We start from the raw sequence: 125892 nt of genomic DNA, 5'->3' as shown, positions 1-125892 counted from the left end.
CATTTGTAATATTTTTGACAAAAATTTGTACTATAAAGCAACCAAATGAGATTTTTCCCCTTTGTTTGAACAACAGTATTTACTAATCATTTAATATAACAGAGCAAATCCATCAATCAAATACTAATATATTACAGATTGGCCAATATTTGTAAGCTGTATTTGGCTTAAAGTGAATCTCTTTCAGAAAATTATTGGGGGAGCTGGCGGGAACATTCATCATTAAAGCTGTAAATGTCGGAAAACAGAAAGTATCAGACCTTTCTTTGGCCAGCACAAAGTGTAGTATTATTAAAGGCCAGTAAGAGGAGCCATTACATCATTAAACTGTTCACTTCTGTTTCCACCTACTGCCTACAGGTGGAGACAATGCTCAGTTATGACTTACTGAATACATCATAGTATTTTAGCAATTAATTTTTCAGTCTTGGAAAAAAAAAAGTCAAAATTTTAGATAATATTTTCTACAAACTATAACTTTTTCAAACCTTAACTAAGGCTGAGCATTGGCTCAAACTCTTTGTTTTGGATTTACGTAACCATATATGCATATCATTTACTCAAAACAAACTATTCAAATGCATTTTCACAAGATAAGGAAGATGTATATGTATCTCTGGCTGTATGCAATCCAGCAGCATTTCTTACTTTGTGTGAGTGACTCAAACCTCAGTTCAGGAATAAATGTGATTTGTTGGAGTGTATTCTAGTTGGAGGTTACAGTCACTGAATGACAGAGAGCCAGATTTGGTTCCATTTACACATGCCCTTGGGTGTTTTCTTCCTGATGCTGTTGGACAAGCACACGCAGGGTTAAAGGCCTGTCATATAAATCAGGTACAATCACTTCAGAGGTGAAAACATGCATGATGCCACTGACAGGGAGGAAGAGTGTGTGTGTGTGTGTGTGTGTGTGTGTGTATGGAGGAGGGATTTGAAAGAAGTGAGGAAGGAGGAACACACTGGAGTGTACAAGGCTGTGTGTATTTCCAGCTGAAAAGATATTTCCAAATGACCTCCGCTCACTGACTTTTTCTTTGATAAAACATGTATGTACCATCCAAGAATATACGGAGATAACAGTGCTATCATCACTTTTATTTACACTACATCACTTATATTAGTTAAATATCAACAGAGGGCAAATAAGATATGTATTTAGATGACGATGCAAGGACATCAGCTTTATATGCACTACATTCACACACCATATATGTAAAGGATTTAATAAGTTGACTTGCAAATAAAAAAGTAAATTGCGAATTCAAAACATATCACTGCAAACACCAGGATGTGACGTGACCTGTACACAAACGGTCAGACAGCATTCAGCCTTGCAGAAGCAATATCGCTCATCATTCTTCAGTCACCTGTATATTTAAGGTTCATTTACAATTTCATGTCTGGTATCCATCCAGCCATTCTGGACTTCATGTTCTGTTTATGTAGTTTCTTTCTTTTTCTCTCCTCAAAGCTTTTAAGAGTCCTCTAATCATACATAATTAAACATGGTTTTCACTTAAATGCACTGCATTTCTCACTCTCATTATTACTTAAGAGGCTGCACTTTGACACAAGGATTGAAATTCCTCGGCGCGCTCTTGATCATATTGTTCACAAAATCAGCTGCTTCAAATGAGCATTTACAACAGCAAAGATATACAAAACATGAGTGAATATTTTAGGGAATCTCAAGTTAATGACACAATCTCATCACTTCATGTTCAAATTTTAATTCTGCCTTCTTGTTGTCACTGAAACTTTCAGTGTTATCTGAGCAGAGATTTGGATATCATGTAATTTTAATGAGAAATAAAGTGTGCTTTGAGTGCACTTGAAAATGCACATACTATTTGACTGGTCGTTAGACAGATCTGCATTTGGTGGTCGCTGCCCTGATGGAAAACTTTATGAAACTGGTTCTTGTCTCCCACACTGCTTTTCTGTGAGTTTATATTACTTGTCTGCATGAAGGTGCTCTCCCTCCACAACTCATTTCTCTCAAAACACTTCATTTTCTGAAAATGTGCACTTTTTTTTTTTTTCAAGGGGCTCGTGCTGTTTGACCACATCTGAAAGCAATGTTGTTGCAGAAAAATGACTTCCTCCACACAAGCAGGCCCGGATACCAGCATTTCAACCTTTTTTTTTTTTTTTTTTTTGTAAATGTGTGAGGACAAATGGACCTGTTCTGCTGTTGTTTTATAACAACCATAACCACTAATTCACACCACACTATGCTCAAGCAAATAGGATATTCACCACTCAAAGAGCTGCAAGGAAGATATGTGGCAGGTAACAATGGCTGTGTTGCTGTATTTGAGCATAAAACTTTTTACCTTTTGAATCCTCCATCATTGTTATCACAATAGAAAGGAGTATAATAAAATCCCCTTGATTAAAAAATATTAGTAGTATCATCATCAATATCAGCGTAAGTGCCTGAAAGCACATAGCATTTAAACCCACAGCCTGTCATCCACTGTGTACACTGAACTTTGGAGTATACAACTCTAGCCAGCTGTAAGTATAAAAGCAATCAGTAAACATAAATAATACATCTGAATTACCTTCATGCAGGCTGGGGCCTTTTTTTTTTTTTTTTTTAGCACCCAATGTTGCGAGAGTGCCATTTTTTGTAACAATAAAACTGATGTAAAGTGCATGGACAAAAACCACAGGTAGTGCAAGTCAACAGCTGCATGTCCGTAACTGCAAAACATTTTTGGTGTCAATGTACTTTTAGAAAGGTATTAAATAATGTGTATCTGCAAGCAACAAGAGTAATGAATAAGTATTTGAGCAGGAAGAAATTAGAGCAGCTCTGATAGAGCGAATCCAGCCTTTTTAATGTTAATAAAGCCGACTGTGTTTGTGCTGCAAGAGGAGTCTGACCTCATCACTAGTTGTGGCACTTTGTTCACAGCCTCTTTTTTCTTTTTTTTTTCTGCCTCTCTAGTCTGTCCTATTAGCTCAACTCAGTGTGATGCTGATGCTGTTTGCTTGTCACTGTTGAGGAGACACGGGTCCATGATGAAAGTCTTAATCCATAATCCAAGCATAAACAAAAGTTCAGCCCAAACAGCATAACATAAGTCAAAAAGCGAAACACTACACAGCGGTTTATTTTCATTTTCTAATTTGCTCATAATTAATCTTGACACTCGATATTGACAATTTCAATTGTCAAATTAGAAGAACAATGTTTTTGACTGTGCCACATAACGGCACCACCTTGGAATGAGCAGGTCTATTGAATATGTGCTGTAGCCAATCCAAGCCCACACTGGGTGAGGGCGGGGTCAACCTGGACAGGTCGCCAGTCCATCACAGGGCCAACACACAGAGACAGAGACAAACAATCACTCACACTCACACTCAGACTTACGGACAATTTAAAGTCCCCAGTTAACCAACGGTAGGACGGTAGGAGGAAACTGGAGTACCTGGAGCGAACCCAGCCAGGCACGGGGAGAACATGTAAACTCTGCACAGAAAGGCCCCAGGTCTGGGAACCAACCCTGTGAAAAAAGAACCATCTGCAAATTCAGGTGAGTATGTTTACAAGATTGAAGATGCATTTGAGCTCTGATCACTTACACCACATTTCGGGTCTGTCCCCTTTCCTTCTAACTTCACAAACACACAAACACATTGACAACACAACATAGATTGATAACTATTACTGTGCAGAATTTCCCTCTGGGGATTAATAAAGTATTTCTGTTTCTGATTTTGAAGTCATGAGGATCTATCTTCTCAGGACCACGGATGTCTGTGCTAACGAATTGAGCTGTCGTTGACATATTAAAACAGACCAGCGTTACTGTTTGAGTCTTAGTTAAGTGACCATCACCTTGAGATCTTTTCTAACTCAGCCGTCACACCAGATGATGACTAAAACACCTCACTGACTCACGAACCTGAAATTTCAAACCATCAGCATTTTAATTATCAGTTCATTCGCACAGCCTGATGAAGTTTGACTGAAACCATGTGAAACAACATGGGCCTCGGGTTTCTGTGGTCTAACCCCCCAACATCACAGTCAACAGGTCTGCAGTTAATGCTGTTGAGAATCATGTAACCTTTATGGGACGCTTTCAAAGATGACTCATAGGAAGGCTAATTTTAGTGGGCTTTGTGCCTTTGTACCTTCAAGTATACAATTATAAAACATGAAACAGAGTGGCACAGATAAAGAGACACTTGGCTGCTGAGTATGATAGTCACATGTCCAGCCTCAATGGAAAAAGCAGGAGAAAACAACCTTGACTTCAGAGGTAGGATTGTGAATATGTACATGCATATGACATGATTTACAGCAGCATGCGGTTTCTGACTGCTCAATGGCTCCACTCCTTTTTGTGCAAACCCCAACAACTTATGCAGAATTTGACGGTTTCGGTGTGTGCACAGCCTTCCTTGACCATAATCTAAGACAGATGCAAAAAGCCCAACCTCCCACCCCCACTACACACGGCAGGCACATGAAGACACATGAAATGAAACTGCAGTAATTGAATAATTGAACGGAAAGTTATTTTCTCAGAGAACAAGATGATAATAATTAGGAGCCAAAATAAGCCAGAAAGATATTTTTTTTCTAATGCATGGGCTAACTCACGTTGTTGCTCAGTCAATAGTCCAACTATGAGTTGAAAACAATAGGGTATTACAATTAATGAACACATTAACTTTTATCTACATTCATCCTGTTTTTCTCCTTGTACCAAGAAAAGGTAAAATATGCCGTTTTAAAACTTTTATTATGTTAAACTGACCATAAATAATGTCACAAATGATTCTCCATTAAAGTGTACTATATATTTGTTGATAAATGATGGATGGCTTTGCAGAGAGCCCTTCTGTGGACAAAAACAATCTAACACAGGGAACCAAAGACAGATTATTGATACTTTGAGCTGAATCCTTCACATATATGAGCTTTAGGTTAGTCACTATAGTTTGATTAAGACACAGCCCTGTCTGACACCCCACTCTCAGCACAGCAGGCAGTTTAAGAGATGGCTGTGGGATACTGATGGAAAACAAAACACCAAATTGAACCACAGCTAGTTCCACTGCTGTGTACCTGACCTTTTACAGAGAAACGAGACACGTTAGTGTCACCTGGAGAAAACACTGCTGATTAACATGGCTACTCCGGTGTCCCTGACGTCACTACAAATCAATGTTACCTGGCCCCTGGTATTTGTGGTTGAATACTGAACCAGACATTGGAGAGAACCAGATTCAAACTGACAGTGGGAAAGAACAAGGTTACCTTTGATATTCGTGGGAGTCTTCTGCATTCATCTCTTGCACGAAAGCGAAAATTGGGTAAAGATCATGCGTATTGGGTAAAAAGTAAAGATCATGCCCTTCAAGGACGGAAATGATGATGTCTATGTCAAGTGTTTGTGAAGTGATTGAGTCTTTTTTGTTCTTTGTCAAAAATGCCAAATTAATAAGCATGGACCACAATGATGGGCAACATGCTTGTTTTTGTTTACAGAATAAATAAAAAGTCAGACTTGGTGTCAAATCAAATGACAGCATGGAAGCAAAACATATCACACAATAAAACCTAATCTTGTCTGCTCGCAATAAATTTGTGATAAATTATAGTTGTGCAAACTGAAATAACAATTGAAGAACAGAAAAAAGAATGTTAAATTGCATTAACGTGTTTTAACACAAAGAGCCAAAGAACTATAACATGCCTTCCCAAAAGAAAGAGGATTAATTTTCCCAACTACTGGATCTGTTCTTACACAGTGCCTAATGTGAAAGTGCCCACTGCAGCATCAGAATACAGTTAGGTGGTTGTTGGCTGTCAGGGTGGTGCCACTCAGCCGTGCAGTAATACGTTCCCTGGACTGACCTCTACAATGATCTGAACGTACAACAGACATAATGATTGTCCTGGCAGGGTCTCGACACCCTTCTATGAAACACACCGTGAGGCTGTGACCATGTGGCTTAAAGACTACTAACAACATTGATCAGCTCACTCCAAGCTGTAGAAAGCTACAGCCCCCATTTTAAAAAATATTAAAGTCTAAAAAAAAACACAAAACATTTTCTTTTGGAGGGGAAAAAACAGTATAGATTCTGTCTTTGAAGTGATTTTCCTTCTCCTGTACACGTTTTGTGATTCACACAAGCTGTGCATTTCACCATTCCTTGCCATCTGTGTAAATGTGATACCTCTCCTTGGTACAATGAACTGGAAATGGAAGCTGTGTTTCATATAATCCCCAAATCCATCCAACTCTCACATCCTATCATGCAAATTTGGTGCAGTTTGAAGAGAATCCAGTCTCCCAACCATATGCCTGAGCCGTGTAAAAGATACAACAATTTATTATGCATGCATTGCACCAGGCTTATGGTAATAAGGTATTAAATTAGTGCTGGACATTATTGCTCTTCTATATCACTACTGCTCAAAAGATTTTCATATAAGTCACATAAAACAGAAAAAGGAATATGATTTTAGAACAGATTGGCCAACCTATACTTGTGATTTCTTCATTTAGAATAACATCTGACCAGTTAGGCCCATTCTGCTGAAACCGCTAAAATGGATCTGTGTTGAATTATGCCACTATCTCGTCAGTCATACTGATTTACCAGGTTATTCATGTAGGGACACAGAGTTTCACACTTTTGCACTTGAGCTGTCACATGTGAGGATAACAAATTCACCGTTAGATTACATTAAGCTCTACCATTGTTAGCATCAGTGGAAACAATCACTTCACTTCAGACACTTTCTTCTGACCTATAGCTTCAGACAAACCGTGTGTGCTAATCATATCTCTCATAATAATTTAATAAGATTGGTGACCACGAAACAGCACATTCATACATTTCATGTCACAAAACTTTAAGAGGAATTCAGGTTTCATATCTTGTTCCTTAAGTCAACTGTAAAAGATGAGCTATCAATAATACCAGTGAAGTGCTGTGTGATTCTTCACAGTTCCTTCTCCTTTAATCGTCGCATCCTAACAAACTGGATTGTACTTGCTGTTAAAGCTTCTTGGAATTGTTCAGTGGTTTCATTTTAGGTTTATCTTTGCTGTATTAGTCTTCATGCCCAGCAATGGGAATGCATTGCACGCTGATTCAAACATATTTTATCATAGTATTTTATTTATTAAGAATGTTCTTAGCCGCACATTTAAAGTTGGCTGAAAATATTGTAATCTACAATAGAAAATGGAAATCCTTCTTATAAGCCTGTTTTGGTTATACACCAGAAAAGATGCTGGTTGTTGCCTACAATGTGGCTGCCTCATGAGTTTGTGTTTATAACAAGATTCAACACTGAAGTGTGATTTTTTTTTTTTTTTTTAGTTTCATATTTCACCCCTCAGTTTCTATTCTTCAGTTTTTTGCTACTTGTTTGCTGCTGAGAGCAAGAGAGAGAGAGAGACAGCATATTGTGAACAGACTTATCTTGGATGTGAAAGACTGCTGCCATTTACTTACACTTGAGCCACAACAGTGTTACATGGTGCATTGATCGCCACGTGCTAATCACGTGTACATAACATGAGTACATGCACACGCGGGCTACAGTTATAATTTATAGGCCGAGGTTTTGTGAAGCCACTCCCTATCTTACTTTATGGCATGATATTTGCAAAATGTGAGCAAACACCTACGCACAAGTCTCAGCCCATAGCCTACTATACCTGCTGGCTTTTTCCCACCATCATAAACAACTGCTCTGCGGCTGTCAGTTCGCTGTGCTCCAGATACAATAAGTAAACGGGTGTAATGCAATGTTGTTATTACAGATGCCATACAATACAATTAAAAATGCTGCCACAGCTAAATCGCCATTAGTTGCTGGTGATGCTGCTGCTGTTGTTGATTTTGTTATTGCAAATTTGTAATGCACCGCCTTCTGGCCATAAATCTTCGACGGGATTACTGTGTATAAGTCGTTTGTATGGCCTTAACTCATCAATCAGAGCTGGGATGTTTGTGTTACAACTGCCACTTTGTATGATGGATGAAGATGGGTGTTTTCTAACAGTACAGTGACTGTGGTTTACGGGATGGAGTGTGTGTGTGCGTATTTGTGCGAAGAAACACAATGTAAGTGGTGACACTCATTATTCCATCTGCAGCTGAGAGTGATTGAACATGCCACATATTAACGGTCTTTTCCTCTTAATCCCATTGTGTTCTGTGAGATTAAATTTGAACACTAATAAACATTTTTTATGACTAATTAATGTTTCGCACCTTGCCAAGAATCATTTTCTTCCTCTACTAATTCTAATTGGTCCAATTAATCATGCAAAAGGTAATTAGCATAGTTTGATGTGCAGTAAAGCCACTCCGGAGCCCACAGGGGGATTTGGAGAGCTTTTGTTTCTTGATACAAACAGAAAATTAGTCAAGGGTGGTAGGCGCTTGATGCTGAAGCACAGTGCTACACAATACTAATGAGTGTGCTCTATTGTGACGGTCTTTACAGGACTGACAGCCATATTTATACCAAAGGCATATGTATGTTATAAGTGAATGAAGATGACTGGCTTTGGCTGCCTCGGAGATGGGCACAGTGTCTCAGAGGTTTACAGAAAGGAAGGCCACAAAAATACGAGGAGCCTTAATCCCTGGTACACAAAGGTTTTCAAAGGTCTCCTGCTGCAGGATTTAAAAAAAAAATACATTGATCCAAGTTTTTTTTTTTTTTTGTGTGTGTGTGTGTGTGTGTGTGTGTGTGTGTGTGTGTGAGAGAGAGAGCTCTCTCCTGTGTCCTTTCCAAACGGATACTGAGAACCTTTTTGAGAGGAAAAGTCCAACAACAAACTGAAATCTACATTCTGCTGTTTTTACTGGGTATGTGCAACTACGGAACCTTGAATTTGTGCAAAAGGGACAACATAAGATCTGCACGCTACTGTCTGTGTGTATAAACCTGAACTGCAAAGGGTAATTTAAGAGAGAGAGAGAGAAAAAAAAAAGAATCCGCCAAACTCAACAACTCTGGTTGTAGGGATAGTTCATACAAACCAGTCTTCAGTATCTGAAGCAGCAACTAAACAGGGATTGATTTACAATCTATTACACATTCACCGCTTCACTATTGAACAAAGCCTCCTTAACAAAGGTTTGTAGTGTGCGCCTCTTCCTCCTGCTTGCCTATTTAAGCTTAAACCTTAACCCTAATCTGTTTGAGTTCTTTTAAATTGAATGCCCTGCTGCTAATGGCTCAGTAGTTAAACAATTACAAGGCAAACCATAGAAGTGGCAGGTACACAGTGAAACACAGGGGATTTCCATTCTGATTGTATTGACAACAGATGCAATCATATATTAGTGGGAGAAATTCAGGGAAAATACTCCTCAAAACTAAAAGATAAAAAGAAAATCAATCAAAAAACGCATTTATTTCTCAAAGGAATAATCTGATATGTAAATGTAATCAGATTTTCAACACATCCACCAAAATCAAAAACACAACACAGAGAGACTGCGCTGTGTGTCAAAACAATTGGAACTGATGAGTATTTACTTTTATATTTCACATAAGCATTTGAAATACATAACAAAAAGTACACATGATCCTAAAATGATACCAAGAGGTGGGTAAGAAACAAATGAAAAAAAAAAAAGGGTTGCTAATAACTGAACCGATGAGTCATAGAAACCCAACAACTTTTTTTCAGCACCAACTGCTGGATGCTATGTTAATGAACCAACGTCTGGTGTTTACTTACCTACAGATACCTACAGTTCTATGTACCGATCACTTCTAATTTAATAATTTCTGATTAATCTGCCCGGAATCTATATGCTGATTTACTATCGGGGAAAAATATAATTCCACTTTGCCTAACATTTTTGCATCTTTTAAAATAAAAGGAGTTTTTACGCAGACCACAAATGTCATGATGAAGGAGAGAATTTAATCATGATTCGGTATTCGCATTAATTTAGCACTTTATGCCAGGGCCAAAAACCTAAGGGACTGTTTGTTAGTGTTCTAGGGTTTTCCCCCTATCTGTCATTTGTGTGATTTGTTGCAACTCTATGAAGACTATTCATCAGTGCAGTGAATCGAGAGCAAGAGAACATGTGAGAAATTCCTACCTGTACTTTACATTCTGTAATTGACTTCTTCACATGAGACTGTGGTTTATTATAAACCTCAAGATTTGTGAAAATGAGTATTACATAAATATAAAACTCAGTTCTCCACTTTCAGGGTACTTTTTGACGTGGGAGTATCTAGCTTGAGAGCTAGCATGTATCCATTCTGCGAGGATTTTCTTGTTTTTCCAATATACGCACAACAACAATGCAGAGAGTATTTTCATATATGATAATATAATAATGCTGGTCTTGGATCCAAATGTATTTATTGATTTGATAGCGTGAGTGATATTCGTCTGGCTGATTGCAGCTGTGCAGACATATGTGATCCTGTATATGATACAGTGTGTGCAAAGCATTCTTGTGGCTGAAGTTAATGTTTCCATAAAATTCACTTTTGTCCTGTGGACATTCGTTTTTGCTCGATGACTAATACTTTCGGACACACCTGACACAGAGATAAAACATTCAAGCATGCAGAGATTTCCTCTCTGCGATGTTTAAATGTTTCATGTTTGACATCAGCGATGTCCTGCTGTCCACTGCAGAGCATGTGTTATAACATTTTAATAAAGTTAAGTTTTAAAAAATGCTTTTTTTTTTCTTTTTTTTTAAAAAATGTGTTCTTTACCACCCCCCACGCTTAATTTATCCCCAAAAAATCAAAATGAAAACTTTTTTTTTCCTGGGTCTCAGGGGGCAATGGTATCGTTTTGTGATATTGTGGTTAGAACAAAGGGCAGATTATAAAAATATTAGAATAGTGTTTAGTACCAAGTGAAATCAACACGGCCTTTCTGATCTTAATAAGCGTCTGCTGATGGGAACATGAGCAAAATGTTTGTTTTGCAGCATGCAAATCCCTTATGTAATCACATGAATTACCAATTAACACGTTTAATCAAACCAAACCAGGCATCAAAGTCATAAAACCAATTTACACATTTAAACAAGAACATTTAAGATCAGAAATAATGAGGAAAAACAAAAATTCAGCAATTTCCTCTTCCTTTTTATTTTTTCCCAATCTACAATTGAGCCTCAGCACATTTCTTATCATCTCTCTTATCTCCTGCTCCACAGAAAAATCTATGCTAAGTTGGAGTGTCAGCGAAAATAGTTGGCCCTATAATATCCCTCTACATGCTGAGGTTGATTATGATAGTAAAATTGGCAGCCGAGCGTGGAATATCCCCCCGGTGATTTTCCAATTCTAGCTCATTTCACGGGCCATCTCTGGGTCCTGATCTCTGGGACTGGGTTCACTTGTCTCTGGCCCATGTGCTGGTCATGTCTCGATTTCTGTTTTGTAGGCTTTAACATGTCAATTCAGGAACATCGAAAAGACCTACGAGTGATGCAACCACAAAGTCACGTAAGAACAGCTTGAAAACACTAACACTTTGGTTGGCCGACCTCAAAGGAAGGAAAGAGACAAAGAGAGAGGGAGGGAGAGAGAGAGACACACAGGAAGGAAGGGAGGGAGAGACAGAGTGTTTTATAAGTGGTCAGAGGGTCTAAATGTCAGGTGGTGACAGTACGAATGTCAAAATGTTTTGCATGCATGTGTTTTCATTCCTCATGTATGTCTAACACACACCTATAGCACTGTGCACAGTGAAATACATCAATACTTCACTATATCAGATTAATCAAAAACATTAGAATAAACATGAATGTGGTTCACATTAGGTAATGGCAAGTAAAATAAAAGTGCTCTGCTATGTGAATTGTAACCTAAACAGCAACAATCTACTGTTATTGCTATGGCCAAATATTTAGATTTTCAGTAAATTGGATCAGTAGCTAAAAAAAAACCCAGTCCTGGTAAATGGAGCTTTATCTGTAAGTCAAGGCCATTAGTAGCCCCAGTCTGAGTTGCCTTGGGCTCTGTACTATTAACTCCGCTGAAGCGCAGCTAAACATTTTTGACTTTTTTCCTAGTCCAGAATTAACTGTCAGAGCAGAGGGAGAAAGTAACCATCTTGTCACATTGAGTTTAACTGAGTGCTGTAAAGGACTGTCCTGTTGTGTTCTCTCTCCCGCTCTCCGCCTCTCTCCCTCTCCCTCTCCTTATGACACACATGCACAGCCGCTACCAACCTGGATCTCATTTCAGTAATGCTTCATGATGAGCGAGATGATGGAAAGTGTGACTAGACCTAATGTTTTGAACGTCTGGGCGGTGCTGTCATCAGGTCACATTACACCGCTAATTGTTAGGCAAAGTCCTTTCCTCTCACTTCTACGCATGGACCAGAGGTCTGGGAGCTCAACTAGACAAGGTCAGATGATAGAATGTATACAATATACAATGCACACACACAGACACACACAGACACACACGTATGTACGCTCCATGGAGGCTCGTCGGAATGGCTGATTCACCTGATTGATTTAGCTCAAAGACAGAAAAATGACTTGGCTGATGCGAATGGAAAGGCCCAAGGTACCATAAACATGTAACAGGCAGCGCAGCGACTCCCGAGCCATCCAGGAACTGCCTGATTTCCAGTAAAGAATCATCTCTGCCCCCACAAATACCATTAGCATTCAGCGTATCAGGTGTTACAACGCTGCCACCGTTGTCTGGGGGAGCACCACACACAGATAAAGTAAAACATTGATTGTTTGAGGGTTGTATAATATAAGCCAGAAAACATGATCAGGAAGTCAACTCATAGTCACAAAAGAAACAAATAGCGTAGTTGATATATTTAATATTTTGAAATGAGCGAAAATATCAAATGGCAGACAGAGATCATTTTATTCACTTTTGTTCTTCTGCTATTCTGAGAAGAAAATAAGTTTTTAAAGTTACTAATGAGATTTATAAAATGTAACTATCAATTTTCATAAAAGTAACACATTAACTTCATTATACCTGTTTAAGTAAAATAATTACACACAGCAGTGCCATAAACATTACCCAGAAAAAAGGGAAAAAAATAGCTATTTCCAAAATTTCATGTCAAACAGATGGTGAAATGGAAGTATCGTATGAGAGTACAGGGTTAATCTCTGTTGAAACAGCACAGTTGCAATAAGATTTCCAGACTATTCAAGAGCTTTTTAATGATGGCAGACTTGACCTTAGACGTCGCCCACACAAATTACTCATTTGGCACATAATAGACCATTTCTGCTAGGTTTCATTTATTGAGAAGACAAAGTTTTCGATCATTCTGGATGGTTTTAATGAGTAGTTGGGAGGTTATGAAAGCCACACAATAATGTCTATCACCCAAACGAAATACCACTAAAGCAAAGTCTCAAGTCAATATGGTGCAAATTCCCCCTGATGAACACGCATTTACCAATCACTGTGCGTTAGCATTTCAGTCGTCCACAGACCATTACCCAGCTCTGTAATTATACCACATATTCCATATATTACTATGACTGAAAGAATGCCAATTACAATCCTTTTACTCTGTCTCTCAATGTGCCTGCTGATGCCTCCATAAAAGTCTGTGATTAAATTACTCAGGGGAAAGCACTCACATTTTATATGACAACCCCTGATGCATCGCTCAGCTTTGAATTCCCCAACCAGCAGCAAATCTTCACAGAGGCTCTGACTGTGGACAGGTGGGTCCAGATGGCTGAGAGACAAGTCCTTTCAGCTTGGAGCTTTATGCTATTATTCTCTGTCCTTTCCTATTGATATAGGGCCAACTTACTCGCCATACATATTGTATCATCTGACAGGAACATTAGTAGGAACATCACCTTGTCTTTGACCTGCCACCAGGAGCATTCTGTTTTCTTTCTACTTAGCTGTCAAAATGTTGAGAAACGCAACGCTTATCATCTTTTAAGAGTGCCGTGGAAGTACACCCCTGAAGTAAGAGTGCTGTAGTCTTGCTCGAGGGGCTCTCCAAACGAAATCATAACTAAACTGGGCTTATTCAAAACTTTTTGTTTGAAGTAGTCTTTAGCGTAAGCCCTGTTACCTACCACCAACTGCCCTTCTTTCTGTTGAAATACAGTCAAAGGCTTAAAATGAACATACAGTAACAACCTACTCCCACATGTTCCACTGAGGCTGAAAATTCCCTCATGCGCTTCAGACCGTAGGTGTTTCTGCGCTGACGAACGGTGGACATAGACACTGAGAGAGAACCTTGTTCAAGGCACACAAACAGTGAAGAGGGAACTTTACATAACACTCAAATGCGACTTTATTCAAGAGGTTTATCCCACCTGTCGGAGTACAGGAGTCAACTTAGATATAAAGTGTGAAAAACGGGTCTGCAGAAATTTCCTTCATATTTCACAACTGAGAATTTCAAAAGTCGAACAAAGTCACGCTGGAATGTGAAATACGAGTTCTCAGAGGACATGGGCCAGACCGGCACAGAGGCCCTTCTGACAAGGAAGGAAACCTTAACCTGTCAATCAGGTCACTCTTTCGTCAATAGCTGTTTAATCCTCTGTTGAAAAGTGGTAGATGCTGGATCTCAGAGCAGGACAGGAGGTTAAAGGTTATACGGATGACAAACCCCTCCTTCCCAGAGAAGCATTTTCCATCAACGGTGCGTGGCTGGCTGAAAGGTAAGGACCGTCATCATCTTCTTATTGTTTTTTGTGAAACCAGACATCTGGATTTTTAATATCAAGACCATAGCTGTGATTGTGACCGTTGCACAGTGATGAAAGTGATACTGAGATGTAAATGCAGAATGCCCGTTGTCAACTTTTGCAGATGGCATAAAGTGTCTGTGCTCGAGAGCAGATCCATCACGCCTTACTAGCCAACCCCCCCTCCCAAAAAAAAAAAAAAAAAACAACAAAAAAAAACAAAAACAAAAACCATTATTCTCCTGCTGTCTTTTTCAGACGAGCAGAGAAAGACAGTTTAATCAATTGTGTTTATACATGCGGGTTTAAACAAATCATAATTAAATGAGCACAGGGAAGACAATGCACTCATTTTGAACAAAAATACATTTGAGCTTATATAAGCCTTATCATCTCCATGACAACGGCTCTACTGGTTACACGGAGACGTATTTGTGTATAACCACAGCAACGTCTTCCAATTGAATTAAGCTGCACCTGTGCACATTATGGATGGAAATAATAGAGTGAAAGCAACTGTTACAGTGATCCTGTTGTCTGCTAGACACAGGCAAGGAGATTGTTTAATTTTGTGTTGCTTTCCCTGCACCAAGTGTACATTTGTCCCCACAGATGTCTGAAATGATTCACCATATAAGTGCAAGATTAATTAGCTGATAAACAAAAGTGATGGCCTGATAACAAGGGCCTGTAGTATAAAGTTTTTACGTTTAAAACAAACCCAGCACCTTCAATTTGTTCTCTTGAGGAAATTCGCTTGTTATTGTTGGTCACAGTAAAAGCTGGAGCTTGTTTTTATACCTGATGCAACATTAGAGACATAAAAACATAAAGGCATTCTTAAATCTGCACGGGAAACAGCTGTAGCACAAACTCGGCTGGATATATGATGCAAATGGAAAAAGCTGGCATTGAAACAAACAGCCTTATTGTGAGCTTTTTCCAATTTTGTTTACCACAGGGAAATAAACTAAACACCAGAGTTGCAGAAGGGGCACCAGAGCTGACATGGATACAGAGAATATTAGATGTGAACTGGTACTAAAACTGAAGATGTGGTGAGGACAGGCTTCTTCCTGGTGCACTGGTTGCTCTGTCGAATAATTGGAGAATGTTATGCCAGCTCTGTCAATACATTTTCTCAGGGGATGAAAGTCCTGTGCCAATGAATATTTATGATTAATACAGCTTTTTGTAATAAATATTTGATTTTACTTTCTTCACCAAGGTGGTAATGTAGCATTGGAATTCAAAGGAGTCTGGAATCAGTTTTTTTTTTTTTTATCCCCAAACACAGACCTGAAATCTGTTCATTAGGTAAACATCTAGTTGGACATACAGTATTTCTTTCTCCAATTAAATCTTCCATTGATTTCAACGTTTATTGCGTTATAAGTCATATATTGGGCTGCACCTTACATATAATTAAAGAGTCCTCTAATGACTCATGACAGCCTAAAGACTTGTTACTTCCAGCTGTGCTTTGTGCAGGATGCGAAGTCATTGTAAACTGTGCCACCAACTTCTAAAGGTGAGTGAAGGTGGAAAGACATTTCACTCATTTGGGTTTTTACTGACGGAAAATGTGAAACTGCATTTCGCTGTTTAGTGACAAATTTAATCAAAACACAGGATGCAATCAATAAGAGGCAGCGTAATAACTTTCTTGCATTGTCTTGCGTGTTGTTGCTATAGAGACAGCTGATGCACTGACAGTTCAGGTTTTGAAATATACACACAACATTACCTTTTTAATGTAACCATTTGGCAGATGCTTGTTTCCTAAGAAACATAGAAATGATAAACAATCAAGTAACTGAGGGAAAAGTCAGTGACTCAACACTCTGCTCCACATTTTCGGTGACATGTGCTAAGTTTGCAGATGCATGAAGTAAGAAACTTCACAGAGAAAAGAGCGAGAGTTGCTCAGAGGGAGAGAGAAAGTGGATATTAGGTGATTAAGTACTCTCAGAAGAAATGTGCCGTTAAGGGATTTTTGAAGTCAGAAAAAGCTTCAGCGAACTTAATCAAGTTTGGATCCAGCCAGAGAATTTCAGAGATTTCTAAGCATCTGTAAAAAGATCAACATTAAGCTCCTGTTGCAACTCAGTAAATAGGCTATCAAACACACACACACACACACACACACACACACACACACACACGCATGCACACATGTTCGTCAGTTAGAAAGTTGTATTGACATATTAACCGTCTTATATACTTTTAAAGTTAATTAGCAGGAAAACTGAACAAATTAGAAATTCTCTTATAAAGCAAATCAAATGACAAAAAGTTGACGACAAGGATATTTGCCTAGAAATCGAACTGACAAAATGTTGGACATTGCAATGTCAGCTGGGCTTGGGACTGTGCCAGTGATGGTTGCTATATAAAAGGGTTATTTGACTGTTTAATGGAAACCAGCTGCTGGCAGCAGTTAGTGCTTCTATGGGAAATTAATTATTAATAACTACCTTTTTATGGTTTAACCCTTCTACAGTAAAGCTTTGGCACCAAAACCACTTAGCTAATTTTAGCAAAAAAAATTAAAAATAAATAAAAATCAAGATTTAGATAAAAATAAATTGCTTGTTAAGGATATTAGGGTAAACTGTCATCATGGATATGATAATAGATAATAATAGATTAGATTATAAAATAACGGTCGCAATGTTAAATTCATCCAGCAGGCCAACTCCAGATGTGGCACGTCACCTTAAGTACCACCACTAGAGGGCTTTTCTCACTTGAATATAAACATGGAGCTATTTGCTCAAGAGACTAATGCTGTCTCAGAAAACTGCTAGATGACACCTGACATTAAGAGGTAACTATGGGTCATAATAAGCTGCTTGCACTGAGGTCTCTGGCACTGATTTAATTAGGTTTCCCATTAACAGCCCTTTACTTTACGGCACAACAATTTCAGAGCAATTTACAAAGTCAAAAATCCAGTTCCAGTATAGCATCTCTGACTGCTTAATTGAACATCCTGACTCTAACTAAAACATCACAGCTTTGTGAGTTCATTACTCTCAGCAATTATGATAATTACCAATATGGATTTTGGTGTCATGGGTCTCTTACAATCCCAGTGCAAGAATCATACTGATACAATACTTTTCACACTCGTTCACACCAAAACACTTGTGCAAGCACAAATCTCGGCATTCTTACATTTAAATTTATACATTCAACTTACGTAAAAGACATAAAAGTAAGGTAGAGTGCTGTTAATGTGGTGTTGTGGATTAAGTAATAGCACAATTCAAGAAATTGGAATGGGATTACTGAACACATCTGTCTTATAAAAAAAAAAGAAAAACGTTTGCAAATGCCCCATCCTGTCCCCTTTTTAGGCTTCTTTTGTATTAGACTTTTAGTGTGCATATAGTAGGATTGAACCCAGCAATTATTTTCACTATTATTAATATTCCCCCCCAAAAAATCCCCATTATGAGTTCTCGAAAGCCAGAAGATGGCATCTTCAAATCTTCCATTGTTTTAGCTGGCCATCAGTACAACCCCCCAAATATTTTGTCAACAAGCGTATTTGCCAAAAAAAAAAAAAAAAGCAGAAGATCTTCACAATTGAGAGGTAAACACCAGAAAATGTCAGTCAAAACAATGACTCTAATTCAATGAGAGGATAGTCGGTTATCACGTTGTTTCCATTTACAATTTTAGTTTTGTCAGTTGGCGAATCACTTACAGTATATGGTGCAGATGTACAGCTGTGGTTTGCCAGTAAATGTGATAATAGAAGGAAAGGAAATATTTATGACTGAGGAGGAGGAGGGTGACCGAGGCAGATGGAATTTAAGATCAAAGAGGATAACTAAATGCTTCGTCTTTTAACACTAGGAGAAATTTTAATTCATCGGGTGTGTGTGTGGGGTGGGGATACATGGAGGTGTGTGGCTGATGCAGTAATAAAACCAAGCTAGATAAAAGCAAAACCCTGTAATGCACTGTGACAGAGGGCTCACATCAAGAGCAGAGAAAAGAAATGGTAAAAATGTTCATCTGATAAAAAAGCCATGTTTTCGATCAAATATTAATGACTCCATGAAAGGCTTTACTTATAACAGCCGCTATTCTGAATTTAAGGGGGCAAAGTTACACAGAACAGTGATAAATAACTGCTCCCACCTCTCACAGCCACACCCCTCTCTCTGTTAATAGATGGGTGAACAACACAGGCAGTCGCATCTATGCATGTCTTTCTCTTCTCTCTCACACACACAAAGCAGAAAAACTGTGCGCCTGTGCATGTGCACGATCAGTGTTTGTGCAGCTCTGACTTATTTTTCACTTTTCCCTTCAACTTCCTGTGACTCACCAGCAGTGAAGGAAATACTTTACAGCTGTACCTTTATTTTTATGTGAAAACACGGCTTAATGCACACAGAGAACAAAAGCAGGAATCTGGTACAATGTTTTGCTTCACTTGTAAATTCCTGTGCACCTACTTAATTTGCTCTGCTATTCAATGGTAAAGTGCAGTTATAGAGCTGTTACATAACCTTTGCTTATTTAAGTATGTCATGAGCTTATATTGGTTTATGTAACTTTATAAGATGTTGTAAATCTGTAGATCCTCCTCTCTTTTCACTATCTAAAATCCAAGATGTATCTTTTGTGTTGAAAGAAATTGCTCTTGGAGAATCTGGGAGAAAGTATCCTTGATCATCGTGCTTCAGATTAGTTTCTCTACAGTGGATAGCTCTTTTTCTCCACCACAATTAATGCAATCCACTGCAGTAGTAGCTGTAAGCGCCGTGCCTGTCGTGAGCGAGAGAAAAGCGATGAAGATATTTCAGATATTCAGAGTTAATGTTTTCCAAGTCACCACAAAAGGAATGAAAAGTGCTTTGATGACAGTGGAGCTTGATGGCTGCTCGTTCATTTGTCACTCACAGAACTACAGGGAGGGATTAAGTGTTTAAGTGTTACAATTTGGTCTAATAATTTGTGAGAATGTTCCCAAAAAAGTAAACTAGGATACAGTCAGGATAAACCTGCCTTTGTGAGCGCTTCTGGACGAGGGATTGGACCGTTGCCCTTGTGTTACATAACCCAAAGGAATTCACTCAGACGACTGTTTACCTCTTCATTGTGATTTATGGACTCAAATCATTTCTCAGGGTGGGACTAGTTTACACGTATGAAGCAGTGAGCAGTAAAATATTGATTAAATTAGATATAAAAAGATAATATTCACCCTTTGTCTTTTCCAGTGGTGAGAGCTAATAAACACGATTCCGTGACCCAACAACAAAGCTGATTCTAAATAGTTTGCTGTTGATATTGTTTGGGAATAAGTACATTTGATTTTGGATTTGCTAACAGGCTAGCATTTGATAAAAACCACGTGGGCGGGTTGTAGCATTAGATAGGCATTCAGATGGCCTATGATGGGTTGAAATGTGTTAAAGGACAAGAACTAGGATGTGTGGTTAAGAGTGCGTCACACTCGCGTCAAGCAACGATCAGTGAGAAACCAAGTTGGAAAAACTGTCTACATCAGCTGCGTAGTTGTCATGCTGAGTTGTTTCTTACAGTGAGGATATCACAGCATCAGGAAGCATGGCCGCAAAGCCATTGCAGGCAAATACATCAAAACAATATCCAATATTAACGTTCATTAATCTGTTCAGTGAGTTTTACATACATGTAATGATGTGAATTTGAATGTGGTTTCATAAGAGAACAGTCCCTGTTTAAAACATAATAACACAAGAGTAGCTAATCTAGGTCAATAAAATGATGTGACTAAACTTCTTACAATGGGGTAACGGTGATGGAATAACTGGAACAATCATTTCCATCCTGCCAGCACAGCATGGAAGATCAAAACACACTCAAGTTGTTGTTGCCAGTTTGAGTTGGAATCAAAATCCAGTTTGAAAGGAGCAGAAAGAAAATAGAAGTTTTGCTTTAAAATTGAGTAGCACATTATCTGTAACAAGTTTATGATGCAATACTGTATGATAGCTTGAGTCTCTTTTAATGTCTCCACTACTGAATCAAACCCCCCCCCTCCAAAAAAAAAAAAAAAAAAAAAAAAAAAAAAAGAAATCATGCAACTTTAAAGTCCTACCAATCAATATTTTTGTGCTAATTTTGAATCAGATCAGTTTTTGAAATAGAAAAATGAAACATATGGGATTGTGGTGCTGTCACAACACACGTACTATTTTCACAATCGCAAACTGTACTGTGCTATTCACACTCCACCACACCCTCACACAGTTAACACTAACCCTGACATAATATTTAACTCCAGTGTAGACCAAATTTATATGTAGTGCTCAGGGTATTATTGGTATGGTCATACTTTTGTGTCGCAGTTCAAATGATTTTGAGTATCCTTTTTCATATTTACCAATTTTCTGGGTGGTTCATGAGTGAACTCTACAGCTGTGACTGTGAACATGAATGTGCTATACAGGAAGTTGATTTTAGCACAGCCAACACTTGTTGTACTAATGGCATACTTGTGATAAGAGCACCATATAAATAAATCATTTTGAGGCATTTAATTAGCTATTTCTTCACACTTTATGTCTGGGTTTTCTTTTTCTCCTGGTATTTCATTTTACCAGCCTGGCCCTTTGACTGTCAGACCAGGCTGCAGTGGAGATGTTTTAAAATCTTTTTTGTGTCAGCCTTGTTTGGCTCTCTGCCTGCCCCACAGGTCGACCACCAGGAAAACTCCAGGCTCTCCAGATGGCCAGTCCTCCTCTGAAAGCATGTTACACAGCCCCTTTGAACATCGTTGTAGGCTAAATTTCAAATTTCTCAGTTGCTTGGCATTCTATAATATTGGTAAATCAATTTTATGTTGTAGAATGCAGCCAGATGCGATTCTGTAATTGGCAAAGTTTTAATATGTTTAACTTAAAATTAGTTGGCCAAAAATATAATTCCCACAACTCCTTCAACAACTCAATGCCTGTTTCCAAATGAGGCCCTGCATATGATTGTAAATGAACTTGGACCGACTACTGTCACCATTGTCATCACTGGCAATAAGGCCCAGCCTTTTTCAATGTCTGCCTCACACAAAAACAAATAATTTTAAATCATCGTCATGTGACTATGTTGCATTTGCACGGTATCAGATGACACGAACTGAACCAGTAAGAATGCCCCTGCAGGATAAAAGTAAATGCAACAAAGCATAAACAAACACTGCTCTTAAAGGCAGCCTGCAGATCACATGAGCACGTTGTTGCAGAGCAGTAAAGTACATTTCTCTCCATTTAACTTGTGGCTATATATTTTATTTGAGGTTTATATATCATTACCTGATAATCGCCCTCTAGAGATTGCGTTAGTCTGGCTTTTTGAAGCCAACTCTCTCATCATGATTGGAACTATTGGACATGATAGTTAAAGACACCGTCATCTGATTGTCAGATCGTCTGATGTGGAGGTGGAGGGGGTAAGGAAAAAGTGAAATCCTTCCATGTTGTTCGGAGCTGAAGCTTTACCTACAGATGTTTAGTACTCTACTTCCGTGTGCCCATATCGCTCGGTTAAAACATTTCACACTTAGCTGGCCACTGCAGAGAGGAAACAAATACTTTGATTTAAGTCACACTGAGCATGTTCCTTTATATTTAAAGAATTGTTAATAGGGTATTAATGTGTGAGTGATGAAACTGGATATTTCACCATACAGGCATACAATTGTCATCTAGGTTTGACAACAACAGCATTGTAAACCGAGCTAAAAGCTATTTGGCATATTATATTTCATAATGCAGTGCAAGCAGCTCTGCAGCAATCTGTTGTAAATTGAATAACAGAACCGTGACGCAGTGTGTCACCATTGTTACAAACACACAATTTTTCAAAAGCATTTCTGCCTTTTCAAACATGTAAATACTTTAATAACCTTAATGGATTTGAAAAAGATGAAGGCTCTGGGATATGGATTTGAAAGCCATGTTTTTACAGATAAAGCCCAAATAAAATTAAAGTCCATGTCAAACTTAATTTAAAAGCAATCTAATCAAAAACTACTAATGTTTAACTCAATCCAACATGGTAGACCATCTTTTTTTTTCCCCCCACTGATGGAAACACATACATTGTCGGTCCTTTGTATGTATTTTAAAAAAAAAAGAGAGAGAGAAAAAAAATGATTATGTGATGATAGTCAAATTCATTGTGTTGGCAATGATGTTTTTTTTTTTTTTTCACTGAGTGCTTTCAGCAATGGGCAGTGATTGGCAGCTAAATAGTTTTCTCCACTTTCAAAAGACATTTGAATGATAAAACAGAGCCTTAATCATAGTGAATAGACATCATTTGTGTGGCTGCTTTTCAAGACTTCCCTTTATTTAGTTAACAAATAACCAAACATTACATTGAATTACAGTATTCTTGAGTGACGAAGGAGAACAGATGTTAACGCCATCTTTAAATAGTGCAAGATTGATAAGGCTTATAAAAATGGAAAATGCGCTGCAGAGCAGTGCGTCTCAAATTCAGAAGCAGCAGAGGGATATCAGTGAGCGATTGAACCATGCATCTTTTCTTCCCTCTTGCCTCGACACCCTTCACATTCAAATGACCTCTGAAGGCAGCACGGGGACCTATCTGTTAGATATTACAGTATTTTGTCTGTGTCTGCTATGTGCAAGGCTCCGGTGCCACCCTCCCCCACCATGCAAGATGACCTTTCATATTTAATATAGCATGTTGGCTAAAGGTCACTACTGTTTTGGCTTCTCTCCACTGGTTTTGCTGTGTGATTGGAAATGCCTACAGAGTGTCCAATATATAAATATTTTCCATGTTGCTGTCAAAAACATGCAAAGGGCAAGTAACCATGGCGCGTTTTCAGGAGTGGCTTTTGAGATTTCTAATCACGTCAGGCTGATTAGCTTACTATGGAGCATGCAGAGGTATAATGTTATGAGGCTCTCCTCTCATTAATTTCCATTACTTCTTTTCAGCCATGATCAGCTTTGTGTTCTCAGGACTCAAAGTACTGTATGAGGAAAAGCTTGAAATCAGCATAACCCTTATGTATCGTATGTCACGAATTGAAAAACAAGATACTTTGTTATCAGGCAAAATGTCACCTGTTCAAAGCATTAAATTATCCAGATATGAATATATACATTCTCTTTTGACAACAGATTTAATGTCACTAGAGTGTCTTTCTTTCTCTCAGATGTTACTTTCAATGCAATAGCAATGGATTTACTTACATTAGATTTCCTAATCATATAAAGTGCCCGCTGCCGGCTCCCTGTGACAGGTGCAGAAACCTAAACAGCCTCTTTGAAAACTGAATACCTCATTGCTAAAACCATGCACATTATTTCATTACAGGGGGCTCTTATAGTGGCAGATGAGACGCGTCTCCGCCACTCTATGTTCAGTATACTGTTGAAGCTGTTTCCACCTTCAACAAATTTTCCTCATCAACTGGAATTTCAGACTTTTGTTTCATCACTCTGTCTTTCATTCTGTCATCATCTCTCTCTGTGGTCGTTCTGTCTTAAGACTTGGGAATGTGAAAGGCTCCAGTTAAGCTTCAAATGGCTCTCCTCCTCTTCCCAAAGAGATGGAAACATTAATCAATTAGGTTGGCCCTTAAAGGATCTGAAGGAGATGAAGCTCCCCTCTCTCTGAAAATGAAATGCCACAGACTTTTAAATCCAGTCAAAGGGCATTTTTCCCAATCTTACTCTCTTATTCCCCCCCACCACCCCTTTTCATTCCTCACTCCCTGTTTCATTCATCTTCCCACCCATCCCCCCCTCATTTCTCATGTGCAACACAAGTAGAAAGTCAGGGGAACGGTGGATGGTGAAGAGGAGGGTTTATTCCAGAGTGGAACGGGGGGATGAGGGGATGATGGGGCTGTGAAAACAAAGTAGAAATAATATTTTCAGACAGCAAATCAAAGAGGTTAAACTGTACAATATTTGTTATTGTTCTGCATCAGATGGAAAGCAGAGGATTTACAGTGTCCCCTAACTCTTCGGTATAATTCCAAGTTAAAGTCAAAAATTACAAGTAAATAAATATGAATTAGATTTATTAGGATTGGTTTTATTGGTTTTGGTTTCTGCGTGTTTCAGAGCGCACATGTCAATTATACATGATGCAACAAATAATAAAATATCATAAATCTGTATTTGAATGGAAAATATTGTGTAGTTGGTTTGCATCTGGGGGGGGGGGACAGCAGCTAATTACCAGTATGGAAGAGGGTCACACAGAGGGCGGAGCGTATTCCATGAATGGCAGTTGTTTCAATGGCCGATTGTCCAAAGGAACAAGAGACAACATAGTCTCATTATTGAAGGTCAGTGGCTAGAAAAGGTTAGCAAAGGTTCACCGTTGAACAGCCCTTTGTGGCCGGCCTTCCACAGCCTTACACAGAATTGATTCACATAAGCTTTGATACAAAACTCAACTGTGCTTTGCGAAAGAGAAGTGCAAATTCTGCAAAGCGCTCTTTGGCGCGTAACACGCCGTTGTTCTCGAGCTATTTTACATTTTAGTTTTATTCACGCATTTTAGTACACTTGATGCAGTGCCAGAGAAGAGATTCTGAGCCTTGCATTTTGTAATTACAACGGTGGTTACAGGTTTGAATCTTTACTCGGCGTAGACTGGACCACTGTATGAAAGCACATACAGCTAGACGATCTCATAGGGGAGCAAATAAAATTTATGAGGGATGAGGAGCACTCTGCATTAATGTATTCTGAGAAAACAATGGTGGCCCTTGTAAGGCTGTGGTCAGTGTGTCTGATTTAAGCGATATGAAGCTACTTACTGTGTGTAGAAAATCTGGATGTTGCATCTGGACCCATTGTAAGCCACAGAATTGAGTCCCACCAAAATCCTGTTATGTCATCATTTCCATTGTTTGTCTCGCAACTCTTTCCCCGACTTCCGTGCAAATTAATTTTCTTGTCTTATGATCACAGTCGTATTAAACAGAATAATAGCAAGCAGTTGATGTGCATCGTTGTGGAAAAACAACAAAACTTACTGAGCCAAACAGATTTTCATTTAGCATATTCTAATAGCTGGAGACAAGAGGAAATGTAGGTGGTAATAATTGTGAAAGTGAAAAGTTAAGCACCTGAGTAGCACTCTGATCTAGCTCAAATTGGCATGAGGTGAAGTTCATTGTATGAAAAGCAAAGTAATTCATAAAGGCATTTACAGAGCATTTTATGAGCTGCACTATCAAAAATGATTCATAGGAAACAAATGGGCAAAATCAAACCAGCGGTGAGTGTTTGCACCATAATCAGTTTCCATGGGTTTGATTTTTTTCCACAAATTTGCTGCTCCTGTGTAAGACTGTGAAAAGAGTGCTTTGTGGTCATTAATGAGTCATCCCTCTGCTTAATGGACCTATTGAACTATTTCCTGTTTACCGTTGCTATTCTGTTTGCTTTTTCTTAGGACACCCTTATATGGAACTGCGAGCTGCGGGCCAAGGCAACGTTTTTATAACATTTACATTAGTGCTAAATTAAATCAGAGAGAAAGGCAGTAACATTTAGGACTTCAAATTTGGTTTAAACAGTAAAAAACATCCAGTGAAATATAACCGTGTACCTCTCAGATGCCAGAGTAGAGAGCACTTCTCCAAAAAAAAAAAAAAAAAAACTTTTGGCAGTAATTTCTAATCCTGAAAGCTTTGACCTGTTTTACAGAAGAATAGCCATTAATATTTTACATAAAATGACCAACAATGAAAGTCCTGTGGTGTTGACGAAACTGCACCTTGACAGCTTCACTTCCCATAACTAGTGGGGAACTGAAGGTCTTATTATAGTGACATTAAATAACACTTGCATAACTCTGCTTTGTTACAGATGAGAGAATAGGCTAATGCATTGTATTTTCTCCTGTGGAGGAGGAGGACAATGCCCCCTTTGAGGACATTCCACATATCATTTCTGTGCATTTGGAGCTTTTTGTGTCGGATTGAACACTTTTAAATGTTAGGGATTGGAGTTAAGAGGTGTGGCAACAAATACATAGCATACTGATAGTATGTGACGTGCCTGAAGAAATTGGTGTGTGGTGTTGCTTGGATACACGGCATCAAAATTACACCTCACCTTTCTGTTTCTTAGTATTTTCGGAGTAAACTTTAAAGCAGCACAGACTATTCACTTCATCAGAAAAGTAACATTTGTCATATGGTTTTGTGGTTTGTGCTGACTTTTTGACAGACATTTAGCTTTCTTCTTTACATGACGCTGTCGGCTGATAAGATATTGACGCTTTGTGTGTATTACCTGAGGTTAAAGATCAGGGAAATCATCAACCTCACCAAGGTTCATCAGCTGTGTCCTGTGGTTATTTCAGTGTGGACCGAAGCTGTTGGCTGACCAAGAGCTGAGCCAGTGACAGGGTGAAAAGTTATTCTCAAACTTGTCCTTGACCTGTAGTCAGTACAACTGGACTTTAAAACTGGATCTTTAATCCCAACTCTTTCCTCTGATGGCTTAGGGTTAGGGTTGATCCTCTGTGATTATCAGGTTCAATCTGCAATGCTTCTTCTCCAGAAATCATCAGAGGTACTACGATTTAGACCAGCAAAAACTGAACTACACCTCAGGATATAGTATTACACAGTATTATGACTACTACGTAAGCAAGTAATGAAACAACAGAAATGCAGCTTACTAACCATTAAACGTTATTCATATGTCCACATAAACGTACGCATTGAAGACATTGTGTTTTTATGCATTTATTGTTTCATATTGAAGTTACAATTACTCACTGAATGTCAGAAGTGGGAGACTGCTCTACTTATTCTCTTTGACTTCTAGATTGTTATCTGGTAAATAAAATTTTCAGACAATATTTTCTATGATAATAACCTCAAATCAGTCACAACCAATTTTAAGCCAATATAACAATTATAGCATAAAGTTGTTTTTCTTCTTCTTCTTACCTAGAGAAAAGGAGCATGTTAATGATATGCAGTGATGTAAAACAAATGAAAATGAACAACAAAACCCCCAGCCGCACAGTGTCTTGAGATAAAGAGAACTATCTCTCTGCTGTTGTTTATCGTTCACTGGTGAAAATCAGCGCACGTTTCCATGTAGAAGAAGCACTAAAAAAACAAAAAAAAAAAACAAAACCAAAAACAAAAACAACTCACTGCTTGCAAGCGGCGAGCTCTTAGGGGCAGAGCAGAAAAGGAAGAAAATGTTCCTGTCTTTGTCCAGCACCACTCAACGGTAAATGTTTTGTTTAAATTGTGCATCAATTTAAGAAAACAAAATTTTTTGCTTCTCATTTTTCCACTCAAGCTTATTGCTTGTGTGAAATGGACAGAGCATTACTGAACCTGACTTGATTTCTTTCTTTAAAAAACATTTTCAGACATTTTCAACAGCTGAGGGTTGCTTGCATTTTGAAGTTATGTCTTTACTGAGAGTTGGATTTTGACGATTGAGATCATTTAGAATGAGACATAGAAAATCAGTACAGCCGACGTGCTCTGAGCAGCAGCAAGGTCATAACCCTTAATGGAAAATATTGTTTTGTATTTTCCGCTCATTTCCTGGTTGTAGCCGGCGCTCTTACTAGGGCAATAAAAAATGTTTGTTCCACTAATTGCTTTGAGGGGATGAATGTATTTTAAGATGCGAGGCAATACTATTTGCATCCTACGTTGGAAAGCAGTTGCTCTCAAGTGTTAGAGGCTGCGTTTTATCTCTCTTTCTATTGTCATCTTCCCCTTTATTTGCATGTTTCACTGTGGTCATTGCTTCGTTCACCCCTCCACCCGACAAAGCCACCTCGGTCTTACCAAAATCTTTCTCTGATTCTCTCTTGCCCTCTCCCTGTCCGTTTTTTCTCTTTTTCTCCATTTAACTAATCTGTCTTGTTTTTGATTTCCCATTTTTCCTTCTCCATGCCCAGTTCCCTCTCTGTCTGGCCGACACTTAGTGTTAAAGCATTAATGCTAACCGCAACACAAAAACTACACATTCCTTTCCCATGAAGCCACAGGTCAACTCATGCCAGATACCCCCGTGTACTGTATCCTCTGCTGCACCAGAGACCAAGAGGCTGAGTAAACAAGTGACAGTGAAAGACAGGCAGAGAGGTATCAGCCAGACAGCGGCACAGAGGCACAGAATGAGAAGAAAGCTGTATCCTTGTGACAGTTAACCTTATGAACCTGGAATCAGGACAGCCAGATCTGGCAGCTGATGGCAGGCCACCACAGCAAGCTCACAGTGCGCCCCATCTGTGCCTGGTATTAAAGCGGGCTCACACCCCAGGGCCGAAGCCACCATGCTGTGCAAAAAGCTACACAGACATAGACACAGTCCTTAGGGGGTCAACAAGTCACCTACTGGGATGACAGTGGCAACTTGGTTAACACTAACATACGCAATTGTACAAAACTGAAAAAAAAAAAAAAAAAACTCCCATGCATGCAACACAACCAGAGAAAGAAAATATAACTACACACACTGGGAATGTATAACTCCGTCAACATGTCACTGTGCTTTGCAAAAAAACACATTCATGACACCTGTGAGAGCGAACACACTTCACAAACACACCTCATTCTTAAACACAGTGTGATGCACGCTTGGCTGTGAGCGAGGTTATTTTTCCTCTCTGAACTTATTTGAAGCTCTGCTCGGACATTGTTCTGTGTTTACATCCTGTTGTGTCCACTGGTGTGCGAGTGCATTTTGTGATGGTCCAGGTACGCGCGCGTGTGTGTGTAAAGCTCAAAACTTGAAAACAGTAGCAATGTGATAACCCACTGCCTACGTGCTTTACATCAGAATAAAATTAAACACATACCAGAGATGCTGCGGATACTAAACTAGTAGATCAGGTGGAACGCGGAACGTAGCAGAACATTTATGACCTAAATTGTGTCAGTATTAAATGCCATAATAAATCTGATTTTTTTTAAGGGATCATGAAACACAAATGTATGTGCTTATGATATAATCAGCGTTTCTTCTTCGCTGGTAATCCCTACTGTGTTGTTTTATCACGTTTTTTGAGAAGGATGCATAATTTGCTGGCCTTCCTCCTTTTGGACTCTCTATGAAAAAAACAGACAGCGTGTATTTGGGCATTTATTGCAGTTCAGTCAGTTACAGTATGTAAAGACACGATAATGAGAACCGGAAGAAGCTTTACAGGTTTTGAGGATTCGGTTTCTCTTGGAGCTGTGGAGACACAAAGATATTTCCCCACATTGTACAGCAACAACATAACAAGATATATTATTTACCACATTTTCCTTGCACTTTCTTGAAGCACATGATGTTTACATTGAGTAAATACTCAAACCGTATATTCGAAGCCTGCGTTGCATCAAATGGAAATGTTTTAAAAGTATTCACACCTCCATAAAACAGCGCTGGTTGGATTTGAAAGCATTCAAATTCTTGACTTGCAAGATTTATTTTAGAGCTAGTAGAACGTAACAAAGTTCTTTTACTCCGGTATAATCTTGAATATTTTCATTTTAAGCCACTTTACCTCAACTGCAAATCAGTGTGCAGATTTTAACTGAGAGCTTTATTTTCTAGTTTGTCTGCAAATGAAGACTTTCCGTAGAAAAAACATCATTAGCTCATGTAGCTCAACACACACGGCGGCCATGTTTAAATTTTGATAGTTACATAAATTTACTAAAGTGCCATTTAAGAAAAATTGTCACTTGTGTTAACTATGAATATGAACTGCGGGAAGTGTTGATTCAGTGTGAACACTTCCTCCACCACTGTGTCTTGAGCTTTAGGGACAGGACATTTTTTATTTACCCCCCTTTTTAAAAAAAAAAACGAATAAATAAATAAAAATACAAGGTTAGTGTCGATGAAGGATGTGAGCAATAGTTTAAAAGTTATTTGGCACAAACTAATTTTCTTTTACAGATGTTAGGATCATAGAAAAACTAACCAGAAGCATGAAGTTCTTGCCTCGGCCTGTTTGAGGTTGAAGTTGAAGTGGAGTTTGGGAGGATTTAGTCTTCAGCTCTCTCCCTGTCAATCACCCTCCCCCACCTCTCCGGTTCCCTCTCCGGCCGGTAGAGGTCGCAGCCCGGCGGGCACCGTGTGCTGGGAACACATGGACGGATCTGAGCGCTCCCACTTGACAAAAGCTCCAGCGCGTCAGGAAACCAGGAGCCGGAGCTCGGGCGATTTTTCCTTTTTTTGTTTTTTGTTTGTTTGTTTTGCGGACAAACTGTTGACCCCAGCCAAAAATCTCGCGCCCTTCACCGGCAGCACTGACTGACAAACTACTTCAGCGAGCGTATTTCGATTTTAATTTAATTTTTTTTTTTTTTTTTTGCTTTCATTAACAGACACAAACACACCTCCTCTCTTTCTCCAAGTGAACTTTACGGGGATGTTGTGTCAGAGCATCATCGCGCAGATACACTGAAAGAAGTGTGACGAGCGGAGAGAGTCGATCCTCTTCTTCTCTTTCTACTTCTACTTTTTTTTATTTATTTTATTTATTTTTTATTTTTTTTGCTTTTTGGTCGGTTTGATACGAGAGAGAGAGAGAGAGAGAGAGAGAGAGAGAGAGAGAGCAGCGACACAGATAGAGAGAGAGTGTGTTTGCTGGAGAGAGAGAGAGAGAGAGAGAGAAGTCGCACAGGTTTTTTGGAGCTACGTTTTCATGCCGTCAGTCTTGCGGACTCTGAGATGGACGTCAGATTTTATCCAGCTCCCCCTTCAAGCGTGGGCTCATGTACGTTACCGACTGACTCCGGTTTGGACTATTACCACTCCAACAAGGTAAACAATTATCTCTACTTACACACTCGGTCAGATGTGCAGCTCTCAGTGTGCTGATGAGGATGATGAGGATGATGATGATGATGCACAAGGCTCTTTGGTTAGACAAGGTGCCCCCCCCCCGCCCGCCCCCCCACAGGGCCAGGTACTGTGTTAGTGCGTTAGGACCGTGAATGATTGACAGCAGTCCCCCCCCCCCCCTCCCTCCCCGGGGATGAAGCGGCGGTAACATGGATGAAGTAAATAAGTTTGGACGCTGAACTTTGTGCAAATGCGACGCAAACTCTGCAGGAAATCACGCAAAATCTCGTGCACGTGTGCGGGTTCCCGTCGGTGAATCCACCTGGACCGGACCGTGGCTGCGCGCAGTTGGAGCTCACCTTTCCCTCTCCGGCACCGCCGGCTGAAGAGCCCACAAACTGGACTCAAGTCCGACCGGTGGCTATTTTAGAAGAGAGAACAGGAAGATGCGAAGCAGAAAACTGTGCAATTTTAGTTTTAAAATGCTTCTGAGGGAAACACATGGCTCTTATCTGCCTCACGCAGGTTCCCACATGGCTAAATGCACAATTTACTCCAACAAACAATTTTAAAGATTACGTCTAAATTTGACGATCGCTGTTGTTGCTTTTTGTTTTTTTGCGATGCTCTGAGACGACACATCGTGCATCCTGTCACACTGACCAGACAGAGTGTATAGTTGTCTAATTCAATCTCACTGCGCCCGAAAACAATTTATCAATTAATGCAACTTCTCTCTTCATTCTGCGCAAAGGCCTCCATCCAGCCTCACTACTGCACGATAACAACTTTCTTTTTTATTTTTTGGTAATTCATTATTCATCAGCATCCTTTTAAGTAACGACCCATCGTGGCCTGAAATGAGAAGAAATTAAATATTGAAGTTTAGTCATAATTTATCATATATACACGTTTTTTTTTTTTGCCCGGGAAATATTGAAGTTGACCTCAGAGGCTTTGATTGGTAAACTTAAGTGAAAATAGATTATAACAGACAAGCCTCTGTATGAAAGGGAAGTCTAAATCATGTCGAGTTTCATGGGACCAAGTGTAAAGTGACCACTTCTCTCTGTTACACACTTTTCATGCCCCACAAAGCTGCTTACTCTTTGCTTTTCTGATTATTAGACAAATGATAAACGAACCAAAACCTGCTCAATGGCCACAATAGTTACAGGCTGCAGTTTATTTTTACTGTGGCCAAAGTAAAACATGTGTAAACATTATGCCAGTAACTACAGGGCAGAGCTAGAAGGAGGCACAATACCCCCTGCCATTCAAATAGGTCTGCTTGCCTTAGCACCTGGAGGGAGGCCAGCAGGCAGTTAACATTTGCTGATTACAAAACGCAACATTATGACGCGTGCAATATTTGAATTGTTAATGGCCCCTGTTCCTTCACACGGTCACCTGTATGTATATACTGTACACGCATGCAGTCAGCCGCACATGCGCACCCTTTCCCATAACTCATAATCACAGATACAGTCTTGTTTTTGTCTGGGTATGTGCAGAACACATGAACACACACACACACACACAGCAGCTGCAGATGTATATTTAAGATCACAATGGGACCTGGCTCTCTGTGACTGACACCATGTCCTGGGTCTTTACAGTGTTAATACAATGAAGTGTACTAGTTATCATGATTCAGCAGAGCGTAGAGGTTGTTGGCCTGGTAAGAAGCCGGTTTGGGTTTCAAGGACAGAATCGTGTAACATTGTCATTACTAAAGTAACAGCTGTGACTAAGATGTGAAGTGACACATTATCTGTACTGTACTGCTGCTGCTACGCATAACTGTTGAATAGTGATACAGGGGCTATATATGACATTTTGGCAATCGTTCATCCTTATGGCAGCCTCATTTCAAGGAAAGGATGGCGCTGACCCCCCTGGAATACATCTGTGCTTCTGTGATTCAAAGCATCTTACACAGCTTAATATTATTATTATTATTATTAATAATAAGCATATTTTCTATGTATAGAAAGAGCAGACTACTCAACAGTCAAAGCCTCTCTCTGTCTTTCCTTATATATAAAAATATAACTATGTCTAAGTCATACATACGCTTGCTACAATACCGGGAAATGAGCATAATATTTCGTGGGACTATGTATATATAGATATATACAAACCCAATACTTCCTGTACAAGTGGTGTAAATTCTAAAGCACATCTATTTCTCACAGATTATTGGTTTGCGAGAATGACTGCACATGGGTGTATGTCTTTAGGTCTGTCAGTGTGTGGGTGTGTGAAGATACTTGGACCTGAATTCATCCCGTTCTCTACCTGAAGGGGTTAATAGTGGAGGAACGTAAAGAATTTGTAAGCTGAAGTTGGTTCTAGTTGATCGGCCACATTGAGACTGATGATTGATTGATGCAGAACAGAACAGGTCAATGGCACTGATCTATTCATGCACTTCACCTCTGAATTTGAAATTTGGGTACAATTTTTGCTTCCTGTAATAGCAAATAAAACATCAAAATAATAGGTAACAATATTACTGTTAAACGTTTTAATCAAAAAGCAATTCAGTCCAATGACTATCTGCCTCAATTTCTTTTTACAAACCAAAATCTGATTCATTCAAAACAAAATGATACAAAGATAATGTAGGAAAAAAAAAAAGAAAAAAGAATGCTATTGTGCTTTTCTGCATTTCATTGTAAATTTCTTGATGAAACAACCCAATCATCCAGATTTTCAGAACAATGCAAAGAACAACACAAGAGAAAAGCATTGATTTGTATTTTGGTATGAACCCTACAGCTCTGTTGCTCTTCTCAACTCTAGCCAACTTGCATTGTCCTGCACTTGCACAATCACCGTGAGTCATCTTTACTTTTCTCCCAAGATTTCTCCTAATCTTTTTGAAGCCTCTCTGTATCTTTCCTGGCTGAGTGGGAGGCTTGTTTGTTCAGTGTACACTCAGCTGTGTATACCAGCGCTGAAGGCCACTTCTTCGCAAATGCCTGTTTTAGCGGGAGACTATTTGTCAAATGCATTATGACTTGTGCATACCCCCAGGCAGAATCACTCCAGTGAAATGAAGTTGGATAGATTACTGTAGCTGTTCCACTTTTTCCTCATCCCTCTTCCCTCTAACAGTACGGTGCCCAAGAGAGATGCTCTCATGTAATTATACTGTAGTTATACTGTAGGTTTATAATCCAATGGCTTGCAGATGTTATTCTTTACATAGCATCGCGGTCTGCTCCAACTTGCTGCACGTTACTTATACATGCTGAAGCCATCTTCGCCGCAGTGTGCAGCAAACGTTTTATTGATATAGAGTTTGTGCATCGCAAGTGCTCGCGGAGGTGACATCTCAATGAAAAGCATTGCTGTGTTTGAGGATTGTATGCATGCACGGGTGTGTGTGCAGTGCATACCTAATTGATACCTTGAGGCAAGACGTATGAAACGTGTTAACACGATAACCCCCATTTTGTTATTGATCCGGGTTTTCCCACTTGTCACACTTTGCTTTATATTACGTTTCTATATGAGTATGTGTATCAAACAGCAGACGTCTGTCCACCTGATGAGCAATGAGGCCATTTTTTTTGAAGAGCCTCCCCCCCTCACCTCCCATCCACCTCCCTTCACCAAGTGGTCCATTCCATTTCCTATCCAAATCACAGTATTAGTCATGGGATACTTCAAAGTATGGACAGGAGAAAATATTTTCCATGTTGAGTCTCTTCTTTTTCTCTCCCTCTCTCTCGCTCTCTCTCTCTCTCTCTTTCCATCTCTTTCTCTCTTTCTCTCTCTCCCTCGCTCTCTCTCTGCATCTTCAAAACATGATGGTAATAGAAACAGAAAAAGAAAAGTTATTCCAGCAGTACCTCATTCTGTACACAGAGAGAAGTTAATTACATGGAGCATGCATTCTTGGGTCGACAGCGTGGACTTGGGGTTTTTCATTGTGCCCATTCATAACATTCTGCTGACTGGCCAGTCCGAGCTGCAATATCCCAACCGTTCTCACTGGGAAAATGTTAACCCATGCATGACTCAAATGCACACCAGAGAGAAAAAACCCAGAAATGGGAACTGGGAATACTCAAAAGTGGTTAGTTTATTGTTGTAAGGCCGTTCCAGTTGGTTAACGCAGAGCAAATAATAGTTAACGTGATAGGAAGTATGAGAGTGAACATTATTTTCTGTATTTAAAAAAAAAAAAAAAAAATCATTAAAACAGGCTTGTGAGTCTGCAGTACTTGGTGAAGTTATTTTTTTGTCAAACCACTTCCTGGCACTATTCATAATCAAGTCTTTCTGTCTCCCCACTCACCCCCCTCTCCTTCTCTCTGTGTCTAACTTCTTCTCTCATTTACCTTCCCAGTAGCAATGTCAAAAGGTTATGGAGGGAAGCCGGCTCGCCTGGGGCTGATTGTGTCTTTGAGTTAATGATAAGTAGCTACAGTGTTATTCTCTGGAGCAGTGGGGCTCAGATTGTGCTCTGTGCACAGACCATTACAGTGGGAGAAAACTGCACTATTTATGAAGATTTTCTGTTTTGATCGTTGGTGTAAAACAGAAGAAAGAGAAATACAGCACTGTGTTGTGTGCATTTTTCAGCTGGATCAGATTTGGTAAACTAGGTTACATGCAGGCCTATTTTTTCTCCTTTTTCCTTTTTTACATTTTTTTTATTTATTTTTCCTTTCCACCTATGTTACAGAACAGTTACAACATGAGAAAAAAAAATCCACTCAGGTGACACCACATCAATGGTACTCCAGTTTCTATTTTGCAGCTCCTAACCGTTATGAGATGTCACGGGGTATTTTAAGGGCAATAGTTGGCTGTTTACGGAACAGGTGGATGGATTTCGGCACCGTCCATAGCAGGGATTTACCACCGTGGACTTCAGTTTAACCTAGAGTATAGTGAAGGTGACAAAGCCTCAACCAGACTCTGCAGCACTCCCGTTGCTCTGCTCTTCACTTTATAATCTAGACCAGACATGACTCAGAGCTACTAGAGGTGTTAAGAGGGTCATAAGTCATGTATGGCTGAAAATAGATAGTATAGTTTATCCTGCCTGGTTAGCTACTTAATCACCTCGGCCCATAGAAACAGGCTATTTATGTCGATGATTGATTGTATTAACTGCAAAGAATTCAGTCATGACAGTGCATTTTTTAAAACTCTTCCCAATATACTTTTGTGATATACTGCTCCTATCCAAATCATTTCTGTACCGCTATCACACAGTCATCTATTAGCCTCTAAGTCGGTTTATTAAAAGAAATCACTAAGCTGCTTTTAGGACAGGACTGATCGCAGGTTTTCAGTCTCTGTGGCACAGACAGTGAATTGTAGCGTCACGTGAAAAACAGCCATATCGCCGAGACGTCAGAGTGATTCCAGTGTTGACGTTGATTGGGAATCGAACCAGCCGAGGTCCAACTCGTGCCCCTCATTAAATCACATTAACCCTAATTATCGTCACTGCCCCTTGAAACCCAAATACTACAGTCAGGCTTGACTTGTGGCTCCTCAGCTGGATGCAGAGGGTGTGTTTCATCACCTCAATTTGTGTAAAGGAGTCCAATGTGCCAAAGCCTTTTAGACTGTCTTCACCTCAAGAGGCCATTGGTTCTTCAATAGCAATAGCCTTGACTTCATGTCTGTCTGTCTCGCTGTCTGCCCCAGCCTCCAACTCACACACCCACTACCACCTCCTTGCTCGGCCCAGCTTCCTTGTGCTGTTTTATATTCAGTTCTTGATTGGTTGGGGGATGGGGTAGTGGAGTAGCATTTGAGAGGTTAACTGGTTAGTGCAGGGAGGGGGAAGTAGATTTGGGGTTTGTGTAAAGAGAGAGAGGGGCTGTAGATGGAGGGAAAATGGAGAGAGATTTTTAGGGGTACTCTATTTTTCGGCTCACCGTTGAGTCTGTAATGTCATTCAACGATGTGGAAACCAAAATGAGCCTTGCCACCAGATGTGTTCCAGTCCAGATAGCGACTTGAAAGACAGACGTTTATTGTTTTAGTGCATTTGGTGTGGTTCAAGCCCAAACTGCATGAAATGCTGATTGATGGATTTCACTAAAGAATCTGTGTGTGTGTGTGTGTGTGTGTGTGTGTGTGTGTGCGTGTGTGCATGCGTTAGAGAGGGAGAGAGAAAGAGAGGCGAGAGAGAGAGAGAGAGAGAGGCATCTGCTCCATGTGATTTATTTAACCATTTCTGTGCTGTCTGCACTCTGCCTGCTGATGAGAAAGAGAAACTGACTGTATTTCAGTGTGCGACAGTAGTGTATCAAAGCACATTCATTTTCCTTCTATCTGAACACCAAGGCAAAAAAAAATGCAGCCCTTCCTATTTAGCACTTCCCCTTTATAGCCACAGAATAGTGCCATGATGTTTCTATGAAGGTTAGAGTTTAAAAAAAAAAATTACTGTATGCCATGAATAATTCGAGAAAAAAGGAGCTACATGGTTTTTATTATAACACATCAATATTAACATTCAAACTGCTGTGAACTTCTGTTATGCAACTTTATATCTTTGGTTCACCAAACTTTTTGTTGTTGCTTCCATTTAGCGTCATCCACATGCATGTGGTTTAGAGTGTAGGTCAGGAAGTGTGCAGCTAAGTTTTTTGTTGTTGTTTTGTTGTTTTTTTTTGCTTGTTTCAATATCCCTACAATGAGCAGCATGCCCTTAATAAAAAGAGAGCAACATATTTATTCTTCCTGTTATTTTACAAATGCAGATTCAACAAAGGCAAAACATTTTTGTCCTGTTTAAACGCTACATATCCTCAGCCAAGGGCAAGAAAGCTGATCTTCATTAGGATGATTGCTTCATTTCATTCATAAACAAAGAGACCACAAAGTGATTCTTCTAGATGCTGCAGATTATGAGTACAGTTATTGGCCTTGGCAGATCTGTGTACAGCAGGCTTTCGTACATAAATTAGCGTAGTCATTGTATGAGAAAACTGTATCAACTCATCATCTCTCACTTTCACACTCGCCTCTCTCGCCATCTCCGAGTGCGTCCAACAATTTGTTTTTTCATTTCAGCTCTCTGGGATTGGTGTGATACAGCCTATGTTTTTGGTACTATCATGACTTTTCAGTGAAAGCTCAACATGAAATGGTGTGAGGCTGCCATTTAGTCTTTGTACAGGAAATGAAACACTAAGGAGAGGAAAGAGTAAAGGAGAAGGGGAGGTGGGGGGCGACTGTGAAGCACTTTGACAGGTCAGAGTGTGGAAGCTTTGACAGGTTGTGGGCCTGAGTGATCATATCTGCTCTGGGTGTCATAGGACTGGAGTGGGGGGGGGGGAGGCACCAAGCTGCCCATCAAAATAAATGATAAAATATCTTTGATTGGGTTTTTGTTGCAGGCAGAATTCACTCACCCTGTTATAGAGCTGTCTTGAATTAGCGGACCAACACTTTAGATAGTCTCACATTATAAAAGTAGCGCAGGAAAATTTACCAGTCAAAATAAAAACGTGGCTTGTGGTTTATTTGCTGAGAGTTTCAATCCCCCGGCTCCGCTCCTAATGGGTGTTTCCCCAGAAAAGGTCTGTGAGGACGGTGGGACCCAACAGATTCCATAGGATGAATGTATAAAAACACTGATAAACATAGTGTCTGTGCTGTCGAAGAATGCAGCTGTTGGGTGTATTAAGAGAGGTTTGCAAGCCTGGGCAAACATGAACAGTTGTCTTAGCTTCCTGAGGCATGTCCTGTGCAAATAGAACTGGAGATGACTGGTTCAGGTCCACGCTCACAGACCATCAGCCCACTAAGTACACACACTGGGAGATAGAAACTCTCTCACAGGTAGGCACGCACGTTCGTACTGTACGTGTAGATGCAAGCTTGTCGACACTTGCTTATAACGTAAATAAACACAAGCGCACATGTAGGCACACAGACCACAAAAATACTGTTGCAGCTGAAGCCTGTAACCATTTCTGTAGCGATGGATGAATGTATAGAAATTGAATGCTTTTGTATAAACAGGTGAGCACATTCAGCACACAGAAAACTGAGAGTGTGATTACAGAAATTATTTTGGAAAGTTTTATGCTTGAGCTGCAGCTATCAGCGAGATGTGAGATTAAAGTTAAAGTTAAAGTTAATGTTCTATTTGTTTTACTCTTTTAGTTTCACAAATCAAGTTGCTTCCTCTGGTAACTGCCATGTTTTTGGCTCCCTCATACAGTATGAAAGGAATACTGATTTCCACTGAAATACGGGAAAATTAAACTAAGTTGGAGCTAACATCGCAAAAGCTAATGTGGCAATACATCATGTTAGTGTTAGTTGAGGAAGTTAGGTTGCTGGTTAGAACAAGGATTGGTCCTCTGCCATGTGCTGTTTGTTTCAGTGCCCCTCTGAGCCAAGTGTGTGTGCGACTCCCCTCCATATCACTACAAACCCACAGTGCCCCCGGGCCCCTTTTTGCCTCAGTCCAGTAAACCACCTCTGGCAATTTTGGGCTTTGTTCATAATATTTTCATTGTAGCTTTGCCTCACTTTCCAGGAATTCCACTCTCTCTCTGTGTTGATAGTCTCTCTTTGTTACCCAGTCAAACAAGAACACGTAATCTTATACAAGACCTGCACCCTATACTTAAATGCAGTCTTCTTTCTATATCAGGGCTGCACGTGATCTAGCATTGCTTTTACTTGTTTGTTTTCAAAATGCACACACCCACGTACAGACTATTGCTTCATCAAAGTGTATAGGTGCATTTTAATTATAATTTCTGAAAAGTATTGAGTCACGTGTCATTGTTCTGCGATAGCTGCTTTAGGTCTGTTTCAGCCCTCAGTATGTTGATCAGTATGTGATGTGTTGGTGCAGCTGAAACTGAGTGTGTTCGCTGTGCAAACACAGCATTGCTGGCTCTCCTGGTTTCACTTAATCTTTGACACAAAGGCACTGGCATGTGGCTGGGCTCTCAGACAGGCTCAGTGACACTGAGGGAGAGAGAGGGAGAGAGAGTGAGCAAAATGGAGAGAAAGATGTAGATATGCGTCTAGAAAATCTAATCTAATTTCTTAACTGATTTTGCCCCATTTTAAATGATTATTTAGTGTATTTCTCTTTTTTTTCTCTAAATAGAAACATTACCTACAGGTGGAATTTCTTTTTTGCAGCCCTTAAACATCACAGCAAACCCAGCAGTGTGTGACTGATACCATGCCTGGTACTTCGGTCACCCCAAGACCTTATTCGAGGCTGTATAGAGACGTCCACACTCCTGCCAGTCTGGATGGATGATTTATATGCCTGCCATCCCATAATTACCCACCGGGTAGATGGGAGGACCTTTCTGAGATTATAGTTTGTCTTTGCAGTAAAAAAAAAAAAAAAGCCTGCTAGACTTTAAAGGATTTGCCAGTAAGCTCTTTTAAAGGCCTTTTGATGTTTTATCAAGGACTGAAACATTAATTGGAAATATTTGCCATCCGTGTAATGATGGGAACGGTTAAGCAAACCATTAGAAACATTTCAAAATGGAAAACATCTTATTTATTTTCTATCCAAATTGCGGTCTTATCTGGAGTTGTGTTGTTAATTACGGCAATTCTGCTTGGTAGGAAAGAAATGTTACCCATTAGCTTTTTTGTTTAATATCATTCAGATATATGCATAGAACAATTAAAAAAAAAAAAAAAATTCGTATGTGGCTCCGGGCTGGAAGAATGAATCCAAAGTGAAAAGTAGTGACCTCTCATCAGACTTTGACAGGATTTTGCTGACACCAACCGGTGGTGATCACCAGCTTTTTTTTTTGGCAGCAGAGAGGCGCCAGAGCTTTTTAGGTATCCACCACCTAATATTCTTTTAATTGACTTCAGAGAAATTGTTTCGACGCGCTGATGAAGTTACAAATTGGCTAATGCAACTCATTCTGAGAGCCAGATCTCCTTGTTCCTTTTGGTTTGGTTTGTTGTGCTTTCTGCTGCTCCGCATAATGACGAGGGTGGAAGAGTGGAAGATTTCAATTACTCAGAGAAAGTCAAGGAGGTTGTTGAAGTTTGAGAAATAAAACACGGGCTGGTTGCTATGCGGAGATTGCGCCCATTTGGAATGTAATTAAATTGGCTTGGCTGCTAGCCAGTGAAAAAAATACATTCCTTTCTTCTCATCTCAAATGAAAATGTATAGAGTGTTTGGCTGAAAAATACCTGGAGGGAACAGTAGGCTGTTGAATATTTGCAATACAGCTTGCATTGTGCAGTTGAAATGAGTTTTGAGATGAGTTATCCGTTGTGGTTTCCCCTTTGACATTTCAAAGGTATGCAGCTTTTGAACCATGGATTTACTGTAATCTATTTTTTTCTATTATTGATGTGTGGTTGAGTTATAAACTGTAAATTGGCTTCTCTGCCATTACACTGACTGCACCATATCAGAAACCACTAGACCACGGTTCAGACACAGACATTTTGATGATGTTTATATATAAACCCCATGTTGTTGGTCCCAGTCTACATATGAAACAGCACAGGGCTGTATAGAAAGTGTATTAATCTTTCATCAGCCATTATGCCTCGCCACAGAGTAACCAACCCATACTGAGACGTGCAACAGACTTTACCAATCTAAATTGAAAATAATGACAGAGTCAATTATATTCAAGGACACATATAACAAAGGGAAGGCAGAAATTAGAGGGGAACATATGGAGGCTGCTGCAGAAAGTGTACACACTGAGGAATTCTGATGTATGGCAAAGGTTTAAATCTGTGGTGGTAGCTCAAAGCCCGTAAATGCTCTCACAGACACTGGGAGAATTTCAAGAGGCAGGCAGAACACAGCAAAGAAATTACAGCCCAAGTTTACATACAACAGTCCTGTTCGTAGATTGATAAAACTGCTCAAGGACTTCAAGGGGTACGAATTTGAACAAAGCTATGCGTCATAAATCCATAATGCCTAATGCACTGATAAGAAGATGGTGTCTGAAGTCTGATGCGTTACCACTTCCTTCCCTTCAACAGCGTGAAGACCTACAACAATTGACATTTGAGGTTGTTTTTTGGTACCCGTGAAGTACAAAGTGATCTTCATCTTCTTCAAATGACCTCAGTAACATGAACCACAATAAAGAAAACAAATGTTGGCAGATTTTTTTGGTAGAAAATGTACTGTTTACACTCAGGGGAGCTTTCATGGTTTCTCTTCAGGCATTTGTTTTAGCTGAATAATAATAGCAATTTCTGATCAGTCACAACAGTGTGAAGGTGCCCAAAGACTTGTATGAGACAGATAGGGCGAGAGGGAACGAGAGAAAGAGGAACCAGTAGATACATTCAGTGGCATAAATGTGAGCTGTTAGGTTGTTGTGTGTTTGTTGTGGAGTACTATAATAATCCGGCTGCTTCTGATCCTCGTGTCGCCTGATCTGCAAATGGATCGCGCTGCCCACCCGAGCTGTTCTTACAAAATCAGCCTGGCATGGCGTTATAATAGCTTTTTCTTGTACGTGTCCTGTCAAGTCAACTTAGCCTCTCTGGGTGCTATTTTAGTGCTAGTCAAACAGTTGATAGAGGAAACTACAAGTCCTGTGAGTCACCGCTTGTCCCTAGAGCACACGCTAAAATATCCGTGTACGTCCAACGCAATGCAATCCGTAACCCCTTGACACTTTTGGAAAATGTACTTTACTTTGAAACCAGATCTGTGAAGCGGAGCAGAGAGGCCGCTGAGATGATGAGCTAATTAGTGGGGGTCTACCACCATTGTGCTAATAGCTGTTTGCAGATTTGTGGGTGCTGAAGCATGTGTGTGTGTGTGTGTGTGTATGTACTCATGCTGCATGGTTGATTTTCAGTCAGAGGCTCAAAGCAACATGCACACGACAAAGCCTGCTAAGTGAATCAAAAAGCTGTGTATCAGTGGAAACAAGACTCCTCAGTCTCCTCAATGGAGCTACAAAGATAGAGCGAATGGGCCCAGACGCATGCCAACACACCTTCAGGGCACTGATTGCACAGCATAATGCTTTCATGTGCATCTCCTGCCTATATAAACTCACATCTAAATAAGGCAATGGATTTTTTTTTTCCTGGTGTTTTCCATGCATGCCTTGCCAGATACTGTACATCAATGGGAAAAGATGTGAGCAAATAAGTATGCGTGAACCCAGACTTAAGGATATCCACTGTTAAGCTCTTAAAGAGCTGTTGTCGCTCTGTACTAGTGCAAGAAACAAGCAAACAAACTGACAGAGAGGAAGAGGAGATGGAGTGATATAGCTTTATCTGGCACACTGAGAAAAACAGGCAGGTCGTGCAATTCTGCAAACTTAGAAGAAAACAAAGAAAAGACGAGAATGAATTAGTAGAAAAGTACACGACACATCAACGTTTATACACACAAATACACATTCACACAAAGCTCAAGACGAGCGCTCTCTCCAAGCCACGCACGTGCTGACATGACACCTGCTCTCACTTTCATTTGTGTTCATGCACCTGCTCACACATTTTCAATACAGCACGGTGAACATCATCCTTCAGACATCAGCGCTTCAACCAAACTGTGATCTCATAGTAGTTTTCAACAAGTTCCTGCAACTTAGAACCAAAGTAAAATGATTTTCAATGCATGGCCACATGATTACCTGATAATTATGAGTAAAGCATAAAGATAGAGTGCAGAAGAGATTTTAATTGATGACACTGATTTAACTAATTTATGAACATTTGTTCTTGCTATATAGTTATTCATTTACATCTTTGGGTCTAGCCTGTTCATAGGTAGTTTCAATGCTGCCCATTTTCCACATAAGACGATCTGAGAAAGTCGTGTGGTCTGGTGTCTCCTGGAAAATAAAGCAGTGTTGGAAAAGCTCCAGAAAAAGTTTGGGGGGGAGAGATTAACCTTTTTGCTCTCCCCTTCGCTTTGATGAGACCACAGTCACCCTGCTGTACAGTTATGGTAGGAACTGTCCGCTTGCAAAAAAAAAAAAAAAAAAAACTTCCAGTAGGTTTAGTAACTGCAAAAAGCAAAGAAGAGGGGAGTCAGATGGTGAAACATACTGTTTATAGTCTACGTTATACGTAGGTGGATAGATGAATTGACAAAATATGGGACTTCATTTCCTATATGAAGCCGGTTTTAACTGGAATGCGTAGTTTTGTTTGTTTGTTTGTTTGTTTTTTTCAAACCTATGCTGTGTGTTTATTGTTGGAACCATGGCGACGAAGGTCTTCCAACCTGAACGAAGTATTCATTTCAACCCAAACTATAACCTTTCTCTAAACCAAGTTGTTTTTGTGCCAAACCCAAATCAAACCGTGACCGTTCCATACGCTTAACCACGTGTTTATTGTCGTCACCATGACAACAGAGGTCCCGTGCGCCCCACTGCTGTAGGAGCGGGGGTAGGGGCATATATGGCTGTTTGGTCAGAGGTTTCGTTGGTAAGGTAGGCAGTCGGAGCACTGCTGTTTCTTTAACATCCCTTTTAAAACAAAATGAGATTTTCAGTGGTCGCGCGGTCCCTTGTTCATTGTGTTTGGCAACTATTATTGCTAAGCTGCACAAACAAACCCGAGGTACAACGCAACACGAGGGGTATAAGCAGGTCTCATGAACAACACCGAGGTGACAAATGAGCTAATTGGGGATTAACAGTTAATAACTGAAAGAGGTGAGACAAGTGCCAAGCCCCTCACTGAGCCAAAGTCTGCGTTGATAATTCTTCTTCTTTTTTTTTTTTTTCTCGTTCTGCTCATCTCTGTGTCTCACCTGCCATGCTTTTGTCTCTTTTCCCCGGATCCGCATCCTCTTTGTCTCACACTGTTGCCTTTCTTTTTTTTTTTTTACCCTCTCCCTCTCTCGGGCTGATTCTCATCACCCTGTATTAGTTGCAGATGCAGAACTAAGTGGCTGTGACAACATTCTCAGATGCTCCAGCTGCCACAGATTTATTGAGTTATTAAAGTAATGTACTATGATTAAAAATGCTAATTTCCTCTAAATCGTATGCCAGCTTACACCGTTTTTTTTTTGTTTTTTTTTTTTTGCAGAGGCTGATTTAATTACATTGAAAATGAAACAAGGCCCAATGATTCAATTATTGCAGCCAATTGCCTCTCCATACAAAAATGAATTACCTCATGACACAGAATTATTGTTTGGTCTACAAAAAGTGAAATGACAGTGGAATTGTTTTAGATGGAAATAATCAGAATAATCTTTCGCGCTCGCATTGTATTACACATATTGTGCCCAAATCCTTATATATATATATATATATATATATATATATATATATATATATGTATACATTTACATATATATGTATATATGTCAGGTTAACTTGTATTTTGCTTGTATATCATTTCACCAATCGCACTGAAATGGTGAAATGGTGGCTTTGAATTGAGTGCAATAAAAAAGATCCTTTAAAATGCTTATCGTGCTGCTAAAGTAAGCCACTCAATATATGTAGGTTAGTTCAGGTTTTACATTTAAAGCAAGGGATTGAAATCACAAGAGAAAAAAAGTTTCCCTTTCCAATATTATTATGAAGTGTGTCCTCGTCTATTCTGAATAATTTCCTTTCCCCTGGGGGCTTTGTTCTGTGTGCTTTCCTTGGCTCATTTTGGCCTCTCATTATGCATTGCATTCATTTATTTGTTTATATAATGTGGAACACAGCAGCTTCATTGGACACATCTCAGTCATTTTACGCAGCATTGTGTGTGATACATGAATGGTAACATTTCTTTTTTCTTTGAAATTTTACTTCTTGTTTAAAGCAGTCAGTTTTCTCCTGCTGCAGTTATTTTGCAGAGTGTGCGAAGCTCCCTTTGAACATCACTGGATTGAATCAGCTCCTGAAAAAGTAATTCTCATTTGAATAATGAGATAGAACTTTTTTTTTTCCTTGATCACTTGATCTTTCTGCAGAGCACTTCTGCTGAGCAGCAGATAACACCATTCTGCAGTCTTATTCTAGCCCTGCAAAAACACTAAATGACCAGAACTGCTTCGCATACTGTCTAAATCCCTTCCACATTTCTCTGTGCACTAAGTGTAACAGATCCATATAAGTATCAGTGCCACGGTACAACACTTCCCTCTGAACTGGACCTATACAGTAGGTGAGCTTGTGAAATTTCTGCGACGATGTCTTTGACTTGTTTGTTAAAGTACAGCGGCGTGAGTGGCTCCGGCCTTCCAGATGTCCTAGACATAACAGAGGCTTGTCAGCTCGGTGGCTGGGCTCTAAATGGGTCACTCTCCTTGATATCACACAGCTCCTTCACAATGACCCCACTGTTCTCCTGATATTACAGCACACCAGGTGGTTCACTGTGAAAGTCATGGCCAGACAAATATGGAGTGCATGTGTTTGTGAGTAGTCGTAAAAAAAAAAAAAAAGAAAACAACACATGAACATGCACACATGTGAGTGCCGATTGCAGAGCTGTTTGTCTAAGATGTGGAAATGGTTTTATTACTCAAAGCGGATATTTTCATACACACCATGAGTCAAATTCAGCAAACAGCAGCCTTCTGAAAGAGCTTACAGAAAGAGCTTGTCGATGTGCGTAAAAGAAAGTATTGGATTTGTTTTTGCCACCATATGATTTCATGTATCTCCTGATTTAAACCTTGATATGTGAAAATGCATTCTGCATTGATCTGCTGCTCCACAGTAGTGCGTGCATGATTGTATGTAGCGTAACATGGTACACAGGGAGCTCTGCAGAGAGGAGTAGGAGGGGAAGAAACCAAAAAAAGAGAGAGAGAAAAGAAAGAGGGAGAGGGAAAGAAGGAGTGGGTGGATGGCAGTTCAGTGATTTCTGATTTATGGTTTGATTACAGACTTTCCATCCTGCCATAGACTGGCTGTATTTGCCTGCATCACGTGAACTTTTTCTCACATGGCTGAATGGTGCAGCAGGCAAGCTCTGGCTCGCTCTGCTCCTCATCAAAATGAAATGCACACATTTGCACATAAACATGCACACAGGCACACACATACACACCATAAGGATGGCATGCGCACAAATACACACTGATTGAGAGATAAAATGGAGAATGGCTCTTTTAGTCAGCTGAGCAGTCTCCCCTCCAGCAGCCTGGCAACCATTCAATACCATTTACCTCCTACTGGGAAATAACATTGATATTTATAAATGTACCTAGTAAGAGTACAAGAAAGCGGTATAATAGACAATCTGATATGAGTACAGGTGTGCACTGTCTTGGGAGCATGACATTGCACTCATCAGATTGAATATCACCAAGTTTATTACTGAAAATGTGAATGTGAAGCCAAACTCTCTTCATCTACAATGTCAATGCCACCATTTTGGGAGAAATGTAGCCTTGAAAAATTCAGACAATGGACTTTTTTTTTCCTCCACCTGTAGCAGAGTCTCTATTCTCCACTGAGAGCTGCATTCCATTAATAGTCCAGGAGTGATCAGACCTTGGTGAGGGGAAAAAAAAAAAAAAACACTGTAGTGAAGTGCGCTCCCTTTATGTGCCATTAGTGTTTTTAACCAGCATCGATCCACCTGCATTTAGACCACACTGGGTGTATGAATAGGATGAAAGCTGAAGCGCTGAAGGAGCCAGTCACTGATATCATATCTCCCCAGGCATTCATTAAACTGCCATTCATTCTTCTCCTCAGGAGCTCCTTAGGCGCCTAAATGCACATTCTGCACTGAGGAACAAAGAGAAGAAGAAGAAAAAAGAAATCCTTATTTACTGTATATCCTGGGTGTTTGTTTACTGACTTAATTAGCCCCCAAGAAAGGAAATGTAATTGTATTTATGTTTTCCTCTTTGACAGCATAGTGATAATGTGTTTGATGAACGAGTGGGAGAACAGCTGGTGTAAGTGCCACCTTTGCTTTGGTTTGACTATCACCACAACTGGAGCCTTCCTCCTTTGTATACTTGACAACCCCAACTCTGAGGTTGCAGGAGCTGCTGCTGACTCAGCAAGTATTGAAATAATATGAACTAAATTTCATCAATAACATGAACAGCATTGAACCACATTGGAGTGGCGTGAGTCGCCAGCTTCCAGTAAAGGGACAGCTGTGGTAAACAGTAACAGTGTTGTAAAGGTTTTCAGAAAATATATTGGGAAAAAAAAAAAACATCTTCTATTAACAACTGTAGGCCAAACAGGACCAGGAAGTACTCTAATCAGGATCCAACAATCGAATTGGTCGGTCAACAGCTGATGTGGAAATACCCTCTGAGAGGATCAACACTGACATTAAAAAACAAAACAAACCCTTATGCTTTTGTAAAATGGAAAATATGCACAATAGCTGCAGTACCAAAACAGTTTACATTTCCTCCAGTCCAAGTGAATGGACTTTGAGACAGTCTCCAAATCAAAATTTAGATTTCCAGCTACAAGCCGTTGCCAATCACCACAGTCTTTGCAAAGCTGCTGGGAAAGAAAATAGAAGCTCAAGAGAAATCACACGTTTATGTTCAAATTTGTCCTTTTATAGAAAAAAAAAAAAACCCAAGAATACTCATACCCATCTATACTATGTTTTTATTTCAAGCCTCAAACATTTCTGGTTTTATGGATGAGCCATCACACACTGAAGTCATTCAGCCTGACACAGCGTGGCACAGAGTGGACCTGATTGTTTCTTGACAGCACTCAGAAAGATTTCAAATTAACACCCAGTGAAAGCTTATGTAAAAAAAAAAAAAAAAAGACGAGAACCAAAAAAAAAAAAAAAAAAAAAAAAGGCCAACCGAAAAGATGGATGAGCTCACAGCAGTTCCGGCATGGGCAGGTACATTTGAATATGAACTGCCCCGACTGAAAGGTTATGACCCATAAAGAGGGGGAACGATTTGAGCGAAGCATGCAGGGGGGAGAAATGTCAGAGTGAGAATGGCAGGAAATATGTTAGTGACAAGGAAAAAGCTGCCCCTAGTATTCTAGAGCCCAGATGAGTAAAAATAGGGCATTGGGCAAGAAGGCAGGAAACCAGCAGAGCGAGGCCTCTAGTAGGAATTTCTTCTGGGGAGGAGAGATAAGGGACTTAACTCCCTCCTGTCTGGGCCGGCTGACTTTAACATGCGACATGTGATCACTGATCACTTATGCAGAGATGGACAGAGGAGGAGGAGACTGAAAAGGCGAATAAATGATTTGTGCACCGAATGACGTGTCTGCGTGCTCTACCATTTCTGCGGGTGTGTTTTTCTGATGACTTGTCAGTTATTGAGTATCGACAGGACTTTTTAATTAGGTCAAGATGGAAGATCGCACAAACGACAGCTCTTGCACGTTAACCCACACACAGACTGTATAAACCACGCATGCACACACTCACACAAACAACTACACACACTGAGGTACTGGCTAAATAGTGGAAAGTACCGTGTGTGAGAGTCTGAGGTTGCTCAGGTTGGAGAGTGGAAGTCAAACAATAAACAGTAGCCTTATCAGTCTCTGGGCAGAGCTTCCAACCTGATAGCCCAACATATAACTCTGAATATTAGAAACAAATGTGACCTCCACACCTCTTCCATCAGGCCACTTACTCACGTGGATAAGTTTTCATAGAAAGAACCCTTCGTGGCTTTGTTAAGATTGTAGGCTAGAGGTTGCTTTAGCCTTGACTCTGCGCTCCATCATTGCCATTTTCACACATCTCCCTGATCACAAAGTGGTACTCAGTTTGCCAGTGGCTACGTGACATCAGCGACCCAATATTTATCAGAAATGCCTTACAAATCAGAAAATGGAATTCACTTATTGATGCCCCAGAAGAGGCGAGAAACCTCGATGATTATCATATCATTGATTACAGTCATTTGCGCACGGCATGGCAGCTGTTGAGCTGGCAGGGCGTTCACTGACAACTTGAAAATCTGACCACTTCTTATAAAGTGTGGGTGGTGCAGGAGTTCCCAGTGTTGATCTTGTTGAAAGCAACAAAGTCACAACCTGCCCTGGCTTTTAGTCAAGAGACTAAAAATAGCACAGCAAAACATTTACAGCAACAATGGAGTTCAGAGACATTCAATAATCGTTTTGAGGTATTATCTGAGAGCAAAACACATAAGCTTCATTTCCTAATGAGGTTCGGTTGTTTGCTAACTTTTAATCAGTTGGAAAAACAAAAGTGTCCTAAACAGCTGCTGGTTAAGCGTGGTGAATGTTTCCTTGCAAGACTTAAATCACCGCCAAACTGTTGATGGAGTAGGTCATGAAAAGGAAAGACCAACCTGTAGACACTGACAGAAAGCGTCATCTGTGTCCCACTCTACAATAAAAAAAAGGGGAAATTGAAATTTGGAATGATACACAAGTGGGAGGGAAAAAATTGTTTAAGGTCTCAGGAATACAGAACTCCGGCCGTTCTTCGACGGAACAGCAGCCCGGTGTGAAATATGCTATACGGTAGCCAGAGCTTGCATTGACAGTACGAACAATGTTACATAAGTGTCCTAACGTGTCCTTGTTGTGTCCAGTTGCTGTCATATTGAGGACACGGCCTTCCTTCCAGCGATATTACAGTGTGAGACAATAACCTAAATACCTGTCGGATTTTTCTGTTTCACCCTCTCTCTCTGATTTTTGTGCTCACTCGGTCTTTGTGATCCCATTTCAGCCTCCTTCTCTCTCTCTCCCTCTCTCTCACTCTCACCCACACTCCCTCATGGTCACTCTCTTAAGTGATTGCTACATTTCATCTCATGGTAAATCGGCCGTCAGCCCGGTGAGCTATCATTATGCAAATGATGTGCAATTCAATTTCAGTTGGTCGGAGGGGGAATTTCTAATTAGGGTGAGGCACAGCACTCGAGATGGAGAGAGAGAGAAGGGATGGAGGAGGTAAAGAGAAGTGGAAGAGAAGAAGTATGCTACCAACCCAGTCAACACTTGCATTACAATTACATGCCTCTTCCTCCTGCTCTGCTCATTGTTTTTCATCTTCCCTGTACAGTTACTTTTAATAAAGTCCTGATTCTGAAAAAGTGGATTTGTCAAAAATGATCCACATAAGAGGGTATCTCAGGCTCAAGGCCGGATTTGTGATTTTTTTTTTTTCTTTCACTCTGGGAATCTCTGAAAAACACTGACATCTCAAAATTCAAAAAAGATCAAAACAAACTAAAAAAACACCATCTAATCACACTGATGCTAAACTTTCATGACACTGTGGTGACAACAGTTCTTGAATTAGCAAAAAGACAGTTTCACTTGGGGAGAAGGAAGGGCACTTCATGTAAACTATAAATACCTACGTCTGACTCATCTGAGGGGTGGGGGGGGTTCATACATTGAGTTAGAATTTGAATCATTTTGCATTGCAAAATACCTCAAGTCGAACAGCAAAAATGAAGTTTCAAGACTTGTCAGAGTCTCAAATTAGCTGACCATTAAAATGGCATGACATCTGAACCTCTGGGCTGCAGCTAATGTTCATTTTTAAAATTTCAGGGAATCGTGCCCCAACTAAGTCAGTTAATGTGCCTTCCAAATTTGAGTCTGTTCGTGGTTGCTGTGTACAATTAACCACTGCAAATCTGAAATCTCTTTATATTCAGTGGCATCATTATCAAGCTCTGCAAAGTGAGGGTGACAGACAACATGTCAAATAAATGAGCCACACTCTGTATACAGGCAGTACAGCAGGATATCATATACAGTGAGATGTGTCTTTCTCAGGGTGAGGAATTAATAGTGTTTAGTTTTATCTGCAGTTTATTGGTGACATTTTAAACACAGGTAAGAACAGCTTTTGTCCGTAGCACCTTTAAATTTCTTTTTTGCTTTTTTACAGCAGCAATCCTTTAATGGATGCACAAGACATTAACACGATAAATGCATTTAACTGTTCTGGGAGGTTTGTTAGTTCCCTTTTTCACAAAAAGATTTTTCACGATGTCCTGCTGAAAGGACTAGCTCTGTAAAGTGGGCTTGTTTTGTAGAGCATCTTTTCTTTTTTTTTTCCTTCCCATCACTGTAATGAAGCATCAGGCCTTTCTGTGTTTTTTATTTATTCAGCAACCCAGAGGGACAACATGTTTCCTGCCGGGAGAACAAAAGAAAAAAGAAAAAAAAAAAAACACTTGGTCAAACTGTTTTATCTTGATGGATTGAATGTACTGAATTTAGCTGAGGGTTGTTTGCATAGTGAGGTAGTTTGTGTCTATGTGTGGTCACGCTTAGATCACCGTCATTTATGATTTAATGTATGTGCTGATTCATTTTACTGTCAGTATCACACACCGTCCACTCTGTCTTTGTGTGTGTGTGTGTGTGTGTGCGTGGGTGTGCTTGTGTGTGTGGGCGTGTGCGTGTGGGCGTGTGTTCACTGTCATCATGAAAGTGTTTTCAAACGTCCACATTTACTGTATCTGAGCATGTGTAGGTGTATAAATGTGCTGGGTATCAACCATATTTTCACAGGGTGCACGCAAACACACACACACACACACACACACACACCGACAGAGAGAGACAGAGAGAGAGAGAGAACAGAGGATTCAGCTGAGATCAGCAGCTCACCCTGGGCTGTCAAATATTCTGTCAGCACAGCCCAAGAATCACAATTGGACTCTTTGGGAGGCATTAATTCAAAGCACCGTAACAATGCTCTCTGAAACCAAATCAACTGCCTGTAGTCAGCATATCAACTCTCAACTAACTCTCTCCCTCTATCACTCTATCTCCATCTCCCATCTCCCTCTCTCTCACCAACTCTCCATGCTGCATTGTCTTCTTCTATCCTCTCTCTCTCTTTCCCTCAAATGTGAGAGTGAACTTCTAAATGTGTTCCTAAAGCTGACTTACTGTGCAAGATTGCTCAATATAGAAAGCAGCTTCCTGTACAGCTCAGATGATGTAGAAGTGGTGCTGTTCTCTGAGCCAAATGCATCCAAACTTCCAAGGCATGAGGCGTTTTTCTGTACTGACCCGGACTTTAAATTTGGTGCCGTTTCAAACGATACTTGACTGTATTCCTGTATGTGGTGAATAAATAAATGTTCTTGCTTTGCCTGCTGTCATATTTAACTGGCTTTCTTCATACGAACACAGATGCAAACAGGAGATCTCACTGTCTCGTTACAAAACAATAACGCAAGATGTTTTGACGCTCGTGGCACTCCTTCGGGGCAGCAGCTAGCTATTATTGTGTTATCCACTCATGGGTTGCCTGCTGTCTAAGGTGTGAATAAACAGTAAAATACTCTCATCATGATTTCCTCGAGCCCAAGCACTTTTTTTGGGGGTCTAATTAACACTCAATTTCCAGGAATATAACAGAGGCAAATTTCACAACCTGGAATCACAAAATATTTGGCTTCTTTTTCTTTTTGCATAAGTGGATTATCTAAATTGCTGCCCATTCAACTGTTACTCTGTTTTTTGTTTTTTATTACTGCACATCTTTCTGTGTTTTAAAATCACTGTTACTGCATTACTTAAAATATGTATACTAAGTTTTGTTCGAGGGAAAGAGGACAGTTATACTACAGGCACAGAATTTCTCATTAAATCAAATGACAGATGCAGTCTGACATTCGGGAGTCTCTGCTCTCCGCAGCAATCCCCAATTTGTTAAGGAATTATTCTCCTCAGCGTCTGCCTGTATTAAAATAATCTAGCTTTTGCCTGCGTCTCAACTGGAAGAACAGAAAGAGAAAATCCCCAGTTTTTATATTTGCTAAATCTTCCTCCAACCATCTGTTTTCTGCCTATAACACACGAGCTGTGGCCAGCACACAGCAGAGGTGCTGGCTCTTCTTGTCAGTTGCTGGTTGTAAGTTGTGTTGTTGTAACACCATGTTGTTTTGGCTTCAGGAAACGTCCTCATAAAAAAAGATGAGGGGCTCAAAAAAAAAAAAAAAAAAAAAAAAAAAGATAAATGAAAATGAAAAGTTTCTTTTCCCCCTTTGTATCAGAGAGAGCAAGGGCACTGGCTGCACTTAATTAATGTGCTCCATCTCCTTTCCTTTTGTGTCAGGTGGAATACGAAGGGCAGATGTGTGTCTGTGTGAGAGAGAAGGTGACAGGAAAGAGAGCGAGTAAATTTCCCATCATCGGGAGTTATTGCAGTGAATGTTGTCCTCGGTAAGAACTGTAGTATTATGGAGGTCTTTGTTGCATCTTTAAAATGGCCTTTCATGTAAATAAGAGACATAATTCATCAACTGATTGCTTGTCTCCTACATTCAACTTCCCTACAGATGAAGCTTGATTGCTTTTCCTTTCATTTGAACTGAAGCGGTTTAGTCTTTAATTTTGCCCTGTGATGAATCCTACAACAAACTGCAGTTGACTGGAGCAAACAAATCTCTAATTACATTTATAACTTCCTCTTTCCTGTGTGGAGAGTTCAGAAACGCAGCATTCAATCCACTCAATAATCTGCACTTGTCCCGACTGTACTTAGCATCCTAGCTTTGGTACAATTTCAAGAGGGTACAGTTGAATTTCCCATCGCACCTGAAAACATGCAGCCCGAGCTCCATTTGTTGTTCCAGCAGATACAGAATCTACTTTCTGTGAGCGCTGTCTGTAGCTGCAGTCAAAGTCACAGATTCAAGTTAGAAAGAACAAGAAAGAGCGACTGGGAGGAGAGAGCAGAGCAGCAAGGTGTCACATAAGTTCGAAAACTGTGCACGAAGTTGGATGGCATACAAAACCTCCATTTTCCCCATTAGAAACAACCACAATCAAAAGGCAAATGCGACCTTGCACCTATAATTTCCACTGTACGCTTTAGGTGTTAAACAACATGAGGGTGTATTTGCATTTAACACATTTTTTTCAAATACCAGTAGACTGAAGTGAGAATGGAGATTAATTGAAAAAAAAAAAAAAAAGTGTCATACACTCATAAATGTAGATTGGTATATGCAGATTGGGAGGCAGAGAAAGAGGAAAGGAAAGAGAGAGGGCAATGTTAAAGGTTCAGCTTGAGAATTTCCAGCTAATATATTGTGTTCCAGTTTAAATCATGATCTAGTGGAACAACAGAAACTACTGGAGGAATATAAACACAAGATAGAGCAGCAAGAGGAAGGGTGTCGGTGCAGCGAGGAGTGATAAAAAAAAAAAAAAAAAAAAAAGCAAGAAGGGACAAGCCAACAGCAGAAGATAAATCTAAATGTGACATATAATATGACGACAAACCTGTATTTAGTTAAATGTAATAATAAAATGAATTGATTTATTGTCATTTCTACACAACAGGTTATACGACAAGTCCTTGGGACTGCTTAGTGTAGTTTTGGGGGAAAAAAAGGCATCTGCAAGATCAGCAAATTCACACATTCATTGTCAGCTAATAGAAAAGGCTATTTAAATGCAGAAAAAGTCATGATATGTAAAAGTAATGGTATGCAGGAAATCATGTGAAACACACAGATTGGACAAAGTGTCACTTAAAGATATCAGAGCATGTCTCTCTATTATCTTCTTGGATACGCTGCTCCACACTTTGGGAGCAGAGTTAAAAAAGAAAGCTGCACTGTTGGGGTTTTGGGTTGCTAGAAAGCCAGCAGTGGAGGATCTGCGGGCTGGTGAAAGAACCTAAAGCGACAGCAAATCTGTGATGGAGGCTGGTTCTAAGCCCCTGAGAGCTTTGTATACAAGTTAAAGGACTTTAAAATCAATTGTAGGAGATACAAGGAGCTGGTGTAGTGCGACTTGAGCAATGTGGCCTCTCTTCTTTGTCTTTGAGAGCAGGCTTCTTGATAAGTTGCGACCTCTCAATGTATCAGTGAATAGAAGTAGTCTCATCTTAATGAGATGAAAGCACAAATGAATTTTTGTCTTGCTCGTTGTGCCGTGGCAACGTCTCTGAAATGACTGAGCGCCGCCTTGGTTACTTCCTTTAAACCCATTAAACGGTGATCCAGTAAGTCAGTGTTACTGACTTCAGCTGGTCACTTTCTGTTTTCTGGCCAACAAACAGAATTTACGTTTTATTATTATTTTATAATCAAGAAGAAGCACAATCGGGATTCTGGCAATGTATACAGATTCCTGTGTTTACGCTGGAAATGGACAAAGAGTCAACCTGTGGTCAGCTATAAATAGCCTCAGCTCAAATGTTAGTGTTGGCTGGATGTTCCCAACGGTGTGATCAGTAGCTGTAGTGTCAGTATTGGCCTGAGGCAGGTGGCCCCCGGGTGCATGGCCTGGCCGAGCTGCTTAGACCTCAATTGATACCTTCACACAGACACACACAACTCATCTGTGTGTGTCTCTCACTGGATGTATATTTGAATCAACATAATACATTTATCAAAAACGATCAAATGAAATATAACAAATCCATCGCCGTGCCAGAAATATCTAAACAATTCCAAATGAAGTACATAGACCTGTACAATAAGCATCAATACATTTTTGCAATTCAGGTCTGTTGCTTGCGGCATAATGTAATCAATGTGTGGTATTGATTCATTATATTAAACAAGTGCTGGCTCCACAATGCACTCCAAACACATTTTTCTACTGGGACCTTGAGCCATTTGTTAATGCATATTCCTTTCTATTCCTACCTTATGGTTTCTGGCAAATTGTATAGTTACAGTCGGCGCTTCCCTTTGAAATGAACACTTAAATGTCAATGTCGTCAAGTTTTATACACTACAGCCCACAGAAAGAGGCGGAAATATGGTGGATGTCACAGAATTCAAAGTCCCTGTAATGTAAAATTAGTTTTAATAAAACTGTTGTAGCACACACCAAATCAAAACTCTTAATCCACAACAAGACCAAACTCAGACATGTGCAGAGCAATGGAAACAATTTCAGTAACACCTATTGTTACATTAAATAATATCACACACTATGATAAATTCACAAAGTAAAATGATTCATCACAATGCAGGCCACAAACCAATGTTGCACACTGCAACAACTTTTGTCTCAGACTAAAATCTCTTAAAAAAAAAAAAAAGAACAGACAAAGTGATTCATACTCTGCTATGACTGTCAGACCACTGCAGCTCAGAATCAAAACCATATTATATAACAGGTTTATGCAACAGAATTGACAGGATAATGTGTTTTATAAGGTAAAATAACAGCAGCAGCACTAAGAGCTGTGTATTGATCCTCCAACGCTAATGTGGATGTGTTGTTGAGTGCATACTGTACATACAGTGTGGGGCACTGTCTCCATCATGTATAAATACAGTTCGTGTGCACATTCATGACCGTGCACGTGTATGTGTGTGCGCTATGGACCATAGATGAGTGATAGGGTTTCCACATAAGCCAGTCTAGGCCTTGCATTCCTCCCATTGGTGGAGTTTGATGTGTCCAGGCCTTTCAGCTAATCTGGGAAGAATGTCGTCTACAGACACACACATGTGTTCCATTAAGTCCAGATCTGCGTAAATAATATAACATGCAACAGCTAACATTACAGGTAACTATACCCCCACAGCTGTGCCTTTGGCTTTACAGTGCCCCGCCAGCCCAGCCTATAAAAAGGCAAAGCCAACTCTCATGTTTAATGAGTCAGTGAGTCATTCCTGAGACTGATGAGTTTTTTGCTAATTGATCATTGTGAATGAAATCAGAAAATATATCAGCTGATACTGTGACAACACAACACTAGATTAGAAAAGGTGTGATTTAGATGGACAACAGACTCAACTGTACTACTGAAGATGGAAGTAAAAGGAAATGATGTGTGAGACCAATAGTTAAATATGATTTAATTATTAATTAATTTTAATTAATAATTTAAAAAAATAATATTGTGCTCCACATTAATCATAACCAAAAGAATCCGAAACATTTAAATTGGCCAGGATTGAATGACACATTGTAGTTTTAAAAATGGGGTGCTGGACTTGTTCTTGCGAATGTACTTTTTCAGCATGATTTATCAGACATAACGTGAAACTGCCACACGTCAGTGCAACGAGTATCTCGTAAATTTGTTCATGAGCATAAATGTTTTTCACATGGCAGGAGTCGTGCAAGAGAAGCACATAACAGCCCGACTTCCTATCCCCATCCCTCCCCCTATTGTTAATGGTTCCAGATCCAGACAGCCAGGATTGGGTCTTTGTGTTTATTGTCTGCCTGATCTGCCCTTGCTGATTGGCTCGTTCTGACCAAGCGACAGGACAATGTTTGCTTTTGCTGTCTGCCTGGGGGAAGTCCCTCTTGTCCTCAAACAGGCCCAGCCACAGTAACTGATACAAAGTTCAGAGGATGCCAGTCTCTTCCTGGTGTGGTGCAGCATCTTCCTGTGGCTCCACACCAAAGTTAAGTACAAACTGAGCGAGCAATTTGTTTATGTATCTGATTATTTTTGCTTTAACTGATTTCTGAAACGATGAGGGCAACATCAGCAAACAAATGAACTCCTTTGCTACAGCACTATTTTTGGTCAGATAGAGCGTGTGGGTGTCTCAGATTGAAAAAAAAAAAAAAAAAAATGGTGTCAAGCAGAGATGCTAAAGTGTTGGCACCATCTGGGTTTGGTGGGAATATCACAGAAACCCAAAGCCAGCCAGCGAGTGAAGGAGAGGTGACGAGGGTGAGAGCGTCTGAAGCTAGGACTAGAAAACAAAAGAAAGGTGTCAGAGAACAAGTGAGGAGAACAATGCTTCTTGAACTTGCAAACTGTTGTGAGCCAGTGAGGAAATCTGAGGAGTTTGGCTCTTGCTGTTCTGGGTGCCAGCACTCCTAATGAGTCTGTCAGGGCCAGTTAGCGCAGCCAGGCCTTCTTGTGTCCCCTCCAGGCTGCAGACAGCTGTTATTAGCCCCGTAATGGCATGCCACAGGGCCAGATTAGCCTGGCACACTGGAAAAATATCAAACATTCACTTACTGTGGCTCCTTTGCTGGCTAAAGCAGCTATTCTGCAAGGCATTCATTTAACTGCGATGCTGGCAAGCTACCTAAAAAGCCACGAAAGAAAAAGTCTCCAGTGAGAGATGCAGTTAGTGCACAGTAGCTGTGCCGTGAAGAAAGAAAGGAAAATCTTTGGCTAGAAGATGTGAAAGCCAAAACATACCGAGTAGTGTTGCTGTCAGGTCTAATAAATACTGTTAAAAACGACACCGATTTATTTCTGAAGCTCACAGAGAAATGAATCCATGTAAATTTTGAACTCGGAATATGCTTTGCTGCTTTATCAGTCGTGGGTCGTCGGAGTGTTGCAGGAAAGGTGTAAATGAAAGATCTTTTTGATGAGCGCTCTGTAATCACTATGCAAACCGTATTGGCAATATGGCCACTGCTGTGTACTCATCCGTTTTCACCTTTCATAACGTGCACAGGAAATCAAAACCTTACACAGCAAGTACGCTCACCCCGCCTCAGGGGACAGCCTACACTGTGTACAGTCAGCGACAGGCCCACGCCATTAGAGATCAGCATACTGTTAATACGTACATTTCACTACCCTGCATAGGATGCTGATCATAGGTTATAAATCATACTCTTTGAGCCTGCTCTGTCTTGAATAACTTTCATGCATGATATGTTACATAAGCTTCTGCATACATCGCTTTGTGGCTTTCACTGCATAGCAATCACTGTGCATTAAGAATTTCCATAAACACACCTTTGCAGACTGTGTTTATGGAAATTCTACTGTAAAATCTTGAAGCCCCGCTGGGCTCATTGGTGTGCTGGATACATATTTGCTTGTACCAGGTGACTGGATGGAAATGAAAGGCAGGGCTGGTTTTGGTTGGTTCCTGGGATATTTTCTCACTGGCCTGTTAAACATACTTAAACAATGCACGTCTCACACCGTGGCAATATGAAGCCCTGCCCTTGAATGTATTTGTGTGCATGTGTGTGTGTGTTTGACCTGACAGAAAGAATGTTAAAGAGAAGAAGGTGGGACAAAGCAGAGCAACCAAAGGAAAGATAGCGTGAGAGAAAGATAATGGAGTATTTGTCCTCATTAGCAGACTGCACGGCTCAAGTGTGGCAAAGACATTCAGCACCATGCATAGCAGGCAGCAGCTATAGTTATCTCCAAATATAAATTCATGTTGGTTTGGTTTTTTTTCTCTCTCTCTTTCTTTTATTGCCAGTTTCTACATGGCCAGCTGCAGCATTTATTTCACAGCAGGCAGTGTTCAAAGCTAAAATAGCCTGTCCATCCCCAGGGACAAAAGGAAGCAGCTCACTCCATTGGTTAAAATTAATACACAATAAGTTTGCACTGTTGGACAAATCAGATGACACAATTGACATGCAAAGCTCAGAAATCACAGGTAAAGTGAGACGAGCGTAGCTGAGAGCGATAACGACGAAAGGTGAGACAGAGAAGGTGGGATTTGAGGAGAATCCTGTAATGTGCCCCTGCTGTGACTCTGGACCACCGTGTGAACCCCACTGCGCCATCCTGTCTTTCCTTGGCAGGGACCACTTGTTGCGAGTCATTAGCTTCCCAACCACAGAGGGCTTTGCCATCACTCCTTTGGGTTGCATTACACTGCTGAAAAACGCATGAGGAACTGCAAGGAGGCCCGGGGAGCACGCAGCAGTGTAATTGTCAGCTGTGTAATGCAGAGAAAGCTGGAGTCGGTGGGCTACAGCAGAGCTCGGGAACCCTGGCTCCCAAACACAAGAGCTTAGTTCCATTAGTGCCGCTGATGAGCCAACCTTATCCGGTTATAATGTGTGGTACATCACCATGAGGTGATACGATTTAACGTGGCAGCCAATGTGTACACTCTGTGACGTGGTGGAAACGTACGAAACAAACTATTTTAGACAAAATGATGGTCAGAAAAAAAAAAAAAAAGAACTTAATTAAATCATGTCTCCCTTTGTGTTTTTAATCAGAGGATTTGAGGTGTTTTCCGCCACGTTAATTGTTCTTGAAAGTAAAGACAATACACTTAAAATCTTTCATCTCTCTCTTTTCCCCCCTCCAGAGCAGATACGGTGCTCCAGATCGAGGTGTGAGGCTCTACAGTTCCCTGCCCATGCGCCCAAACCCTGACGGCAAGAGGCTGCCCTCTACTGGGGTAAGAATCACCTCTCCAAACACCCCTCCCCCATCTCGCCCTCACCCTTCCTCTCTCACCCCCCCTGGTGTCCCCCTCCATTCGACCATTTACCAAAATACCATATTTAATCTTGCCACTAAAGTCCCTCTTCCTATCTGCAGGGTAAGGCAGTCCACACAGGGATTAGAGCGATATTTTAGAAGCAGTGTGGACATGTTCTTTTTTTGCTAAATTTTCACTGCCCAATAGTAAAGATGACTTTCTGTGAGAGTAAGCTTATGCAGGGGAACAATAGATAAATGTGTTCAGCAATATCAGGATTTAAATCATGACACCACCTACAGCAACAATGGCTTCTCTCTAAATTCTTTAACCCTACATGCCATCCTCCCCCGCCACCGCCACATTTACTGCTGCTACTGCTCACCACTGGGGCTGCTCACACACTCACCTTGAGAGACCGGCTCGGTCCTGATCCCTAAACCATCACTGGCCACCACAAGCACCCATCTGACTCTGTGGTTTGTTTGGTATCTTCCTGGTAGCTGCTCACTGAAGCACACCGCCGCTGCACCAGATAGTCCGACTAACTGCCTGCTAGCTGCTTTTCTGTTGCAGCTTTTTGAATACAAGTTATCTGCTTCTGACCTCTTTTGGTTTAAAGTGGATTAAGTGCAAACGCTTCAAATATTTTTTCATAGAAAAACTATTGTTTTCGGAACAACAAAATAAAAAATTTGAGGTATTTAATTTTTCATGCAGGAGTTTGGAAAAGGAAAAAGATAAAGTTCACTGAAGTTTGGCGATGTAGAACTCGGAGCTTTTTGACTTTGACAAAGTGCTGGAACAGTTGCTCTAATTTGTTTGTGAAACCTCTCTTTCATTTTTTTTTCTTTAAATAAAAAATGAAATCTTTCATTATTGTGAAATCATAATTAGAATCTCGCTTTGCCTTGCTTTTATGCATTTATGTAACAAAGGAGAGAAAAGTTAAAGAACAATAGAGCAAAAAAGAGAGAATTTAATTTCATATGTCTCCCTTTTTCATGTCTCACTTCATGCAAGTGCTTTTTGAATTATCTCTTCACTGCTCCCGGGCTCAATGAGAGGAAGAGTGAGTGAGTGAGGGAGTGACAGAGTAAGAGAGACAGACAAAGCAAAAGCTGCATAATATTGTTGGTGCGCACCTTTTTTAATTACAACAGAGATTGTATTGATGTCTCAGGCCACATGTCCTAAATCATTTATCAAGGGGGAGAGTGCTAACAAAGCATTTCTAAGAGACCCATCCTCTCCCAGGGCCTGGAATCATATGTTATCTAAAGTGAATATTAATGCCGTTCGGTGGAGAGACCCACTTACAAATCATGGGAATGAGTTCCTTGTCAGGACATGCGTGTGGCAGTTAAAGATATATATCCACTTTCATCTGATCCTGCATCGTGCAAATTCAACCCAGTATCTAAATACAATCCGGACATTGTTTATAAAATCACAAGTGCCAGTATAAAAGTGATGGATAACTACTAATGGAAGGAAAAGAGCATTTCTAAATCCTGTAGTTGTTGCTTCATTCTACAACCACTTAAAGATTATATCTCTTGCACAGATTGGAATATATTAAATGGGACAAAATGCGCTGTTTTCTCCCTCACCTCTATGGTTTTCTGTAACTTCCTTTTGTCTGTTATTACCTGGCTGCAGCTTCTGTACAGTAGCAGACTGTAGCTACAGGCTGCATGAAGAGGAGGAGAACATAAACCACTTAACATGCAGGAGGAAACCAGACGTTTTTCCATTGCACTTATCAGGTGCTGCGGCAAGAGCAAGTGTCAAGGTGCAGTAGGGCCCACACCTCCCCTCTCTTCTCCCTCCCACCCATCCTCTCCTTCCTCCCCTCTTCCTTCCCCTGCACACCCCTTTTATTTTACCCTGATCTCTATCTATGCCCCCCCCCACAACACTCACCACCCTCGGTTCAGTTAAAAGTGGGCATGGCACTTCCGCAGCACACACCCCCCCCCCCGACACACACACGCACTCTCTGTCAAACTAACCTCCGATTCCTGCTCCTCACCTCTATGTTTCCTGTCAAGGTGCGCTGCCCACTTCCCCCCTCCTCCCAGCCACCAGCTCTGCCCCCGCAACCTTTTTCCTTTTCTTTCTTTCAACACCTATTATGGCTCTAAATGCCTACAGTTCATTTTCTAAACTCGGTGCAGAGGACCTGACCCCTCCAGGGCTCCTTTGCATATATACAAATGTTTGTGTGTGTCTATGTTGCATAGTAATTCTTCCTAACAATGGGAATTTACACAAATCTCTAACTCACAAGTGCAGCTTGTGAGGGCAAGTGCATAAGACATCAACTTCTTACTGAAACAGCTTTGAAAAACATCAAGCTGGTGCCAGGTGGCAGTTAGCATAGCTTAGCATAAAGCATATGGAAACAGCTAGCCTGGGCTCACCAATTGGCACCTCCAACGCTCACATTATGGCTCATTTGTTTACAAGTGGTTTTTAGTGAAGAGACTTGACTGAGAAGTCAATGCTGTTTTGTTTTTTGTTTTGTTTTTTTCAAGAAACACAACGCAAACAATAACTCCATCAAAAAACAAAAATCATTATTTTACATTCATGACGTGTAAGGATTTGCCATTTCCTCTGTATTTTTATGCTTTATTCTAAAGGAACTGTACCCTTTCAGGAATAAATATCTATACAGTAACTGACCGTAACCAACATCAGCCAATGACACCTCAGCAGAGGTTTAACCAAACAACGAGCCGGTAGCGAACACTCAAACCTGTACATTTCATCCACATTTCCAACGCTTGCAAAAGAACTGTGCAAAGTTCAGGAGACCCTCTTAGACTATTATAACTCTAGCAATGTTTGGTAGTCGAGCAATGCTTAATGGGTAAACTCGGTTTTGTCATCAGTCTGCATCATCATCTGCATGATGAAATGAAATAATGAAATGTGGTTTTTGGATGATGCGCTGCGACTCTCAAAGTTGCCGGATTGGAGGTTTGTCTTGGCTCAGGTTGGATGAGCGTCGGTGTGTTCTTTGCAGGGAGTCAAACTGTTTGAGCTAACATTGTAGCTGTTGTTGTTGTTTTAGCTCCACCGCCTTGACAGTGATACATAGGGTGAAGGTTCAGAATCTGCTGTAGCGCTTAGATGACAAGATCGTTTCAAGACTCCTCTTTCCCTCGGTATCTCCTGTCTGTCTCTCTATTTCTCCCTCTGCTTTTTCTCTCTGTCTGTCGTTCTCTCTTTTTCCAAGCTGATTTGGATCCTTGCATAGTCAATTATGGAGGGAGTGAACGATGGAGTGGGGGCTCCAGCTTCCATATTTTGGTGTGATATTAATATTGCATGAGTGCTATTCTGTAGCGAATATCTAAGAGACTGCCTATTAAGGCAGCAGCAGGAGAAGAATGTGACAGACACACATACACACAAACACAACCAGACACACACATATATGTATACTGTAGATAGAAACATACGCCAACAGCCAGAGAGCAGGGGTTAATCAGTCAGGATCAGGCACAGGTTGTTATAATTAGTGTTTTCCAGATTTATTTTGGTGGGGTAATAAGAGTGACTCATTTTCCTGTTTAATATGTCATGTTTGTTTATGTTGACATGGCTCACATCACACTCCACAGTGAGTGTGTTTGATGTTGGTGAGAACTGGAGGATGTTCCACTGTAATTGTGCTAAGAATGGAATATCTTAACTAACCCACCGAACAAACAAACAAAACAGAGACACAACACAAGCACATATTGTAAATAAATAAATCAATCAATCAAATAACATTGCCAAGATAATGGCAAAAAAGGAAGTGATTTCATGGCAGTGTGTTCATTTGAGTTTGTGCTGCTGCTGTGTGTGGCTATCAGGGAAGTGAAGCATACAGGAGGTGTCACCGGGTTGAGAGGGTTCCCGGCGATGACAGAGGTGCTTGGTATGGATAGTTTTGGAAGTGATGACACCAAAAGTCCAAAACCAAAAGTTGGAGTAAAAACATGGGACCAGTGCCAGATGTTTGGCTGTTGAACTTTACTTTATCAAAATAGTTAGAGATTCCTAAACAACCATTGAACAAAGAACAAAGGTTTTCTGAAGTTCATTTTTCTTCATTTGTAATTTGATTTTCTTAACTGAAATCCCCTAAATATGAAACGTGTACCAAATCATATTGTTGAATAAGTTGGAATGTAGTGTAGCCGGAATACGCAATTGGCAGTGGCCGTTATTGGGTTTTTTTTTTTTTTTTTTATGTAGCCACCGATAGCTGTACTCTAAGATGAAAAAATAAACAGTAGTGGAATAAAATATCACAATTGCCTTTTTTTAATCTATTCTTATATTTTTGTAAACCCCAATATTCTCAATCCTGCTCTGGGCAAGTTCAACTGCACATACTGTGAGCACACTGTCTACGAATATGCATCCGTTCACACTCGTCCCTTCTTCAGTTGGCAAACCAGGCAGGTTACTGCAATTCTCCCGCATATCAAACATAATAATCAGCAGACACTATTTTTCTCAGAGGACTTGGACCTGCAAACATGCTGAAGTGTTTTCCCTTTATAGCCTTTTCCCTCTTGTAGAAGCTTTGCCAGGCACTGTCTAAAGCCTAGAAAGCCTGGCCTACAGTCGACACAGCCAGTTAGTCCTGAGCCCAGAAGCATCATGCTGGGCCAGACGTCGAACAAGTGCTTGGTGACCTTACAGCACCAGCTGGAGTTTAAAGAAGTCTTTAAAAGGCCGATTCTCCACAGTAATATCATCGTCCATGCCTCAAAGAGTCTGGATTAAGGCCCGCTTTCCCTCGCGAAAATGTAACAAATGTGTGAAAAAACATCACAGCCAAAGCCAATGTGGAGAGAGCGATGGGGAGAGGAAGAGGAGAGAGGGAGAGAGAAGAAGACAGAGGGCTATAGGAACAGACAAGAGAGGCAAGGGAGGGGGATAGGGGGGAGAAAGAAAGTAAGGGAAACTCAAAATCAACACCCCCACCCCACCCCACCCCACCCCAATCTCCCCACCCTGCCAGATATATCAATGTAGTTGGCTTTCTTTGAAATTCAAATGTTAAGAGGAACAAAAAAAAAAAAAAAAAAAGAAACCTCTGGCTTTGGGAGGGGGTGAGGAGGGGGGGATGCTGAGAAAAAGACCTGCCATCTATGTATTAGTGCTCTGTAAATATTACATGAGCTCCACATTCACTCAGTTGTTTGGCATTACTTCCACTGGATGGGTATATTATTTTAGAAACCATGCCTTGTTTATGGAGAGGCATGACCTACTTCCAGACACTCTTCTCCTTCTCTCTGGCATTTTTTTTCCTCTTTCTCTCCCCACCCTCTCCCTCTTTCTTTCTCTCCCTCTCTTTTCCCTTTTCCTCTCTCTCTTACTTGCTCTTATTCATTCCCAATCTGCAAATTCTCAACTGGTTGTCCCTGCTGAACAATTACAAGGCAGAGAGACCCAAATGGAGATGTTTGTAGAAAACAACATGTGTATAATTAAGGTTTAATGAGCTCTTGTCAGGGTGGAATGTGCAATTAGATTGGTAATAGAAAATTCTGCCTGAATGCAAGTGGCAGTGGCTAGATGTGTAGTCAGCATGGCAATGAATGAAACAGTGAATTATTTTGAGCCTTATTGACAGAAGTAGAGGGTGCTGGATACTGCATTTAGATTTAAATACATGGGGAAGTCCCAAATACAGAAATATGGCTTTTTACTCCCAGTGGTGCTGAATTGTGTGTTTTTAAATTACTGTACTTGTGCACACCAGGTTGGTTTCTTGGGAGAGCAGTTCTCCAATAGCTGAAGCTGCTGTGTGCTGTCCCACTGCACACTGAAGCAAGGGGTAGAAATTGTGATGGAGAAAGTAATAAACATTATTGTTTGCACAAATATAAAACAGGGAGCATTTTTATAAAATCTAAATTGGTCCAAAATAAATTCTTAACCAGACAGTATTGAAGCACCTCCACTAAATTAGTCATTTTAGTAGAAAAGGTTTGGTATTTTTGTAAAATTCCTACAAATGGAGCTGTGCATCACCGTGAAAGACAGTCATGTTGATTGGGGGAATGGCAGGCAGAGTTTTTGGCTTCATTATAGAAATGATCTGCTCCTAATTTAAAATGCCACAGACACGTGAAATTAGAGTCGCAACTCATGATTATTTTTGACCAAAGTATCGACAATATTTCTCGAGCGTCATTCATTAGTCACTTTTCTGCAACAAAACATGAAAATGGCTCATTAAATTTTGTCAGAAGCCTAATTGATGGCGGTGTCATACGGCTTGTAAACATGACAGTGAAAAGCTCCTCACATTTAAAAAGCTGGAACCAGCGAATCTTTGTCCCTTTCGCTTAAAAAAAAAAAAAAAAAAAAGATGCATTATTACACAAAAGGTTTTAAAATGCCCTCAGTGCCACATCTTTAGCACAGATTGAAGGCTACAGGGAGCCACGATGGGAAAGTCACGATAACAGTTCAGATTGGTAGACAAAAGGAGCGAACATTTCTGTGCACTGATGGAGATAATTCTTGGTGACTAAAGGTATGTAAAGTAAGTTTCCTCTGCACTGGTAAGTACAAAGCAACAAACCCTAATTTTAGCTATGTGCCGACTGCAAAACTTTCAAATAACCACTTAAATTATAATTTATTTTGTGCAAATGTGAATCCTGACCATGACATAGATTGCTCTCTACAGCCTATATCTACGGAGCTGAATTTTAAAAACCTTGACACGGACACAGTTCAGGGTTGATGTGACCTGTTCAGTACTGACTGTTATGTGTGTGGTGATGAGAGTTTGATAAACCCACAAACACAACCGCGCAGCCTCTGTGTTGTTGGAGGTGTTGGGATTGTGATATATGCAAATAAGGGCATTCATCACATAATCATCCCTCATTTGCCCTCAAATCACTGCCTGGCATTTCTTTCTATGTGTGTGCTCTTTCCGTATCATTATTTCAGGTAAGAACATCGCGTGCGTCTTTTTAAATACGGCCCTTGTGAGGTCAAAAAAAAAAAAAAAAAAGACGAAGAAGAAGAGGAAGAAGAAAAACAAACAAAAAAAGACAGGTATCACACAGCACTCCTTCCTCTTTCTTCTTCTATTCTGACAGTCTCTCTCTTGACTTGGTGAAATTGCCAAGTGTGGGTCTGGTCAGAGAAGAAGATCCACACACAGAAAAATTGTGTTTGGCTCATTCTGAATTACTTGACTAGTCCCTGAATGAGAGGGCCCTTTGTTGGCTTCCTCTGGGACTGCCCTTGAAAGGCCCCTATTGTGTGGTAAGCACTATGATATAATGCAAGTGAATTTAATAGATTTAATGGAACACACAGGCCAGGTTTTCAAGCCCTCATGTGATGGGAAGCAGCATGTTTTAGGACATCAGATCCGCATCTTCAAGAAATAAAATGATACGTCAATGTCACGTTCGCTAGTAGCATTTTAAGCTTTTATTTCATGCTGGATTGTATTAATTTAGCTCATTCGACCAACAAAAAAAGTTGCAGCGTTTATCTTTACATCACAGTTTTTGAATCCTTTCCAGATTTCTGTATCACTCGTTTATCCATTCCTGTGTTCCACCTGAGTTTGGTTGGAAGTCAAGGTTAGACAGGACGGGGGGAGTTGAATGTCAGCAATGTGTTAGCTTTGTTTTCATTGTGTTAACAGGAGCACAATGGTACGATTGTGTGGCCATCTGAAACCCTACACCTACCCACAGCTTTCGGGGGTCAGAGGTGGGGGAGATGTGTGTGTCTTTAGCCCGACGGACCATTCATTTTGAAAGACCCAGAAACCGAAGAGTAATCCATCCAGCATACCATCCAAACCGCTCTGCTTCAGCAGCTCGCTCACATACCAGATCTGCTCATCCACAGTTCTTGTAAAATGCTCTCATTTTCCAAACATAAACGATGCTCCCTTTTTTTTCCTCTCTCTCTCTCGCTCTCTTTTTACTTTGTAATCTGTCTCATTATTTTAAGGTGCCATTCGAGGTGTGGCCCTCCTCTTGAAACCCTTCAGTGTGACGGACAGGACCATAAAGCCGGGCAATAAACCTAAGATGAATGTTATATCTTAACACTGATAGAGGCAATTAAGTCCATCATAAGCGAGAGAGGGAACACTCTTCTCTGGGGACTCATTCACTTGCATGGTTTAACATGATCTCCAGCTAAATGCCTTATTTTATTTCTCCTCTCAGCTCACAGCTTACAGTCAAACACAAATTGAGCTGATGTGTTTTTTTTTTTTTTTTTCCTTTTTCACACAATTTGGTCTTTTCTGTCTGATCTGCCCTTTTCTCTCTGTCGTCATGCGTCTCCCTCCCTCTCTCTCTCCCCCTTTCTCCCCATTTCGCCGTATTTGTCATGGTAATGTAAAAAATCTCAGCTGCTCCAATTCATTTCGTGCTCTTTCAGTCGAGAAAGAAGGGCAATCCTGTTTCTTCTCACTAGTTTCTGTGTGTTGAGGTTTAAATGTAATGAAGACCATATTTCATCTGCATGGAGTTATACGACTGGGCGTGGCTGAGCAAGTCTGTTATGGGAAAATAAATATTATGGAAGGTCTAACTTTGTTATCTTTATCTCTGGGATCAATGTGTGTATTATTGGATGGGATACATTACACAAGCATGTAGGCATGCATGCGATGTATCCACACTTAGAGCTATGAGCATAATGTAAGTTGTATATACGCACACGTACATAAGGAATGCATAAAAGTGAAATACACATGCAGCAGCAGATTTCCACATACACACAGACATTCCATACGTCCTTTGCAGCACACCATCCCCCATTCTCCCTCTGCTTTGGTTATGCCTATGTATGTATGTGTGCGTGCTTGCCATCGAGCCATTGACTGTTGTAATGACCACAGTCCTGACGCAGGTATTTTGACTGCTGCCTCTCTCCATTTGACTGACATGAGATTAGTTACGCTGGGGTGAAAAGCTAGGGAGGCGCACACTGTAACTATGAAAGGAGCCTTGGAAAAGGGTTAAGTTCTTTTCTCTCCCTTTCTCTCCCACCTCATCTTGCTTTAAATCTTAAACATCCCTGGCTGCAGAATGATTGCGTGATTTAGTATTCAGTACATACAGTAAAGCACAGCTGGGCTCACAGCAACCTTATGAGAAAAGCCTCTCGTGTAGATCACGGCAGGTTAGCGGTCTTATAGCGCAGAATGCAAAATAACCTCTGTAACAGAAATATGGAGTATTGACACAGAACAGATCTAAAAATTCCCTTTTTCACGTAAGGATGTTTCATCCCATTACTGACCTTAGCGAGTGGATTGTGTATTGATCAGATTTCATATCCACATTTAATACATGCCTCGTCCATCCCAATGAGTTCCACACAGCGAGATTAAACTCAAGTCAAATAGGAGCAGCGATCGCCATTTCTGGCAGCACGTCTGGTTCAGCCGTTTGGTGCTGAGAGAGAAAAAAAGCTGTAAGGTTTAGTTATTGGTTTGATTTGGTTTTATTTGATCATAAAACAATATGTAACTCTTTCACTTCGAAATGGAAACACTAAATTTTAAATGGATATCTAAGTGGGCCAATTAAACAGCCAGGCACAAACAGGACACCACACATTAGGACCTGTCTATGGATAAAACTGAACCCTGACCCTCACGCTTCCTTGACTGATTAAATATCAGTTTTACTATTAGACTACACATTTAGAACATATGAACACAAGCTCAGCGCAGTTCAGGATATGCAAAGATATAATTAGATAAATAAACAGATAAAGAATTGAATCAGTATTGAGCACAGATTTAGTAAAAACAAGAACTCAAATTTAACAACAATTCAAAAGACGAAACATTTTACTGCATAAAAGGCATCAAGGCAAGATATAAAAATGATATAAAGAGACAAGTTAGGCGTGATTTTTTATGAGTACATTAAAGTTATGAATAAACCAAAACTTGAGAGAGTGAAAAGGAATGTTAAAGTCACAGCGCAGCTAAAGCACAGAGAAAGATGAATATATATTCCAAATTTTTATTTTATATAAGTTGGTGGCAAAGATAAAAGTTTGAAGCCTTTAACAAGTCAGAGAATTGGTGCAGACTAAAGTCTGCTGTAAGTTTGTCTCAGAATAAAAACTGAATGCTCTGGGGACAGTAACACCTGTTCAGGTTCATCCACGAGGCTCGGTTTAAAAAACAGCATATCCAAACATACAGTTTGGCCTCAGAGCTTCTAAAGGTTTTTCCTGCATTGAAAAAAAAAAAAAAAAGTTTTAAAATCTAATTTTATGAGGCAAAGCTGCACCCTAACGAATGGATAGAACTGATAGCTTCAAGATATCACAATATATTGATTGTGATTCTTTATCGATATAATGATCCTTTTTTGAAAGCTCTGTGTTTCTGATATGCTGCGTTCCAGTCAACAGTTGTTCTCTAACCTCTGCGACTGTGGTGCACTTCCTGCATCAAACTGACATTGGTTTGGCTTTACGCAAACGCAAAGCTATTTATAGCATCTCTCCCACTTTATTTTCTCCCTCCCTCGCTCTCTCTTTCCCTCTCTATCTCTCTCCCTTTCATGTATTTGCATTTCTGCTATGCAAACAGGAGTCTGGTGTCAAGTGCGTCAGTTGCTTGCCCCTTTACTTTCTCAAGCCTCAATCTATCTCAAAATTTTTTTCTCCTCCTTTACTCCTTCACCCAACAACTCCCCTCTCTTCCTTCTCACCACAGCTTTCCACCTCTCCCTCTCTCTCACCTTCACCCCTTCCTCACCCCTCCTCTCCCTGTGTCTGTTTTCCTTTGCTCAATTGTTTTGCTGTAGATTTGACCGTTATGATTAATGACCTCAAAGCCTGAGGAAAGCAAACAGAGAGAGACACTGCAAGCTTGCCCTTCCTTTACAAACCTTCCTTTTTTCCCCATATGTCAACCGCTCCTATGTTCACATCGGGGCAGATTCAGACTTCTGGTGGTGGTGGGGGGGGGGGGTATTTACATAAATAATATGAGTCAGCTTACCAGAGAGAAAGATTTGATATGCAAAAAAATTTATCTAATTTCTGCAGAAAATTACCACCCAGCAGACAGAAACAGCTTTCTCTGACCATTGCTGTAAAGCTCCTGTGAATTATTCATTTATTCTTGGTGCATTTTTACTGTCGTTTACTGTCGTCGTACTATAACTCTCTGACAATGAATATCTATATTAATGCAGTGCATGTTCAATTTAGACATTTCCAAGCATTTCAGAGCTTTTGTCTCCGATGTGTGCAAAATGTTTAATGAACTTAAGGTCAAATGAGCACATCAAGGTCTTGGTGAACAACACCTGAACAGTTAACCATTTACTTGGCTAAAAGCTTTTTCACTCACATTTCATATGCTTTATAGAAATTGCTCTAACACATAGAAAGGTTTGCTGAATTGCTTTCTTATTTACAGTTAGATAAGAAGAACATGCTATCTATGAAGCAAGAGTCAGTGGCACCGCTAAGCCTAATAGAGCATAAAGACTAGAAGCAGTGGGTAAACACTTGAGAGTGGTGTCAATGTTGCCACCTAATTCTTAGCAAGAAAGTGAAACTGACTTGTAAAGGATCCTTCTGGGATTTCTCAGCCAAGGAGCGTCGGTTGTAGCCAAAGCATTAGGTATACACACTGACCAGTTACTAACCACAAAGATGCAGTAAATAATAGTTTCTACCTTTCTCCTCCATTTATATGTGTTTATTATTCTAATATGTCAGCCCTCAGCAACTCTTTCCCATTATGCAGCACACGCGCCTTTACAGATTCTACTCTTTGACACCGGTATAATTGTTTTCTACTTACCCTGTTTTGCTCATTGATATCTGGTTTGCAGGTTTGAAAATAACCTACTCCAGGACACCATCACATCTACCACAATGAGATTAGGACAGTGTGTAAAATCATTTTCCAAGAGCAATAAAGAAAGTGATTTCATTTTCACAGCAGAATGCAATGATTGTTTCTCCAGCAAACTAATAGTGCTATCAGACAGAAATCATTGCACTAGAAGTAACAGTTCCATTACAGGCTGAATGATAACACAGAAACAGAATTGGGGCTTTAAACTGAATAATGTTGCAGGGAACTGCAATTGTATTGTAGTTTCTTTGGTGCTCTGATTGCGTCGTGCATAAAGATAGAAACACAAATGCAACTGCACTGATGTTGAATCTGACTATAGATTCAACAGAAAATATTAAAATGCAAAAAAAGAAAATTGCCATCCCGAAGAGTGCACAGTACATAGATTAAGTCCAATGAACCTCTGGCTCATTGCACATGGTGAAATACAACTATGAAAAAAAATAAAATAAAATAAAAGCATTACACCTACTTTGGTCCCAATTCACAGGTTGAGAAACACCCTTAGCAGGTTCCTGTAGGCACGCCCATCCTGTTACTTGACCTCACAGTAGCAGCGGCAATTTATCTCAGCCAATATGAGCTGTCTTGAGGTGTGTTTCGTCTTCTCTTAAATGGCTGGTGCCAAATAGTGTCAGGCTGTGAGGCAGGGAAGGCCTCTGGGAGCATGTGTGAGTGTGTTTGTGTGCATTTGTTTGCGTGTGCGTCCGTGAATGTTGGTACACTTTTGTGTTTCGAGTTGCGGCCTCTGTTTGTGACCCCATTGTTAATCACACTACAGTCAGAACAACCACAGGCTTTATTGCCACCACTGCTACAACCCTCCTCTTCTGTTCCTCTCACCTACAGTATCTTCCCGACTCACACGTGATCTTTACCCACTCCTTGTACCATTAGCTCAGGGACACAGCCACGCTGGTCTTTGTCATCCTCTCCCCATAACCTTAAACTATCGCCTTTCCTCTAGCCTAAATCTCCCCTCTGGGCTTCTTGAGGTTGGCGTTTCTGAGCTCTGAATTAGTGGCGTTGCCCTCATTTCTCTGGAAAAGTGCAGAAGCACTAAAGGCTGTTCTCACCTCCCCGAGTCCGTGTGGTCTCTGGCTGCCTTACTGGGTGGCTGTCTGGTAGGGTTGGTAAAAGTGTTAATGTGTGATTAGTCAGCCATGTTTCCAGGCGATTGCTGTGGAGAGAAACAGCCTTTGTGTCTGGCTGGCTGAAATGCAACTATTTGTCAGTCTGGGTCTCATTTTTAAAATGTTTTATCTTTTATGACTTTCTGCCTTGACAACATTCACCTCACTACCTCCCTGGAGTTTTTGGAAAATCCACACTACAGCACAAGTTATGTCAATCGCAGCAAGGGGCATGAACCTCCTACAGCTTTTCAAGAAAGGTCAATTCAACAGAAATCATCTTGAATGTGGGTTTTTGAGTCTGACTAAAAGTAAATACTGAAGGTAGGTCTCTGGAAATTCCTTACAGTGTTTTAGTTAACTGCTTGGCCCAGCAAAGCAGTTTCTGGGTCAACTTTCTGGCTGACTTATCTGTCCTATATTGTTTGATAACACAAATGTTCCCCTTTATGTGATTGCTTAGAGATGTGTAAGCAAATAGAAAAATACAGAGTGTGCACCAATTACATAATATCAGCTCTCAGAGGCTATAGAAGCGCAATATAATACTATTGTCACACAATGTAAGTGGTGACTGGAGCTAAATACAAAATATCAAAGACACTAGCAGCAACTATGCCAACATCCGAATGTGTAGGAGGTGTATAATGTTTACACTTCTCATTATCTAAGTTTTCTGTGTCGCCGTGTTAACAATTACTAAATCAACACTAAATACAAAATACAATAGACGCTGATGGAAATATGATTTTTGTATGCATTTACCATAAAACCGATGATGGGGGTGCGAGATTTAAAGACACAGCTTCCACAAAGTGAAGGTGGTTCATCCAGACTTGACATTATGTGGAACATTTTAATCTCACAGTTGTTGAGACATTTCACTCAATACCACAAAGGGGAACCTCCAGCTGGCATTATAGAAGGAAGTAAGAGGGTCATTAAAGTCACTGAGGTTCATCTCCCAGAATCCAAAGATCCATATTTTATGGTAATCCAAACAAAAAAGTGTCAGTTTCACTGTTCATCCAAATACTGTAAGCCCTATTAGCATAAATGGTAAACTTTTGATCAATGAAATAGATCTGTTATCCTCGTGAGTGGCCTGACAACTCCTTGGCTGACTAAAGTCTTAGCATTGAGCTCTCACTGTTGTGATTACATCTCTGTTGTCCCTTTGTCGCCTTGTGACAACTGTGGAACCACAGCATTTAGGTGTGTGCACACTTTTGCACACACAAGCTCAGGCTGCAGGCACGCTGGGGCAAAGAGTGTGAGTTACACAAGCTTTGACAGGGCCTAATTACACTTGTCTCTAATGAACTGTAATTACTGACATCCACCAGAGCATCGAGGTCTATAAGCCGAGGACTTGCAGTCATTAGGCGGCCGTGTTACTCCGTTTCTGAATTGCTTCTGTGTGACTGAAAAACCTTTGTTTTCTATCCTTGTTGTTAAGTGTTGGTCGCTGCATAGCAACATCCTCATTTTGTCTCCCTTTCACTTCTTTTGCAGTTTGATGGTGACAACATGTACATGAATGAAAACAACCATGAGTTCCTCCCGCCAAACCAGGTGAGTTCAAATTGCTACTCTTATCCGCTCCCTGTGATTGTTGCCCAAGTTGCCATTTTCCTTCCGCCGTTGTTATTGCTTGTTAGGATGGACAACAAATTGTTGTTACTGAAACAACCACAGAGTGACGAGGCTTCAGCTGAAAGGAAAAGGATTGAAACCTCTCAGGGGAAAAAAAAAAACAACAACAAAACAAATATCCCAATTAGTTCACCGGTGATTTTCACTGACATGTAACAGAACATGGTGCACCATTTTCTGTATGTGGTGAAATCTTCCCGCGGGTTGATTAATGAAGTAAGTCAAAGTGAGATATTTCTCGAACTACATCCATACTGCTGCATTTTAATTTTAAAATAGATCACCTCAAGTACGTTTACTCCAGCAGCCACATTACACTGGAGTTTTCAAACACCTTAAACAGAGACTTGTAGAAATGAAGGTAAAATCTACTCCAGTTTGTGTTGTAATCAGGATTCACACAAATTAGAGACCTTCCCCGGATTGAGGCAATTCAGCATCGACAACTAGTGGTGAAATCAATATGAATGATAAATTCACAGCGTTACTGACTTTGTTTTCTTTGCTAGTAGTTGTGCTGTAAAGTTTTGCATTTCAACGCTACAGCTGCCTGCTTTTTTCAGAATTTGTACGACTTTCTGCAACTAATCAACTGCTAAGTGGACAATCAGCTTCCTGTTTACATTTTCCTGTTTGCACAAGTACCTGAGTGCATGTCTGCATTAACACAGCAGTGTTATTATGGACGCAGATCTGTTTCTGATATAGAGTAAAAAGACTGGAGGAGACCGGTGGAGAGTATTAGTGTGGATGCAGCATAATACTCCTTGAACCTGGAGACCAAATACAGTTAAATGTTGTGCTTTAGGTTTTTTGTTTTGTTTTGTTTTTTTCTTCTGTCAAAAGCCTTCCTTCAAAAGTAACCTTGTTCCTCTTTTTTATATCCTTGAAATGTTTACAGAGGATTACGTCAATATAAATGAAATATACTCTATTTACTGTATTTTATTTGCTGAAGCTGAGCTCTGTCCCAGCATGCACTATGCAGAGGGCAAGGATATACTCTAGGGAGGTTGCTAGTCCATCGCAGTATACTTTAAACAGTCATGTTATAATTTATTCTGAAGTATGAGAAAACCAGAACATCTAAAATAAATATCTAGGGTCTACACAGAAAATGCGGTGGTCCTCTTTCTTATAGCTGACAGTATCAACCATTAAGCTAAGCCTCCCGTCATAAAATTCACATTCAATATGCTGCTTTATTCTGAGGGAGTTTTGGCCTCATTACAACGGACTTATTAAATTCAAATGGAGGGGGAGTCACTGCTCTTCTAAAGAACATGGCAACCATGCCAGATACACTGTAACACAGCTGGTTGTGAACAACTGGGAGACCATATGGTTGTGTTTGGACAGGGAGATTTGTAGAGCTTGGGAATAAGCCCATCTGACATACAGCAAATTTGTCCCTGTCAATGGCAATTATTAGAACGGACCCATAGGCTGCAGAGGTCCTGAGTTTTTGATGCATTTGCTGCTTTGCTTAATTTCCTAATGCTCTGGTTCGTTAAAGTGTGGCTCAGGGCCCAGAATAAGACAGAGCTCCAAATGCTGCTTCTTACAGATGATTCCTGAAGTTTATTTAGAGATCTCTGACGGCAAATACGTCTATCACAAAGTGAGCTTCATGAGGATAGTGCTGCTATCTGATAGATTTCCAATGCAGATACTCGGCTGTCTGAAAAGAAAAAAAAAAAATCTCAAGAACAACTGCTTTTATCGCCCATTTTGATTCAGCACATGAAGTTTTACTGCAGTGCTGATTGACTGATTACAAGTCGTGCTGATGCTCACAGTGTGTTTTTGCCGAATTACTAGACGACAGATAAAATATCGCAAATGTTGCATTGAAAATAGGCAGAGAGTCCATGCTGGCTGGGGGGAGGGGGGCAGGGAGAAAGGTAAGGATAAAGGCAGCAACAGAAACAGAGAGTGGGAAATAGCGTGAAAGACGGTGATGGGATGAGAGGCGATTTTGCTTTGCTCTGTGTTAGACTTTGTTTACTCAAGATCCCCTCATATTTGACATGTGCCTTGCTCTATTCTCCGCTTCACCAAGTTTAGCCTCTCCTTTCCTCTGACAGCTAGAACCAGGGAGGGCCTTAGGGGTGGACACACACACGCCGACAAGTGAACATAGAGATGGGAGAAATAGCAAAAATCACCAGTATCCCAAGTTCCTGAGCTAATTCCAAGCTGTTTAAAGCAGATTTTAAGTGAAGGAGGTATTCTCACTAGAAAAAAAATAAATAAATAAAAAAAAGGTTGCATTTACCTTTAAACATATCTCTATTGTAAATACACCGAGTACTCGAAACCTACTTTGAGTTGGTACGAACTCAAGATTTGTAAAACAGATATCAATCACAAAGCTGTTGTGTCATTTCCTGTCAAAGTGCACTGGTTTCATCCCTGGCAACTACCTGTATAGAACACACGTTTGTGTTTTTCACTGTGTTTGACTGGCTGAAGTAGGACCCAAACTGCAAATGTGTTTATGCTTGTGTTCTATTTGCAAATGCACTTTGTGAAAGAAACTCAGGGGTAAGATAGCTGAGGGGATCATTGTTTATTAACTAGTTTTGTTCTTCAAGAAACATGTTGTACAGTGTATACATGAGCTGCATTATTCTTAATATATTCCATCTTGACGAAAAACAAATCATACAGCCTAAAGCTCACTTTTCTCTGCTCGCTGCTTTATTATCTGACTTTTCTTCCACGTCTTTTTCTCCCTCTATTTCTGTGACCCCCCTCTTTTGCTCACTCTCTCACTCTCCCCCCCCCTTGCATTTAAATGCATTTGGGTCAGTGGTTCCACCTCCAAACTCTGTGAAACTGTGTTTCTCAGAGCTCGGCTGTCTCCTGCTTCCATGTAATTGGTCGATTTAATCTGGCTCACCTATGTCAATGTATTTCCTATACCTAAGGAACATTCACACAGGCTATAAGCTTGGCCCTGTTGAGTGACACACACGGAGTAATTGCATCAGATCGTGAAATCCTTACATGTGTATGTTCTCGTGATGAGTCACAGGAAAACAGGGTCAGTGCCATTGTCATATCGATGTTCCCATGAACGTCGTAGTCTGACCCTGTTCAGTTCTCTGCAGTGTTTCTTCACATCTCTCTTTTTTTCCCCAGCGGAGCGAAGTGTTAGTGATTCAATGACAAGGTCATGGACCCTAGTCTTAGCATCAACAAGCTCTTTGTCTGCTTCTCTGGTCATTGACCATGGACATAGAAACATTGTAACTTGTTGCAGTGTCTTCGCAGGGGCCTGATCTGAATCTTGAGCACAAAAAGAGATATGCAAGGAATAAGAAGAGCACTTTCTCAATAGAGATTTTTTTTAGTTATAAAGGTCTTAGTAGACCTTCACCTGAAGTGGGATTTCTCCTGCTAACACTTAACAGAAAAGTGGAGAAGCGATGCGATCAAAGACAATGCACAGTGGAGATGCCTTCTCATGGCTCCGCAGTAAAGTGCAAGAAACAGTATACTTCATCAGCACTTTACCTTGACAATGGTTTGCTTTGATGTGTTTCTCCCTTACTTATGAATTCATTTAGAAGAACTGCTGCTTGAGAGAAATATGTCACAGAAAGGAGAACAGGAGTTACAACTAGAAAAGAGAAGATGTGGTGGTGGTGGAAGAGGGAGGGGGCTAGAAAGAGAGATGGAGAAACTGCGCAGGGGAATAATTCGGCTAATGCAGTGACTGTTTGGATATTCAGCAGAAGTAGGAGCGGAGATTATGATCTTGCAATTAGCGTAACAAGGTTTTATTGATTGGCTGCCGCTGTAGCTTCTTTGCTGCCAAGAAGCTGCATGTGGTTTTAACATGCACAGTGTGCGTGTGTAACCCAGCCAGTCCCACTAGTACCACTACGAGTAGAGCAGAATCCCGCTCGTCGTTACCTCCGAGCTGTGGCCATTTCCTGAGCATCAAAGCTGAAATATTATGGATTGCTGTGTTGAAAGGGTCTGTTTGAATGCCCAATGATAAAGTGGACCACATTTGCATTTTCCGCTCACTTTTAAGTCAATGCGTTGCCCTCCCCCATTTCACGTCTAGTGAAAAGCAAGGTACGAAAAGACAGTCTCTGGTAACAAGTGATTTGAAAGTTTGTCTGCCTGTTTTACCTGTTGGGAGTGCAAGTCAAGTTTTAGCAGGAAGTTTGATGCTATTTCTCATCTCACTTATTATGTTGTAAATCATTGCTGGCAAGGATTATGCCGGCCCCTTGGGTGTTGTAATCGTAATTAGGGAAGTGTTTGAGTGCCAGCAGCCGATCTGTGAGACACATAGAAGCAAAGACAGATTGTAGTTTGATGAAAAGTCTTTTTTGTATATATGATACCAGACTTGTGATTATTAATAAGTATATAAAACGCATTGACAGACTGAACTCATAATGAGGCCTTTGTGATTTTTTTTTTTTAGCCCACTTAAGGGATTTTAATTGAAGATTTAAAGGTGTAAGAGCTCTCCTTAACAGATTTGAACAGAGACAATGTCTGTTCAGTCGAAGTGCCTAAACTTCTCAAAATTCCAGTCTGATAAATACGATTAAGTCATCCTCTACGGCTCCCATGTGTCTCTCATCTTCCCCTCATATGTTTCTGATGAACCATTGTAGAGCATGATCCCGCAGTCTTTTATGTCCAACCTTTGACAAATCTATCACCTCATCCCTCTATGCTCTGAATTAAAGGCCCATTCCACCTTTCCAGTTTAGATGAGTAATTCTCTTGTTTGGCTGCAGCCCAAAGCCCAGCCAACATGTCTGGATCCTCGGCAGAGTGTGATTGGTTGGGTTCAGCCGTGTGTGACTGACAGGAAGCCCGCTGATTGGGGGAGACGGTATCTTTGGATCGTTGTGCTGATTAAAGCCTTGCGGCGGCGTTTTGTAAACTCTGGCCGTTCGGGGTCCCTGCACCAGCGCCCTGGCCCTGCTGGTCTGAATTACAGCTCGGCCGCATTAGTCTGATTTACAGCTTCCTCCTGCTGTTTAGATTGGAGCTGGGGTCCAGAGTGGCAGGCTCCTCCTTCCCTATGTTTCCACCTGCCCCCTCCTCTTCCTATTGATTCTCCCACATTGTGTCTTACCCTCCCCATCCCAGTCTTTCAAATCCCTTTCCTGTTCCCCTTTTCATGCCACCTCACCTGCTTTATCTCATTTACTCACGCTCCTCCCCCTTTAGTTCACACTAGTTCCTGTACTCTTTATTTCCTATCTTACCTATTCCCCTGTCTCACAGTCTGTTCATCTTTCTTCCTATCCTGTCTTTCACCTCCATATAATCCATCTCTTCCACTGCTCTCTCTTCATTCTCCTAGTCTTAAATGTCCTCAAAACCTCTGACAACATCCCTTCACCTTTCCCTACCCAGTATCTCTTCCACCTGCCCCCTCCCTCCCCTCTCTCTCTCTCACTCTCTCTCCCTCATTCCCTCCCTACATCTTTTGTTAAAATGAAAACAAAGAGCAGCCTGCCAAAATATTTCTATAGCTGTTCGCTGACGAAGCAGAGAGTGGAGACAAAGCAAAAAGATGTGCAGGCATATTTGTCGCGGCAGCAGAAAGATGGAAAGCTCTCTCTCCATGGCCTTTTTACAGTCATTTAGACCAGCCTCCTCTCACGTTCTTGCACCATTTAAAAGCCCTCTGTTTGAAAGAGTCATCTGACATGGCACCACGTTTAAATGCACAGCTGTATATTTATGCAAGGCACTCGCTCTGCCAAGCTGACCACCCCACTGTTGCCCCAGGTGATCAGATGAAACTAATGGCAACCTTAATGTGTTTGTTGAGGCCTCTCACCCCACTGGATAAAATGATGAGAGACCAAACACTCACTCTGCTGGATCCCACGTTGCACTAATGTAATGTCTCTGTTTAGCCTTTTCAGAGCAACAGAGAAGTACTGTCTTTTGCAAAAAATAAAAATTAGAGAGTTTGCCAGCCGAAGCAGCATGGTTACATAGTGCTTAGCACTGTCGCCCCACAAAAAGAAGAGCGGAGCTTGCATGTTCTCTCCGTGCCCTCGTGGGTTTCCTCCAGGTACTCCGGTTTCATCCCACCTTCCAAAGACATGCATGTTTGTGTTAATCGGTGACTAAATTGTCTGTAGGTCTGAATGTGAATGTGAGAGGTCTCTGTCTGTCTCTGTGTGTTGGCCCTGTGATGGAGTGGCGACCTGTCCCGGGTGTACTTCCCTCGCCCAGTGTGAGTTGAGACTGGCCCCAGCGCACCCCCACCACCCCTCGCGACCTGGAAAGAGATAAGCGGTAGAAGATGAATGAATGAATGAATGAGTTTGCCAGATTGCATTTCCCTTCTAGCTGAAAATAAATAAATAAATAAATAAAAATCAAAAAACAGAACAAAAAACCTACAGGATACCAGCGAAGAAAATGTTTCATTAAACCAAGATTTGTTAGCAAAAATACTTGATGAATTATTGATGAAGTATCTTCATGATATGGGGAAAGCCTTGACTTGACATCAATCTATGTTGACTGATATTTCCTCTACTCAGAGGAGGCTGAAAACACATTTTTTCTTATTAAAATTCATCAAACAATCACACACTTCGATGTTGGCATAAAGCCTGCAGCAAATAGCCCAACAGCAGAAATTTTTTTCAACTATATTTCTAAATTTGTAAATTAGTTTTAATCCTTCAGGAGGGCAGCCCAGGTGGAGTTAACCATGGAAGATGAAACAGAACCAGAAATGATAAAATGTTTACATTTCTGTGGCCGGTTTGACTGATGCCATTCAGCACCTGTATTAATAAGAGCACAGTATAGTGTAGCATAGCATTTGATGTGCAAACATTTGCTGACCAAAAGGCGAAGCTTAGACTGAAATAGGTCACAAAATAAAATCTTGAAATGTAGAATTGATGTAGGAGCAGACACAGGGGACCAATGTCTGTGCCGAATTTCATGGCGAGCTGTCCAAAGACTGTGGAGTCTGTTCATAAAAAGACAAAAATGACAACCACAGAGTGGTGACAGAGAAAAAGTCAGACACTGCCGTGCCTAGGGGCACCCTGCTAACGTTGCTAAAAACGACCAAAGTCAGCCCCGTTTAACTATGCTTGTCTGAATTTAACTGTGACATCTGAGTTGTGGATATGCTGCAATGGCGGAGGCCCCTTTGCGGACACTTTTGCGATGCATCAAGTATGAGTTGCAGTGCGGAGCTCTAGTGAGACACAGGGAGGTTCATTGACACTGGAGAGCTGTCTCCTTCACTCCCCTCCATTCCCCACCAGCCTCTTATTAACAATGGCACCGAGAGTACGAGGGTCCAGATGTTTGTCTCCTGCTCCCACCAGCTGTGCCAGTCTCCGATACACAGCCTCATTGACTCTGAACCAGGGAGGGAAGACACTTAAGAACACACTGACACCAGACACACATGCACACAGGGCAGCCAGTCTCCTACAGTCGCTTTAAAAGACAATACCAAATTAAAAAAAAAAAAAAAAAGAATATCAGGATTACCTACAAAATATGCACAGAAGATTTCACAAGCTATTACACACCCACTGACTTGTGCAGGTAGAACTGCATTTCGATAAATATTAGACACAGACACACACACTCTCTAACCAGCCACATGCACTTTACACCCTCCTTCTCCTGGTGTAAAGCAGAGTTATTTGTGGGTGACAGGATCCTAACAATTCTCAGAATAATGCACATTTGTGTGGATGACTGCACCATCAGCTCTCCCTTTGTTATTTTCAACATTGTTAGTCAGTCGGTACAGAACCACCAACCCTTTATTGTGCTTTTCTCTGTTTTGTCTATTTACTTGTTCTTATAACAATAATTAGTCTTGTCGTCCAGACACAGGAGCACGATTGTCTACACGCTAATAATGATAGTGAGCAAAGAAATGTAGATAACTGAAGAGTCATTCAAAACAAAAAAAAAAAATAGAAAAGAATTGACCGGCTGCTTTTTTTTTTTTTTTTTTTTGGGCCCTTACAAAGCTCCAGCTAGCTTCTGTGGGGTCAGCAGTAGCAGTGGCAGTAGCAGTGGTGCGGTGCCAATGAGCAAAGTTGAAAAAGGGCCTCCCTCTCCAGGAGACATGGCTGCTCTGAACGGAAGAGACAGAGGAGAGAGGAAATAATACTGTATGTCTGCCAATGTAACATTGTAATCCTAGATTCAGCCTGTCAGGCAATAAGTTTGATTATGGTCCTCATTTGAAATGTAGGAGTCATTCCCCTCCCTCCTCCTCCTCCTCCTCCTCCTTCCTCTTCTTCATTTTCTGCTCTCCCCCTCTCTGCATTTTCTTCTCTGTCCACCCTCCTGCCCCTCCCCTCCCCGCCCTCCACCACCCTTCCCCTTCACCCACAACAGTATCAACGTCGGCATCACAATCGCTCTAGATGACTATTGGGAAACCTGAGCTATCTCCCGCGCCCGTGGTTTGTTTTCTGGCTGCATTAGTGGAGATCTCAGTTGAGTTTACTCTGACACTGACCAGCATCTGCATATCATTAGTACCACAAGGTCCTGAACTCTTTCAGCGCACCCAACTTAAACCACCAGAGTAAAAAACACATAGGTGATTATTTGTCAATCAATAAAACCGGTTTTTATACCCCTTTAGTATAATCATTTGGCACTTTTTTTTGCCACTGTTAAATATCCATTTTCTTCTATTCCATCTCCATTTGGGAGCTATTTAAATGTTGTTTGTGTTGCAGTTGAATGTACAGCAATAATGATGTGGTTGTTGTTGCTCCATTAGTCTCCTTTCTTGCCAAAATCAAGTGTTACTAGGCTGTGAGGAATAAACAGAGACAAAGCGAGAGAGAGAAAACAGAAACAGGGAGGAAAAAAAAAAAAAAAAAAAAACAAGAGCGAAGAGGGTCAGCGGCACATTTTCAGCAAATCGAAATTGATAAAGAAAAATGTTGGTCAAAGTGAGGTATTAAATGAACAAAGCACTTAATGTCTGGATAGTTGCATCAGTTTGCAGAGTAAAAAGCAAGCATGCAGGAGACAGACAGACACGGAGGCACAAGGGAGGTTGTGTTTATTATTTGATAAAGCCTCCCTTATAACCTCAGCATGTTGTGCAATAGCTCTGGCTCTCCTTCAACTCTGTGGTGTGCCACTTCAAATTAGTCGCTTGTGGAGAGGGCCTGCCCCATCTTTGCAAAATGCATTAGTACGCCACTCAGAGCTTCATACAGCCTAGGGTTAAACACAAATTATATCATTTGTGTCATCCAATCAAATCACACTGACCCATTGACCTGCAAGATGAGTCAAATGCATAATGAAATATGAAATGGCACAAAAGCTCTGATTTTAATCTGCTCTGACACGCGATCAGATGAGGATGACCTCCTGACCTTGACTGAGAAGTGAGACGAGCACAGGGAATAGGATACACAAGGGAGACGAGGAGAAGGAAACATAAAAGAAAAGGGGGAACTATATGCATTTAGCAAGGCTGGTTTTAGTCAATGGGAGGTTAGTTAGTAATCAGCTCAGTATCTGGGGTGAATGGGGCCATCTGTATCTTTGGACTTTGGATGGTTTTTGCTTGCCTTAATTATTCCCCCTATTTTCTCCCGTATTTTGTCTCCTATAATGATAAAAAACGTTTTCGTCACCGAGCAGCACGATTTCTGTCACATAGTTGTGGCTGCTGCTGAGGAGATAATGGCTGGATTTTATTTGGAAAATAGTTTTTTCCTGTCTCACCCTCTCGCTGCCTTCCCATTTCTCGCCGTCTCTCTCTGTCTCTCTCCCACCTTCTCCTCTTCCCACCCATCCGTCTGATTCATTCACCGAACAGAGTACACTGTCATTTAGCATCCCCATCCCTACTGCAGCCTTTCATGATCTCCAAACAGTAACATAGTGACAGATAAATAATGCAGCCGGGCTGTTTTAAGGAGCGATGAGATGTGGGGGGGATCTGCGAGACACAGGACAGGCTGGGGTTGGGCCAGACGAGGGGAAGAGGAGAGTGGAGGTGTAGGGTGGCTGTAACCAGATCTTCAGTCATCTCTCCCTCCCTCTCTTCGGGCTCTGCTAGCAAAGGCTTTGTGGTGTGTTAATACCCCCCCAACATGATATTTTAGCAGAAGAACAGCTATGGCTTTAATCAAGCTTGAGTTGATGGAAAGAAATGATGGGTAATGAGAGGGGAAGAGGGGCAGAAGGGGGTTGGTTTCAAAAACAAACAGCCCAATAAAAAGAAAGAGCAGAACAGTTCTTGCTGTTCAGATTAGTAAGTGATCTTTGTTGCCTGACAGGCACTATTTACGTCTGTTGTTACCTTAAAACAAGAACTCTGTGTACACCAGCAAACAAGATCATTCATAAATATACAGTATAATCTTCCTGCGCGAGAGCTATGGCTGAGTGAATGAAAATAGATGATACTCTCAAATTCCTCCCTGAAGATAAATCCAACGTCTCCTTTGCAAAACGGACTGCGTGGAATGGAGAGATAACCGGGCCCGACTTTGTCTCTGTGTTTGGGGTGCTGTGCAACGGATACGGGGAAGGTGTTGGAACGGAGAGTGTCGTACGTGATGGAATTGGTAGTGTGAATGTGGGATTTTGAGCATAAATCACCACTGTGACAAAGCTCTCCAATAGGCAGATAAGTGCACATTAGTGGTAAGGCAGATCTGTCATCGTCTGTCTCCGAGCTGCCGGTCCCTCCCTCTCCTCCGAAACAAACGCCGACTTGGGAGGACTCGGCATCTGTGTGGCACACCAGTAACAGGCACATGTGAAGACTTTTCTGACAGCTTTGTGAGCCACCTGTCAAAAATAATGCTCGTATGATGGTCTCCCTTTTGAGGTAATATAGTTAAGAAACAGATACCAAACAGATGCTGAAACTAATTGATTAGCCATTTAGTCTGTGAAGTGTCTAAAAATAGCTGAAGAATTTTCCCAGATCTCAAGGAGATATGTTAAAATTACTTCTTTCTTTTTTTTCTTTTTTTTTTTTGTCCTAGCAGCAATAAAGTAGTGAATAAACATTTTAGAAGCTGAAAGCTAAAAATGTGAGGGGGTTTTTTGGTGATATAATATTTCAGAACTACTATAGACACAAATTTATTCTAACTTTAATTAATCAACTAATTGATTCAGATCTGTTATTTCAAGAGAATACATTGTGCGTTATACTAAAAGGCATTTAGCTTTTTGTTATTATTTTTGTGGATTGGAAATTACATCCGACAGCGGATCATTTTAAAGAGTGAATATACGTTTTCATACTAATTAGGTTACATCCTAAATCCGTATTTAGAAAGGCATCACTACAATATTCTAATGATAGGAGGATTGTACAGATAATGAGCCATTAGCCACAGTCAATATCATCTCCAGAAGGCCTTGAATACTCAGGCACTGTTACAGAGGGAGCGAGAGATCTGTGCCAAATAAAAGACAAGCTGGAAAGCTCCCCAATCAATGTTATTTTCTCTCTCAGTCCCAGACCAACTGTCTATTCATCTGTTTCTTTCAAATGAAAGGTGTGCTGGTATGTAACACTTACAGTCGAGAGATCTGTCTCTTAATTAAAATGTTACAGATTGTGTTTCGCCCACTGTGCAGACTGAGCATACTGTGTATTGGAAAAAAAAAATGTTCCCTATAGTGTGTGGTATTGATCAGAAGAAGAAAATAAAGAATGTTTCAGTGAGAAAATAGAATCTGTGTAATACAGCTTTGGCTTGGGCTGTTGCTTTGACTATTGCAAGTAAACCAATGACGAGTATCTCATGGGGGCGGGGGGGGGGCTTTTGTTTGAAAAGCCAATTCCATACTAGGACACAAGCTGGTCTATACAATCCATCAAATACATTGCCTTTGTTTGGATTTTACTTTTAAAGGAGAAAAGAGTATACATTAGCCAGAGTGTACATGTGGTTCTGTACATGCAATCTCATTCTGAATAGAGGCATATGAATAATTTATCTTGCCACAATCCAACTGGTAACGTCCTTGGTATTTACATTTTATCATCAAGGGCACTGGATGAGTCTTCACAGCAATCTAACACATGACACACTGGGTCCTCATCCCTTTGCACAATCAGAACGGACGGACGGGGCCGTGAAAATGTTTCTGCAGCTTAGATATATATTTATACACTGAAAAAAACCAACAAAAAAAACAAAAAACAAAAAGGTTGATGAACATGCTGGATGATGACTAAGTGCAGCGGTCTTAACATTACACTGTGGTCACCCACAGTCACACTGAAAGATGACGGGGCTCAGAGGGACATGCACAGGGACTCACTTCACACAATGGCTCCAATGTTTACAGCAGACGATTTAGTTTCCTTCCAACAATTATGAGGGAAATTGAATCTCAGGAAATGTTCGTTCTCTTGTCCATTAGACCAAACAATAACACCATCCCCACAGGTTTACAAAAACATCTGTCGTCAAAGGACAGTCCAGAAAATTTATATCAACCGGCTTGAAGGCTATGTCAGTACGAAGTAAATCAAATTGAAGCAATCACACTTCTCTTTCTCTCCTCTTTTTTCAATTCAGTATAACATGTAGGGAGATGAAAGTGTGCTGTTAATGCTGCATGTCTCTGCATTATTGCTTCACCATAAAACATTGCCAACGTCCTTTTTGTGGTTAAATTAAAAATGGGTGTTTTAGCACTCTGAGGTATTCATTTAAAAGACATTATATATTTTAATCCTGCTGAAAGTTTGCGGCGAAAAAAAACCAAGTTGTCCGATAGTATGTATATAAAAACTGGGATCAAAAGGCTTACCCGCCTGTTAGCTCATAAAACATGAAGGATTTAAAGCCCAAAGATACATATTTGTCACGTATAAACCAACCTCTTCCCTTATAGATCTTAACAATGTCTATAATTTATATGGTTAAAAATTACACAATAGACCTTTACACTTGTCGTTACAGTAAAGGAAGGTGGAGAGAAACAAGAAAAAAAAAAAAAAGTGCCCTGTATCCTTTCTCCTTTCTTCCATCTCCCCGTGCCCCTTATTTTCTCAAAGTATCTGTTTGAGAGATAAATGACCACTCTGCTGCTGAGGATGACAGCCTACACAAAGATGATATTGAATTGATTTCAGAAATGTTGCAGAACTGACTGTTTGATGTATACTGCTAGACATGAATCATAAAAATTCTATTAAAAAACCCTTGAATGGCTGACACCAGAATATTATTTGTGATGATTAATTTGACTCAGTCATTACAATGGGAGTCAAGTTGGATCGTCTCAGACAAAATTGCTTTTCATTCCCCGTTGAATTTCCCTGCTATTTTTCTTTTCTTCTTGCACCGTGCAGAACTCTGATCTGATTGGACTTACTGTGTTAGCGCGACAGCACACAAATACAGAGGCTGTTGGTCTTCTTTATTACCGATCACTGAGCATGGAGTTTTTTGTTCCGAAAAGAGACGTTAAACGTTTGAAATAAAATTACAGCAGCTTTGACAAAATGACAGGTCAGAATTTAAATAGTTCACAAAGCTTTCTGTGGAATTGCAGGAAACTGAAAATCTTGGTTGACAAGATGTCAACACAGTAAATAAATTCTTCTTTTTAGACAGTTATATTGTTGTAGAATTAATTATTTCAATGGATTTCTGATGTTATATTGGCGTCAGCCATAAATGTTATAGAAGGTTTTCATGAATCAGCTCTTTGATGGACCAAAGCAGTGCAGAGAGTCAGCATGTATGTGCTTGTCATGATATCCGTTTACTTATTTCTGACAGATCAAGTAAATGTTTGTTGTCTGTATTTTTGTGTAATAAATGTTAATCCTGAACTCCTCAGCATGGCCGATGATTTCAGTGGAGAGTTTTATTTCTATCTAAACTTTGCAATTGCTCTACCTCTCCAACATGGCCTATGTAGGAAATGAGGAGGATTTGGAGCCCACTTTTCAACTCTGCTGCTGTGAACTGAACACTCCTGAAGTCATGACTGAACAGTTGATCTACCTGCATACACTGCGTCTTCATTCTGAATCTTTTGCAGTTTTAAATTTGTGTGTGTGTGTGTGTGTGTGTGTCTCCGTCCATTTCAGAGCTACACAGGTCAGACCGGTGGGGGCGGGGGAGGAGGCGGAGGTGGCGGCAATCCCAGTGGAAATGGAGCCGGGGATGAAGACTATGAGATCCCTCCCATCACTCCACCCAACCACCCCGAGCCTCCTCTTCTTCACCTGATGGAGCATGACTCTACAGGCTACCTCTGCCACTCGCTGCCACACAATGGACTCATCAACCCGTACTCCTACCCAGAGCTACCCACGCTCATGATGTCTAACATGCTGGCACAGGACAGCCACCTCGTTTCCAGCCAAATGCCCTCGGTGAGTAGCGTTACATGGATTAAACCATTCCAGTGGGGCCCTGTGAGCCCAGGAACATGGCGCTAAGGTATATATTTATTTTAGTTATGGTCACGAGAGTTTTACACAATTTAAATTTCTGCTGCTTTGAGAGGAAGGAGAGTTAGACTTAAACTAAACTCTTTCAGCTTGCTGGTATAATCTGGTCAGCTGCACTGGTTTATACCAAAAGTCGTCAGGCCCTGTTGTACACCTGGCACAAAGCAGCGACACACAAGTATCTTTGCTTGTTTCAAACTGACGCAGCAGTCAGTTTTCCATCCAGGCCCAAGTTGTTTAGTTAGCAAATGCACCACTGGCTTGTTGGCTTTAAAATGAGGTGTGGTCAGACACATTGTTATCTTGTGGTAGAGAAAAGTAAAACAACACCAAACACTGTTTGTACATCACTGTACACTGCATGCACACACAAATACATACATACAGACTAGCTAGTCATTCGTATAGTTATGCAACTTGATGAAAAGAAAAAAATATTTGAAAAAAATACATTGAGACACCCACCATCCATGTGCCCAGCACCTTGTGCTTGGCGTTTATTGATTGTAAAATATCAACCTGAGGGTGCAAAACCTCGCATGATACCCTGCGTTTAATAATAGACAAACTGCACTGCATTTCTTCTGCAGAGAAGAGTGCTGTCTTCCTACCTGGCAAACCCACTATCGCATTATTAGCCATCTACCAAAGTGCAAGCCCCCCTCGCTTTCACAGGGAATGGGAGGGGCTCTCTGATTGGTTAATTTCATGTTACACCAAAAACACATCGATTTATATATATATATATGACAAAGAATAACCCTTTCAAACCATCTGATACAGTTTTGGACTATTTGCTTATTTGCTTGGACCTCTAAAGGTATAATTTCTTGCATATACAGAGGCCTCACATGTACACACAAACACAAACACAGCAGAAACTAGGCTGCTATTTTACATTGAAAAACATTACAAACACATCGGACATATACTTCCTTTGAAAATGGTTTTCAAAGACTTTTTCAACATTGCAAATCATCGGTTTAAAGGATGGCTTCCCTATAGAAAGAGGATTCTAATATAAAACACTTTGTAGGCTAAATGTAATTTTCGCAGCATGAAGACGGGGGGGCTAAGTGAGGAACTGAATGATTGCTCAGTGGTCGCCATGTCAGCTCTGATGCATGGAGAAAAGGATTGTGGGTAAATCCATCAGCATCATATCTACCTCGACAGCAAGCATCAGTCACTCTGTCAAGCCTTCAAACATGAATACGCACTGATTACTCCCTCAGCTCCACGCAGACCTGCTCCGCCGCAAATTAGCATCTCCAAACCATAATTGCATTCATGAGAACTGCAGGAAATAGAGCATGTTTCTATTACAACAAATGATGTATGTAAAGCTTATGCGTGAAACATTATGCATAGGTAGCAATAACTAAAGACTCTTCAGTTAGTCGCCTTGTTTTTTTTTTTTATGGAACACATGTGGCCCCAAAAGTGTAGTTGAGTATTAAAGCAAAAAAAAAAAAGGCTGAGCTGAGTTTAAATGGATGCTTGCTTCTTTATTTTTTTTTTTTACCTGCTCAGTGAAATTATAATATTGTGTACAGGTGCACTGAATAATGGCCCCCTAAGATTTGAAATGTGGACAGATGTGGGTGCTTTTTTCATTGCTTAGAGCAGGCCAAGTCACTTGGGTGAAGAAAAAGCACATATGGTCAACAGTATTAACATATACAAAGACATTTGTGTTCAGACTGTGAAGGTCATAATTTTTTCATACCTTATTCGATATTGACTCTGATATGGCAAACAGATACAGAAATAGCAGCACTCCACAGCCGCACCTCCCTGGTAATTTAATAGATTACCAGTATGCAGTTGATAATGTGCTAGGCGTGTTTTATACAGCAGTGTCTTTTGTGTACATTCCTAAAAAGAAAGGAGACTATTATATTTTCTACATGTTGAACACATGCCTTGATGAAAATCTCAAACATAAATATACTATGTATTATATATGATGCCGGAATATTCCCCCTACATATTGGATTCACGTGTCATTTATCTTGAGATCCATTTCACATTTTGGTCATGACCTTTACTGTAGAGACAGTGGTTGATTGGCCAGTCTTTCGCTCAGCAGTCAGGATATTTGTTACTGCTACACAGGGCTACACTCGTTGGTTTTAATAGATTGAATAGTGCACAGGTTGTGCGATAAAAATGCATGAATTGAAAAATGCTCAGCTGGAATACATAGGAAATATATTTAAAATATACAACAGACGCTGGTGATTACTGTTCTGACAACCAGCCCTTGGTGGTTTGAAGGGTTTTCAAAATGCAGAGACAAAAGCAAATGTGGTATCATACATTTTTTACAAAGGCAAAAAGAATAACAATAATAATAATTTCAGAAAAACAACCTTTGAATCAGGTGATCAGTGATTATTGCAAGTGATGATTTTTGCAAGTTTTGCAAGGAAAACTCTCCATTCTTGATATTTGAAGATATTTCAATATTTCAAACTGGCTCTTGGAGCAGCTCCTCGGCAATACAGCAGGTCTATTTTTTTTTTTTTTTTTTTAGGGGCTCTGCTTCAACTTCGCTGCAGAAAGAGCAGCAATAAAGCAAACTCAAAAATTTCTAAATCAAATAGTCTCCCTGGCGAAACTACCAAACCGTAGCAGAGGTTCATTTGTGCTGAGAGCGGAGTGTCTATTAAATCGGTGCCTCACCTTGACACAGTCTGTTGAGCAGAGTAATTAGGCAAACTCTGCAGTTCAAACATGAGATGCTATCATTATGAATACCTTACTTGACATGGCTAGATTAATAACAATGGTTAATTCTAATCATAGACTTTTTTGGCAGGTAAACTACAGTGTTGGGGTGCTTTATGCTGATTTTTTTTTTTTTTTTTGCTGCCTTTGCTTCTGTACTGTTTGTGTGTGTGTGTGATTAAATGTGTCTATGTGTTTCTGTGTCTTCACTATAAACAATATCTCTGCTGTTGAAATGGATCCACTACATCTGGAGGTCAGGCCTTATATTCAATCTTGAGCACATTGAAAAAAAATCCATTAGGGTTCATCTTTCCTGCATCAGCCATTCTATTGTGGTGCTGCAGTGAGATCTGTTTTCATCAGGCAGATTCAATACGTGAGCTGGGCAATGAAAAGAGTGCAATAGAGTTGGATGAAGAGAGGAGGGGTGAGGATGGGGAAAGAGGGAGGGGGGGGTATTGTGGGGCAAGAAGAAATTGCAAAGAGGAAAGAGGCAACTCTTATTCAAAATGAGCATATAGCTCCAGTTTTCTGTACCTCCTGGATTTCATTATTAGATATTTTAAAGATAATTCAGTTGAGTGAAATAAGGCTATTCTGTCTCAACAAAAGCCTCAGAGACCCTCAGATTTTTAAATGTGTGCCTACGTGATTTGAGCAACGAGGACATTTGAAAGTGCTTCACTCCAGCTCCAACAATGTAAACATGAAGTAAATGGAGTGATTATATAACAGAAGGCATTTAGAGTAGAACAACGTCACAGCAGCAGGCGATCATTCTTAGCGAGCCAGCGTCTGTTAAACTTATGGTAGGTTGAACTGCACGACTCAGTGCTGTTAAGACTGAGCTCTATCAGAGGATCTGATCAGTCAGACCTCCCACCCAGTCTGTGATTCTCAGCTCAGTGTTACCATTTGATCCTGCTTTATGCGCGGAGGCTATTGTGCATTTTGTTGCGCAACATTTATGTGACAACTTTGCGCAAACTAATAATTTAAAACCTACTCAATAGATTTAATCGCTTGTGTCGTTAAAACTACAAGCCACTCAACAGCACATGCGTGTGTTAAATTAGCCCCTCTATTTTCAGCTGCAACATTGAAGTGATGAGCACACGGACGCATAAAAATTATTTGTAATTCTATAATTATGTGTAGAATATTCTGAAATCAGCAGTTCTGCATAATTAAGTATATTTTGATGGCTATGTTTCCGTAAAAGGTAAACTTTTAAATTTGAAGCACTACTTTTCCTTTTACTCGTGAAATTTTCTCCAGAGATGTTCCTGCATCATCGCAAGCTGAAAGGATGGTAAACATTTTCAGACAGTAATTTTATCTACTTTGCTGGTACATATTTGGCCTTCTCTTCCATATTTATAGCAGCAATGTATGAGGAAATCGCAGTGCTCACGTTCATGGAAATGAAGGAGCACATTAACCAGAATATCAATATGACTCATTGTTTTTCATAGTTTTTGGACAGTGAAGGTCCGTGACACAGAGAGAAGGGCTGTATTAGGCCTTTGGTTAAACAGAGAACTCTTGTTTCGACTGAATCAATTAGTCGATCGAAAGAAAATCTCCATGCCGTTCTCCTACCAGTCAGTTTTTAAACGAAACTGTCTCAAACTGTGGTTCAGATGTGAGCATTTGATATGTTTCTTGACAGAAAATGGATGATCTATGTAAAGGGGATACTGGCAGTTGTATTCATGCTGTTTGGTTTATTCCTAAACTAACTAGCAGATTCATCAGCAATGAAAAGTGATGTTAGCAGGATTATTTGCTTGTGGCGTCGATAAGAAAACTGCAGCCATCATCTGCATCATCAGCAAGAAGAGCTGACTGACATTAACTGGTCAGCTAGGTAGTGAGAGGTTTTCATCTCCTCTGCTGACTCTCAAAACTGAATGAAATCATTGAGTTTACGTTTCTAATTTTCTAAAGAGGCAATTTTCAATTCATACTTTTTCTTTTTTATTTTCTTGTGTTGCGGACTGAAGCCCCTCCTGGCCAAACCTGATATCTCGGAGAGCTCTGTTCTCCGATGCTCTGATGCACTTGGCAGAGCCTCTCTCTCTCTGTTAATGCCCCCACTGTCATAGCATCTACAAGTTCCAAAACACATTAGACATTTAATAGCCATGCTCAGGTTGCATTGATCTTATCAATGCAGCTCAGAAAGATGCTCATCTCTGCTGCTTTTCGTGAATCATTTCTGGGCTCACAAGTGAAGTGGTCTCATTGTTGTGTCTGTTGCATCACAATAAAACTTGCCTAAAGCTGTTATTTTACTAATGGCTGTACGGATGCATCTATAAGAGCATCAGACACAGCATGTCAACAACATCTGCAATCTATTTGAACAGAAAGGGCTCCATATTCAATTATGGTATATTTAAAATGCTTCTCAAATTCATATGACCTGTTCCTGCAATTGGAATAAATTATCTTTGATTAACTTTTTTTTTTTCCCCCTCTTCTTGTTCCTCAATGATGCATGCAATATTAGCCATCATCAAACTGGCTTGAGTGTGATGTTGTGAATATGTAACAGATGATGAATGTATTATCAGCTGGGGGATGTTATGCATAATGGCTATGTATTAACAAAAAGAGCTATATACGCAGACCGAGCCCGAGCTCCATCAAACTCAGAGGAATGATCTAATTTCTTATTTTCGAGAGGGCAAGCCAAGAATCTCTCTGAATGAGGGTCAGTTCGTTTATAAAGAAGGTTGTGGCACCCTAAAGATCTCCCAGCTGCATTCATATTCAAATTCATACTTAAATTCATACTCTTAATTCTTTTGTTACAACATTTAAATGCAGAATTTTTCCTTACAGGTTCTTTATCAGCAGCTGTTGAGGTTAACTATCAAGTATTAATCCCGCCATGATTGCCACGTTAAGTTGGTTGGATGCCTGCATTTTCTTTTCTTTCTGTATTTTCCCTCACAAGGTATTAAGTGCCCCTGGCAGGTGCTCACTCTTCAAGCCTGTGTGAATGAAATATGAGCTGCAATGTCAACTGAACTTGTCACAGACAAGCTCGGATGAATTAATGATAAGAGAGCAGAGGTGTGTTTTAATGTGTTCTCTCTCAGATGGAGGGTCTCCGCGAACGTTATTATCGCATACTGTACACCTGCTGGTTTTTGTATAAACACGGAACAGAATAATAATAATAATAATAATAATAAAAAAAAGAGGGACCAGAGATAAGGTGGTGCATTTATAGAGAAAATCTTGGACCATATTCAAAGCCTGAAGACTTATTATATCATCTAGACTCCTAATAGGTGACTTTACAGAAATATAGCAATTAAATGTGTTAAGGCTTTTCCAATATGGACTTTAAATTTGTCTTACCTTTGCCTTGAAAGACTTTCTGCTCTTTGAGGCTTTGCCTTCTTCTACACTTTTCATTCAGATGAAGAAAACCCTATTTCTCCTTTGAAAGACCTTCATTTTTAGTCATTTTTTAAAGGGATTAGAGCGTCTGCAGAAAATGATGGAATGTCTGTCGTTTTTTTTTTTTTTAAACAACGGTTCAATAAGCTTAGTGATAGAGTGGGACTTGTATTAGTTATTCCAAAGTTGATTCAGGCATAGATGATTTTTGAATGATCAGTGCTTCCAGCAGAACAAAAATCACTTGCTTGTTTGATGGCCTCTTGAAATCTGAGAGTAAAGAGAAGGCTGTTCTTAAAACTGCTTCCCGTTTTTTGGGTGTGGGTTTTTTTTTTTTTTTTTTTTTTTTTTTTTGTGATTATTTTCAAATTGTCCCTTGGGCTAATGTTCCATTTTGGCATTTTACACCTCCCTCTCCCATAAATGAACCATCACAGCCATAAATCACTGGACAAACAGAGACTTGTGCAAACCCTGAAAGGTTCAGAGATTTATGTAACACATTCATGTTTTCCACTTCCTCATTTTAGTACTCCACTGGTAAAGCCTAGCTAATAAAAGGTCCTATTAATATTTCCTGTTGCTTAGCAACGGCAGGCAGCAAGTAATAGCATTCTGTGGAAAAATAGATGACCGATAAGGAAAAATTCAATTCTTTTCTCATCTCCTGGGAGAAAGTGCCTTATTTCTCTGGCAATGTGATATGAAACTGTAGTTGTATATTAGGAAATATCTTAAAAGAAATATAGGTTATTTTCCAATTTTATCATTTTGGGTGGATTTTTATTGCCAGCAGGAATGGCAGCTCATCTTTTTTCTCCACCTTGATAAAGTCAATTAACCTATCAGATTAAGCTAATCAGAGGATACGGTGGTGGCTTTATTTCTTTCCTTTTTAATCAGAAATTTTGAGAAGATGGTATTAAATAACACACGCACTGAACTTTAAAGAGATCAGTTCTGTCAGACAAATTGCATTTCATTTAGATTGCAGGTGTAATTTAAACTTGTTTTGTACATACACAGGCCAGCCAGTAAAGTATGGAGTGCTGTGCAAAACCCCCTTCTAATAACGCAGCTTATCGCTGAGATCACAAGTAATAGAAGAGGATCTCTACGGTGACAATTTTCAATTTAGATAATTTATCACATCATATTTCAAAAACAACTGAGCAAAAGATGTGTTATCACACACATGTTGTTGTCATCGTTCTCCTCCATACTGTAGATGTGATCAACAGTGGCATTCAGGCAAAGAACAGAGGCTGAAGAAACAAAGGCAGATTCAGCTGCTGCAGATAGCTGGTCTTATGAAGCAGATACATAGATAAGGGATTTCATATTACACTTAGCCAGGGGCCCCTGCTGAGATTTATCATGCCATGAAATCATGTCCATATTGCACTGTCCCCTATCTCAACCATCCATCACCTCACTCTACTTTCACCACCAGGAATATTTGGCCCCGGTGGCGGTGGAGAGCCGTCCCATGTCATCTCACTCAGGGACGCCTCCCCTGCTGTGCCAGCAGCCACCAGTTCAGCACAACACTGCCACTCTGTCTGCTAATGTGCACAAGAGCAGCTTGAGCCAGGGTGATTAAAACACTGTGTATTCGTGTAGTACGGTTCATCATGGAGCTGTGGCCATCGAAGACCAAGAGACACAATTCAAAGGCAGTGTGCGTCCTCGATCCTCATTATAAGAAGGAAATGCTTGACAGATGATCCTCACAGTTTGAGAAAATAATCCTGGTTTGAAAATTTTAGCTGAGATACAAAGTGCATCTGTATATATAGACAGCTATTTCAGGGGGGGGGGGGGGGGTTTGCAAAAAGAAAAAGAAACTATCAAACGCTTTGGGGAAGGTTACCTGGATATTTCTGTTGTATCAAAAGTACCCAAGAGCGGCCTCCACAATAATAAAAAGGACAAAGTTTGGACTCCCAGGACAACCTTGAGCGGGCCACCAAGCCGAACTCAGCTCGGGTCACCTCTCTATGAGTGTCATGGTCTCTCTGAGCCTGAGCCCACTCAGTCTGCGTGACCATCAGGCTCTTATCCCTTCTGCCCCCGTTCTTCACTTTGGTTCGGCTTCCAGCTCGAGGAGAACTCCTGATTTCCTCCATCTCAGAATTACACAGCGCCACATGCGCCTGTGAACCCGCAATGCTGCAGAAATGTTTGCATAGGGGCAGTTACTTCTCTTGGTCTTGGTCTTAATTCTATGAAATGAACTGTCACATGTTAAACCTTATGCAGACAGGTACGTTTGTCTCTACAAGTCATGACCAGTTGATTCGATTTACAGCTGCGAGCTCCAATCACAGCATGGAGACATTTGGGAGGCAACTGAGCTAAATTAAAACATTTGTCAAGTGACTGAGGGATTATTTCAATGTGATATTAGAGTTTTCCTTTTTAATAAATTCTAATTACATGAAAAAGCTCTTTGGGACACTAAGTGTCGACTGATGAGGGGTCTTGATAAGAAATCAGTGGCTTATTGGTGTTTTTCCTCAAATTTTCTGTTGGCATAAGTTTTTTTTTTAGTCTGCTGTGAACTTTTTGCTTTTGCTGCAGGACAGAGAAAAAGTTCCCTTGCAACCTGCTTGTTTTTGGTGGAAATCGTAAAAAAGTGAAAACTGTCTTATCCAACTCTACCTTCCAGTGCAACACAGTAAACTGTGATTACGTCTCATATCTGCTGAATTCGTAAAAGGTTCATTTGTTCGGTAATTCGCTCTCAGTAACATTTGATATTGTTCAAAGCTGGAGGGCCTTTGTGACAGAAATGCATTAAATTTTTATCTGACAGGCTTTGGACACACATGCAAATCTCCTTGTCATGACCTCCACTTGCATGCCACATATGCAGCTTCTTTTTCATTTGTGTGCACTTTCTTGTTTTTGTGTTCATTATTTTCTGCATCTACATTCATTTTTTGTTGTGCAAGCGCAGGCACACCCACACACACACACACACACACACACACACACAAACTGTGTTTGACACAGCAGTCAGGAGTCTCATTAGTGGGAGCAGAGGAGCCTTGCCTTCTTCTGTCAAGAGTGTGTGTCCCCACCGCTCCTCACAACCGTCTCCTACATGTCATGTCAGCCAAGGCTCTGATTCTCTGACGCTGAGCTTTGTGAGGTGAGCACTGAGACATGCCTGGGCTGAGAGTGAGTGGGAGGGGGCTGGGGGTGGGAGACAGTCAGAAAGAACAAGAGAGAACTGTGGAAGAGGGGTTGAGGATTGAAGGGGAAAGAGAGAACGAAAGAGAGAGGGAGAGAGAGAAAATAAAAGCAAAGTAGGTTCTGACATTAGCGGTAATGAGGAACATGGAGGATGGTGCCAAGGGGGACATCATGACATTACTATCTGCAAATCAACCACTGCCTTGTTGCTGCCACAGATTCACTCTGAGAGGCGTTCAGGGTGGTACTGTACTTTTCAAAACAACAGTAAATCACCACAAAAAAACATCAGCTTCTTTGTGCGGGCACTTCCAGCTATACTCTTAGATTTTAGAATGATAATAACGAAGAACGATAACGATAATTGTATTGAGCCACAGATATTAAGCAATCTCTGCATAAAGGAAAATACAACATGAACGGATATCTGAAACATCATTTGGCCCTTTTTACCACGCACTTCTGTTTCTGTGCATGTTCATTTTAAAGGCCGTCTGGCACAGTTAAAAAGCAGTCTCCACATTTTGTGAAAATATCAGGTGTTTTGGCATGGAGTCTGCTTGGCTTTGAGAGATGTATTAACAAAGTTCATCTCAACTGTGAGGCTACTTAAGCTTCTCGTTTCTGGAGTAAATTGCCTTTTTTCTCTTTAAAAGTTTGTGTTGAAACTCAGAATTATTTCCTTATGCTGCCGCTTTCTGAGGCATTACTGTTTTTCTGCCAGATTAATTACTTGATCACAGTTCAGCACAGGAGCAAGTATTTTACATTCTTCCTTTTGCCTACCATGTAATTGGAACGACTGTAAGTGACCTGATAGTGTCTTGTTTTGGCAATATGAAGCGAGTGCCAAAATGAGAATTTAATTGCGTGTTGCTAAACACAGTTGGCTGCTAATACACCTGGATGATGGCGTCGTATTATTTTTGGATCAAAATTTCCTTGTAGTATTGAAATAATATTTCATGAAAACATCTTGAATCCCTTTAAATACATCCAATTCAGCATTAACACCAGTGTTTCCTTTTTCTCCCAGCATCCCCTGCTCACCATCTCTACATAATTAGCATCTGTCTGATGTTACAAGTAGGCAGAAGCATCATTTTGCTTTCGCTTTCAACCAATCAGTCAGTCAGCCTTTATTTAAATAGCACATTTTGAACAACCAGGTTTGGCCAAAGTGCTTCACTGAAGAAGAGATGACGCATTAAACACAACATGACATAGATCATCAAGTATCAATAAGATAGCGGTAAAATATAACCACCAGAGTAATAAAAAAAAACTATAATAAAATCAAGATAAGTTTGATACTATAAAATAAGTAACAGGATGTGATTGGAAGATAAGAACGGTGATTTAAAACGCATAACACTAGGGGCAAATTTTATATTGAGAGGTAAACTGTTGCAGTTTTCATACTTAAGTACGTGTGACTCATGAATTCACACTCTTATTAATTCCTCTCAGCTCATGTAAATGACCCTCCTGGGTATATATAAGCTTGATAAACCAAAGACATGGATGAAGGGACATAAGAGGGAGAGAGGGGGGAGAAGGAGAACGAGCGGTGAGGGAGGGGTGAAGGCTCGGAGGCTCTTTGAGGAACAGAGTTGTTAGCGCTTTGCCCTCGGGGTGAATGAGAAGAAGCTTTGAGGGCTGTGAGGCCCAGCGTTGGCTCCCCCACCTAAAGACATGTTTACCACCGTGTTGCGCGGCGGCTGTGCTTTTGAAGGATCAGTCTTGAACGCGCCTCTAATTAAAGCTGTCATGGCTGGGTGCCTGCAGGGATAATGTTCCATTATTATAGTCATTTGTTTCAATTAAACGCTGGGTGATTTTACAATAGCAGCCGTGAACCTGTGTGAGTGAGCCATCACTCTAAACAAGATGGTTCCAGTCAAGCAGGGAGTGAGGAGAGAAAAGTCTCAGGACTCGCAGAAGCCTTGATAACAGCATGTTGAAGGAGGACAGGAGAGGAAAGAAAAAGGCTCTGAATTTCAGATCAATTCTACTTCTAGAAAGAGATTGGTCTGGACCTTCTCTACATGTAAAGTGGCTTGATGTAACTCTGCTATGATATATTTGGCGCTGTGAAAAATGAATTTAATTTTGATTTGCAGGTGATTGATGACACGCCGCAATTTGGGGGAATAAAGCTCTCATAACTATCAAGTGAATTTCAGTTTCTATCAACATTTTGGAGCAAGTAAACTAGAAGTGGCCGGACTCCAGCTCCACAGACGTCTCAGAATTTATGTGAGATGGTGCTAATAAGCTAAAACATGACCGCAGCATTTATTGATTCTTTAGCTGCTTTATTATGATGCCAACACAATAAAACCTTGCCTAGCAATCAGCCCGCTTATTTAGCTGATGAAACAGATGCCGTACGACTAAAATCGTCATAAGGATGAAGCAAGGTTAGCTGCTCTCCTCTCTTTTTTCTCCTTGAGGCTGCACAGAGCTCTCTTCTCCACTTCTCTCATCTCTGTGCTGGTGGGTCAAATCCCCTTAGCTAAATCAAATGGTGCAGGCAATTGGAGCGGCCGTGAAACCATTTCAAAGGTAAGGTCAGCAGGAGCAGGGGAACAATGGCTTTCTGATATTCCATCTCGCACACAATGTGCTACACATAATTGGAAAGCCTTTGTTATTTGACTCCCATTTGACTATGATGTACAAGATGTGAATACAAACATGACAGGCGTAACGATGGCAGGAGAACACGTTCACACTGAGTTTCCTGGCTTTACATCACAGTTTAGGTCTGCCTGGCTGCTCATCACGAAAAAGTAATATCTAACTGTCCCCTTGAAAACTTTGGAGATGAATTTTAGACATTTTGGGTCATGGGGCTTTTTTTTTTTTTGGTTTGTTTGTTTGTTTTCTTCTCGTTCTTTTTGCAGTTTCTGAACTTCTCCCTCTTTCCTCTGTCTCTGCCTCTCTTGAATCTTCTTTCATTTCCTATTCCTTTCCTCTTATGTTTACAAGCTTTATGAACAAACAGCTAAAGTGCTTGGAGGTTAAACATCGACAATACCCAAGAAAAATTCAGAATTAATCAAAATATATAGATTTGGGCCTCCAAATTGTTCAAATTCGTAGCTGCACTGGAAAACACTGCAAAAATGCAGTCCATGAAACGTTAGTGTACATTAGACAGGCAGTGAGCAGTGACCAACTAAATCCAGTTACCCCCTCCTCCCCCTTCCGGCCAGCAATTTGGATGATACCATTAGAAATTAGCATACTGTACCTATGGCAACCAGCAACCTTTGTCAGATACTTTCATAATATTTGTACAGCCGTCTGCTGCTCGCTTTATTTAGCTCAGGCTTGATGGCACGATGTGATAACTTCTTTCTCAGGTGGAAGCACTTGGAGACGTTTTCTTTTTTTAAAACGGAATTAGAGGTAGATTATCACAGTCGGACTGTTTTGAGTAATGAGCACTAATCCTCCAAGTTTTATGCTGCTTTTAGGAACTGTAATAAGGTGAAACACTTTTTATAGTGGTTATATAACACAACTGACAGTGCTGGCTTTCGACTTCTACCAGAACACAATGGATTTAATGTGTCTGTATTTTCTGATGACTAACTGCTTTGTTAGTCAGGACAAACTGCTGAGTACTAACAAAAATGTAATTTATGAAATGAAATGCAACAGACATTATAAATAATAGCACACTAAAAAAAATGTTTGCCTAATTCAAAACAAATCAATGTTAGGATTTTTTTTTTTTTTTTGCTGTTTCACATGCAGTATCAGTCAAACGTTTAGACACACCTTCCCATTAAAATGAATAGGAAAGTGTCTACTGCTGTACTTTGTTTCACCATCATGATGTTCTTCCAAAGAACGACAATAATGAGTATTACACATGTGGCAGCATTACTTGAAACAGGAATCGAAATGATGGCCATACCGTTACAAGGCTAACACCTAGTACCCACAATGCCATGGTGCCTTCGCGCTTCTCTGCATGTTGTTTACGTTAAAAATGGTGTGGCTCAGATTAAAAGGTGACGATTTTGCCTGGAGGCTGTTGCCATGGAAATGCGTCTGCTATATCTATGATAGGCCATTCATGTTTGATTAATTGGTTTTTCAATGCTTCTTGGTTTGTGGGGAGAGAACCCTTAAAGAGCAAGTCCATGGAAAATGGAAAATTAATGGATTTTTATCCCCCCACCACCCCCCACCCCCACCCCCTGCTCGGTTTTTCTGTCTTGCTTATTTTGCTGGAGCTATTTCCTCGTGTTTTAAGAAGTATAGTGATGGTGTTTTGAATTATGATTGGAAGTAAGAGATTGCGGTGGATGGGGGAGGTTAGAGCTTGGTTATTTGAAATGCAAAAGGAATGTCTTTGTTCATGGCCGCCTTTTGTGAGCAGCTGCTGAGGCAAACACAGAATCTAATGTCGTGTGAATATTATGAGTTTTCAAAGCAGGCCAGGGCCTCGTACAACATTACTTTGTTGTGCATTTTTATTCTGGCAATCTATTGGGACCAATTATGATTAGAGAGCTGAGTCTTCATCTCTGAATCTCTAACTTGTGTTTATCAAGACCTCATATGCTCGAGCCCTTTCAATTTGATCTTTTTTCTTTTTTTTTGTGCACTGCACTAATGTGTAATGTATTATTTAACTCATAAATGTTTAAAACAGCTAACAAATGCTAGTTCATCACTTTCTGATCTGTAAATTGCCAAACATTCCCATTTATGCCAGCATTAAAAGCATCCTTTGGTCCATGTTCATGTTGTATCCTGATGAATTTTGAAGAAAAGCTTTTGATGCAGTTATTATTGAAAATCTTTTAAAGACTGCTATGAGCAGAACTTTTTGAAAGTCTAATTCTGTAATCTTTCTGAAGGGTGCTCTCTGTGTGAGGGTCACTCTTCAGTGTGGCACCTACGAATACTTTTCCCCGTCATGGCACATGTTTGGAGTAGTATATCTGCAGGGGGTTAATATTGGCGTTGATCAATGCCATTGACTGAACGACTAGCTGCTATTATTATTTTTTTATTTTTTATTTTTTTTACACTTTTCAAAGCAGGAACTGAAGACACTGATCAGATCACTGTGTCTGAGAGACCGCAGAGGAGCTGCAGCTGATACACAGCTTAGTGACTGACCAAGATGTCAATAGAAATTATGGATTGTGCCTTTAACTTAAATAGAAAATTCACTTTCAAAATGAAATACTTTAAAATTAATGGCAGTGACGGGCCTGTGCCACCTGGGTGAGAGCGTTAATGCAAAGCTGCCTGAGGCAAAGTTGTGCTAAAGCCTCATAGCTGTGGAAAACCTGAATCGAATGGAAAACATCTTGATGCATTATAGTTTTCTTATCGACATAAAAACACAACGCTTATATATATATATATATATATATATATATATATATGTAGCAAACATACATACAAACATACATACATACAAGATGCTTTGATTAGAGTTGTGTATAACGCATTGTAATCATTGTCATTATAGCTGTCTTCTTTGTTAGTTTTTGTTGCTACTGTAGCTTTAGAGTTATGAGAGTGAACAATGAGCTTCTCCCTGTAAAGTGGATGTGTCACTGGGTTTATTCAAGTAGTCATGTGATCCATCATAATTATAAAACTGTGGATCACTACTTGAAGCCCTCAATAGATTATTCAACATCTACTTGTTTGTACTGTGACAGTGATTTCAAAATATAATTCCATTCTTCTAAAAGTTATTGTTTGAAGAGTGGTGTGTTTGGGTCACATTTGCTTGATTGGCAGGAACCTTATCACAGTGAGTCATGGTGACTGCTGCTCTACCTCACGGAGAACGTAGCTTTTTCGTTTCTTGTGACAGAGATTGTAGGAGGCAACAGGCACCAAATGCCTCCAGGTACCGAAATGAGACTTGAGTAAACTAAGAGGGATGTCACAGGTGCTACGTTCATGTTTTCCTGGATGGTATTAGCCCTCAGGGAGCCAATACTGTAGGCGTCTCGTTTAGTGTCTGAAGTGAAGTTGCAGTTGAGTTTATCTCTATTGGCTTTAGCTGAGAGGTAATATCTGCTTATTTTTGTGAGATATTCGGTTGGTTTAGCTTACTAATAAAGCCATTCAGTGGGATTTCCATAGCAATGCTCCATACGGTCAGTGCCGAAGTCAGGTACCAAACAAGCAACAGAAACTCCACCACACACTGGCTTTATAATACATGTTACTCTCCCAAAAAGACAGAAGAGAGGAAAGAGAAGCTTTCAAACCACCAGCCAAAAGCTTAAACTGTAAGAGGGAGGGTTTTTTTTTTTGGTCCATCTAATTTCCCTCCCTTACATAGACATTTTTTCTTTTCCTCATTTTTTTTTTTTTTTTTTTTTTTAGCTATACTCCAAGATGCATTCATATTTTCTCAAATTTTGGTCATGTCATCTCCACTTTTAAGTATCTGCATATTTGGCTGATTGGCACTTTTTTTTTTATTTTTTATAAATCACTGAGTAGAGGAGAAGATAGTAAAGCTGGTGTTCTTCTCTCACCCCAGATGCAGGAGATGGCTTTGCACCACCACCACCAACAGCAACACCATCACCAGCACCCAGATGGCGCTCATTATGACCCCGCCCGTAACCACCCCATGATAAACAGCTCACCTCCGATACTGCCCAACCCCATGAGCGCACTGTCCCAGCTAAACTCTCAGGTCAGCCGGAGCGCACTGCCTCATGGCTCCCCCTCACCTCCTGGAAGTAAATCGGCCACACCCTCCCCCTCAAGCTCCAATCAGGAAGAGGAGACTGATCCTCACTTGAAGGTACTGATGTGGCTTCTCTGGCTGATAGCTGTGGAGTAGCAGGCGCTGGCTTATTTGTGCTTCTCTGAGAGGTTTTTTTTTTTTTTTTTTTTTTGCACGCTAGCTGCAGGAATACAGGAGTAGCTATGGTTGCACTTCTGTTATTTGGTTGCCTGGAAGACTCAAATGCGACTTGAAGTTATAACTATGATTTTTTTTTTTTTTCCCCTTTCTTTTGTGTATATAATAGTTTGGTGCACTGCGGGCTAAAATGTGAAGAGAAAGTTTCTTTGAGACATTTAGTTCATGAATGAAATGAAAAATGTTTGAATCCCTTTTTCATTTCAGAAGGAGTTAGTTTATCAGACACAATCATCTTCCAGTGCAAAAATAATTTCACCCTCTGACATTTTTTCCCCCAATCACACAAATTTGCAAATTGCTCACAATACCCAGCATGAAATGGCATCTTTTTACACAATTTGTCGAAATGAGTGGTTGTTGAAAATCAAAATTTTTTGCTCCAAATTGAAGAGAGATCTTTTATTTACAGAGGCAAAGGATATTTGATTTTGGGCTGATCATCAACACAGATACAAGGTTTTTGGCAATCCTATCTAATTTTGTTACAACCCTGTTGGAAACCTACCACTCCGCTCAAATTGCTCATTCATTTAAATGGGAAGCAAAGGATAGTCGTTTAGATTCATTTGAACTATGTAAATCTGCAAAACTGCTTTCATAAATCGCACACCAACCAGTGTCTCCATGGCTTTGCTTGGTTCCTTTAGGGAAACGTGAGTGAGTGTATAATTTAATCTGCCCCGTCCACAGTGTTCACACATTCATCTATGTATTTAAATGCTTGGTTGCAGTGATATAGTATAACAAGAAGGGGGATCCTGTAGTTTAAAAAATATATTTCCCATCCCATACGTCTCTGCTGTGCTTCTCACACTGCGTGAATAAAAATGATTACCATCTCTCCTATCAGTAAGTAATTCCATTTGCTCTCTCCAATTCATTCAGAGACCACATCAAAGCCAGAGCAGATACAGCAGGCGATTTAAAATTCCTTTCACCCCTAGCATGAAGAGTCAGAATTTATGACTTGCTGAACAACTCAAAAAATAAAGATTTGAAAAGGTTTGATAAATTCAACTAACAGATGTTATTTTTTGACAAAGGCAGAAAAAAAAAAAAAAAAACTGTTGTCAACCAGGGGCTTGTGTGTGTCTGTCAGCAAGTGTGGCTGTCAGTGAAACATCGCTGCAATTCAAACACTGACTTGTATAGGTGTTGGACAGAGCAATTGGATTATTGGATTTAATGAAGTTTACATGCATCACCTGGACCCAATGTTACAAGGATTCATCAGACACGCTATTTTCCCCTGCAAAGGCACTTGTATTGACCTTGCTTATGCGGTGTCAAAAAGCTGTCTTGCTTCTTGTGTGTCTACAGATCACAGGCGAGAAGCGGCCGTCTTCGGACGTGATGAAGCCCAAACCCAAACCCCAGAAAAAGAAGAAGAAGAAGGATCCCAACGAGCCTACAAAGCCTGTGTCAGCCTACGCCTTGTTCTTCAGAGACACCCAGGCAGCCATCAAGGGACAGAACCCGAATGCCACCTTTGGTGACGTTTCCAAGATCGTCGCCTCCATGTGGGACGGACTGGGAGAGGAGCAGAAACAGGTAGATTTACTTTGCCCTCCAAGCTCCACTAATTGAAAATGTCAGATGTGCCAACTCTATTACAGACAGAAAAAAAAGGCTTTGAAATCAAGTTGTGATTTCACTCTCAATCCAAACATAATAATCATTTGGTCTATAAAATGACAGAAAGTCAAAATAGCCCATTAGACTTTCCCAAAGACCAAAACAGTCTTTAATTTCTCCTTTTGCCCCAAAAACAATCAAGGATCAGAGTAATGAGACTTAATAAATGTAGAGTGGCTCATTTGTGACATTTTAAATGCTGAAATCAGTAAAATGTAATTTTGTTTAAGAGAGTTACTAAAATAGTGATTCAATTATCGAAGACCGACTGCTCAAGTGATCACCCTGTTGTTTCAGCTCTCAGTACAACAACTTGGCATGAAGTGTGCAATGGAGTCCTGTCACTATCCTTTGTGAACACAAAAAAAAAAAAAAAAACACTGAAAAATTGGGTTTCATCACTTCCAGATGTATTTGACAGCATATTTCCAAGAGTCAATTCAATTTTGTTAAATCCTCACCTGTGCATAAAGAACCGCAGCAACATTTGTGAAAGTGTTTTTTCCCGTCCAGCACATTTTCCATTTCATTTTAGCATTCCAGACCAACAGACAAAGTCAAAGAGGTTTCTATGTGTTTGCAGTAACAAATGATGGTGTGAAATGAATGGAAAACGAGACAGTTTGATGATCATGCGCAGACTCATATTTTTAGAATATCCAGTCAGGGCGCAGCCTATTGGGTGTCAAATAAAAGCACCTGTCTCGATGACAAAGTGCAGCCCATTCTCCTCAGCCACAGCCACCGTCGACTAGACCCTATCTAGCATGCGTGTGTTTTTCCTCCACCAAACCTACTTTATACGCCGGACTTTGGAGGCCGTCTGTCCCTTTTATTTGCAGTTAATTTTTTGCCGCCTTCACCCGGGCTCTTCACCATGAATCTTCATTTCTGCGCTGACACCCTTGAATGTGAATTCCTCATTTCCTGTCCTTTTATTTATATCTGTTGCCTGGTGATTTGATCATGCTGGGAATACAAGATTAGCAATTGCCTTGTCCTTGGTTTCGCCTCAAGGACATCTGCTCCTGAAATGTTATTGTTTGTGCTTCTTAACCCTTTGTGTCCGGGCTTCTTTTACACCTTACATTTTGCACTGTAGATGCAATGCTTTCTTTTCCTCTTTCTTCGTGTCCTTCTCTTTTTCCCCCTAAATGTACCTGTCCTCTGTTTTTACACGCAAGCAGAGACAAAACTAACAAAAGGGCAGTTCCATTAAAAATCCATCCATTCGTTGTGCAATTCTGCAGCTAATTTTTTGATTTCTTTGTGCATTTATGTATTTAATCAAACGTGTCATCTCGCAAGACTCACAATTAACTGGAGGTAATGATGTCATTATGGACTCAAATGTAGTACCCTGCCTGGGCAATAACACCACAAATGCTCTTCTAATTATTCTCAGTGACTAACACTGTCACTGATTCCAGCACAAGAAATGGATCAACGTAATAACCGTGTATTTGCAGAGCATGACAAATTTAGCAATTGCACATTAATACACATTAAACAACGAATATTCTGTCCCTGGTTTAATAGAACAACATGTTGAAGCATACGGTAGCAGCATACCGGAAAGCTTTGGCTCAAATGAATTTAGAAGACGTACTAAAAACCTTAAACAGTTCCTCTCCCTGCTCATGATCATTTGGTATATATGCTTTTAACACTTTTCCTTTTCCTTTTCTTTTTTTTTCCAGTTATTTCTGTCTGTCTGTCAGGTCATCTCTCTCGGTCCAATGAGTTCTGTTCCATAATGTCACAGTCAGACACTGTGGAGCCATGCAGGAGCACCATAATGTAAACACAGCCCTTCCCCTACACACATCTTTGTTTTAACTAGAACACGGCCCCTGTTTCCAATTACCTGTAGCGCTCCTCAAATACACCGTGCAGCCGAAGTCACAAAAGTGCAGCAAAGGCAATATGTGTTATTGCTCTATTTTTATTTAAATAATGATCACAAGTTTTATTGCAGTGATTTGTGTTCCTTTTTGTCATCCCTTTTGTCACGCAACCCCCTCCTTCGCCTGTATTGTTTTGTATTCTCCAGTGCCGTCCTTGAGTTTCAAAGTTTTTTCCTTCAGGTTTATGTTCATATTTTCTTTTTTATTAAGATGTTTTCATAGCTTGCATGTCATACAGGTTTTTTCATGTTTTTGTTTTTTTTTTTTTTGGGGAAATTCCCAAAGGTCTTTGCTTTACAGTGCGAGATCAATCCATTATTTGGGCTGTGTTATTCCTCAAGGTGACTACATGTTAAAGCTGCCCCAGAAACACAAAAGAACATTTTTCTTGTTTTTGTTATTTAAGATTAAGATCAATTTTCTGTTTCTACTGGAACAGGGAGGAACACAGATAGTACAGTTGTGGGAGGAGGGAGGAGAGACCTTAGCTCTATCTAATTGAGTCTGCTGTGTTGGAGTTGTGTTTTGGTGAAATGTTGGAGCTAGAGAGAGTCGTTTTGTTCAAACGGTTCATCATGACAAAGTTTTAGTAGCTGCTCAACGGCATTGATTTGTTTTTTGTGGTTGTTTTCCCCTCCCTTCTTTTTAATTTGTAACTGTCCCATTTTCCTCATACAAACCCCCCCCCCCCCCCCCTCCTCCTCTCCCTCCTCCTCCTCCTCCTCCTCCTCCTCCTCCTCCTCCCCCTCCCCCTCCCCCTCCCACTGGTTGCTCGGTCTTTCGGTCGTGGGGGTAATCATTCCCTTCAGTGTCAGCAGGGTGCGGAGTTATTGTCTCCTGTAATTAACTGGTTATCAAACAAGAACATTTCATTAAGGTACAATTAGGGGCTAATTCAGGCGGGACACCTCTGTGTCAGGATTACGATGGAGGCATATGCTTTCTCCTTGCAGCTTTGTTATTTTAAATTCATACTGACCTGCAGCCTCTGACGGCTTCAATTGCTAATGAATCCACTCACTTTCGAATAATTAGACATCCTTAGGCATGGTAATTTATTTAAAAGTATCCATCGTTGTGCGAATCATTAGCTGTGTTAAATTAATTTGAAATTAAAGCTGCTGGGAGTAGTTTGGGGTTCATTAAAGAGGCTATCAATATTTAAGGGGCGAGGGCTAAGGTTGTCACTTTTTTGTGTATGTTTTTATACAGGAACCAACTGCTAATTAATTTCTTAGTAGATAGAATCTCCCTTCATTTTTCAAAACCTGTCTTCTTTGGAAATTTTCAGAAAGGATATCATGGAAAGGAAGCGCTAATAATAATAATAGAAATAATATAATAATAATAATGTACATGGGGATGAGAGAGGGGATAAACATAAGCTGTTTGAGCAGGAGATTGTATCCGTCTTGTTCCTGGTTTGTTTGCGGTTCTGTGTGTATGTCTGTTTACTGACTGCATGTGTTAGTGGCTGCCTGCCTCTGTGCATTCAGCAACACATGAATGCTTAATGGTTATTCTACCCCACCTCTTTGAAAGAAATGACCCCATCCATAGTACCACAGACAGTCTCTCACTAAGGATCAGTAATTATCTACTGCATTCGTATGCGCGCACACACACACACACACACACACACACACACACACAAACTTTGCTTCATATTAAAATGCTCCGGAGAGTAGCGGAGATCTGAGTCTTCCCTCATCGATTTAAGATAGGACTTTTTTGCTTTTTTGCTTTTTTGCTTGTTGTCCCATCAGAAAGGCAATGGCAGCTATAAACAGTGAGTGACATGCGATGACATTAACTCAAATTCTCCGTCTACACGCATCATTTGAGGTTCATTCAGAAGGCTTGCCTCTTTGCTAATGCTGTTTTGAATTCTTCGTCTTTCTTTCCTTCTTTTTTTCCCCCTTCATCGTCTGAATGATTTGCTGGGACATCAGCTCTGATTAAGAGATGAGCAACAGCCTTGACAGAGGAGAAGACTGAAAAGGACTACACAAAATGACAAACAGACTCTCGCTTCTCATTTAGATCCATAATATTTCAAACTCCATTTTCAGTGTTATTGTGCATAAGCTGTGCTGCTATCTCATTCTTGCTGTTTTCAGGAAATATATGACTCAAATGCAGCAACCTCACATAGATGGTCAAAGCTCCTTGACTTGATAACTGTGCAGTGAATGCATCTGATATGTTTTTCATGGCAAAGCGAACTGCCAGGGCACAATGATCACACCACGGCTCCCTGAGCCCCATCCACATCAGTCAGTGTGGATCGCAGGGTCATTTTAGCCTTTGGCATCACCTTGTAATCTATCGTTGTTGTTGTTGTGTTTGCTCCTGCAGAGCTACAAGAGGAAAACAGAGGCTGCTAAGAAGGAGTACCTGAAAGCCCTGGCCGCCTACAGAGCCAGCCTGGTTTCCAAGGTAACCACGGGGGTCACGTCTTTGATATACATGGGTCAGCAGCGATATAAGGGATGATAAATTAGACAGAGAATTCCTCTCACTTTTATTCCATGGAAAGGGTCCACTTGCTACATTAAATGGTTAGTGTGTGTGTGTGTGTGTGTGTCTTTGTGTGTGCTGAGAGGAGAACAGCGAAAATTAGGCCTCAAACACAACCCGATTTGCAACCTGGGGAGAAATAAAAAGTAGCAATACATGTCTGTGTGTGTCTGTGTGAGTGTGTGTGCACATGTAAGAGGAGAAGTGGACATTACCTATCATTTGCTGTTCTCCCCGATGGGCTGCTAATGTGTTGGCTGAGGTTTACTCACACCTACTGCTCTCTCTTTGCAGCAGGTTACTCCAGTTTTGCCCCGAACATTAATACATTTCCAACTGTTTGTGTGAAAACCACGTCCACATTGTAAAAAGGCCTCTACCCACTCACACACACACACATCTGTGAGGCCTGGACCAACATGATTACAGTGCAGGGGTGTTTTCTGCTCGATTGCTGCGCAGCGTTTCACTTCGCATTGTTTTCAAAACACAACTCTAAATTGCATTAGCATATACTAAGCTCCTCCTCTTCCCCCTGCTTCCCTCCCTCCCTCTCTCTTTCCCCATCCTCCTTCCTCCCCTCTGCAGAGCGCCACACTTCCTCTCATGCTCACGGGCCGAAAACAAGCACCTTGATTAAAGCATGAATAGTTAATTCATCAGCCTCTTCGCTGTGGCATACTTTCATCTAAAAGGACTATTCTCATCTCTTGTCTTTGGTGCAATTAGGCATTCATGTCAGAGCCCCTATACAGAGATTTGATTGATACTATATGTTGGTAAATTGCCAGTCAAAAAACTGACAGACAAAAATAAACCTGCAGCCCCCTTCTCCCCCTCCTCACACTCATTCAGCACCAGCCTATCCGAACGCACAGCTGAATGTCACGATTCAACACAACTCTCCTTTTTTTTTTTTTTTAATTACCAATGAAGGAGTCTTTTCAAACTGAATTGGGGTGGGTGGAATTAAAGGTAATTGGAGCCTCATTTGAAGGATTCACATTTCCCGCGTGCACCTGTTGCCTTTTTGTTTTGTGATGTATGTCAGTTTGTTTGGGAGAAAGAAAAAAAAAAGTTTGATTGCTACCTAATGTAAGTCATGGCACTGCTCTTGCACTCATCTGAATCAGAAAAAAAAAAAAGTCTCACTTTGTGATAAAATGTTCCAGTCCTCATAAACTTTTTCTTTTAGCATATACAGTTCACTATTCGGAGAGTTCCAACAAAGCTCTTTTATTGCAATACGTTAAAATGAAATAAGGTGCAACAAATCATCCCTTTCATCTCACGCTCTCCCCTCTCCCTCACCCATTTCTATAGTATTGCATTTTCAACTTGACCCTGTATATTTGTCCGGCTAGCCATTGATTATTTGCAGAGGTACAGAGGGATGGATGTGAGCCATTACTAAACAGACCGCCACACATCACCACAGCCAGTATGACAGCTAATGAGAAACACTGGATCTATCTCATGTTTCTACTACCTGATAAAAAAAAAAAAAAAAAAAAAGTGACAGATAGACCTTTCCAATAAGTATGTGGGTGTTTAGTCTCACACCATTTACTGGACTTTGTGTGGGATAAATAAAGAAGAGGAATAGAGCAGTGACTATGGGCAGGATTCGCCACGACAGGAAAACATGAGTTTAGGTAATGAATATTATCTAGTGCACACTGTTCGGCATGTAGGTTGTGGAATGGAGGCCGACGGTAACCGATGGTAACCATTTTCTCCTCACCTTTCTTGTCTAGACATACAATGACCCCGTGGAGACAAAAAGTGCCCAAACAAGCCAGGCTTCTCCACATATGATGCCAGCCAACCCGCCCCTGTACAGCGTGCCACCTCCCCCCCAGCCGTCGTCCCCCTACCTTGGGCCGGGGGCCTTCCCTCTCACCGACCTGCAGAGCTACGCAGGACACGCCCCCCGCCACACCCTGTCGCAGACGCTCAGCCAATCGCAGATGCTGCCCAGCATTAGTGCCTCTCCCCCTTCCTCCTTCCAGATCAGCCCTCCCCTTCACCCCCACCAGCAGCTCTCCCTGCACCAGAGCTCGCTCCTCAACCAGCCTATCCGCATGCAGCAGGTCCAGTCCCAGCCAATCATCCCTCACCAGATGGGGCTGCAGGCTTCTCTTCACTCCCCACCTCCTGGGCAGCAGGTATAGTAACAAACCGAGACACACCTGTTTCCGCAGAGCAGTTTGAGCTTGAGGACATTCGCCTCATTTTCTGTCTTTCTCCAGGGTTTCCCTCACCTCCAGTCAGAGTATCAGAAGAGCATTGGGGGTTCCCAGTCTCCAGGAGCTCCTGGACCTGGTCCAGGCCCCGGAGTGGCTCAGAGCCATGACTGGGACAGTGAATACTGCAATCGGGAGTGTGGCAACCACTGCAGGTCAGTGGGAAAAGAGGAGACAGTTTTATTTGCTTCCCACAGTCTGTTTTCCACAATAATCTGTTACTGCAACTCATCAAATCACATCAGCTTGAAAGCTACTTGGAAAAGAGACAAACCAACTGAAGTGCAACCAAGTTTGATTTAGTCTGAGCAAAATGTTATATATATATATATATACACATATATAAGGCTGTGGGAGTCCAATGTTAGCTTTTTAATTTTTCTACAGCTTTCCCAGTTGAATTTGTCAGAATGATACAGGTCATATCTGAACCTCAGACTAGAACTCCTTTTGAAATAAGCATACATTGTCACATCAGATGTCTCTCACACTGCTTTCACAATGTAAGTGTTGGAAAATGTCAGCTCTGTTCCAGTGAGACAGGGTCGACAGCTGGAGAGGTAATGGTGAGATAATAGAGCTTGTCATGTGTTTGTCAGATAGCAGTAAAAAACAGATGTTCCTAGCACAAGTTTTCAGGGTTATTGTTCTAAATGGGTTGGCAGGCTGTGCTGTTTATTGCAAAACTGAAAGATACCCTTAAGTTGACAGTGCTCTGCTGCTTAAGCACTATGAAATGTTTCATTTATCAGCAGTCTTTGTTTGGGGTCAGGTGGAAGCTAAAGAAAGTGGACGGCTCACTTTAGATCGTTGCTATTTGGAATGAAAGGTGTTCCCCATTCACGCTTTATCTGTTCTTTCGTACCGATGCATTGTAATCTAACCTGGACCTGTTTCTTTCCGTTCTCCAGTGGCAGCATGATAGGCAGGGACAAGCCACTCTACCTCACCTGAAACTGAAGATCATACTGTGTCGACAAATACGACACCGAGGAGTCTACTCTCACCCCCTTACACCTCCCAACCCTCCCCCATCCCTCTCAACCTTTTCCTTCCCCATCCCTCTTTCTGATGCACACCATCCATACGATGCATACTCAACATACAACTACACACACACACACACACACACACACAAACACGATTCTGCATTCTGTCTCCCAAACACCATCACCACCATTTTTTGTCAATGTAACTATCATTTCTCTCAGTTTCTAGAAGAATTTGTGAGAGTTTTTTGACTAGATGACTACTGTCTGTACCATTTAATGTATTAGCAGTCCTCTTGCTGTTTAAATTTGCCAAGCACTTATAAAGCCCCGACCAACCCCCCTCCACCCAACTCCCCCCCCCCATCCTCCATCCTCCCCTCTTTGAGTTGTGTATCTGTGCCCTCTCCGTTGCAGGCGGGGCCGTCGAGCACTCCTCTCCTACGTCACCATCAAAGTCCCCTCAGGGACCCCATCCAGCTTTAATTAGAATGAGAAGAGAAAAAATAATTACTCTTCCTCTACTTTAATCATTTCAATTTCTTTTTGTGTTCATTTTTTTCCTTTTTGTTGGTGTTGTTGTTGTTGCTGTTTTATTTATTTCTGGCTTGCAAAATTGTTTTTTTTTTTTACTTTTTTTTTTTTTTTTTGTTCTGTTTTGTTTTATTTTTTTGTTTGCCAATAAGCGTTGGGCCCCGTACCGTCGAGAAATATTAACTTGTAGTAGGTTCAGGACGGGCCTTGATGTTATGGTAGCTTTGCTTAAGGGCCTGCAAATTAATACAAAAAAGGTTGGGTGGGGAAGAGAAACAAAACAAAAAAGAATCCTTTTTTAATATTAAAGACCTGTTTAGGTCTACTGAGCTGTCACAGTGTGATTGTAAATATCACTTTTATGGGATCAAATTGGGAATTGGAAGTCCAGATAGATTTGTTTCTTCTTTAATATTACATGTAAGTCATTTTGTGTGTGTGTGTGTGTGTGTGCGCGTGTGTGTGTATGTCTGGACGTTAGAATGTACCCCATTCATAACGTGTGCAGCTGAGTGTGTATGTGTGTATGTGCACGGACACACACTCGTGTGCAGCAGTGTCTCAGTATTCGAGTGTCGGGTCTTTCTCGTGAATTTTAACAGCCTTGTGCAGCTGGATTTCAGAGGAGTATTTCACACTCTCATTCTTGCATTAAATCTGTGCTCACTGGTGTGTTTTTTCCAATAAAGTTCAATCTAAAACTGAATACACAATATGTGTCCTGCAGATCATTAAATGGAAAGAGCCAGGTGAGAGATAGAGAGGAAGGGCCATAGAAAGAAAGAAATGCTGGGAGATAAAATGAGATATAATGTTGCAGGTGGGAAAAAAAAAGATATTGCCTCAAAAATGCCCTCCTCCCACCCTTCTTCCCTCTTCTTATTTTCGTCTGACCATAATGTCGATTTTTGTCCCCCCCCCCCCCCCCCCCTCTCGACATGCAGAAATGAAGTAATGAAATATGTGAACGGAGCCATCACATACACATTACAGTGATTTCTAGTCGGTGTTTGGTTGTATTGAACTCATCTTTTTAACTTGGTGTGATTAACAGAAATGCATTTTGCTGACAAAGACATCTGTTTTTATCTCTTTACTGTAGCATCTTTTCAGTTTTAGTTGTTACAGAACTATAAAAAAAAATTTAAGTTGTGTAAAAAAGAAAAACCACACAAAAAAAAAACCCTGCCAATTGTAGTTATTTTATTTGTAAAGCCAGTAATGATAAATATTTTAAATGTTAAACAATATATTGTTTTAAGCTAGTTGCCCTTCAGTAATTTGACAGATTTTCTTATTTATGGAAATAATTAGGTTACTTTTGCTTCTTAGAATGGTGTATTTCTATTCTTATTTTATTTTATTGTTTTGTTTTCCTTTTGGTTTGATAAAAATGATGATGACCACAGCAAAGATTATTTCTTTATTTTCTACATTTTGGATGCTGCGCCTCTCTTTCCTTGCTAGCAGCATCTGTTTGTGTCACAATGCTTCTTTTATTTCAAACCTGCATAATAAAAAAAAAAGTTAAAAAGTGAAAATGCCTAATGTCTGTTCATTTCCCTGCAGACTTTATTTTTGCACCTTTCTTTAATGAGACAATCACGTTTTGGGTTTTGTTTTTTGATGGTTGTTTTAAAGATCCACGAGCATGCACAACTTTCTGTACCTTTTACTGTGTATTTCTACTTAAGAGGGTTTCACTTGCATCCCATCTTTATATTTAGCTCAGGGTTCCAATGGCATTAGCTAATTAGCCATGGACACAGTTTTCACCAGCCAGCGTGGATATTGCCAGTAAACTATCTTAACAAACAAGAGAGCAGATGCGAGAAGACGTTTGCTTTGCTTGTGAAAGTGGTGCATCGTAGGCGTCTAGTGTGAGATAAAGAGAACAGAGAAATGCAATGTGCACACAAACTCAGGCAACCGTCCAAGTACTGATTTTACCCCAATTGCACACAAGTCTTCTTAGAGACTTTTCTGAGAGAGAAGGAGAGATTGAAATGGAACTGTCACGATCCCTCCGTTCAATGTTTTATTCATTGTAACGTCTGCCTGCTGTCTCTTCTTCAATAGTATCGAATTGGCAAATAGATCATTATTGGACAATTGGAAAACCTGCCACTTTGTGATATAAAACACATTTTATGAAAATCACAGTCATACATTCTTAATGTAGTGTCGGATAAAAGAGGTTCGGGGTGCAGTCACACAGCTCTGTGTCTGTGCCTTCTGTGTAAATACAGTCATGGGTTTGTATGAATTCTGTCTTTTTCCCCCCATCTCTCTGTTTAGGTGTTCCCAGTCCTCTTTGTTAGTGCATGCCTGGTTAGAGTACCTTGACTTCTTCACTCTTATTTTAATAATTTTAGACAAAATTTTCCTTTTCCACGCATTCTCCCGCTGCCACACACTGTGCTGTGCAGTCATTGTCTACAGTAATACTGCAGTAAATACTGCAAGGGCACAGTATCAATGTGACACTTCTCTTCAGCGCCTTTAATCCCATTGCTTGTCTCCGAGTCAAAGTCATGAGGCCAACGGAGAATGAAAAGCGACAATTTATGGTGGAGGAGAGGTGAATGCATTGAGCTTGTTGGTTTCCATAGATTTGAAAAAGACCACTGCAGGAACAAAATGGACGACATCAATAACAGCAGGCTGCCTGACAGAGACGAGGTCACCTGATGTCCATTTAGGAGACAGCAAATTATGGGTGATGCAAACCTGCAATGAACTCAATGTTTGAACGAGATTCTGAAGTGCTTTCTAAAGATCCTTTTTAGCTGACACTTAATACGAGTTTTTATATTAGCTCATGTTTTTTTAACTAGTTCAGCTAGTTAGCTCTATATATATTAACCAAATTAAAGAAGAATTAACATTTAAACTCACCCCAGTCCTATTCTGTGTGCCCTTTTGGATCTCAGTTTTTTTGTTGTTTTTGTTTTTTTACATGGCATTTAGGTTCAGAGGCTAAAGGGTTATGCTCAAATTATTTCATTTAGATTTTATGAACAACATAAAAGTGTCCAATACGATTAAAATGTAACAGATTTAAGACTTTCTTTGTCCCATTGGCAGACCGAGCTGTGCGAAGGGTTTATAGTTTATTTATTTAGGTAGTTTGTGCATGCAAGTGATTAATAAAAATACAAGTATAGATGAAGGAGGAGTGTGTGTGTAGATGATTGATGTGATCTCAGTGTGTGTGTGTGTATGTGAAGTTTTGTCTGTGGACTTTCTCAGCCAACAGCGGAAAATTACCAACAACAGGCCTGTAAAATCCACTGTGAAAAGCTTTTTATTTTCTTTATTTGTTGATTGCGGTGTAGGAGCAGTGTACCATCACCATCACGCTCATGCGAGTGCAAATATGACTAATCCGGCAAACGACAAAACCAGCAAGATGGGAGCTTCTTCTGCCCTTTGAGTTTAAACTGATTCAGATGAGAAGGTCAGTACTATGGTTGAACTAAAGACTCTAAAATGCACCAAAGGTGCCGAGGTGTTCATACAGACAAAGCATTTTTCAGTTGCAACTTTCGTGCTGCGGTGGAGCAACAAACAGCAGGAAATGTGGGTGGTTTTAACAAGAAATGGGTTTCGCTTTGTGTTCAGAATCAGTTAAGGTTTCTTTTTATACTGACTGTACTGAACAAAATAGTACAGTAACAAAACACAATATCGCCTGCAGAACACCAAAAATAAGCCCATGGTAGATATTTGAATTGATATTGAATTTAATCCCCACTTGGTTTCATTTGGTAGCCTCCTTAGCAGCATAGCAATCAGCTGTAAGTTATTAATTTCATCACTATGGTGCTGTTGTATTACAAATTACAGTCTTCTTGCAAAACATTTGGGCAGGAAAGTCGCAGCTTAAAAGCTCACAGTTATGCACAAAAACACTGTGGCAAACAACCAAAATGTAAGTGACAGGTGAGACACAAAGCAGGCTTGTGGTTTCACACCTAGATGTAAATATATTCACTAATCCAGGGTGTATGTTATGTCACATTTGGCAGCCATAATCTTGTGGTCTGCCATGGTCAAGTTTAGCCAATTTTTATCCTTTTCTAAGGTGACAAATTATGAAATGTTTGTTGCTTTTGCATCAGTTTGCATCAGTTTTGAAAGTCAAATTCCCCCATAGACTCATTGTGAAACGTCATGTGATTAAGTATTTCTCTCTTTGACAACACTGGACCAAATTAGAACGTCTCAATATCACATTGGTTAGTTTGCCTCACAAACTGCAGTGTCACACAATAGTTTCATTCATGACATCTTGTGTCCATCATAGCAAAGCAACTTTTTAAGAACTCATATGAAATATCAAGTTTATTGGACGCAAATTAATCGAACTGTTGAGCAGTGTGGTGACAGCCACCTTACCCATCTTTTAGACTGTTCTCTTGGTTTTAGTTTTGCTTGAATGGTCATGTACGCCAAGAGAAACCCCTTTGTCCAGTTTTAAATTGTGCTTCCCTCTCTCTTTGTTTGGCTGCACAGAGTCAGCATTGCAGGAAATAGAACAACCCCTTATTCAGTTTCTGTTAATGAAATGACAAATGTAAAAATCTACTACACACACTATATATATATATATGAATGTGTGTGTATGAGAGAGAGAGAGAGATGACACCAGAAATATAATTATCCAAACATTACACAAATTTGTGTTTTGTCTCCGAGCTGTCATTCAGACTATTTGATAACAACAATTGACGGAACGCACACTGGATGGTTTTTGTGTCGGATTGTGTTGAATGGATGTGATATTTCAGTGTGAGGAAGATGAGGTGATGTGATCAGGCTGATGCTGCACTTGTGATCTTTGTGGATACACAGAAACTGTGGTTGAGAGCCTGAAGCAAATGGTGGCCAGAAGAGAGACTTATTTTATAGGAAGTGAAATTTCCCTCTCTCTCTGTCTCTCGGTCTGAATAGGCTGTGGGCTGTGCGGGGCAGTAGCCCACATCCCTGAAAAGAAACTACGGTGCTCACTGACTAAGAGGTAAAATAATAGTGCCTCACACATCTCCATCTCAGCAGTTCTTAAGTCTTGACTTGAAGTGGAGATGAGTCAGATTGAGAGTCACACGCAACTATTTTCTCATCACCCGTGCAGTCGGCTGTGAAAGTCAGGTCTCTTTATGGCCTGGATCGCCTCACACTGGAGCCACAAAAAAGAAAAAAGAAAAAGAAACACACGGGACCAGCCGTACGCAGTCATTTCAGATGTTTGTTAAACACAGCAGCTGCTCTATTTGTGCAATATCGCCCACACATGCTGCACCTCAGATCCCCCAATAATAGCATGTTGGAGAGAGTGTTAGAGAGAAATGGTTGTGTTAGTGTAATAAGGTTCGGGTCCAGATGTTCAGGATTAAGGGCTTGTTATGAAAATACAGTATAGTTACTCAGGAAGTTAGTTGTTCAGCTTCGTCATGCACATGGCACGTAACACTATTTAAGCAGGCTTGAGGATGAGATTGGGAAAGCTTTCAACAGTGCAACATGTTGGCATGTTGTATAAAAGACAGTCCTAGCATTTGGCTGATGAAAAAGGTCGACGTTTTTAAAAGCAGCACCATAGCAACCAAGCTGTGGACCAGACTTTTGCCAATGTACACTATATGTGACTTCACAATAGCTGTTTACCGGCTCATCCTATAGCACCATTTCATAGCACTTTTGAAGCAGCTAAATATTCTCATGCAAGAAATACAAGAAACCGAGCACTGCGATTACTTCCAGTGCATAAAACAATGATCTTTTGCAGCTAAATTATTTGTGCATGAGAAATCTGCTGTAAGGTGAGGCATGGACATCCTTCTTTCAAACAAACAGAACTAAATTGGGCCAGATTGAAAAATGTGATAGCACATTTAATGCAACTCATCTCTGAAAAACCATCATGGTTAATATTTGAGTAAAACAGGACTAACAGGGAATCCTGTCAATGTGAACTCCAAGTGAGTGAGACTGAGGACAAACATGCTCATCTGGTGTCGTCACTGTGATCTCCGTTGTGTCTCATCTCTTGCCTATGTTTTCTTCTTCAGCCCATCACAATGTTAAGGTACCTCCACAAACCAGGATGCAAGACTGCAACATTCATATTCATATTTACATTTAATACACTGTTATTGCTCTGTTTGTTAATTACTCAGTCTGTGAGTGAGCTTTTTATAATTTTTTTTATTATTATTATTTCTTCCCAAGGGACATTTATTTTTGTCAGGGGCATCTGCAACTCATTAGAATCAAATACTCATGAATCATCCTTCTTCATTTTTCTACCCCTCTTCCAAGTAATATTTTTTATCACTCTTAAGTGTTTTCAATCAGTCTCTCCAGTTTAAAAGAAACAGACATAAAAGAGTTGGAGCAGGTGAAAAATGTGGATTGAATAGTAACTTGAGATTCAATTCAAAGGGGCGTCCTGGGCTAAGTCGTTCACAGAGAGTTCCAGGTGCCACCACAAAAACCCCTAATGAAGGCCACATAGCGACAACATGTGTGTTATTACAAATAAATCATTTTTGTTCTCAGTTAAAAGGATTTTACTCATTTTCTTGCAGTTCCAAGTTCATTTCCTTAAAAAACAAAATAAATAAATAAATTGTCAATGCGGTGCATAAAGTTGTGCCAGGAGAACTTTATCGGGGATGAGCCGACTTGCCGTGGAAATGGGCAGCAGCTGTGGAAGCTGCAGCGCTCCACCTGAGTGTGAGACAGGTAAGGAGTTTTATGTGCAGTGTGGCTCAGACTGGAGAAGTTTTCACAAGTTTCCAAGTTTTGCAAGAGAAACACTGAGAACAAAAGTCGACTGTGAATTTGACCTTATTTATGAGATTTTTTTTTATGTTACAGGGTAGGGGTCACTGTCTCCCAGGAATGATGGTCATACATGATTAATGTGCAACTGCAGACAGATTTTTAGACAGACTTAATAGAATTGAAATTGTTTTCTGGTTATCAAGATAACGAGGAAACTTAAACAACTTCTCTACCAAGTTCAAAATTGTTAATGCAGTTGATGGAATATAGAATATAGAAATATTGAATTTTAAGGTTGGAGACATCCTTTGAGAACCAAATAAAATGTGTTAACTTGGTTAACATATAACCTAAACCTTCATCTTCCTCTGAATTATTTTAACTGACCCACTGTCCGTCATAAATGTAATCCAGACAACAGTTACATCAAAACACCTTCAGTTTTTCTGCAATTTCATATAGACGCCCAGTCTGAAGTCTGTAGTCCATAAAGCATAACAACTGCCAGTCGACGACACTTGACCATATCGAAAGATTTTAAGCAAATACAACAGGAGGCTGTTTTCTAACTGAACGTCATGATCATTACATTATCTGAAGTTAATGATTCTTTTTAGTCCACCACTGCACAGGATAATGTGTCAGTATCAAACACACTGAAGTCCCTTTGAGGCCAAGTGGCATTAACATTTTATGGGCTGGGTTGCTCCTAGTGTGCATGCTAACACGCTAAGGCTAAGCAAATGCAACGCCAACAACACCAAACACAAATTTCAGCAGAGGCTGTCAGTAAGGTCATCAGTTTTTGGAGAATTCGCTTCGACAAACCAAGTTTATTGAATGAGCTAAATTTCCAATGTCATGATGGACGAGACAAACTCCAGCTGATCGTTGTATTGGCAAGCAGAGACTAATCATTTTCAATCATTTGAAATTTTGCTATTTTATGTGATTTTACATATTGTTGATTTTAAGCATTTCCTTAATTATCCCTGATCCTGTTTTAACATTATCTTTCATTGTTTCAGGTCTGCTCTGTTTTTTTTTTCTCCTTTTAACGTAAAGCACATTGAACTGCCTTTGTGTATGAAATGCACTATATAAATAAACTTGCCTTACCAAGAGCCAAGAGCTTCAGCCATTTTTACATTTACAAGAACGCGCCTCTAGCAGCCCTAGAATAGGGATAGGGATAGGAATAGATGCTAGTGGTGAAAAAACTGACCAACAGACCAACATTGCTTTGCCTGGCTTCATCACCAACATGGCTAAAAGTAAATATGCGGGAGTTTTCCACGTCGTCCTAACAGCTTAGTGCCATAACTAAAACTAACTAACTAAAATCAGTCCTGTATTACCTTGAAGACATGACAAAAGGTAAGACGGGACCCAACCACATGCTAAGTCCCTGATTCAGTAGACCACCTTAATTTATCCCATAAATTATTATACACATTACACATATTAGAAACATTGCAAATGAATAACTTCATTAGTAACTTTAATTGCATTGACATAAATCCTGTTTTCCTCTCCCACCCACGTGCACGCAGCTCCAGGCCTCTTCCTTCTCTCCTTGTCAGCGTCAGATAATAAACGCATGAGAACGTTCTGGAAAAAGGCACTTTTTAATATGTTTCTTTTCAAAAATGGATTATCAAATTAATGGAAACTGCTCAATAACTGCTGCAGTGAGGAATGCTTCCCACCTAATTGAATTAGGGTTTTCATTTCTGTGATTTCTCTGTTTGTTTTTGGCAGCTGCCATCTGTTTGCCTGGGACCAGCTCTATTAATAAGCTATTCAGATTGAGATGGGGCTTTATTCCAGCAACTGTTTCTCACCTCCTCTCTCTCCCTCGCTCTGTCTCCCTGTCTCTCTCTCCCTCTCTCCCCCTTTTCTCACTTCCTCGCTCACTCAAATCATTGTCATGGAAATCATCAGAGGCGCCAAACCACGGACAAAAGAAAGAGCTTTCACATACACCTGAGCCAAAAAAGAACAGAACTGTAGTCTAATTACGATGGGAACAATTAAGACTGTGCATATTTATTGACAGGGGAATTCACACAAGAGCATATGCTCATGAATACCAAAAAATTAAGAGCGGATGGGGTGGGGTGGTTGGAGGTGTTGGATCAGAATGTCTATATAATGATGCTGTTATGGAAAAGCATGAGCAGTGACAAAAATGTGCAGCTTTGCTTTGGCCAAAAAATAAAAGAAAAGTAAGCATGATTTC

General features: G+C 40.5%; 1 protein-coding gene across 2 annotated transcripts; it reads left to right on the top strand.

Annotated features, from left to right (window-relative positions):
• The first annotated feature begins 31140 nt into the window (after positions 1-31140).
• tox2 (TOX high mobility group box family member 2) lies at positions 31141-118393 on the top strand. Of its 2 annotated transcripts, XM_029503262.1 has the most exons (10): positions 31141-31523; positions 61450-61542; positions 76129-76188; positions 90374-90661; positions 106635-106904; positions 108348-108578; positions 112928-113008; positions 114847-115257; positions 115342-115490; positions 116247-118393. In XM_029503262.1, exons 1-10 carry the CDS (start codon positions 31431-31433, stop codon positions 116287-116289), a joined length of 1719 nt encoding a protein of 572 aa, XP_029359122.1. In that variant the 5' UTR covers positions 31141-31430; the 3' UTR covers positions 116290-118393. The 2 variants fall into 2 exon arrangements, with proteins under 2 accessions (XP_029359122.1, XP_029359123.1); XM_029503263.1 differs by lacking the exon at positions 106635-106904 and having other exon boundaries at positions 31142-31523.
• The last annotated feature ends 7499 nt before the right edge of the window (positions 118394-125892 follow it).

This window comes from Echeneis naucrates, chromosome 5 (genome assembly GCF_900963305.1).
Source record: "Echeneis naucrates chromosome 5, fEcheNa1.1, whole genome shotgun sequence".
NCBI lineage: Eukaryota > Metazoa > Chordata > Actinopteri > Carangiformes > Echeneidae > Echeneis > Echeneis naucrates.
This window is presented reverse-complemented; position numbering and strand designations above follow the sequence as displayed.

What these genes read in the sequence shown, in the direction of transcription:
- tox2 (XM_029503262.1), top strand. Translation starts at nt 31,431, where the DNA reads ATGGACGTCAGATTTTATCCAGCTCCCCCTTCAAGCGTGGGCTCATGT. An exon ending in ACTATTACCACTCCAACAAG is followed by an intron (nt 31,524 to 61,449) that starts GTAAACAATTAT and finishes TCCCCCCTCCAG; the next exon opens with AGCAGATACGGTGCTCCAGA. An exon ending in AGTTCCTCCCGCCAAACCAG is followed by an intron (nt 76,189 to 90,373) that starts GTGAGTTCAAAT and finishes CGTCCATTTCAG; the next exon opens with AGCTACACAGGTCAGACCGG.